The 141901-nt window shown below is 43.6% G+C and overlaps 10 protein-coding genes and 1 long non-coding RNA gene across 26 annotated transcripts in view; 5 read left to right on the top strand and 6 right to left on the bottom strand.

Annotated features, from left to right (window-relative positions):
- tnksa (tankyrase, TRF1-interacting ankyrin-related ADP-ribose polymerase a) overlaps positions 1 to 4460 on the top strand; it is a 72318-nt gene extending 67858 nt beyond the window's left edge. For 6 of the 8 annotated variants that reach the window (XM_076980842.1, XM_076980846.1, XM_076980844.1 and 3 more), the window contains 6 exons: positions 602 to 722; positions 824 to 1113; positions 1341 to 1446; positions 2013 to 2199; positions 2295 to 2451; positions 2771 to 4460. In XM_076980842.1, the coding sequence (XP_076836957.1) occupies positions 602 to 722; positions 824 to 1113; positions 1341 to 1446; positions 2013 to 2199; positions 2295 to 2451; positions 2771 to 2857 (948 nt within the window). In that variant the 3' untranslated portion in view covers positions 2858 to 4460. The remainder of the gene's footprint in view (positions 1 to 601; positions 723 to 823; positions 1114 to 1340; positions 1447 to 2012; positions 2200 to 2294; positions 2452 to 2770) is intronic. The other 2 variants (XM_076980845.1, XM_076980848.1) reach the window with 1 other exon arrangement.
- Positions 4461 to 6655: 2195 nt separating this feature from the next.
- dusp4 (dual specificity phosphatase 4) lies at positions 6656 to 10541 on the bottom strand. Its single transcript, XM_076980160.1, has 4 exons — positions 10026 to 10541; positions 9144 to 9271; positions 8314 to 8533; positions 6656 to 7107 (listed from the first exon to the last, which is right to left on the bottom strand). Exons 1-4 carry the CDS (start codon positions 10399 to 10401, stop codon positions 6728 to 6730), a joined length of 1104 nt encoding a protein of 367 aa, XP_076836275.1. The 5' UTR covers positions 10402 to 10541; the 3' UTR covers positions 6656 to 6727.
- A 35549-nt stretch (positions 10542 to 46090) lies between these two features.
- Positions 46091 to 75221, top strand: LOC143482042 (5-hydroxytryptamine receptor 4). 4 transcript variants are annotated; one of them, XM_076980297.1, is made up of 9 exons: positions 46091 to 46221; positions 49499 to 49623; positions 49796 to 49939; positions 50787 to 50987; positions 52234 to 52387; positions 52841 to 53403; positions 73100 to 73176; positions 73777 to 73911; positions 74017 to 75221. In XM_076980297.1, exons 2-9 carry the CDS (start codon positions 49595 to 49597, stop codon positions 74076 to 74078), a joined length of 1365 nt encoding a protein of 454 aa, XP_076836412.1. In that variant the 5' UTR covers positions 46091 to 46221; positions 49499 to 49594; the 3' UTR covers positions 74079 to 75221. The 4 variants fall into 4 exon arrangements, with proteins under 4 accessions (XP_076836412.1, XP_076836414.1, XP_076836413.1 ...); XM_076980299.1 differs by having other exon boundaries at positions 73100 to 73180; XM_076980298.1 differs by having other exon boundaries at positions 73100 to 73180; positions 73777 to 75221.
- On the bottom strand, positions 75147 to 80817 carry prc2 (protein regulator of cytokinesis 2). 2 transcript variants are annotated; one of them, XM_076980295.1, is made up of 14 exons: positions 80641 to 80817; positions 80183 to 80315; positions 79967 to 80089; positions 79554 to 79787; positions 79262 to 79432; positions 78938 to 79087; positions 78680 to 78830; positions 77690 to 77826; positions 77501 to 77596; positions 77223 to 77369; positions 77033 to 77134; positions 76837 to 76932; positions 76453 to 76551; positions 75147 to 75523 (listed from the first exon to the last, which is right to left on the bottom strand). In XM_076980295.1, the coding sequence occupies exons 1-14, from the start codon at positions 80655 to 80657 to the stop codon at positions 75458 to 75460; spliced, it is 1722 nt and encodes a 573-aa protein (XP_076836410.1). In that variant the 5' UTR covers positions 80658 to 80817; the 3' UTR covers positions 75147 to 75457. The 2 variants fall into 2 exon arrangements, with proteins under 2 accessions (XP_076836410.1, XP_076836411.1); XM_076980296.1 differs by having other exon boundaries at positions 76453 to 76548; positions 80641 to 80816.
- A 1060-nt stretch (positions 80818 to 81877) lies between these two features.
- Positions 81878 to 87645, bottom strand: slc26a1 (solute carrier family 26 member 1). Its single transcript, XM_076980533.1, has 4 exons — positions 87628 to 87645; positions 86063 to 86239; positions 84013 to 84635; positions 81878 to 83927 (listed from the first exon to the last, which is right to left on the bottom strand). Exons 3-4 carry the CDS (start codon positions 84595 to 84597, stop codon positions 82416 to 82418), a joined length of 2097 nt encoding a protein of 698 aa, XP_076836648.1. The 5' UTR covers positions 84598 to 84635; positions 86063 to 86239; positions 87628 to 87645; the 3' UTR covers positions 81878 to 82415.
- Positions 87646 to 90527: 2882 nt separating this feature from the next.
- rbp4l (retinol binding protein 4, like) lies at positions 90528 to 94621 on the bottom strand. 2 transcript variants are annotated; one of them, XM_076980573.1, is made up of 7 exons: positions 94510 to 94621; positions 92366 to 92494; positions 92042 to 92159; positions 91766 to 91902; positions 91501 to 91613; positions 91160 to 91372; positions 90528 to 90678 (listed from the first exon to the last, which is right to left on the bottom strand). In XM_076980573.1, exons 3-7 carry the CDS (start codon positions 92156 to 92158, stop codon positions 90668 to 90670), a joined length of 591 nt encoding a protein of 196 aa, XP_076836688.1. In that variant the 5' UTR covers position 92159; positions 92366 to 92494; positions 94510 to 94621; the 3' UTR covers positions 90528 to 90667. The 2 variants fall into 2 exon arrangements, with proteins under 2 accessions (XP_076836688.1, XP_076836687.1); XM_076980572.1 differs by lacking the exon at positions 94510 to 94621 and having other exon boundaries at positions 90638 to 91372; positions 92366 to 92508.
- Positions 94622 to 94847: 226 nt separating this feature from the next.
- pde6b (phosphodiesterase 6B, cGMP-specific, rod, beta) lies at positions 94848 to 103720 on the top strand. Of its 3 annotated transcripts, none has more exons than XM_076980458.1 (23): positions 94848 to 95959; positions 96565 to 96717; positions 96854 to 96943; positions 97027 to 97167; positions 97292 to 97366; positions 97455 to 97519; positions 97670 to 97736; positions 97846 to 97893; positions 98023 to 98172; positions 98290 to 98433; positions 98530 to 98595; positions 98738 to 98884; positions 99015 to 99122; positions 99255 to 99364; positions 99830 to 99917; positions 100018 to 100118; positions 100256 to 100363; positions 100527 to 100590; positions 100998 to 101072; positions 101211 to 101294; positions 101370 to 101526; positions 101657 to 101725; positions 102062 to 103719. In XM_076980458.1, exons 1-22 carry the CDS (start codon positions 95489 to 95491, stop codon positions 101710 to 101712), a joined length of 2568 nt encoding a protein of 855 aa, XP_076836573.1. In that variant the 5' UTR covers positions 94848 to 95488; the 3' UTR covers positions 101713 to 101725; positions 102062 to 103719. The 3 variants fall into 3 exon arrangements, 2 of the variants coding, with proteins under 2 accessions (XP_076836573.1, XP_076836572.1); XR_013122144.1 differs by having other exon boundaries at positions 94849 to 95959; positions 101657 to 101771; XM_076980457.1 differs by having other exon boundaries at positions 94849 to 95959; positions 101657 to 103720.
- Positions 103721 to 104605: 885 nt separating this feature from the next.
- Positions 104606 to 106163, bottom strand: atp5mea (ATP synthase membrane subunit ea). Its single transcript, XM_076980205.1, has 4 exons — positions 106100 to 106163; positions 105805 to 105859; positions 105574 to 105672; positions 104606 to 104865 (listed from the first exon to the last, which is right to left on the bottom strand). Exons 1-4 carry the CDS (start codon positions 106133 to 106135, stop codon positions 104840 to 104842), a joined length of 216 nt encoding a protein of 71 aa, XP_076836320.1. The 5' UTR covers positions 106136 to 106163; the 3' UTR covers positions 104606 to 104839.
- Positions 106164 to 106993: 830 nt separating this feature from the next.
- hspb9l (heat shock protein, alpha-crystallin-related, b9-like) lies at positions 106994 to 107966 on the top strand. The gene has a single exon (XM_076980206.1). It carries the CDS (start codon positions 107069 to 107071, stop codon positions 107684 to 107686), a length of 618 nt encoding a protein of 205 aa, XP_076836321.1. The 5' UTR covers positions 106994 to 107068; the 3' UTR covers positions 107687 to 107966.
- Positions 107967 to 113429: 5463 nt separating this feature from the next.
- LOC143482307 (intracellular hyaluronan-binding protein 4) lies at positions 113430 to 116921 on the top strand. 2 transcript variants are annotated; one of them, XM_076980647.1, is made up of 8 exons: positions 113430 to 114002; positions 114145 to 114256; positions 114475 to 114618; positions 114714 to 114782; positions 114876 to 114962; positions 115052 to 115217; positions 115318 to 115503; positions 116597 to 116921. In XM_076980647.1, exons 1-8 carry the CDS (start codon positions 113735 to 113737, stop codon positions 116639 to 116641), a joined length of 1077 nt encoding a protein of 358 aa, XP_076836762.1. In that variant the 5' UTR covers positions 113430 to 113734; the 3' UTR covers positions 116642 to 116921. The 2 variants fall into 2 exon arrangements, with proteins under 2 accessions (XP_076836762.1, XP_076836761.1); XM_076980646.1 differs by having other exon boundaries at positions 113436 to 114002; positions 114711 to 114782.
- Positions 116922 to 125666: 8745 nt separating this feature from the next.
- On the bottom strand, positions 125667 to 131443 carry LOC143481786 (uncharacterized). The gene is made up of 3 exons (XR_013122080.1): positions 131263 to 131443; positions 127669 to 127714; positions 125667 to 125750 (listed from the first exon to the last, which is right to left on the bottom strand). It is a non-coding gene; the product is annotated as an uncharacterized LOC143481786 (long non-coding RNA).
- Between the last annotated feature and the right edge of the window lie 10458 nt (positions 131444 to 141901).

The raw sequence follows: 141901 nt of genomic DNA, 5'->3' as shown, positions 1-141901 counted from the left end.
CCTCTGCATGGCTCTGCCTCTGCCTTCAGCAGGCCTTTGGGTTTGTAGCGGGCCGGTGCCTGGGGCGTGTGGGCGTCTGCCCCTGCTGAGTGAGGAGGAGCAGGGAGCAGGCCGAGCGCTCCAGGGCTAACGGCCTGTGGCAGCCCCATCATGGCCGTACTCCACCATCAATAAATGGGCCATTGAAATAGGAAGTGTGTGAGGGAGAGCCATGCAGACTGACAGCTCGGGGTGCTGGGTGAATAGCAGCACTACAGGAGGGAGGGGGGCATTAGCCTCCTGCTGCTACCTCATCTGCCTCCACACATCTCCTCTTCCGTCTGCACACGCCTACACACTCTCATCCCTGACTACAGCAGCCATTACCAGCTCTGTGTGTGTGTGTGTGTGTGTGTGTGTGTGTGTGTGGGAGAAGTTTTTATATTGAGCTGGCTATGATTAAGGAATGTGTTCTGAGTCATACGTTCTAATACTTGGCCCATAATCTGCGAGTTGATCATCTTTTGTAGGAGGTTTTTGTGGTTGCGTGCAGGTCGGGGTCATGGACTTTGACAGGACAGTGGCTGGGCTTGTTCTGATTGGCTGTGCGTTCCCTGCGTAGATCACCCTGGACGTGCTGGCTGACATGGGCCACGAGGAGCTGAAGGAGATCGGCATCAACGCCTACGGCCACCGCCACAAACTCATCAAGGGCATCGAGAGACTGTTGGGAGGCCAGCAAGGTCAGCTGGGCCCGCTCAGACCCGACCCGCTCACACACCACTGCAGGAACCACTGAAACGAGCGTGTGTGTGTGTGTGTGTGTGTGTGTCCACCATGGCAGGTGCCAATCCGTACCTGACGTTCCACTGTGCGAGTCAGGGCACCATCCTGGTGGACCTGGCCCCCGATGATAAGGAGTTTCAGTCGGTGGAGGAGGAGGTGAGGGGGGCGAGTGGAGCTACACCTGCTCACGCCTCCAACAGCTACAGCTGCTCTCACGTACCCTGCAGTCCATGTTTGAAAGCCCTTTTGGGTGTGTGTGTGTGTGTGTTTCAGCTGCAGAGCACCATCAGGGAGCACAGGGATGGGGGCAATGCAGGGGGAGTCTTCAGCAGGTACAACATCCTGAAGGTAAGAGCTCAACCTGGGGCTGCGCAAGACCAAACATGCACCAAGCTCCATCAGGTGTGGGGGCTCCAGGCATCGCTGACAGGCGGCTTGTGTCTGAGCCTTTGTGTGTGTGTGTGTGTGTGTGTGTGTGTGTGTGTGTGTGTGTGTGTGTGTGTGTGTGTGTGTGTGTGTGTGTGTGTGTGTGTGTGTGTGTGTGTGTGTGTGTGTGTGTGTGTGTGTGTGTGTAGATCCAGAAGGTGGTGAATAAGAAGCTGCGTGAGAGATATGCACACAGGCAGAAGGAGATCGCAGACGAGAACCACAACCACCATAACGAGCGCATGTTGTTCCACGGTACGCTCACAGCACATGTAGCCCCGCCCCTCACTCCCCCGCAGCTCCGCCCCTCACCCTCCCGCAGCTCCGCCCCTCACCCTCCCGCAGCTCCGCCCCTCACCCCCCCGCAGCTCCGCCCCTCACCCCCCCCGCAGCTCCGCCCCTCACCCTCCCGCAGCTCCGCCCCTCACCCTCCCGCAGCTCTGCCCCTCACCCCCCCGCAGCTCCGCCCCTCACCCCCCCGCAGCTCCGTCCCTCACCCCCCCGCAGCTCCGCCCCTCACCCTCCCGCAGCCCCGCCCCTCACCCCCTGCAGCTCCGCCCCCCCCCCCCCCCCGCAGCTCCGTCCCTCACCCCCCCGCAGCTCCGCCCCTCACCCCCCTGCAGCTCCGCCCCTCACCCCCCTGCAGCTCCGCCCCTCACCCCCCTGCAGCTCCGCCCCTCACCCCCCCTGCAGCTCCGCATCACACCCCCGCTAGCAGACTCCTGCTGTGTGTCTTCCTCACAGACGTTGTGCCCTTTTCTCTTCCTCCTCGTCACCTGCTCCTTCACTCAAACCTGCCCCCCCTTTGCCCCCCCCCACAGGTTCTCCCTTCATTAACGCCATCATCCACAAAGGCTTCGACGAGAGACACGCCTACATCGGGGGCATGTTCGGCGCAGGCATCTATTTTGCGGAGAACTCCTCCAAGAGCAACCAGTACGTCTACGGGATCGGCGGCGGGACGGGCTGCCCGGCCCACAAGGACCGCTCCTGCTACGTCTGCCACAGGTACCGGCTCGCCCGGGCTCGGGCTTGCACCGCAGCGTTACGTCCAGCGGGTGGCACTGTGGCGCTCTGGTGATGTTGTGGCGCTGTGACTCCAGACAGATGCTGTTCTGCCGTGTGACCCTGGGCAAGTCGTTCCTCCAGTTCAGCGCCATGAAGATGGCCCACGCCCCTCCGGGACACCACTCGGTCATCGGGCGGCCCAGCGTCAACGGCCTGGCCTACGCCGAGTACGTCATCTACCGAGGAGAACAGGTGAGGCTTCCACCGTGACGTTTTAAGGCAGGCTAAGCAAACAGAGCTACAGCTGATGATGGTGGCTTGTGTGTCTCAGCGTTGTTTTGTAGTTCTCCTTGTATGATTTAAGCCATTTATATGTTGTAACTAACTAAAGTTGTTACTATGTTACCAAGTCTCTCTAGATCAGAGCATCTGTTAAATGTAAATATTTATGTAATATGTAAATATTATAAATGTCAATGTTACATTTTACTGATAAACCTTCCTGTCTGGAACAGAAGGGCTTATGTTGTGTATTTGACCACAACCGTTCACTGGCTGTGCTCTTGTCCAGGCCTACCCAGAGTACCTCATCACATACCAGATCATGAAGCCGGAGACTACCGCACAGCCCCCAGCAGCAGCAGAGCAGAAGTCCTAGTGACTGGCTGGCCCGCCCCCGGCCCCTGGCTCCACCCCCTTTGTCACGGCCTCCTGCGCACAGCTTGGACTGTTACTCCAACACATGCCACACACTCACTCACTTTGCTTTCCGTTGTAGTCCCCCCCCCCCCCCCCCCCCTCAACACCTGGTAGAGTCGTGTTGGCATGTGCGCACTCTGACCCCGTACCCCTCTGCTGGGAGACGGGCCCAGGGGGTCAGGGATCAGAGGTCATGGCGGCAGCCGCAAATTTGAGGGCTAAGTGGAGGCGGACAGTGGAGGTTGGAGAGGACGCCAGCTTACCGCCTGCTGTTTATGATCATGGACGAATGACAACAAGTGACCTCTTTACCCCCCCTTCCCCTTAATACGGTTTTAATCCAGTCCCCCGACGAGCATTACACACCATGTAGCTTCATATGTTTCAGCCATTTTATTGTAATTTGTTGTTGTTGTTGTTGTTCTGAATGATTTTAAAGATGACGTACACTATGAGATGGACCACGCCACCATTGGCTCAGTAGGGACCTGCCATCTCTGTGAGCCGTTTCCCCTCCACGTTGCTCCTCGAAGCCATTCAGCTGCTCCTGTTGTGTCGTAACTGCGCTTCTCTTTTCTTATGAATTGTTACGAAAGCCTTAGAAAGGTTTCTGAGTGGGCGCAGGAGATGGATCACATGGAAACCTGTTCTCTTTAAAAAAAAAATAAGCCTTTAATAGTGAAATATAAATACCTTCATATGGGAGTGTTTGACTTTGCACAGGAAAACTGGTCAGAATTTTCAAGCTCATTATCATAGCAGAATCAGACACATCTGTTTTTTATCGACTTGCACTTTTAGACTGGATTTAAATTATTCTAAGAAGATTGATGTTAAATAGAAGCTGTCCTGTGTTGTTCTGGTTGTGTTACGCACAACGCCTTGGAGAACCTGGAGGTGCCGTTTACTGATGGAGAGTGGCTTCATTAGCACTGTATATGAAGTGGGAGCTCCTGTCCCTCCAGATCTGGCCTGTACCTGCGCGGCGGACTCTGGCTCTGCTCCTGGGATCACTCTTCATTTCCTCTGCGTTTATGGCCACATTAAGTGGCAGTTGGTTTTCCAGGCCTCCATTCCAGTAGATCCTCTTCGTTTGAGACCCAGTAACTTATCTCGTCTTTCTGATGCGTCAGCAGCTCTGGTCACAGAAGCCTGGTGGGGGGGGGTGTGGCTGGAGGTTTGCGTTGGGCCGTGTGCGCCCTGGCAACGCAGCCCGGATCAGCCTGGCTTTGGGCTACAGACAGTCCCGGCGCTGAAGCAGGGCTGGTCTCTGCACTGAAGTTAAGGCTCATGTTCTACTCGAGAGAGAGAGAGGCCTCAAACGTTGACACGCTGCTACTGCACAGTTCACCGCTCTTCTCCGTCTGGGGAGAGAGCTCACCACCACCACTGACCTGCTTCACCTCTTTCCTCTTTTTCCTCACCCATCTAATTGATTTCCTGTTTTTTTTTGTGTGTGCGTAATTTAACCATATCCTGCAATGGGCCGTTAAATTGCGGACTAATTGAACTCCCCTCAATCATGTAAACCAGTCTTAATTAAAATACATACGTCACATGTGCCTACTGTGTGGAGTTTTTCTTCTTCTCCTGGACTTGGTAGCAAGTTTCCACCTGTTTCTCTACAGGAAGGAGATCTGAGCTGATTCTGCTGAAGACAAGGTGTGAGGGTTGTGCAGCCAACTTCCTGAGAGCTGGGGGGGGGGGGGGGGGGGGGGGGTGTGTTTACATATTAGAGCCGTTATCAGCCTGACTGCACTACAGCAAAGAACAGGGCTGATAATCAGGGCTCTTGTTGTGAACAATATAGAGGAAGGATGTCATCACTGCCACCCATTCACCTTTACCACTTCACACGAAGCCAGTTTTATAGGTTGGCCAGTTTGAAAGGTACTGATAGGTTGACCATATAAATAGAATAGCAACTTGTTTTCTCTGTAGAAACTAGGGGTTCTGTATTATTCAGTATAATATAGTGTTATATTTTCAAATACTGAGTGCATTTCACTGCTGTTCCACCAGAGGGCTCTGTTGGATTTCCCAACATGCTCCTGTCATTTTCTCTTGGAAGAAATAAGGTTATGCTAATAACTCAATGGCTCATCTGCTGAATTTCAAGTTAATTCAAATTTTTTAATAAAACACACCAGTCTTTCAGTAAAGAACATTGTTATATTTAACAATGGAAGTGAAGGAATAAATAATTTACATATACAACAAAACAGTAAGGTTTAAAAATCGAACCCTTCGGAGTGATATTGCCAGGGGCAGTCAGACTAACATTTGAGTTGACAGGTACAATTAAAAAGTATTGCATTCTTCAATGATGTGATGACAAACCATGTAATTTACACAGACAAAATAAAGCTCCAATGAGTAACAAATGCACAGTAATTAGCTGCTGTCTCTACTCCACTCTTGCAAAACAAACCGGAACAAAATATTGCATCACTTAAATGTGCTCCATCAAATGTTTCCACATTCATCAGGAAATGAGGACGGGTAGAAAAATGTTTTAACCAATGTTCAAATAAGCTCCACTCATTAAAGAAGGCTAAGCAATTCAAATGTAGGTCCTCATGGAGAAGTGTGTGGTAACATCATAGAGGGGACGTTTAAGGTAATATGTACTCATAGGAAGGCCTTGGACAGTGGGCATGTCAGCTAATGCTAATTCTTAGGTTTTCTCCAGTGTAGTAGAACATGGGTGGAGGTGGTTGTGTGTCCTACCCACCCGAACATGTTTTGTAGTAACTAACAGAACTACACTTACAGAACAGAGTGGGATTACAGTGGCAAGACAAGTAACATGAGAATCTGAGTAGTCTCCAGAAATAAATATACGTACCACAATAAAAGAAGAAAAACCCTTCTGCACTGGAGATTTCCAGTGATCATCTGTAAGGCATACAGCAGAAACGAGACTGGGTCTGCTACTGTACAAATGAGCGAGAAACAAAAAGCATGATCACACAATGAGACCTTCGAACTCCACAGTACTGTGGTGAGGACGGGGAAGAGGGAGACGTTATTGCTGTCTTGTGGGAGTGGCGGAGAGTAGAACGTGTCTATTGCAGATCGAAATGCTTTCGTCACTTTGCAAGAGTCGCCCGTCGGTCTGCCTTTGATCTTCTGAACCTCCGGCGAAGGCAGTGCGCAGGACACACCTGCCCAGGTGAGTCAGCGAATGCTCCAGACCTTCTCTGTACAAGGCACTCACAAAAGGGGGAAAATAAAAACCACCAAACAACAAAAACCCCTTAAACGAAAGACACCCCCCCCCCCCCATGAAACCGCAGTGCCACCCGGACCCAGCTCTGTCCCTGCTACAGTCTTTCAACCAGTCCTTTTTCTGGCTGGAGGGGGGGGGGATGATTAATGGGAAGCCCAGAGTCCCAAAGCCAGCATCCAGCACCTGTCACAGCTGAAAGGCCTTCTGCTTTCCATCAGGAGGAGGAGGAGGTGCGGGCCACGTGTCCCAGGTCCTACCCCTCCTGTCGGACCAAACATACCACTTGCACAGCAGAGCTTTGGAAGAACCCTTAGCAAATGAAAGAGGTGCTCCGACCTCAAGGGTTAGTACACGTCACCGTTCTAACAGTTCTGTCCCAGTTAAATTGGTCAGCGATGGCCGTGAGACCAACCTCAACCCCCTTCTCCACTCAAACAGTTTGAATCTGAGGACCGAAACAATCAGGGATTCCTCGCTGGTCGACGAGGCTTCTGTGCGGCTGCTGCCCCCCCCCCCCCCCCCCACCTCCCCTCCCCTGTACTCAGTCAGGAGGCAACACTAAAGCACATGTCCAGTACGGGGTTGGGGTAGGTGTCCTCAGCAGCTGGGCGACGTGGTGATGGGACTCTGCAGGTAGGAGAGGCCGCCCGGCTGACCGTGTGGACCCACCGAGACGGGGAAGCTGAAGATGTAGGGTGTGCCGGGCGACGCGGAAGACTCGGCGGCCAGCGTGGCCGAGGGACTGGCCGCCTCCACGGCGCACGAGGTGGCCAGCACCTGCGACTCGAACTGCAGCAGCTGCCCCATGAAGCTGAAGTTGGGCGAGATGATGCTGCGACGCTGCTTGACGAACTCGAAGGCCTCGTCCAGACGCACACGCTTCTTCTTCATCAGGTAGGCCAGGCAGATGGTGGCCGAGCGGGAAATCCCCGCCTGGCAGTGCACCAGCACGCGGCCGTTCGAGTCCTTCACGGAGTCTGCGGGAAGGGGGAAAGGGAGGAGTCAGGGCGGAGTCAGGGAGCAACACGGCCCTTTTAGCGGTGGGTTGACGACAAAACGCATGCTGTATCGAGAGAACGTCATGACTGCCAAGTCAAATTCAATTTTATCGATTGACCCTCACTGTTAAACTAAAGGGTTGGGGTCAAAGGAAAAAGTGCATCTGACACCATTACCTCTGATGACCAAAGACGGCTAAATGATTCACCAACAAATGTCCAACACCTCTAGTGAGAGGCCTATTCTCAGTACCGCCTGGGGTGGGTTTCACACCCTCCATTCCACTAAATGTAAACATTGACGCCACTAACAAAAGTACAAAAATTAATGAAGCAGAAAGATAACACAAAAGGAATGGGTACCATACCCTCTCTGGTCCGACACAAACTGCTCATCTTATAAATATTCATATTCCGTCTGCCTCTGTGGTAAGGTTTAACCACAGTCTACTGGTTAGTAAGGACCGTCATGAAGCGAGATGTGAATTCGAACGCTGACATACAGATCTGAAGAATCCGAGTGTCCCTAAATAGTGGATGAGTCACTCCAGCCCCACTGTGACGCAGACGCACACGCTACTGTAGCCCCCCCTCACCCTGGAAGACTCCCAAATGCAGCAAATCCTGTGTCAGTGTTGTGATCTCCTGCGGATGATGTCAGTGTTGTGATCTCCTGCGGATGAGTTCTGTGCTGTGCTGAAATTGGATCTGAAGGATCCCCTCTCAACCCACCCACGGGCTTGGAAATCCCTGCCCGAGAGCCCCGCCCATGCAGCCCACAACACCAGCAGGACCCCTGCCCCTCTGAGCACAAGCCTGACATTCCCCACATCACATCGACCAGCTGCAGAATCTTAGGACTAGGCCTAAATATTACAAAGCCCTCTCTAATACATTACCGATAAACCAGCTTGCAAACGAACACACACACAAGTCACTTTGCTGGTTTTAAAAAATGGATTAGAGATTAAAACTGGTCAAGCATAAGGATAGTTCTGTGATGCAGATGAGTCTGTTAATCACTGATGGAGCTGATGCAATTCACAATAAACAAAAACACCGAGCACCATCAATTAACCAAAAGACCGACACGCCCAGTTGATCTGCACGTGCGAAACAATCACATTCCATTGTCCAAAAAAAATTAGGTCTGGCTCACTTGATGAAAATCGAATTGGCGCGTACCTATGAATTCAATGGCTTCGATGAACCAGGAGCTGATGTCCTCTTTGTGGTTGTCCTCGACCGGGATGCATTTGTACAGGTAAGCGTCCTCAAAGTGGTTGGGACAGTTCGAGGACACGTTCAGTAAAGCAGAGATGCCCATACCGTCCAGGGTTTCCCTTTTAGAAGCGTGAAGCGCGCTCCCGAGGAAGAGGAATGGGAGAATCTCCACAGGTCCACCCTGAAATTACAAATAAATATATAAATATGCAAACAATATTTAAGCTTAATTGTCGTTTAAAGTTCACAACGAAGAAACCCCAGATTTTTAAAGCTTCCCTGCTGTTGTGAGATTGGATAAGACGTGTCGCTTTGTGTGTATATATTTATATAATTTCCGACGACAAAGGAGCACCATTGACTTTTTTTTCCGTGCAATGTGTAAGAAATTCCGAATATATTTCCGAAACACAGACAACGAAAATTAAAGAGGCCATCAACATTGTTTAAGCATTCCTCTTGCACAAAATAAAAGCTTACTTCTAGTCTCCAGAATTAAAGCGGATGAAGTGGAGACACATGGTTTAAAACGTTTCATAATATCACATCCTCAATCGGAACCAGACTATCGATTTGGGCCGCTGTCGTGTCAGGAAATGGTCGATGAGTAAAACAGTTGGGGAGCGGGGCTGGTGCATCCGGCAGGGAACATCCCCCCTCCGGGCACGAATACAGGCCCAAAGCAGATATCAGCCGGAAAAAAGGGCTTATGACACCAATCAACGAGCCATTTATCGTCTAGCCATCAAACCGAGCTCCGAGGCAGCCGTGAAGATGGTGTAGCTGGTTACCTGGTCGTGGTGGGGTGTTCCACACGACGTGCAGCTGCTCTCCACACTGGGCTGGGCGCTGGACGTGGGCAGCGTTTTGGTTTTTAAACAGTAGTCTGGATATTGTGAGAAAAATTTATCGAAGCCACCTGTGGAAAATAAATGTTTATAGCTTTAGTACGTCTTTTCACCCAAATAGTGTTACGCGGAACGTTTAATTATAGAGCTCTCGGTCTGTTTATGGCTGTTCGTGGAAAGATGTATAAAAGGTTCCACCCCAAAACAAAAACCCCCATCTAGTAGACGAGGCTACTAGTTTGGTGTCGTTTCTTACGTTTACAAAACTACACTACACAAAACTAGCCTGTAAGACGACACATGTTCTATAAATGACATTTTCCACATTTAGGACAGGGTGTACTAGGCCTATTGCAGTTTGATATGTAAAGCATGCAACATGATAGAAAGCTTTCATTTTAAGAGCAGAATCAAGCATATTTTATTGTTCTGCAATGTAGGCCAAGGTAGTCAAACGGCTTTGGCTTTGTAGGGGCAATAATATATGAACAATTGTTTAACATAGGACGAAAATGGCATGAAATGAATCAGATATTTAGAATATATAGAACTATATACATTACAGATTTGTAATATTTATAGTTTTACTAGATCACGGATGCTGAAGACATTGCGCACACCCAGATATCACTATCTGCATTACATCATTATTGTGGAGCTGACTGATTACATGATGGCAAGGAAAAAAATGATTTATTCCATACCAAATTGTTTTAGACAATGAATTAGATATATATTGTGATGTAAACTACTGATTCATTCCAGTCAAGCAATGGTTACGGAATGAGATGTTTGCTTATGCATTGAGTCGTATAGTTGTTTTACCTTTCAGCAGATAGACTTCTGTCCTAAACGTGTCCCTGCACAAAGCATTAATCACCAGGGTGATTGTGCTGTCGTTTTTAATAGTGTCTGCATCTGAAGTACGTTCGTCATACAGGATAACGGCGGAGTACAGCCCTGACATCAGCCTGCCTTTCACTTCTTCGTCCCCCGACAGAATCTGGTCCAAACTGACTGAGCCCTTCGCTCGTCTTCGAACGATGGTATTGCACCGAATGTTCACGGCACCCCTGATATGGCCAGCGCTAAACGCCAGGAAAGACCTGCAGTCCAAGACCAGACACTTCTCGCTGTCGTCCTTCATCAACCTTTTCAAAACGCTGCAGTCCATTTCGCAAAGTTGATCCATCAAGACCATTGTCCTCCGCCACTGGCGACAAGCCACGATTAAACTTCGGTTGGTTTTATAAAACAATAAGTTACATCCAAAGCTGCCTCTACGCAATGTAATGTTGTGTTATCCTCCTGAGAGCGTTACTACCACGGGCAGTTAGCTCTTTCCGTTTTATGAATGGGGCTCAGACGCCCGCTCCATAAAAGGACCGTGGCGTCACAATGGAGATGACGTCTTCTACTAGCACCATTCATTACCCGCGCGCTCTTTTCTCTCATTCATAAAAGAGCCAAAGACAGGTCTCAGCGTGGCTTACACTGCCACTTAGCTACCTAATATTTGTTATATTCAAATTATCCAGCGGTTAAAAGAAAAAAATAACAAAAGATTCAAACAGAAAATAGATGGTACACAGCCAAGAAGAAGTGTATTATAAGACCACAGGCTGCAGGACATTTATAGAAATCTATCAACGAGCCTTGTTGGTTTGCGCGATAGATATCAACACTCCCTGGGTGTCTTATTCTGTAGCAAAGCGCTTACTGTTCGCAATTTTGAGTCAGGGAATTTAAACAGCGTTGCCTTCTCCTCTAGAGCGCGATCATATTTAAAAATAACAGAGGATCGCTGAACACGGTGCTTTAAATTAAACGTTTAAATAGTGGTTATTACTGAAAGTCAGATCTACTTGGACAGTAAATAAGTATTTAGCCTAATACGTATTACCTAGTTTAGTCTAGTTGTATTGGAGGAGAAAACCGCCCACGGGTTAATTATTACTTTATTTAGGAATCGTAACAGAGTGGGTTCCTCAAACCTTTGGTTTCTTTGGTCTTAACTGAAAAGGCCATCTATTGTTTTTTAAACACCCCTTGGAGATAAGTATTTCATAAGTTAGCCAGTTGAAGGAAAAACGGCGTGTTGGCAAAATCATACAAAACAGTGCGTGCGTGCGTGTGTCTGTGTCTGTGTTTAAATAAATTATATGAGCCACAGTCTGTTGCCATTTAAATGAGATAATGCTCATGATGATGAACTAAACGATAAAAACGGAAGTGATGAAAAGGAAATAAGAAACACTTTCAAAACATCTTTAATCTTAAATGAACAAAATACAGATTTCTGCTGAACAAACGTTTGGATGAAGTTTATGGTGTTCTACTCAGCCTGACCTGTCCAAGCTGTTTATAGGTCTGGAGCTTCACACATAGGTGAGGTTAGGTCTTGAGGAAAGGATGTCAATGATAGACAGTCATACTGTTTCCAGCTGAATTGTCAATATAATTTTTTGTCTATTTATTGAAACAGTAATGTGGGATTTGAGTAGTACACACAGCAGTCACACTCCAAACGTGTTCCTCCAAATGTCTTCTGCATGTTTCATCTTTGTGTTTGGGTGTGCTATGATCTGTCCGGATGTTGAATCTAAAACATTTGCATGATTCATGACTCACCATTATTTGCATTGCCTTTGCCACCCCAGCCTGACCTAAGCAAGGTCAGGGTGATTCTTCATATCCTGGAGGTGATAGTGTTCTTTTAATAACACACCCTTTTCCAGCTCACAGCCAGAAAGCAAGCAATGTGCAGGTGTTCATATTCCCCCAGAAATGAGCCGTTATCTGGCCTTTAGTTGTAAATAAAATAGTATGTTTATATGTTTATATGTTTCCCTTCGATTGTTTGCTTCACTGTCTGCTCCTGTGAAGCGATACACGACAGACACAGGAAGTGCAGTCTCCCCGTACCCACACGCTGCCCATGCAGCTACTGCTAGCTTGCTTCACTTGTGCTGTGATACCCTGGCGTGCTCGCAGGAGTTAATAAGGAGACATGTTGTTCAAACATTACACGCCTTTTCATTAAAATATTGCTACCTTGTTGTATATGAAACTGTAGGAAGTTTATTCATTTCAAACTTCACCAAATCTGTTAATAATTAGTCTTTCAAGTTGAGAAATATACTGTAGATAGAAGGTGAGTCCATTTTGTCCAAGATTCTGGTTTGGTATATTGCAAATACCCGTCCACTCTTCAAAATGGCAAAAATTTGGTATTCTTTGTCTCATGTACTCTGTATTCAACAATGTGCTTTTAGTCCAACACTCAAATAACCAATAATGTCCCCATGATATCTCATACCATGAACCTTTATCTTTTATATCTTTATTTTTATTCCAAATGTACATTTGAGTGGTTTGAGGGTAAGGTCTTGGTCTGCCTGGCTGTATTGCATTGTAGTAAAAACTGAATTATGTATACGAGTCTCTGAATGTTTCAGAATGGAAAGGGTTTGGAGTCAATGAGCGTGCACGAGGAGGCACGCGTGAACGACCGGTGACAGCTGATAGTGGCGCACAGCTATGCCCAACTGACATGTGTCCAGTAACCATGGCAGCGAGGCAGCTAGCGTATGCATGCGATGCACAATGCTCTGGCTGGGACTGGATAAATCTGAGCTGTCATAGCAACAAGGGCACGGAATATGAAGAGGCTGCATGGGGGGGGTCGATACATGGGAAGGTGTGGTTTTCTTGAACAGAGTACTTGACGTCAGTCTCAATGCTACTCTTTGATCTGATGCGTGTGTGTGTGTGTGTGTGTGTGAGAGAGAGAGAGAGAGAGAGAGAGAGAGAGCAAGAGAGAGAGTGATGAAGAGAAGTACTCTGAGGTGGACTAGCTGGGCTGAGGTGTTCATATATACACAGTACAGTGTGGAAAGTGGGATCATTTATTCCTCATGGCTGTAACAAGATGCCCGGCACAAATAGATGGGCACTCCGTCTGTCCGACTCCTCCTTGCCTTGTTGCTGTGATAAACAGGCTGTGGTTTGGGTTCTGGAGTCTGTAGGATGAGTCACTGGATCCAGGACTGTCACCCTCATTAGAGCTGCCTCTCCCTACCACCACGCAGTCTGTCTCTCCCTGTCTCTCCCTCTCCTCTCCTCTCCCTACCACCATGCAGTCTGTCTCTCCCTGTCTCTCCCTCTCCTCTCCTCTCCCTACCACCACGCAGTCTGTCTCTCCCTCTCCTCTCCTCTCCCTACCACCACGCAGTCTGTCTCTCCCTGTCTCTCCCTCTCCTCTCCTCTCCCTACCACCACGCAGTCTGTCTCTCCCTGTCTCTCCCTCTCCTCTCCTCTCCCTCCCACCACGCAGTCTGTCTCTCCCTCTCCTCTCCTCTCCTCTCCCTCCCACCACGCAGTCTGTCTCTCCCTCTCCTCTCCTCTCCTCTCCCTACCACCACACAGTCTCTCTCTCCCTGTCTCTCCCTCTCCTCTCCTCTCCTCTCCTCTCCCTACCACCATGCAGTCTGTCTCTCCCTGTCTCTCCCTCTCCTCTCCTCTCCCTACCACCACGCAGTCTGTCTCTCCCTGTCTCTCCTCTCCTCTCCCTACCACCACGCAGTCTGTCTCTCCCTGTCTCTCCCTCTCCTCTCCTCTCCCTACCACCACGCAGTCTGTCTCTCCCTGTCTCTCCCTCTCCTCTCCCTACCACCACGCAGTCTGTCTCTCCCTGTCTCTCTCTCTCCTTTCTCTCCCTCCCACCACGCAGTCTGTCTCTCCCTGTCTCTCCCTCTCCTCTCCTCTCCCTACCACCACGCAGTCTGTCTCTCCCTGTCTCTCCCTCTCCTTTCTCTCCCTACCACCACACAGTCTGTCTCTCCCTGTCTCTCTCTCTCCTTTCTCTCCCTCCCACCACGCAGTCTCTCTCTCCCTGTCTCTCTCTCTCCTTTCTCTCCCTCCCTCTCCACCATGGATCCTGCCGACTTCCCCCGTCCTCTCCCGCCCAAGTCCATAATCCATCATGAAAGCTCTGACTGTGTCTTCCACTGACGAATGCATGTGAGAGAGTTGAGGTCTGACTCTAGATGGGTCAGACATGCGTTCTCTGGTGAAATTACTTGCTTGGCTCAACCGCACAGAGGGACGTTTGTGCTGGACGCTTGTGCTGGACGCTTGTGCTGGACAGAGTTCCCGTGGCATAGCTGCCTGTCTGTGCTCTGGCCTGGGCGGGAAGGCAGCTGTAACAATGCCCCCACTGGGACAACGTGGTTTCCTACACACACACACACACATGCACACACACTCGAGCTGTAATTTGATGACAGTCAATGACCAATTTACAATAACAATACTGTTACGTTTTTACGGATGGCATATGATCATTTGGTGAGGCATATTCAAATGTTTGCTGTTTTCTAGGTCAAGCTTGAGTAAGTTAAGCTGTCAAATGTGATCAGAGTCAATACATAACTATGACGAACAGAACAGTCAGCTCAAACACTCCCTCATTCCCCACGTGTTCATTCTTGACTTTGTTTTGCATTTCCGATGATTAGCGCTGCAGTCATGTGGCCCGTAAAGTTCTAAGGAATTTCACTCCTACTGGGGTCACGCGTTTAGCTGCTCCAAGCACAGTTAAGCAATAAGCCAGCACACTCAGTCCGAGCCGATCCCAAAACATGACTCATATGTTTCACTGGAAACAGAGGGATACGGTACAGGAAAACAGGAGAATTTCTTCAAAACAAGTGCAGGCCCATTGTAATGTTCATGCCACAAACAGGCGTAAAAGAGACGAAACAGTACAGGACGCTCCCGTAACGGAGCTCTCGTCCCGTAGCCGTGTTTGCCGTCATGCATCACGGGTGGGTGCAGTAACTATTTTAAGGGTAAAGGAACAGACATGGAAAACATGGAGGGAGTCATAAGGGTAGACCATGTATGTTACGACCCTGTGGCACACAACTACCTGCGGTGAGGAGGTTGGGTTCTTGGTTCCGGTTTGCGTGATCATGGACAGTGTGTTCTGAACCTAGAAATGTCTTTCATTAAATAATGCAAATACATTCATATACTCATCCCTTGGAGATGCACAAAATATTATAAAATATACAAAGGATGGAAAATTAAGACATGGAAAAACCTTGAAATAATCAGCTGTATGCATAGCAACAAGATGCAAATTTTAATATGGTTGGTGACTGCTTTGTCCTTTCAGTGATCCATTATGGCAGCACGGTGTCTGTTAGAATAGTCAGGTCTGGTTCCTTCTGCCTCCTGTGACATGCAGCCACAGAACTGGATCATAGGGTGGAATTCACGTAAAAAGCGTTCAGGCTGCTGAATTATGTCTTCCTTAAATGTCCAACCTGGAATGGCAGAATAGCAGAGTATTTATCCTCTCATTTACTCTGTCATATGATACTGTGAGTACACACACACACACACACACACACACACACACACACACACACACACACACACACACACACTCACACACACACACACACACACACACACACACACACACACACATACACACACACACACACACACAAACACACACACACACACACACACACACACACACACACACACACACACACACACACACACACACACACAAGCTTCTGGGCATGTGGAAGCCACATCCACCTCATTCAAAATGATCTGTTTTGTATAAGCAAATCATGGAGGCAGACTGGGGGGTGGGGGTGGGGAGGATGAAGCTCTGGCCCGATCAGGCCGTGTGTGCAGTATTCCTGCACATGTGTCCCCCCCCCCCCCCCCCCCGTCTCTCAAGCTGTGGCAGCCCACTGTGGATGAGCGGGGGATTATCAGAGATGCCCGGCCCTGCCGCTGATGCCCAAGAGTCTGGAGCACGTGACAGGATTACGGGGCAGATGGATGGGGAGGAATGATATCAGACGCGGTCTGAGTGCTGCTGACCCCAGTCGCCGGAAGGGGGGGGGGGGGGGGGGGGCGGTCCTGCTGAGCCCGGCAGGCCAGACGGCAGCTTCACTGCCTCCTCGCCCCTCACACACACTGCATTGTCAGACGCGTAGGATTGGTAAAAGAAACACACAGAGTCTCTCTGCTACAGCCTAATCCAACGACCATTTATGCTCAGTTTGTGCATTTTCATATTTTAAACGCTCAGGATGGAGTGAAGAGCGTCAGTAGTGTCTCGGTGTCGGTGCACTGCTCTTTAAAGCATTACGGGTGACATCCAGCCCACGTCACCGCCTGGACCTTGGGGAGGGGGTGGGAGGCTCCACTTACAGGGACTCTCAAATGATTAAAGCTCTCAAGTCGTTTTTTTTGCAGTGCATCAATTTGTAACACATTATCTACTGCCTATTAATTAAGCAAATGAAGACGCCTTACAGGCAATGACTCGTCCTCCCCAAACGTGCACACACTCACCCAAAAGCTTCATAACAATAATCCTAGATAATCTTAACTATTATAAAAGGTTCAAAGTGATACTTGTCCCAGGACCTCATTATGATCAGCATGCTGTGATTGTGTAAGTATGTGTTTGTGTATTATGAATACATCTGTAACGTAATGACGAGACTGAGAGACATCCACGTGCAAAAGCACAATGCTCTATTAGACAAAACAAGTAAACAAAAGTCGACACGCTGGTAATTGATGTGTGAGTGCTAACTCGTGTATTCAACTTGGGGTAGTCAGGCCGGTCCGAAATCACGACGGGGTAGCAGAGTCCGAGAAGTACCAGGGGGCTAGGCAGGAGAGCAGGTCTAAAGAGTAAGCAGAGGTCGGTGCACAGGAAATCAAACAGGAGATTGAAACAACATGGGTTGGCAATACATCGCAACCAGGAAGTGAATCGAGGGTGTATATGAACAGGTGGGAGGGGGTGTGGTCATGAGTAGCAGGTGAATCTAGTTAGGAGGGTATTAGGTGTCATTCCTGACATCATTATTATGAATCTATAGTAAGTAAAATATTTGTCCGGCATGATTGTGGATAAGCATATCTGGTCTACTCTGCCATCTTTTCAACAGAGTCTGTCCAACCCCCTTTTCTCTTTAATCTGTTGTGTAAACCGATTAACCTGCTTTGACCCGTGCAGAAGGGCGTAAGCGTGGCACACCGTTCGTGAGTACGTCTTAACTCACTAGTATGTCTATTTCCCCCCCATCTGTTTGGATTCTTGACGTTTGTGAACACGTTACATAGCCAGTAGAATGTGGATTATAAATAAAAATGAGTAGTTCAGATCTGTTCCACATGTTCACATTTAAAAGTGGTTTCACCTTACAGGTTAAACAAGCAGGAATCACTACCAGAGTGAAACAGAAGCTCACACCAACCAGGGAGCAGTCTGCTAGGACACAGAGCTTTCTTTGACCCTCTCTGTACTCTGACCTCATTTTGTGGCACAGCTGACAAAATCGTGCGTTTTAGTTCTAGGAACTCTGAAGTGCTGGTGTGTCCTCTTCCCATTCACTCACCCGTGTATTTCAGGCTTTACCTGCTGCTTAGCAACAGAGCATCGATGAAGTCATTTAAAGTGGTTGGGGGAGAAGAGAAGCCCTCGAACTTTCCATTTTGCACGCTCTTCTTCCTCGGAGAGCCAGAGCTCTCGTGAAGAAGGAGGAAGGTGATGATGAAGCCTGCGTGTGAATGATGACCGTGTGGTCCGTGCTCACTCACACAGGTGAACAATGTTCATGGGTTATCACACACAAGAGCACGTCATTTTGATAAAACTCAGAAAAACTCCTTGTCCTCACTCTCCTCATTCTGACGTAGTGTGTGTGTGAGCAATATGTTTTAAGCAGAACATAGCTTACAAGTGTGTGAAGCACCATACCAGTCTGTGAATGGTATTGTTTATTTGTTTGGTAGCAGAGTAAATCTGATGGCTGTCCGGCCTTGATATTTACTGAATTGGTTATTTATATGGTGCTACGAAGTGCTGATCTGTATATGAAGATGTCAAGATTTGACTGATCTCTTTTCTCATACCCTTTATGCTGATCTCTTGGACTCTTCAGTCTGTTCATTGGCTCATCTTGGCCAATGGTTTCTATTGGCAGGTCAATCACTTCACCATCTGGTTACAGCATCTGAGTCACTACTGGGTAGGGTCGTGTAGCAAACACACACACACACACACACACACACACACACACACACACACACACACACACACACACACACAATCTACTGTGGAGAATTTTAATCAATCGGCTTTAACCCTTATAGATGTCATTTTGTGTGTAGGAGTACCTACTGGCGCCCGACACCAATGCCATTTCCAGTTTTATTAGATAAAATGTTAACACACATTGCACTGAGTTTCTGTATTTGTCAGATTTCGCTGTTGCGTGGCCTCCACTGTTTACTGTACAACAATGTTTACTGTAATGAAGGACATTAAAGCAGAGACCCCTACATATGCTTCCCTACAGACTATGCTGCCTATATCAACCTGTGGTCTGCTTGCCGGTTACAACACTGATTTTGACTGATCGCTCATTGGATTGTTCTAAAGGATTGTTCATTTCCTTTTTAAGCTCTTCTTGGCTAACATGGGGTGACAAAGGCCAGACACAGGAAGTCTCTCTTTGCTCTGTGTCAGGGGAGGAAGCAGACTTAAAAGAGAGGAACCCTGGCACCCGGTCTGCTCTTCACTCTCCCTCTCTCTCACTCCCTCTCTCCTTCTGTCTGTCTCCTCTCCCCTCACGAGAGGTGATGAGGGTGCGGAAGGTTCTTGTGATGTGACGCTGGTTATTTGAAAGTGGGTAAATTGGTTTACACAAGGAGGTTTACACGAAACTGACGTTTTGCATGATGATCAAGGTTCCCACATGGTACATCCCACAGTTGAAAGTTAAACTGTGAAAGCCGGTTATATCATTTTAAATTGCCCAATAAATCTGCCATACTGACAAGATGTTCAGTCATACTGATATCATCTTTTCATCTCATTTCCAAGCTTCACAAGTCCAAAACCAGCCACATCAATATCCTCTTTCCATCGAAATTTCAGATTACATCTAATTATCTGGCCAACTGCATAATAATTTGTTATTTCAAGTTGAGCTGAACTGAATGCAAGTCCTGTGTTGTAACCCTGTAATGCCTAATCTATGGAGAATGGAGGGTACAGTGTGAAGAAAGATGAAGGACAGATAGAAGGGAAGGAGGAGAAGGACAAGGAGGAGAGAGGGAGAGAGGGAGAGAGGGAGAGAGGGAGAGGTTCACAGGGAGACAGATGTTCTGTCTGGACTGCTGAACTTCCTGCTCGGTGCCTGTCACACAGGTGTTGTGTGCTTGCCAGACCTCTGCTTTCATCTAAGTGATAGTGACCGCTCTTATTTGCTTTGGCTAATTTTTACAGGAAGCTAAAAAAAACAAAAACATTGATATTGTAACCTTTGACCCCCCCCCCCCCCTCCCCTCCGGACTGGCCATGCTCCAGGGGCTGAGCTCCAGCACACAAACAGACATGTGCCTGGCTGTTGCTTCCTCCAAGGTTTTCTTCAACCAGGAATGGCCTTCAGTGCACCTCAGCTAGGCCAGGCCATGACGCCCAGCTGTTTACGTGAAGCGTAATAGGAAACAAACACAAAGCTTCCACTGAGTTAGCATGGTCCCTCACTGGACAGCTATTACACTGCTGTTTGTTTAATGTCTATCCAGAAGGCGTGCTGTGTTTAATCATCTTGGCCAAAAACCTAAGGCATAATTTACTGCAAAACATCACCTACAAATACATCAGCAACACACCCTGTTAACATGCTATCGCATAGAGGCAGAAAATGAGTGAAACTGCATTTCAGTACAAACAATGAACCAGGTCTATCACAGAATGCTTATTCAGCCAACTAACCTTTTGGTGAAGCACCCAATAGTTTGTAAAGTGACTAAACCCTTTCCTGTGGTGTTGGCACTTGTGGGGCTAGGGGGATAAGTGGTGAGAGGGGGGCTTAATGGCCTTAGCCCAACCACTGATCTCTGGAAAACTCCCACTTTAAGCTCGTGAGCCGAGCGCACGTGAGCCGAGCGCACGTGAGCCGAGCGCACGTGAGCCGAGCTCCTCGATGAGGCGGCGTGAGTCAGTGAGCCAGGGCACAGGGAACTGTTCAGACCCTGCTGATGACGGGGGAGGGTCAGAAGGGGGAGGGCTCAGGCCCAGAGGGGGGTTGGGGTAGCAGTGACCTTGATTGTCACTTCTAGCGAGGAAGTGATAAGGACTTAAAGTAAACATGTCTGGCCCTGTTGGTGCAGGCCTACTGCATTACTGTGTCATGGCCACCTGCTTCAGTTGTCCTGGAGGAACAGACCAGTGAGCAGCTTACTGTACAACAACAACCACCTGCAAACCTTCAATTAGCGGGGGAAGGCAGTGTATATTAGACCAAGCACAGATGGGACTAGAGTCACACTTACAAGCCTGGATATAATTATTCCTGCAGCATTTTGTACTGCCAACTTTCAAACCATGAACTGATGTTAAGAAGTGAAACTTCCAAACAAAACATCAGAAAAATCAAATGTAAAATATTTAACAAACAGTCCTCACATCTTCTCACATCATTAGAAGCACACACTCCACACCTACCATCAGTAATCAATAGGAGGGCCCATCATACACGTCTTAAAGTTGTCATTTGCCTGCGTGCAATTACAGACTCTAGCGCAAAAGTGCTGCAGGCTGATGTAAACAACATGGTAATGGTTTTGTAGTGAGTGTTTAACCGGCACGAGTGCAACGTGTGTCTTATACGTCTGCAGTAGTGCAGGGTTAACAGATCTCTGTCATGTGGTCAGAAACTGTCCACTGATGAGATGTTTCCTCACAGATCCAGAAGATGCAACATGTTTATGCTGACAGGTGGGCTACAGTGTTTAGTAAATTCATTAATTAGACAAATAAGAACATCTCAGAAGTAAATGTTTTCAATAAAAGGGATATAAAAGGGAGTACAATTATTATTATTTCTTTTTTATCATTTTATGAACCCACCGAGAGAGTGAGTTTAAATTGTTGAATAAAGCAAAAATGTAAATCCTAATTATTTGTGAGGTATTTAGAACTGTACAGCCCTATAAAAATTCTTATTCTGACAAAATACAGCAAAACCATTTTTAACAGCATGCTGGCTGTGTCCAGCCCAGATGTGTGGTAAACTGGTTGATCTTTATTAAAATGTGTATTGTGTAAATGTGTATTAAAATGTAACATTTAACAAATTCACCAGAATTCACCAAAATTCTGCATGTAACTAACAAACAATAAATGATCATAGATGCTTTCAGGTCCTCAGAATTCACAATCTCCAGGACAAAATATGGTCCAACTAATGAAGGAAAGTGTTGTTCAGACTGTTTTCCTTCCTTCCTGGCGTGGTATCAAATGCCCAATAGACAATAACCACAGATCAGAGTCTGTTTAATACTACTGTGGTCCCAAAGGCCACTTTCATTTCCACTTGTTCACATTAGCCCCACTGATTTATCATTTATTTCATACCAATGTAGCCAGACTGAGATATATTAAGGTTCAGAACAGGGAATGAGACGTCATCAGACTCAAATATCTGTACTCTAGTCAGCAACATGGACAGAATCAAGGCCATACAAACAAATGCCCTTTTGTTGAGACTCTCACTGCCTGACTCCCAGCCCTATTTCCCAATGCAGCTGAGGACATATGCTTCCTGGCCATTGTGAGTCAGTGCAGAGGTCAGTGCGGAGGTCAGTGCGGAAGTCAGGGCACTGGAGTATATGAAAACACATGCATGTTTCTGCTGTGAGACAGACTGCATACATTCCATCGACACTAGATGCACCTGATAACGGTTTGGCAATGCAGAGCTACAGAGGTGGACTAATGAAGCAGCTACCAGGGTGAGGGACGGGTGTGAGGGGCGGGATGGGTGTGAGACCAGGCTCTTTTATAACCTAGAATAACAAAGCTGGTGGACAGTGGACAATATAACTGAAATGTTTGAAATTAGAGGAATTTTGTGATTATGTTGTAATTCAAAATAATTTCTTGGGGAATACAGTGGTAAAGGTCAGGCCTTTACATATCTCCACAATCACAAACTGTAAAATGGAGACCTAAGATAAAAATATTATATTTATTGCTATTACGGACTATCACAGGTTTAACAGGTTGTTGTTAGTTTCTCCAGCTATTCTGTTAATTCATTTAAGCCTTCAATATTAGATTGAAGGTCCTCATCTATGGACCTTTTAGTAAATGAAAGACTATTCAACCACTGTCAGATATCAGGAACCCCCTCTCTCTCATCTTCAACAACAGTGATTTGGCTGAACCTCACATCAGTGTAAGAATATGCAAGAATAATATTGTGTGTTCCTCCAAGAAATTAAGTGTTTGCTATTGCTTTAGGCTTTGGACTGTACAGTAACATGTCACTGAGCCCCCTTGTGGCAGTGATATTGCCACTGATCAGATTCTGACAATCCGTCGATACAACTTGTTCTGAAATCCGTTTGAATGAATCAAATTCAGACAGTGACTTAGATTCAGTGTATCGCTCATACTGAAGGTCCTGGACTCAGTGGTTCTGGGTCATTCTTCAATTAAGAGTTGCTGATGATTGAGGAGACACGAGCGAGCAGAAGCTCTTGGGACAAGAAAGGACATCATGACAGAGATGGTCATAGGACAATGAAGGACTCACAGCACAGGCTGTCCACAGAGACAAACAGCACGTCCCTCAGCTTCAAACAGTGCAGAGAGGGAGAGAGAAGATGCTCCAAAAAATGGTGTTCATTAATGTTAGATATTAATTACTGTATAGAAGGTATGGACACACCGTTCAATATTGGTTTGATATCAGTAGAATATCAGCATCACCACATAGGAAATTTGTTACAACAAATGTAGAAAAAAGGTTCATTTTAATACCCATCACCCCTAAGAAAACACAGACACAAATAGGGAAAAAAAGGTGTTGAACTCCATCAAGCATGTAAAGCTCTGTGGTGGACTGGCTGTAGTGTACCAGCGTCAGTGTTCCAGAGAAGTCTCTTCATCTTCTGTACTAATAGATAAGTTGGTCGTGCTTACAGCTGTTGTTTGGTGAGTGATTGCCCTCATTGGACTGTTGTTTACATGGATGGTTCCTCTAAGCTCCCAGTGATCCGGCCCATCACCCGCCCTGGGCTCTGTGTAATGGAATGGGACATTAAGACTGGAGAAAAGAACAAAACAAATTAGTCTCCCCCCTTCAACATACAGTCAACAACACAGTCAGTGAAAAATGTGCCGTTTCATATCCTTAACTGATTTAATACTAGGTTAGTAGCAATGTAATTATTATTATTATTATTGTTGTTGTTGTTACAGAACATTGCACAGTCCAAAAATCAAATATGACGTAATGATGAGCATGTCCCAATGACATGAAAACAAATGTGTAATTTTTAGAAGAAAACTTTAATTTTATCATGGATGTGGGGGGAGGGGCAGAAGCCAAACCACAGATCAATATGCAAATACGAGAGAAGGAAGGTAGATTGCTATGGTAATTAAGGTATGAGGACATTCTATTTGTTTATATTTTGTTTTTTTTAGACTGCTACAGTGAACAAAAAATGAACCAGACACTACATCTGGTCCCTTCAGTGCTAATGCGAGCTAGTGCACTAATACAGAACATAGTCACTACTGCCGACAAATAAGATTACGTACACTAATCTTAGTGCACTAAGATAATTCACACAGAATCTAACACAATTAAGCGCTGCTGACTGGCAGAGTAATGGCCTGTCTCCTTCACTGAGGGCTGGGAACTGTGTGTTATCCAGTGTTCTGGTGTCCGTGCCCCACAGGAAGTCAACTGGATGTTTGATAATGGAATTGAACAGACCCTAGAGGCACGGAGCTCGCTCTCCCGCTTCCTGCCTCGCCTTGCCTGCCTGCGCACGTGCCCTGCAGGAACACTTCCTCTCCGAGTGGTTAGACACACTTCATTTACTGAGTGCTGCACAGACTCACAGGAACAGGTAAATAAATGTGAGTTGTAATGGCACGGACCCTTCCTCCTGTCTGTCTACATCAACGCTCCTCTGTGGAACTGATACGATTTAGGAAACAATCGAGCTTACAGCTAAAGTCACAAGACACTCAGTAAAAAGTAAACGATTGACTAACATTTGCATAATTCAATTTTGACTAAAGCCGTGATGTTCTGGAATGGCAAAACTACGCCTGGCTAACAATGCAGCACTTGTTCAAGTCAATATTTTCGGAGTTATTGGACGATCATGTGCGGTGTGCCAATATACAAGACATCTGTAATTTGAGGACAAGGTCTGTCACGTTCGAAGTCAGGAGGGACAAAACAGGGCAATTAACGGGTCTTCTGTATTACTAGTTCCTGACTGGCACCAAAGTATATCCTGTTGAGTCCTCCTCATCAGATTAACATATGAATGGTGCGTTTGTGCTTTACAGAGCAAGTGATACCTGAGACGCTCTAATTAGTGGTGACAATTAAAAGGGGGAGGGGAGGGGCATCCCTTTGTAGAGACATCTGGTTCCTCCTCCACCTCCTGTGTTGGGGGAAGGAGAGACGGAGACACACACCATAAGATGGGAGAGGGGGCCCAGATCTCCCCTAACCCCTCCTAACTCCCTTCCGAGCGCTAAGACCGGAGGATGTGGGTGCTTATAAAGCCACTGTTTGTCCCTTCGTGACACTCACTCGCTCACATGAAGTCTGCTGGCCTCGCCAGGGCCGAGCTAGACTCTTTAAAACGGGATGGTCATTTATGAGGGCACTCACAAAGGAAGAAGGTCCATCGGTACAGAACTGCACAAAACATATTCCTTGATTCATTTAAACAAACGAGCAGAATGCAGAGTGTCTGGACACATTACACTGTCCATGACTCATTTTATATTAGTCACTGTATCACATGAAACACTAGTCTCAAGATTTCACAGTTTATGTGGTGGGTGGATGTCATATATATATATGTGTGTGTGTGTGTGTGTGTGTGTGTGTGTGTGTGTGTGTGTGTGTGTGTGTGTGTGTGTGTGTGTGTGTGTGTGTGTGTGCGTGCGTGCGTGTGTGTGTGTGTGTGTATTTTGATGCCATTCTGCTGTATTACCCAAAGAACTGAATAGGACATGGCGATGTGTAGGTCTTGCACGTAGAACAGTAACCTGTTGAATTGAAACATTCTGAGTTTGCCAGACCTGAGAAAATCATTTACAATTCACAGATTTGTCATTTACTGTGGTACAGATACATAAAACACTGCTTTGCATAGAATTCTGTTGTCCCTTGGAAATTATTGTTTTGATAAGCACAGAAACTGCTTGCAATAATTAAAAAACAACTCTCTTCTCATTTTGGATATACTCCTACACTAGATCATACACAGTTCTGTATAAACCACATTATTCATATTACTATCTTACTTATCTTACTTTAAACAACATTCACATTACATTTACATAGCAAAATGAACTTATGATATTTGTCATTGAGATGACCTTTCTATCTCCAGAGATGAATGTGTGAAGAAATAACAGCTTGGTTCTTACTCAAGAAAGGGTGAGTGCACTCCTAGTGTATGTAAAGTAGAGGTCTATGTGTGGTATTAGACGGCTTGGCCACGGCTCTGAGGAAAAACCCTTCTTTTGAGGATTCTGTGTGTGCATCACTGCTGGTGAGGGATGAGAGTTGCATGACAACAACCCAGTACACAAACAGCGGCCGTCTGCCTGCCTCCCACCAGCCGTTGCTAAGCAGTTATGGTTGCTATGAGCCAGAGAAAAGATGAGGCAGGGGGAAAGAAAGGGGCGAGAGAGAGAGAGAGAGAGAGAGAGAGAGAGAGAGAGAGAGAGAGAGAGAGAGAGAGAGAGACAGGCAGATATTCCAGGTGCCATTCTTGTTTCTCAGAAAAAACAAAGGGTACTACTTGATGTCTGTATCAGTAAGGTACTGCAGCCCTGTTTGTACACTGAAGAAGTCGATGGTTTGGGGAGAGCAGGGGGAGATTCCTGCGTGAGACACTCTCACTGCATACGGCTACATGATCACGCCAGGATGCTGAGAACCACTACGATATGGCTGTAGCCGGTGGCGGAGGTCACCAGGGACGTTACACACCTGAATGGGCAGCCGTTTGATTCCAGTGCCTGAAAGGCCAGAACAGGCCCTTGGTCACACAGTGGTGTCTTCATACACTCTGACTAGGCAACAACACATCAGGTCACTCGTACTGTTCAGCATTAACGGTGCTATGACATTACAGGTCATGCAATTCATTATCAGCAACAAACACTTTGAGAACCCACGAGCAAAACAACACAGTGCGAACGGCCTCGGTGTCCAGGTGAGCAGGAGGGGAGGTGTCCAGGTGAGCAGGAGGGGAGGTGTCCAGGTGAGCAGGAGGGGAGGTGTCCAGGTGAGCAGAAGGGGAGGTGTCCAGGTGAGCAGGAGGGGAGGTGTCCAGATGAGCAGGAGGGGAGGTGTCCAGGTGAGCAGGAGGGGAGGTGTCCAGGTGAGCAGGAGGGGAGGTGTCCAGGTGAGCAGGAGGGGAGGTGTCCAGGTGAGCAGGAGGGGAGGTGTCCAGGTGAGCAGGAGGGGAGGTGTCCAGGTGAGCAGGAGGGGAGGTGTCCAGGTGAACAGGAGGGGAGGTGTCCAGGTGAGCAGGAGGGGAGGTGTCCAGGTGAGCAGGAGGGGAGGTGTCCAGGTGAGCAGGAGGGGAGGTGTCCAGGTGAGCAGGAGGGGAGGTGTCCAGGTGAGCAGGAGGAGAGGTGTCCAGGTGAGCAGGAGGGGAGGTGTCCAGGTGAGCAGGAGGGGAGGTGTCCAGGTGAGCAGGAGGGGAGGTGTCCAGGTGAGCAGGAGGGGAGGTGTCCAGGTGAACAGGAGGGGAGGTGTCCAGGTGAACAGGAGGAGAGGTGTCCAGGTGAGCAGGAGGGGAGGTGTCCAGGTGAGCAGGAGGGGAGGTGTCCAGGTGAGCAGGAGGGGAGGTGTCCAGGTGAGCAGCAGGGGAGGTGTCCAGGTGAGCAGCAGGGGAGGTGTCCAGGTGACCAGGAGGAGAGGTGTCCAGGTGACCAGGAGCAGAGGTGTGGAGGTGTGAGCAGGGAGCCCCGTAATCTCCACCTTGCCCATCAGAGACGCCTGTGCCAGCCCACACTCCTGCCACTCACACACCTTCTCGCCTGACGGGCATTCCGCCCGTGGTGTTTACCTTGAGCACCACCTGAACGCTGCCCGACTGGCCTCACCGAACCTTGGAGTTAAAGATCCACATATACAGGACGTGAGGCTTACTCCACTTTATTATCGGTTCAGGGCACTTCTGATTAAACATTCAAATATAGTTCCCATCTTCGGTGAGCAGTTCGCAGGAGTCTGTCAACTCCTGAGGCAACGTGTCTTGTACCGCGAGGTTATGTTTCCTGATGAGGAGAAGATAGTAATACTGGCATCATTCAATGCCAATACAACTGACGTGCTAGCATGTAAACCTTCACTGCACTGCATTATGCCATGACATTTATGAATCGGACTGACTGTGTTCACATTAGATCCTTATTGTGTTGTAGGGCACGAATGGGCAAGGTATGGAATTACATCCTATAGGGTTTGGCTCAGTGTATCTGACCACAGCCTGACTGCTTTTTATCTGAATGCTCTAGACGGTGATGATGGGACACACTTGTTCTACTTGTTCTGGGTGTAACACACAGCTCACTTGTTTGTGTGTTTCCTGGTGGCCAGGGTTCTGTGATTAGGCCACACCACACAACAGCTGAACAATGATGATTCATGTGTGGCACAGCTGAGCCAGGCTCGTCTCTACAAGGAACCAGAGGGGTTCCTGGAGTAAACATCACACCTACCTATTAGCTGGGCTTCTGCCAGGCGTCCAGTGTCCAGCGGGTGTGTGTGTGTGTGTGTGTGTGTGTGTGTGTGTGTGTGTGTGTGTGTGTGTGAACCTGGGAACATGTATCTGGGGCCTGGGTGTTTAGTGTGTGTGTGTGTGTGTGTGTGTGTGTTACCTTCTGCATGCTGAGAACCAGGATGAGCAGTTTCCTGTTCATTTCCATCAGGGTACAGAGCAGGTGGGGATGAGGATCAGGGTCTTTGAGACGGCGCCACACACAGACTGCAGATCCTCCAGGAGACTGTAGCTGCCGCCGGGCTCCTGGACTCGCCGTTACCATGGCACTCGAGAGCTTGAGTTTTTTTTCTTTCTCCAGTCATGCGGAACAGTGTAGTGGGATCTTGTGAAGTGTAGTGGGAGCTTGTGCAGTGTAGTGAGATCTTGTGCAGTGTAGTGGAGCTTGTGCAGTGTAGTGGGATCTTGTGCAGTGTAGTGGGAGCTTGTGCAGTGTAGTGGGATCTTGTGCAGTGTAGTAGGATCTTGTGCAGTGTAGTGGGATCTTGTGCAGTGTAGTGGGATCTTGTGCAGTGTAATGGGATCTTGTGCAGTGTAATGGGAGCTTGTGCAGTGTAGTGGGAGCTTGTGCAGTGTAGTGGGATCTTGTGCAGTGTAGTGGAGCTTGTGCAGTGTAGTGAGATCTTGTGCAGTGTAGTGGAGCTTGTGCAGTGTAGTGGGATCTTGTGCAGTGTAGTGGGATCTTGTGCAGTGTAGTGGGAGCTTGTGCAGTGTAGTGGGATCTTGTGCAGTGTAATGGGATCTTGTGCAGTGTAATGGGATCTTGTGCAGTGTAGTGGGAGCTTGTGCAGTGTAGTGGGAGCTTGTGCAGTGTAATGGGATCTTGTGCAGTGTAATGGGATCTTGTGCAGTGTAGTGGAGCTTGTGCAGTGTAATGGGATCTTGTGCAGTGTAATGGGGTCTTGTGCAGTGTAATGGGATCTTGTGCAGTGTAATGGGAGCTTGTGCAGTGTAGTGGGATCTTGTGAAATGTAGTGGGATCTTGTGCAATGGGATCTTGTGCAGTGCAATGGGATCTTGTGCAGTGTAGTGGAGCTTGTGCAGTGCCCTGAGGGGCAGAGGATGGGCAGTGTGCTGGGGGACTCACATACACACACAACCCCATGGACTGCACTACAATTATTACATATGAATTACAATTATAAAACATGTGCTACAACAGTAGCATGTTCACAATTACAGCAGCTCTTTAATGTACATAGTACTAAATAGTAATTCCACATTTACAGAATAAGAAATGCTGGATGTGTTCAAAGAGAAATTTTTAAGAGGAGGCATAAAAAATTATATAAAATAAAATATAAAATAAAAATTATACAGTTAATATAAAGCTACCATTAATGAAAGAGGCATTATTAATTTTAATATATGTTGTATAGTGAGCAATGAAGGATCAGAATCAATCATATGTTTTACAGACCTTTTGTGTGTGGGTAAGTGCCAGTCAGAGCCAGCATATGGGACACTGGCTCCAACATCCTTCAGTGCTGTAAAACAGGTCACTCCCTCGTCATCCGCTGACGTCAGCAGCATGTATGTAGTGTGTATATATAGTTCATAAAATGCTTTGAAGGCACTGGGTTCCTTACTCAGCACAGGTCATCCATTTAAACGAAGAACAAGATGGTATTCATTAGAGTTTTCATTAAGGATGCAACCTTACAAGAATGGCGGTGCTCTTTTTTGACGGCTCTTCGATAGCCAGTGTGGTGTGAGCTAATTCTTATCGTGGCAGAGAGGAGAAGAAATGAAGGGGTGAATAATTTCCGGTGCAGTTCATCAATCCCCGAATATCTTTGTCAGGCAGATGTGTCATTGGTTGTGTCACTGGCTGATTAAAACTGGGCTCGCTGCTCTGTTATCAGCAGTGTCAGAATGTCCTGCCGGTGGTGGTCTGCTCGCGCCTTGGTGTCGTTCTCCAAGCGTAATTACTGAACATCCTGTGTGAGCAGCACAAACACTGAAGGGCAAACACGGGCCGCCACTGGAGCTGCAGGCTGCCGGCTTGCTCCCATCTCCGTGTTTGGCTAATGACAGATAAGCTCTGGCCAGACGAGAGGAGTCCGGTAGCGCTGGTGGGAGAGGGAGAAAGCTGACCCGTGTGGGCGCGTGACGGCAACGGAGACGGATCAGCACCCACGCGCTGGCCACTGCGTCAGTACCTGCGCACCTGCCGACGCCCTCACCTGCCGTCTCTCTCTCCTGCCGTCTCTCTCACCTGCCGTCTCTCTCACCTGCCGTCTCTCTCTCCTGCCGTCTCTCTCACCTGCCGTCTCTCTCTCCTGCCGTCTCTCTCTCCTGCCGTCTCTCTCACCTGCCGTCTCTCTCTCCTGCCGTCTCTCTCTCCTGCCGTCTCTCTCTCCTGCCGTCTCTCTCACCTGCCGTCTCTCTCACCTGCCGTCTCTCTCACCTGCCGTCTCTCTCACCTGCCGTCTCTCTCACCTGCCGTCTCTCTCTCCTGCCGTCTCTCTCTCCTGCCGTCTCTCTCTCCTGCCGTCTCTCTCTCCTGCCGTCTCTCTCACCTGCCGTCTCTCTCTCCTGCCGTCTCTCTCTCCTGCCGTCTCTCTCTCCTGCCGTCTCTCTCTCTTACAGGTCTGTCAGTTCTGTCAGGCCATTATGTCATCGGGCAGCCATGGGTGGCTGTACGCACATTGCCTCACACTGCTACTGAAATTTGTGCGATTAATCTGAGATAATCAAAGCTTAACTAGCGTTCCCCAAACTCACCTGTGTTTCAGGTAACAAAGGGGAAAAAAAAACGTGACCACCACAGTGCATTCCGAAAGCACATGTGCACCACGGCGCCTGCCAGAGCACGTGACCACCGCAGCATGTTCCAGAGCACGTGACCACCGCAGTGCATTCAAAAGCACATGACCACCGCAGTGCATTCAAAAGCACGTGACCACCATAGTGCATTCAAAAGCACGTGACCACCGCAGGGTGTTCCAAGCACGTGACCACCGCAGCATGTTCCAGAGCATGTGACCACCATAGTGCATTCAAAAGCACGTGACCACCACAGTGCATTCAAAAGCACGTGACCACCACAGTGCATTCAAAAGCACATGACCACCACAGTACATTTAAATGGCTGCACCTCATGTGGTCAACATGGGTGTAAGCAAACAGGAATAAAAAAATGTGTGAACAACAGACCACTGCAGGATACAAGCACGCACACACTTGGCCACAGCTGAGCAACAGACAAGTCTGAATGGTTATGTCTTGATATGATGAGGAGGTCTGCACAGACAGTCTGGATGGGGAGGGTGGAAATGGCTTAGGGAGCAGCAGAGATGGGTCCCTGTCTCGTGAGTGGGTGGGAGGATATCAATTATTAACATATTTCAGCTCTCTTGTCTTCCTTCAGGATATAGGTAGGAAGTGGTAGAATAAGAGGAGAGATGTTTAATGGCATGCTCAGACATACTAAACTGTTGTGGTAATGAGAGGAACTGATGAACTACAGAAGCTCAGGAGCATAATATTCCTTCCATTGTTTTTTGGGGGGGTTCGGTGTTCTGCATTTTGTTTTGCATATAGAAGGAAGAAGAGTTTTTCATTCATTCACAGTCTGTGTAAGATGTTTATAAACCCATCAAAACTCAAAGAGCATCAGGCAACCGTATCAACCCAAATTAGTTCAGAACGCGCGTCCTGCTTGCTCTCTAGTACAGTGTATGAGAGTGTTGAGGAGAGTTTGTGAGCACATCTAGATTGCCATGCATGCAGTGTTCATGCCTGCCTGGGTTGCACCATGACAGGATGCCTCTGTGTGCCTGGGCAGTGAGAACAGCTCTGGGATCAGAACCGGTCAAGGCCAGCACCCACCATGACTCATATCGCAGCTAGCACGCATGGGTGCATGCGTGTGTGGGAGGGAAGCTGGCATGTCCACTGCCTCGGGCATGCAACAGGAAGCACTCACCCACTCATCACCCTTGTGCAGAAAGGGTCACATCCTCTGTGGGGAGCAGGTGTCCACTGGGAGTACGCTCCTGAATCATTCATGTATCCAGTACTCGTGAGTCGATCCACTTCTCCAATGCTCCTGAATCAGCCCATTTCTGCCCGTTTTCCTGAATCAGCCCTCATTTCAAATGCTTCTGAATCAGCCCACTTGGTAATGTCTTCTCAGAATCCCAGAGCTTGGTCTGAGCCCTTCTGAGTGAATGCAGGTGATTGGTCATACACAAGACAGAACATTATGTTTCTAATGCTTGTGCTGGCAGTTCCAGAGGAGAATAAGGTTGATCTCGGAAAGAAAATGTGCTTGTGTGAGAGAGGTGTGTGGGGGGGGAGGAGATAATAGACATAGATAAGGCAAAAGAATGAGAGAATGAAAGGCAGAGAGAGAAAGAAAGAGAGAGAAACAGAAATAGAGTGAAACTGAGAAAAAGAGAGAGTCAGAGCAAAGCTCTGTCCACGTCTCGTCTCGTGACTAGCTGGTTAACATCAGTGGGCAACGTAAAAGTTCTACCTGGTGACGTAATATGACGTAACGGTTATACAATGCTGACCAAGGTACAGGACCAGTTCCTATATCAAGAGATGTAATTTTCCAGCAGAAAATAATGCCAATGAGACATGTCGTCTGACATCAATTCTGAGTCAAGACTGAGTCACTCAACACTAAGACAGGTGCAGGCATATTAAAATCAAACATCACTTAGGCTTTTTTAATGTAGCTCGTACAATAAGTGGAAAGAGCAGCTAATGGACTGGGGAGGTAAACAGCTGATAAACGAGTGAAGAAAGCAAACGGCTGTTAGAGGAGGCAGCAGGTGACAGAATCAGTGGGACACGTTCAACAGTGGGTGGATCGATGCACATCACCGTGATCAGGAGAGGCTAAAGACTTCCTGCACCCACCTGTGACCTGGACGGGATCGAGATCAAAGCTTCCCAGACAGGCACGGAGTAACAAGGAGACAGGAGACAGGTGGGAATCAGATGGGAGACAGGTGAGAGACAGGAGAGAGTCAGATGGGAGACAGGTGGGAGACAGTTGGAAGCTGGACAGGAGACAGGTGGGAGACAGGCAGGAATCGGACTGGATACAGGTGGGAAATGGCCTGATAACTCAGACTGTTTCCTGAAACTGGCACAGTTGCTGCCCAATCAGAGGAGCCAGCAGGGAAACACGGCTCTGCTAACCAGGATCCTGATTAGCATCATTAGTCTAGGTGAGTCTGGGACCATCGCCAGTGCACTGTCCTAGTACTTCTGCCAGGACACTGGCTTAGCAACACTGGCAGAACGGTGGCTTAGCAACACTGGCAGAACGGTGGCTTAGCAACACTGGCAGAACGGTGGCTTAGCAACACTGGCAGAAAGGTGGCTTAGCAACACTGGCAGAACGGTGGCTTAGCAACACTGGCAGAAAGGTGGCTTAGCAACACTGGCAAAAAGGTATAAGAAATCCAACCCACTTATTTTTTTGTACACAAGCTGTCCTATATATTATGCATTCAGTATATAATGTAATGGTGTAAATGAAGGAGAGAGAGTGAGAGAGAGTGAGTGAGGGAGAGAGAGAAAAAGAAAGAAAGAGAGAGACAGAGAGAGAATTCAAATTGAAGAATCACCATTATCTGCTTTTCTCAGCCAGTTTATCTTCACAGTCTGGACATACTGCACTCCAAGGGTAAAGGGCGGAGCTGAAGGTAAGGAAGGTAGACAGCTGATTGGACATTTCACACTCTCGCACTTCAAGCTTTTTGGCCAGGGTAGCCAAACACAACATCTCAGTATGCACACAGAACACTGTCCACAATGGCCCATGGGAAGCCTTGCTGTGCCCCATACTGGCTAATGCTCATAAGAGAGTGGTGAGGAGATTAGCACATTGGAAAGCAACCTGGGTCCAAAACTGCACTGCACCTACAGCAGGCTGTAATAGGAGCCGGACTACTCCCACCAAACGGGCCCTGTCAGCACACTCTGTAGGAGAGGGGCTGACGACATCTGAGCAATAATTCTAAAGCTGGAAGCAACATCACATGTGAGTGGTGCTGAAGGCCAGAACGTGGACTATCACGTGGGATAACACGGGATCACGTGGGATCAAATGTGGGAATGTGCTAATGGTCTGAGCCACAGCGCAGTGAATCTAGATGGATGGAGTGCCAAGCAAGAATAAACAGTGACATCAGTCTAAACAACATGGAGACTGGTAACGGCAGCGAGGAGATGATAGTTACAGCTCAAAAAGAATCTGTGGAATAGTGGATCTGCAGAATGAATGAGGTAAAATAGCACGAAACAACAAAAGAATTTAATCCAAATCAGTAAGCAAACAAGGACAAAACACTGTTGGGGAGAATGTTAGTAGACCGTGTGATGCAGTTAGGTATAATAAAGCCTGAAAGGTTTATGCAGATGAGTGAGTGAGAGGGTGCTGACCTCAAAGCGAGAATACCAATTCAGAGGACAGGGAAGAGTAATGAGTAATTGTGAAAGCATTATTCATATTCACAAACCTCATGGCTCTGTGGTGAACAGAGAAGACAATGCAATTATTAACAATTGTGCATGCATCATGCATTGGAAGTGTATGTGTATATATATATATATATATATATATATATATATATATATATATATATATATATATATATATATATATATATATCATAAATGATAAATGATGTCTTTGCTTGTGTTTTACATGAGAAAGAATGTGCTGACCGAGAATTAATTAATTTGGTATTGACCCTACAAATAAAACATATTATAAATAAACACTTCAGAATGCACTTACTGTATCCACATTTAAAGATGCTCTAGTGTTCGCCTACAGATTAAACAAAACATCAACGACATGCTCGTCAAGAGTGAGATAAAGGACTATTCACATATTAACTGTGGTACTGTAGCCTGCCACTGATCTAGTTGTGCTACATGTAAATTTATTAACACAGATACTAAAATAACTAGCACATAGGTTCATATGTCAACGCCCACTCGCCCCCATGTATTACTGCGGGAGCTGAGAAACCAAGTGGTTTGTTCATCAGTTTGTTGAACACATTCAGCCCATCAGGATTAAGGATTTGTGTGTGCCGTGGCATTTTAATACTAATTAAACATATCCGTGTCTGTATAAACATATCTGTTTGCATTGCCAGATGTTGCTATAACAGCAATGCAATTAGAGAAATCAAAGAAGAAGAACTGATCTACACTCTGAGAACTTTAGAACACCATGGAATGAATGTGATGATTTACACACATATTTATTATTTAGAGGTTACATAGCTTATCAGGATTCTTCTGGTGTTCAGGCCTCTGTGATGTGGATTCAGCTTAGCATGAATGATTGTTTGTTATTAACTGACACATGGACTCTTTAATAAAGCCCAGACAGGGTGTGTGTGTGTGTGTGTGTGTGTGTGTGTGTGTGTGTGTGTGTGTGTGTGTGTGTGTGTGTTTAAATGTAGGACAAGAGAAAGAAATAGAAAGAGCAAACAACCATCTGCAGGAGAAAGGACAGTGTAAGAAAGTGAGGGAGGGAGAGAGGAGGGAATAAGTGAGTGAGAAAGAGAGAGAGAGCAAGGGAGTAAGGAGACTTGATCTCTCTGACTCACTCCTGACTCATTCTCCTCCCCAGGGCATAATGGGAGGGAAGCTGGATCCTCCCCCTTCTAGTGCAGCTATAAGCATGAACACATGAAGCTCACACAGACACATGATGAACACATGAAGCTCACACAGACACATGATGAACACATGAAACGCACACAGACACATGATGAACACATGAAGCTCACACAGACACATGATGAACACATGAAGCTCACACAGACACATGATGAACACATGAAGCTCACACAGACACATGATGAACACATGAAGCTCACGCAGACACATGATGAACACATGAAGCTCACACAGACACATGATGAACACATGAAGCTCACACAGACACATGATGAACACATGAAACTCACAAATGAAAACAGGAAACTCACAGAGACGCATGAACACAGGAAACCCACAAAGATACACAAACAAATGAAACTCACAGAGACGCATGAACACAGGAAACCCACAAAGATACACAAACAAATGAAACTCACACAGACACATGTCTTTAAAAACTAAAGATACACAACAAGTAGACACATACATGCAAAATACATCATTTGCTTTTTTTCATGAACATATTCATGTCCCTGTGGCATGCTTTCCAAGTCAATCACACACACACACACACACACACACACACACACACACACACACACACACACACACACACACAGACATTATGAATTCTAACAACCCAGTCAGTTATGAATGGGGAATCCCTATTGGCAAGGACACAATCAGGTGCCTGGCTGCCATGGCAACAACCGCCTTCTGCCTGTCTCCGAGGAGGTGCAAGTGTGCACGAGACTCATTCATAGAGTTGGCGAACACAGCGAGCACAGAAAGAGAGAGAGGTCTCCCCGGAGCAGCCCGCAGCAGGCCCAAACGCCGGCCCAAACGCCGGCCATCACCCACACAGGTGCAGCTGGAGGTGAAGGGAGAATGCAGAAATCCACCTTCATCACATGTCCATCAGATATCTTCTCAAACCAGATGTGTGTGAGAGGGAGGTGCGTGAAGGACGTATTTAAATCACTTCAAGAATCACATACTTTTGATTTTGGCACAATAAAATTCTCAGCAACAAACTGCTCTTCGAATTACACACACGCCATGACTTGCGGCTAAGGTAATATTCCACATTACACCTCAATCTCCCAATATATATCTCCTTCAACTGCAAAGTGATGTCATCACCGGGAGTGAACTATGAATAACGACAGTGTGTTGTTAACTGCAGTAAGAGCTAACCCAGGCATTTAACCTTGAGGCTGTGAACTCGGTATGGATCTGAACAGCCTCTCCCCATTATGCCAAACGAGTGGCTGTCGATCGAGTGTCTAATATAAATAATGAATGGGGCTCTATGACTCTGAAGGTTAGTAATAACATCAGCACAGCCATTGCCTGGTCCAAGCAAACCGCTCCAGTATTGGAGGCGAGCGATGTGACTACCAGTGTGGCAGGTTTAAGGCACACCAAACCATTTTCAAAGATGATGTAACTGTACGTGTCTGCATGTCACACTGAAGTGATACAGCTGTGCTGTGTCAGACCCTCTAAAGTAACTCTAGTGATACGTGTAGATTTGGAAATTAGAATTAAGAGAATTTTTAAATATATATAATATATATTTAATAAAGGTGCCTAGCGCCATCAGATGCAGGAGTATAATATCGGTCTTTGAGTAATACATAGTAATTAACTTTGGGGCTCCTTACGAAACAGTGCCTGTCTCCGGATGACTCATGCATCCAGTTGTTTGGCGATTACTATGTGATGTTTTTCTTTAATTGTCAGTTCTTGAAATGGTCGAAGCCGGCGAGCTGTCTGACAGGTGGGAGAGAACTGGTCCTTGTGTGTGAGTCACCAGCGCGGCCCCTCTGCTCCCGTCCCCGCTGTGGTCCGGAGGGGGGCGTGGCTAGGGGCAGCTCCTCCCTCCCCCACCGGCCCTGCCCACCAGGTGCAATAACGGAATCGGCACTGGCGAAAGGCGCGTAAACGATCGCGTGAATCATCCTATATGTGAATTGGATTATTGGCCCGCACGGGCCGGGGACTTCTGTTCACTCGATGGAGGAGTTTTCTCATGCACTCTACTCCTGGACTTGAATTTAGAATGACAAGATTATAGGGTGAACATGTCGTAGCCTGTAGCCCTTTGAATAATTCAATAATCCTTGCTTAGCAATGACCCACGCATTGATGACATCATATATACCCAGTGAGGTCTCAGCAGAGAGCTATGAGTGGCTCCAAAGAGCTGACCATCTTCAGATTAAAGCTCTCTGGACGTCTTGTGCTTCAGCATTATCCTGAGATAAGAGCATGAATAAATAAGCCTCTTTATGAAAAATATATTGCTCATTGATTTACGAAAAAGCAAAAGGTTTTTTTCTGTCTTGGGCAGGTTTCCCATTCTTAAAGACACACAGCTCTTTAAGCGAGCTGCCACTTAAAGCCCATCTCACAGGTCCTGTGCCTTAGGCTGATAGAGGCTTAATCAGGCCAATCAGACACTTCTGGAAGTTTAAAAGCAAGTCAGTTCCTCCTGTAAGTGCTCAGCCATGCTGATTAATACAGGGAAGTTAACAGTTTCTCGTAGCTCCCACATTCATGGATCAGCTCCACTGACCACCTCCGCTAGCAACATCTGAGTCATCCCAACATACATGTTTAAACAGGATTTGGACATACAGCATTATACACTAATCAAGGGAGGTGTGAATTCATCTCTGAGCAATATCACACTGCTGTTCTGTGTAAGTCCACACCACTCCTCCCCCTCTGCTTGTATCTCTCATGAGAACAGATAACCAGACAGTTTCACACAGCTTCTTCAACCACTAATTTCCCCGTTCCTTTAAAAAAAAAGTTATCAGTGCTATTTTTAGTATGATTAATCAGATTGCAAGGAAACTGGAGAATAAAGATTTTCAGGAGGAAATGCCACTACCTCAGTAAGAACCTCTCTGAAACGATTTAATGAACATCCCATGGAAGCTACACAAGTAGATAATGGAGCTCAGCACACTGATAACTGTTTCTCATTAACAGGGCTCATGAACCCAGGAGCTGTTGCATGTTGAGAGCCGGGACTGTTCTCTCTTTCAGCGGGGTTGCGTGGGCACAAGGCTGTGTGTTAAAGGGTCACCTTCAGCCTTCCCTATCCATGGTTCTCACTCCACCAGCCCTGCCTCACTCCCTCCGCCCTGCTCATTTCAGCCGGACAGACAGATACGGGAGCTCCCTCGGGCTCTTCCGCCCAGCGTTAGAGCTATTTTCATCAGTGCGGAGATACACAGCCAGCCAGGCGGAGGCCACGCCAGCAAGGATTAGAGCTGAGACACGACACGCGGGGCGGCCGGATACTGACGAGGTCAGCGCTGTGGCCCGCAGGGAGGGGGCCGGACAGCCTGGGTGGAGTATGACGCAACAGCGCCACCTTTTGCCTTTGACCTCGTCTAGGTCCCTGACGGAGGGGGGGTTGGGGGGGTAGTTGCTCCAGATTAATAGGTGCCTGTTCCTCAGGAATGATGCAGTCAGGAGCCCTTTATATGTTTGTATCTTACTTTGGGTAGGCTGCTTCAGCTGGCTTCACCGGGATATATCTGTCACTTACAAGATATTTACGTATTTCCATAAGTAAATGATACAAGGTGGCTTAGAAGGCTAACAACACATAAAGTTTTAAATAGGCTCGTGGCATGTTATGATGAACTGTGGGAGCAAGTGGAAAGAATGATGTAGAAATCATCTGTTAGGTTGCTGTGATTGTGCGTCACTAGCAGTGTGCAGTAAACTATTCCGAGGCTTGACGCCTATTCTGTAATTACCTGGATGATCTCAAGTTAAGTACATTTTCACGCATCCCAACACGCACGCACACACACACACACACACACACAATTATTTTTGTATTTACTGCTCACTCAGTAAGAGCTCCAGATATCAAAGAAATAAAAAAACATTTCTGTTAGCATGTGATTTGAACATCATGGCCAAAAAAAGAGCAGAATGATGTTCAACCACTTGAGAGACAGAGAGTGTGAGGGGCTCAAATCACGCGCTGTAGCTCTGCTGGGTAACCACAGCCCCAGGTGTGTAGGGGAGCAGGCACACTACTGGGAGGAGTGTTAAGTAGGTCAAAGGCGTAAACCTGGACGAAGAACTGCTAAAAAACAGCCAGAGAACCAGAGAGATTAACAAGACAGGGAGAATGCAGAGGGAGAACGCAGTGGGAGAATACAGTGAGAGAATGCAGTGGGAGAATACAGTGAGAGAATGCAGTGAGAGAATGCAGTGGGAGAATACAGTGAGAGAACGCAGTGGGAGAATACAGTGAGAGAATGCAGTGGGAGAATACAGTGAGAGAATGCAGTGAGAGAATGCAGTGAGAGAATGCAGTGGGAGAATACAGTGAGAGAATGCAGTGGGAGAATACAGTGAGAGAATGCAGTGAGAGAATGCAGTGGGAGAAAACAGGGATGTGTTAGCTGAATGCAGAAAAACAGGGTCCAGATGAGAAAAAAACCCTGATATCTTAGGTTTGATATTGTGGTGCAAATCAGCTCGGCGTATCATGGTAATAAAGTGCTCCAATCAATTAAGGGAGCTGCGGGTCGCATCATCTCACTGGCAGGAGCTCAGCTGGCTGGTGGATCTCAGTGTAAATGATAAGTGATATGAAATGGCACCTGAGTCCCTTTGAGGCATTGTGGCCTCTTTAGAATTCACACAATTGTGAACTCATTCTTTAAGACCAAAGAATATGAAGCCAAACTTCAAACCACTTTCCTTTCAGATTTGGCTCCCAATTGCATTTTGATTTTGCTTTACATTATACAACTTATCATGTACATAAATCTAATTTTAACAGGACCTCACCACAAACACAGGAGACATTGTTATTGTCATTGTTTCATGGAAATATTAACTCCTTAATAGGCATTTTTATCTGAAGCAGCCAGTCGACAGGATGGTCTCAGTTATATGCTTTTATCATGAGCTTAAGCAAGCCCTGTCCTCGCTCCACACAAGGCCCAGTAGAACACTTACTCTCTTACCTCCGTGTTTGTCAAAGCATTAACCCTGTCTGTGGCACTAATGTGTCATTAAGTGGCTGTAGCTTCCTGTTTACTGAGAAAAGCCTTGTCACCAGTGAGTAGTTTGTTGGGAAAAAAAACCCTGCCTCCTGTGATGGTCTCCCATGGCCTACCTTTAGTGCTGCACTAGTGCAGGTATATTGCTGATGATAAGATGATTGCACGCCGGCTTTCAGTTTAAACATTGATAATATGAATACATTCAGCTAAGAGAAATGTGACCAAATTGAGTTTTACAGCCAGTCTGTAGTGGGCACCTCACTAGGGTTCATACTTATTCACAGTGACACACACAGGGAGGCAGAGGTTGATGTTTTATGTATAACCCTATTAGATGTCAGTATAAGGCCAGACATTCCCCAGGACTTGGCGATATGCCAATAATACATAAACAAAAACACTGGTTAAAGACAGAGAGGGTGTTCAAACTGCAGACCCTCTCAGAGAGTTAACCATTAACTCAGTGCTAGAAGTAGACCAGGGAACGTGAACGTGACCGGGCCGGGCGGGACTGATCATTTCAGAGTGGCGGCCGTGGAAAGTTGATTTGCTGTCCAAGCGAGAAGGGCGCTGGTTCCTTGACCTCCACCAGGTTAATGTTCCATTCTGAAGCACGGGAGTCTCTGAGTGCTTGGGCACATTCACAGCCCCACGTCTCCACCGTTCCTCCCACACAACAACCTCCCCGGGGGGCTTCGAAGCAGCGCGCTTGCCGTGCGTCCGGCCCCGCCTGAAGGATCTCTCTCCTCGGGCCCTCCGCGGTGCGTGATTTAGAGCGGCTCCGGTGAAGAGCGGTTGCGTGACTCCAGGGTGGTGGAGAGTGATACCGCAGTCGTGCTTCCTGTCTGTGGCCCCGTGTCACCCGGCTAAAACACACGTCACAGAACAGCGAGTTTCCGATCATAGCCCAGGAGTTGGTATACACGCCGATCCATGCATTATTCACACAAAGGAAAAGGGTGAGCAGGGAAAGTGGCCCCTGGGCACAAATCATGAATATTTAACATCAATTGCCCCCCCCCCCCCCCAACTACCCTCCCCCCAGCACAGTTTCCAGATCGTCATCTCGCTATAGCCGTGCTGATGGAAACCAAGCGATGGAACAGCAGCTTCAGCGCCGGTGTTGAATGGACTCCTCCCACCCTCTCTCCCCCCATCACGGAAGGCCGTGTGATCTGTGCCATCCTTGCACCCGTGGGCGGCACATCCAGCATGGCACAATGACACCAGCCGGGCCCGAACAACGCTTCCCGGCCTGCTCGTCTTCAGAGTGCAGGATGGAGAGGTTGGAATCCCCTTCCTGATCAACCAGCTCATCCCAGACCTGGTTCGGCTGTTTAGTCCTGACTCATCAAGCATTAGTTGTCTTCTCTTTACCTTCTGCAGAGTCTGGAGGCCCGTTGTAGAAAGACTGGTTCTCCAACCTGTTTGTTTGAAATTCCTGCTTGTTCATCATTATTGCAAATCTGGTTCTGCAAGGTGTCATGAGAGGCCAGCAGAAACTCAACGAGTACTCTAGCAAGTAATGGAAATTTCCTCTAGGTGCCACATGATCATGCCAACCATCTCCAGAACTTCCTGATGAGAGTTTTGTAAATATCCTGGTGAATCAGATCTCACATACATAATCTGTAGTACACAAAACTGCATGTCATGGTTTAATGTAAACAATGTGTGGCAAGTATAATGTCAATTCCATATTTTTCTTTTGATACACAGAACCAGCCCTGGTCAGAAATATAACAACATACTGTGTGTCCACACCACTGTTGATTGTTATGAATAATATCCACTATCACACAGTCTGATGGTAACAGACATTGCCCTGTTATATGTGAGCTGTGTGTAAACCTCTGAAAAATTCCTCCATCACCTTGACAACTCATTCTCTGGTGTATATTAATATTCCTAACAGCTCTATTAAATATTAATCTGTGATCACCTGCTTACCTTGATTAATCACAACACTTCCAATCAGATTGTTCTGGCATCACTGGGTCTTCAGTCCCTTGCTGATTGATCAGAACAGTTTCCATACCGATAAGTCAAAACATTATCTTGCCTGTCAGAGCACATCTTCACCCCGACTGCTGAGATAACGTCACGGTTTTTGATAGCTTTTATTTTTCATACAAATCATTCAGAACAACTCATTTCAGTTATTATTGTGCCCCTCCCCCAAACACACACACACACACACACACACACACACACACACACACACACACACACACACACACACACACACACACACACACACACACACACACACACATCACAGCATATTGAACAAACATGAACAGTTCAATCAGTGGCAGTAAAATCAATGACCTACACAAATACAAGTTAGGTCAAACAACAACCTAACAGCAACTGCAGTAAAGTCAAAGAGCCATCTCATTTACAATAACAAAGGAGGGCATATGCTTCACAAAGTAACATAACAAAACAATAACACAAACCATAAAATAAACATCGGAGCTGTAAGAAGCAGTAAATCTCTCTGAATAAAGGTCAGACAGGTTTAGACCTACACCTTCTGTTTAATCAGGCACTTCTGAAAGGTGGCCAGATAGCTCAGACTCCTTCACTGCCTAGAGCTCCCAGCTGGGAAACAAACACATGGCCAGAACCCACAACATTGTCCTTTTGACATGTCCTAAAGTTGTTAATGTTGTTGAGAAATGTTAAACTCCAAAACCCAGGATTCCCCCCCCCCCCCCAAAAAAAAAGGCTTATTGTATTAGGATGTGTGGCATTAAAATAAAAACATATAACAAGGATTGATGATGTAATTAATTAATAATAACAGTTGTTTAATGAGTTTTGAGTGTAAGAGATGCAAGACACACGGGTCACTGTAGAAATGTGCGAGTGAGAATTACAAGCAGCAGGACTCTTCAACTGCAAATACATCAAACTGTTCAATAGAAGTTTTATAGCATCGAGACATCTAAAAACATCTAAATTATCAAACACAATAATAAAGTTATTCTATATGCACTGCAGGTTATTTTTACGTGTTGCTTTAAAAGAACAAACAATTCTGATGACGGTCATGTTCTCCGGCTATAACAGACTGAAATCTCTTCAAGCCTTCAGACCTGAGGAAATGTTTTGTATGACTGCCCCACCTAGTGGTGATATGTGGTAAGTTTGAACTGTCATGTTTGCTGTGCTAAATGTTTGCACCATTTCGTTAGCTCTGACAGCTTACAATGCCAACTCACATTTGAAATAGAATCAGAGGCAATATGGTTCCCTTAACCTGTCTAAAGAAATTGAGCCCAGGTACTTAATAGCTACAGCAATAAATTCAAAATAATTAGTGACAAAATTCATAATAATGTATTTGTTTGTAAATTATGATATATATTATACTATTATAAAATAGACCACATGGCATATTGAGATGTTAAAGGATATTGATTCACTAAATATAAATGATTGACTCCGGTTAACTAATCAAATGCATAGAGTCTGTTGGACAGTTCAGTGCTTGAAGTCCCTGAAATTCTAAAATTAATCTCAAATCACTTGCTTGCTTTTCAAAAGGATACGCAGCCTATTGTTATAGTATTGTCAACATTTGTTGAAAGTTACATAATAGTAAGTAATATTAGTTACTGTTCTGCTGGACTTTTTCATATAGCCTTTTTCATATTTCTATTACTATTACCTTTCTGCCTTCTCTATTCTTTTTGTACTGTAATGGTGCTACTGCTGGAATCCTAATTTCCATGAGGGAACCCTCCCAAAGGGATCAATAAAGTTGTATCTAATCTAATCTAATCTAATCTAATCTATCAAATCAAATCAAATCTAATCTTATCTAATCTAATCCAATCAAATCTAATCTAGTCTTATCTATTAAATGAATTGTATAATACTATTAATGATGCTATTAATAATGTTATACTACTAATAATACTATTAATAGTATTATTAAGCTTTTAAAAGTGGCAAAAGAGTGAATGGAGCTCTTGTTAGAAAAGGGCTAAAATGGCTGAAAGAGTTAAATGAGTAAATCAAAGGGGGATGTAAGAGCATCAGACCAGAACCCAAACAGCTCCCACTTCAGAAGAGTCCATCAGAACATTGACACTGCGACCTTCTACGCTACGCCTCTCGATTCTTCCACTCGTGCTCTCCAAATGCTGTGTAGTCCTTTAGACTTTAACATGAGAAATTATTTTAAGCGTTCTGCTGAGGTGAAAATGTCTTGTTAATACTTGGAAATAATTTACTATGAATCCTAAGTAACTTTTATTGATGGGGTTTTTGCTAAAACAACAAAGATCTCAATGTGAGCATAATGAGATGACAGAAAAGTAAAAATACCCATCTAAGAAGGACGATGATGAAAGCTTGTACAGAGATTTGTGGTGTACAAGCACTATCATCATTATGGCTAAGAAACATCTTACAGCACAAGTTTTGAAACAAATAAACAAAAATGAAACTTAAACTGAAATCTTGATAATCATATTTGATAATAATGGAACCAAGATTTGCCTTATAATAATGTTTCCCAACCCACTCCTCCTGGACATCTCCCGGTCCACATTTTTGCTCAATCATAACTTCAAGCCCAATTGCCCAAGGATTCAGTGGTTTTGATCTCTGGTTCAGGAATGTTGGGACTGGGGATATAGGAAATATGTGGACGGTGTAGGGGTCCCTATGGACCAGGCTGGAAAACACTGCTTTATAAGGAGAGAATTGACTACAGCACCTCTACGATAAAACCCAGTTGAAAGGGAGCTGTTCATAGTGGTTCACATCAGTTTAAATTTAGAAGGAATAGGAACAAGAGATGATAAGAGTGAAGCAAATGGCTCCTGTTTCATATCAGTCTCTCTGAGTAGCCTTCATTTGTGTGTGTCATGGCACATTGCACTTTGAGCCTTCAAAACAAGAATGAAAGACTTTGATGGTGGGTAAGGCACAAAGCACTAATCTAACAAATAATGTGCACTGGTGAAAAATGCACAAAACCTACTAATAGGCTTACTGCACTGTTAAAAAAATAGAAAGCACACGTTTTGTTTTTTAAGAGAAACTTGGACGAAAACGGAATTCGAATTAAAAGAGATTTATGTATGCAGCATTAAATATTCCATCCACTCTTCACAGCTGCTTCGTACTCAAGTGTTTCTCCTGTCATGCGACTGATGTCTCGTTTCAAAATGATCAGAGGCGTTTTCGTCAAACATTAGGTGGCGCTGTTTTTCCAGTCATTACAAGCCTACAGGCAAATGAAAACTCCGTGCACCTTACCTTCGTCTCATGCCTTACAGAATCACCTAACACTCCTCTTCGAAAATGGAATATGACAGCGTGCAAAGGAGACGACTGGTACTTGATCACGATGCCGTGTTCATGGATGAAGACCACTGAGACACTGAGACCCCTGGGTGAGTGAGTTTTATATTGTACAAGGATTACCTTGGGATGGTGGTATACTGCACATACTAAACGAGTTATGACTGAGTATAGAAACAACACGTATATAAAATAACGTTTAGTTTTAAAATATTTTTTTCATATAATGACAGTTACTAAAGTTTCACTGTAAATTACACGTTTTGGGTGAAAATCCTTTCCCCCTAAAATTCACTTATGGATGCAATATCTATATATTGTTAAAATTAAAGTAATCAGCAGATACAACCCGAAAAGGTGTATGAATAAACAGGTCGCAGTCACCTCCATGTAATTAATATTGTATATACAATAATACAATAATGGTTTTGTTACGCATTTGTTGCGAGTCCATGGCTTGATTTGAAAATAATGGAATCTAACTGCTTACTTAGGCAACTTGTGACAGTAAAGTCTCAGAAGTCGTATTGTCTTATATGCCTTTGAAGAGGATTGTTAGAACATTTGATTTTTTAATATTTGTTTACATTTTGTTAGAATATACATAATAAATTATAATATATGAATTATATAAATTTTAATATATGAAAAGAAATGAGCCAGACCACAGCTTTGACACACATATCATTAGATGTTACTGCTCTTTCTGGTGCTTTAGCTATGCCACTTTGGTTTTCTTAAATTCCCAACTGCCTTTAAATCCCTAGGTGGAGTATGTCTTACCCTGACACTGGTATGGACAAAATAGAAATCCATAAGTTAACTGGGTTGATAAGCAATTTATATGCCCGTTGTTTTCTACATCTGTTTATTTTGGTGATTAACTGGTTGATACTCATTAATTGTGTTTACATTATTGTTCTTGTGTTTACGGTCAGGTTTATTGTTATTCGTATGAGGGTTAGGAGAGCATGGCGGACCTCTTGTCCACAACTGACATCTGCTGTGAATAGCAGTGCTAAGTTCAGTTAGCATGAGTGGACTTCTGATGTTATGATCTGGCTTCCTGTACCAGTGGAACTTTATTGTGGCGCACTAATTAGGAGTCTTGCGAACAAATTCATCTTCAGGATGGCATATTTCCTGTGTGCACCTATAGCTCCTGCAGGACAGCTCTGAGATCTGTGTTTCTTTTTCAAAAACTATTTTTTTCTAGAAGATATTTTTCTTCTTTCCCTATGGATACATGTGGAGACTCCACACTTGACATGAACATCTGGACTGACCTTGTCTGAAGGTGCTAGCATGCTAACTGCGCAGGTTTCCTTACTCCTTTTTTGCACAGTTAATTTTTTTTTCCTTTACACGTAAATGCTGTTAAAAACATTCAGTTTCTTTGATGGAGCAGTATTAAAAAGGAGTAAGTGTGGGAAGGTGTTGAAATTGATTATCAGAACATTTGTCACTGCACTTTTTTCCTCATGTGTTTGCATCACATTAATTTGTTATGGTTGTGCTATATATAGAAGACTCAAAGAAAATCTTCATGTTGTTCATCCATATTGAACTGGTAATGAAAATAGGCAGTAAAATAATTCATATAAACATGTTTCTGCATTTCTGCAGAGAGTTGAGGGAATATGTCTGTATACTTTTAATCGGTTTCTTAAACAAATCGTGCAAGAATGTTGTTTATGAAAGCCATGCTGAGATGTTTCCTCACGAGGCGGTTTGGAAGATCATGAACATGTGGTTCATGTGCACAAACCCTAATGGCTCCCACTGTGGTGCAGATGAGCACAGGACATGTTGATGGACACACCACATGGCCTTTTGATATGTGTGTCATTATTATTAATAATTAATATTAATAATTATTCATTTCATATTATAGTAGTTAATAGTTAGGGTTAGATTTAGTAGCAGTAGTAGAAGTATCAATATGAAATATTTATTTGGTTTATTGCATATTTATTTTAGCTGAGGCTGTCACAGATTATACATAGTTAATTTATAGAAGTCCTTCTCTTTGTCGGGATTCATGTTTAACTGGTTTATTATGTATTTGTACACTGTCACAAAGTCTCTACCCACATTTGTTTTTGGATAAGTAGAATGTTTGTATTTTTGATGGACGCGTGGACATCTGAGTTTTGCCATAGGCTATGTGAGAAAGGAGGAGTCACTGTGAATGTGTGGAAAACTGGTGGCCTGTTGCTGAATTCCATTCTAAGGAAAAGTGATCTGGTTCCAGTAGGCTTGGCGTCCCTCTCAAGTAGGACAGCAGGTCTTTCTGCTTGAACTTTAACATGTATGCCATGCCTGGAACAGCCCTGTTTGAAAAGCACCCGAACGTCTAGACTGTTGTGGTTGGACTTGCAAGAGTTGGAGGACGTTGGGTTGGTAGGGAGGAAGCCGCATGGCTGTCTCCAGTACCCACTTGGTTTAACCAGCTGGGCAAACATGTTCCACTCATCCTCTGTTTACCCAGCAGGTCCTCACTCCAGTCCTGCAGTCTCTCTGTCCTTCAACAACTCAGGTCTGGGGGAGTCATGGTGTGATAATGAAGTCTCCCTCCTCTGTGCTCGCAGGTTCTGAAAGAGTTGACATCTCCCCCGGCTCCAGGAAAATGTTAGGCGTATGGTTTTGAAATAGGAGACCTAGAAGATGTGAGCCAACTGTAGATAGGGAGATTGTCCTTATACTAATTTCGAGAGACATTTGTTTAACCATGGGTTTTCCATCCAGCACCTGTTAAACCTTTTAACAATACTTTGATATATTAATGATATGAGTTTATTAGAGCTTTTTGTTTCATTTTAAAACAAAGAAATGTAGAGCAGTGTTTCATTTTTGTTTTTGTTTTTAAAATAAGGAATTCTAAAGATATTCGTCTTCTCTCCAGCATTTGTGTGTAAGAAACTGAAGGGGTGGCATTTATGGCACTGGATACATTTATGGCTCTGTTCTCCCCCAAGGTCCATTTATGCAGGAAAAACATTAGTCAGCCCTTTTCATATACTGTATGCTATGAGGTGTGTTTCTAAAAGTATTTGAATCATCATTTACATGATTTCAAGAAGCTTTATTTTCAAAATACATAGTGAAAATGTAAAGGTGTCCATGGTCATGACAATCAGTGATGATGGATGTTTGTTTCTAGGCTGTGGCTCTTCTCTCTCTCTCTCTCTCTCTCTCTCTCTCTCTCTCTCTCTATCTCTCTCTGTTCCATTACTCCCCATGACAGTTATTACATGTGAAAGACATGAGATGATTTGGTCCCAGTGTTTTCGCGCCGGATTCAGGCTGTAAGAATATGATTGCGTTTGAGACATGAGAAACTGAGCGTGCGGGTGTACCTCTGCGCAGAGGCCCTGCTGTGTGTGGTGTGGAAGAATCCCATCTGACCGTCTGTGTGTGGTGTGGAGGAATCCCATCTGACCGTCTACATGCAGATGACCAGTGATGGCCACAGCATCAGAGCCAACAGAACAGTAAGGCGTACCCAGCGCATCTCAACTGTTAGATGGCATAGTTCTTACAACTCGCCAGTGACACAATTCTTCTTTATAATACCAGTTGTACAGGCCCATTCCCGTGTCTGAATGGCTACCACAGTGACATGAGTGAGTGCTCTGGGTAGTCACCTCTCTCATTTGTTTCCAGTTCAGTTGATGAAGTGGTGACTGAGCACATTTTTAACCCCCTGGAAAGGATTATTCTGACCTGCCTCCTCACAACCATTATCATTATGACTGTCCTTGGCAATCTCCTAGTGATGGTGGCTCTGTGTAGAGACAGACAGTTGAGGTAAGAGATGTTCCTGAAGGAGAGATGTTCCTTAAACAAAAAGACACCAATTTATCACTCCTTACGTAATTGTTAAGGGTGCATGAAATGGAGAAATTATCAAGACTGGAAAATGTCTTTATTCAATTTTATTTCTTTTTAATTCAAAAAGGTAACAATGCTAATGAGTTGAGTAGAACTGTAAAATAATTGTAATAGCTTTAATAACTGTATGTCAGTTACAGAAGGAGGTCGTGCTGTAGGGATTGTCACACTACATAATCACTACACGCAGTCTTTCATAGATTTAGTTCATGGATTGTGCAGCAAATTGAGTGCAAAGTGTAATACCTGAGACATAAAATCTCAATCAGCCTTTTTTGTCTCCTGAGGGCATTCTTAAAAAATAAAGAAGCAGGTGCAAATTTTAGTTTATGGGTTTCAGGAACAATGCATTGGAAAGACAAGCAAAGACTTATGTAAAACTGAACCGAGAATCATGCATGAATTATGAGGGATTTGTTAATTTGTGTGTCATACATTATACAACACAAGGGAGCAGACCTCTGCTTCAATGTCAAACACTTCAAAATTGTATCACCTCTTAATAATTTCAAAGCTGCCAAATTGAGTGTCTTATGCACAATCATAAAATACTCAACCTGTGAACACTTCAGCAACACTGAGTACACCTTTGTTTCCCAATTAGCCTAATTGTATAACCTTGGTTTTTAATGGCCTGAAAACTACTGCAGAACGGCAGAAATGTAAGGTGATCCGTTGTATACCGTATAAATACTGATCCCGCGTTGTTGTCCTCCAGAAACATGTGAAATCTTTATTTATTTATTTGTGGACTGAACCGCAGGAAGAAGAAGACCAACTACTTCATCGTATCGCTGGCGTTCGCTGACCTCCTCGTCGCCCTTCTGGTGATGCCGTTTGCAGCCATAGAGCTGATCATAGGCCACTGGAGCTACGGAGAAACCTTCTGCCTGGTGCGCACCTCGCTGGACGTGCTCCTCACCACGGCCTCCATCCTGCACCTGTGCTGCATCGCACTGGACAGGTACGGGGGCGGAGCCTGTGGACCTCACCTGTGCAGCGGCTCACGCTGATTAGCACGCGCATTATTTATCGACGCCTGATTCATTTTAGCAGCCGCTTACAATAATCATTCTGGAATGAATTATATGAAAGTTTATGAATGTTTAATGAATTGCCTTGTTAGCTGGGCTGGGCGGTGTTGTTATTATTGTATTTTCATTATTAGAGTGGGGGAGAGCCCTCTGTAAAAAAAAAACAAAAAACAACACATAATTGAAAATCAATGTTGATAATTAGCATGATGGTCTGTGATTGCTCCGCTCGGGTTTTTTAATCAGTCGTGTGTGATTTCCACATTGTTGGCAATGATTTGTTTGTTAAATGTATTCACCTCAGATTTCAAGCCCAGTTTCATGAAGCCTCTTCATGTGCCCTTCTGAATGTGCTGGCGTGCATCACATCATTTAGGCACTGATTTTCTCTTGGTCTAAGCACTGTAATTTTGCATGGCTGAATCACAATGTGCTATTATTTGTTTTTTCCTCATGCCCCCTGCTGCGTCACATTGAGAAACCTTGCCTGTGCTCAGCGTGCTGAAACTCTGATTCCTCCGTCATCGGTTTTAAGCAGCTTTAACCCACTGCCACGTACTGAAGATCTCACTACACTCTCAACATCCAGAGATAATGCAACATAGGCCTTATACGGGAGAGACAGAGACGACTCTGTATATCTTCATTTGCAGAAGTGGCTTGGCAGGATAATAATGTCTCATTTGCAGGCTTTTGCATGTACAGTCTCTGTGCTCCTCTATTAGTGTTACGCTGCCTCCCCTGGCTTTGGAGGGTGCAGCTGTGCCTCATGGAGCGATCCTCGCCCGTATGGCATCAACACGTGTTTTCACACTCCCTCTGTATCCTCCCTCGCTCTTACACACACACACACACACACACACACATTTTGCACCCTTGCCTTCCCCCGTTCACAATCGTACGCATCCCATGGTGCCTGTCATCGTTTCTTCCTCCCTGCCGAGTCATGACTCATATTTCAGCCTTATGCCCATATCTTTAAAAAAAGCTTCAATTCTGGAGTGACATGATTCACAAGGTGGATTTTTCAGAGTGGGATCAGCATGAAAACAGAGGTCAGGATGTGTGGTCAGTGCTGGGAATGTGTTGGTTAAGCATGACAACCGGTTGCTCAACAGTATCCGTGACTCACGTGTGAGACACGCCGTTGCCGTTCACTGTGCTTGTCTTCGGCAGGTACTATGCAATATGCTGCCAGCCGCTGGTGTATAGGAACAAGATGACCCCCGTGAGAGTCTCCCTCATGCTGGGGGGCTGCTGGGTGATCCCCTCTTTCATCTCCTTCCTTCCCATCATGCAACACTGGAACGCCATCGGCATTGAGGACATTGTAAGTGAAAGGCAGCCTCCAGTGTGCGACCTTTGTTTGTGGACATATTAGTTAATAGACTGTGTGGCAGGGGCATTGAGCTTGAAATACAATTCACCCCCCCCCCCCCCCCCCCCCAAAAAAAAACATCATTTTAGCTCACCTGCCAAAGAAGCCCAGATGATCTTGCTAAGGCAAGGCTTCTAGAGGGCGGAGGGGAGCCCTGGTCCGGGTATCCACATATGCTTTAGGTTATCAGGGATCCACTAGAAATGGAATTGACTGGAGATAATGAGGGAAAGATCACATGGTTCCTGTTTCTCTAAGAGAGACCTACAGTGGTGTGATTTGACTATCAATATATGTCCAGATTTCACAATCACAGTCCTAACCATCATATGAAATTGACTCTTTTGTTATTTTTCTTATTTCATAGATTTTTGTAAGGTCTTTTTTAATACCTTTGCATTCCAGATTGAAGAGAGGAAGTTGGACCACAGTGCAAACAAGACGTCGTGTGTGTTCCTGGTGAACAGGCCCTACGCCCTCATCTGCTCAGCCGTGGCCTTCTACGTGCCCCTGGGTCTGATGATTCTTGCCTACCAGCGAATCTACGTGACCGCCATGGCCCACGCCCGGCAGATCGGCACCCTACGGCGTGCTGGCTCCACCCCGGTGCCCTACTACGGCCACGACCAGCACGGCTCCAGCCGCATGAAGATCGAGACCAAGGCGGCCAAGACGCTGGCGGTGATAATGGGTTGCTTCTGCCTCTGCTGGATGCCGTTCTTCGTTACGAACGTGGTGGACCCCTTCGTCCGGTACAGCGTGCCTTGGCAGGTGTGGACTACATGGCTCTGGCTAGGCTACGTTAACTCAGGCCTCAACCCGTTCCTCTACGCCTTTCTGAACCGGGCCTTCCGCCGAGCCTTCCTCCTGATCCTGTGCTGCGGAAATGAGCGCTACTCCAGGCAGGGAAGCCTAAGTCTGACCAGGCCTTACTCAGCGTCCATCAACGGCACATCCATAGCGCTCAGGTACAGTAAAACCTTGTCTTTAAAGGTCAGCGGCATCACCTTTGGGGTGTCCAATGTAGACACACTTCTGCATCCACTATGAGTGTTATTTCAAGTTCTTCTTTACGCTGTTGTCCAGGAGCTCTTAACATTTTTCAAGCATGTTCAAAATGGCAATGTTCATTGTGGTCAGTTTTCACTTTTTGTTCATGCTCATTATAGTTCTGTCCGTGGCACTGTGGGCATCCGTCTGTACCTTCGGACTGGGTGTAGAGAAATGGCCAAAGATGCGGCCTTGCAGAATCAGTACAAATGCTATGAATAACATTTCTGTTACCACACTGGGCACACAACAGAGTTTTCTCAGGGGAAATTGGCATGTATAGGTCAGCAAATTTCAGAGTTTCGGAGTCTTCACAGTTTGGTTGTTCTTCCTCACTACTTACTTACTACATTGCTTTAAAATTTCTGAGGTGGATCCAACTTCATCTTTGCACAAAAAGGATTGAAAGAAAGCTTTGGAGCGGAACTGTACACTTACTTTCACATTTAGGGCATTTAGCAGACACTCTTAATCCAGAGCGACTTACAAAGTGCTTTGTATCTCTTCACAGAATGCATCCTAGATAGTAGCACAGATGGGTCTTGGTCATAGGTCAAAGGGCTGTATGACATCATGGGTGTGATTGCTGTGAAACCCAATGACTCTTCCATTAGACTTCTTCATGCATTTTTGTAATGAACAATATTAATATTAACAACAATATTAACATCTTCTAAGGCTGATTTGCTAATAAAGGGCAACAGTCTTCATGTTGACGCTCGTGTGGTGGTGGCGTTCAGCTTGTGTACCACATTGTTCTGATATCACTGCTGCTTTCAGAGTTGGACAGAGCAGACTTGGTCCTATGGTCCTGTGCTCTGTGGGCTGAAGTCCTGCTGGTATAGTAGGAGGGCTATCAAAGCCAGGGAGAACTAAACAGAGCAAACTTTCCTTTCAACGATTTTGATGTTACAGGAAAAAAAAAAACAAAAAACAGCCACAAGACCAAAACCTACATCTATAGTATCATCAAAAGGTTTTCAAAAATTGTTAAAGAGCATAATTAAACTTTTTACTTAGGGTCCAGGGAAAATATATTTAGTCGGAGCACCACGAAGGACCTTCATTAGAATGACATGTCTGACATCACAGGAATACACTGTGCTGCAAAGTCTGTTGTCATAACCTGCTGTCTTTAGAACCTAGAAAATGGCATTTTGTAACCATACGTCAGCAACGTTATAACACGTGTTATGTCGGTTTAACATAAAAAATGAGCAAATATGTCTTTATGACAGCTCACGTTAAAACCACCTTCCTAAATATGAGTTTATGATAAATGTCCTGAAGGACTTACACAGATCTCATGTGTTAATACCGTCCCTAAGTAAAGCGTTACCACATCTCCTTTACGCATAAACCATCCCATAATTTTCCATGAGGTTTTTGAAGCAGGTTTCTGAGCATTTGTGCTAGGGCTCAGGTGCTCAGTCAGACGTGTGATTTAACCAGTGAAGGAAGTGTCCTCCGGTCAGGAAGATGTCAAGAGGACTTTAGAACCTGGATGCAGCGAGCGTCAGCTAAAACTAGTGGACTTGTTGGTGTAAGCAGAAGGCTGGGCACTTTATTTATGCCAAGATTGAGTAATGAAGGATCAGGAACAGAAGCCTGAAGCTGTTGTTCTTGAGTTTGCCAGAGCATTTTTACTAGAAAATATTAGCCAGGCTAACAAACCATTAAGCTCTGCCTTATAAACAGCATGGTATCTAAGTCAACGGTAAGCCAGCTTGGCCATTCCGGGAGTTTGCTGTTGAAAGACAAACCCACATACTACATCTGAGTGTGTTTAAGTGTGCAGTGTCAAACACCCAATAAGGAGCCTAGATAAATAGGATTGCATCACTGACATAGGGCAGATAGTCCTGTGCACGTTTTCACATATAGCAACAGGACATAGTAAAGTGCTAAAGTGTTTTATGATGGTATTTTAGATTAGGGCTGTTGTTGTTATGACTGACTATAAAGATGTCCTGTTAGGTGTTGTCTGGTTAATGGTTCAACCGCCCGAGGGTTATCTTGATCACACTGTACCTGCGCTTGACAGCTGCACACTCTTCAACCTTTCATTCACCCCAGTAGTTGGTGAACAGGATGTGACTTTGATCTTTCAATTTATATTCATCCTAAATCTCAACACATGCTGGCTATGGACGGTCAGTACTGTATAATTACAACCAGTGTTACAGTGACACACAGCTAAAGTTGTTTAGATCAGTAGGAACTTATCTTATCTTGTAAAAGTGCACACCCCATTGATTCCTCATTCCTGTGTTGTTATTATTACTTCAGCTCATATACAACTGGCTGTAAAGACATTCCTCAATAGTGTGACGACGTGAGATGTAAGGGTAGGCACGAGACTTAAGGGTAGATGCGACACATAAGGGTAGACATGACACGTAAGAGTAGATATAAGACATATGGGTAAATGTGAGATATAAGGCTAGATATGAGACGTAAGGGTAGATGTGAGACATAAGGGCAGATGTGAGACATAAGGGCAGATGTGAGACGTAAGGGTAAATGTGAGACATAAGGGTAGATATGAAATGTAAGGGTAAATGTGAGACATAAGGGCAGATGTGAGACGTAAGAGTAAATGTGAGACATAAGGGTAGATATGAGACGTAAGGGTAAATGTGAGACATAAGGGTAGATATGAAATGTAAGGGTAAATGTGAGACATAAGGGCAGATGTGAGACGTAAGAGTAAATGTGAGACATAAGGGTAGATATGAGACGTAAGGGTAAATGTGAGACATAAGGGCAGATGTGAGATGTAAGAGTAAATGTGAGACATAAGGGTAGATGTGAGGCGTAAGGGTAAAGTTAATTCACTGCTGCTTGGTATAGCTGATGCAGCCAGGACTGATCCCAGAACAGCATGTACAGTTGGAGTAATTTATTTGGAACATTGTTGTAACTACAAGCACAAAGAAATCTGCCTGTGTAAACTGTTTAAAGCGCAGAGGCCTGCGTTGTGTGTGAAGTGATAATATCTGTTGGAGCGTTGGGCTCGTGCCTTTCTGAGTTATTTCTGGTGTAATGTCCTGTAGCTCATGTCCACCCAGCCCTGCAGCTTTATATTAACTCAATAAAAGGCTTTTATGTCTTCACTAAATCACAAGCCATTCTGCGACAAATACAGAATATACAAAATAGATCTTAATCTCATAATCAAGAACTTTCAAATCAAGGTCATAAAAGCAAATCTGTTCTTTTTGTTTTCTTTTCTTTATAGTCATGAACAGCTGTGGTATAGAAATAGGAAATGGCAAAGTCCTTAGGTCTAGATCTATAGAAATGAGTGTGATTTCTTCTGTCTCTATCAGATGCAGAGACTCTAAACTTAGAATCAATGTATATTTAGGCATAGATGCAAGGGAAATAATAGGGATGTGAATTAGTGATTTTAAGTCATTAAATTAAATAACGGTTTAATGTCTTTGATGAAACCACGCAGTAATGTCTTTAACTAGAATGTTGCTTTGTTGTTGTAAAACAACTCACTCTTTTTGTGAGGCCAAAAAAATAAGGAACAGACAACAGAATCATACAAGCATGGCAAGCAGACAGGATCAGATCAAAGCAGTATTGCTTTCTCACATTAATGCTTTATTTTGCACGGGCGCTGTGTGGTTGGCAGGTGGACGGGCGAGTGTGTTCGCGCGTGTGAAAGTGACGCCATGCCACCTCTCGCGCATAATCTGGTATACTAGATAATGGATCAAATTTAATAGCCTTGGTGTGAAAATAAACATCAGAATGAGTATTTGTTCTCATCTACAAGGCGCTAATCCGAGTACGATGGCGTGCACGTCTGCTGTCAGTAATCCGAGCTAGTGCATCATATGCCTGAATATGTACAGTTCTTACAGTTCTTGGTGTGCTTTTATACATTTGTCCTATTTCAGAGATATTTCAATCAGAGCCCTGGAGATAGTTGTTCATCCTCATTTTACCTAACAGAGGCCAGTAAAACTACCAGTTATTATAAAATCTATAACCAGATTTGTATTTATGTATAAAATTTGAGTTATTTTGTTAGACAAGCATTGCAGTCAAATACTGGTAGATATTGTTCACTCATTTTGGTCTACTCTCCTGAAACCTGTAGATGAACCGAGACGTCTGATATTAGCAAAACGGATATATTTGAAAAACTATTCTCTTCAAATTCTAATTCCACTGTTAAAGCTTATATTTCTATTTTTGGGCATAACTCAGACAGGGAACAATAAGTTCTATTTTGGAAGGCAAATGCCATGTCAAATAAATCCTACTCATAACAGTAATAATAGGGCTTCAAGTAAAGGGCTAATTTATCAGTTGTCTGTTCGTGGTGAGCATGTTTTGGAAAATACTCATTTAGAGTGGAAGAAAGGAAGCTTGACTCATCCTATTTGACTGTGTCAGTCTCAGTCATTTTGTTTTCAGCTTGTCTGTACAATTTATTAAAATTGGCAGCGCCGTGTACATAAAAACAGCACAGAATAAAGATGATGTCTCGTCCCTTAGCTGGGACTACCTCTGCAAGCCCTCCTGAACCCCCCACACCCAGGGCCTGCTGTGCCAAACAACACGGATACATCATCTATTTGTTCTAAGAAATTCCCGTTTTTAATGTTAAGGAATGTGTCTCATTAATTATAATGCTTTAAAATGAGTTATCACATTTTTCTTTTCTTTGCGACTCCCTTGTTTTCAAGGGAGAGCTCAATAATTCCTGTTGCACAGAAATGTCAAACCTCATATACATTTTCACAGCAGTATCGCAGCGTTTAACTTGATGGTGCCTCAATGTGTATTTAATGTAAAACCATTGCCAAATTTGTCATAGACAATTACTAGAACATTTTGGTGAAGCTGAGCTACATTTCCAAAAAAGGCCAGTTTGTCTTTTTTGCTGTTTTATCATTGCTGCCACTACGGATTAATAGTTATTTTATGTCCTTTTCTGTTCAAAAGGTGCATGGATTACATGGTTACGTGAGAACTTTGGATTCCAGAACAGAGTCTGTATCCTCTGGAGATCAGATCTATTTATCACAGATGTGTGGGATATCTTTAAATGATCAAACTATTTGGTTTGATTAGATCTGTATACAGGAGTGAGATTCATACGGCTTTATTTGTGTTTGATATGTTTGTGCTGCTCCTTGAATCCCTGCATGTTTTTGGCCACCCGCACTCATAGACTCACCCGCTGCTCCAGACACCCTCAGCCCGTGGTTAGGTTCACCACGCCAAAATATTTTTTAATAGATAAAGATGTGGTTGTGATTTGTTATTATTATTATAATAAATATTTTTATTATTATTAATGTCATACCATTTCCCACCCCCTGCTTGGAAACACAATACATGCTGCTCAGATGATCTGACCAGTAGGGGTCACCGGTTCTCTCTGTGCATAGTGGAGTAGGTAGCTTGGCTGTTTGCAGGGAGCGCTGCACCATGTTCTTCCACCCACTGAGTATCATTCGGAGCACCGCTGCTGCTGGGGTGAAGGCCAGAGGAGAGCGTTGTGATCAGTGTCAGCAGGAATGCTAGTTATGCTCCTTGTGCACGAGGGCTCTGTTGGTGCTGTTAACCGTCCACTAACCATCCACTTAATCCTCGAACAGATCTACACACGCCGGACTCTGTAATAGGTTCGTCCTTTTTTAAAAGGTGCGTTTTCTGGACGCGTGGTGACACGTGGTAGCAGCACGTCTGTTGCCCATGTGCGGTGTGTGACTGAGCAGCTGTTTGGTGATGGGTCGTTCTCAACACAGGAGCAGTGTGGTCTGTGGCACGGATGTAAGGCATTCAATTAGTACCCAAAATGATGCTGTTTTTGAAACAAATTGAAATGGCACAATAGCACCTTGGACATATATGAGGAACATCAGACCTGTTTACAAATGAAAACCATTTTCTTTGACACAAAATGGACGTATGATGACAGAACAATATGTCATATATATGACATACAGACATACTGTAGATGGCTCTTGTGGAGTAATTACATCCCTTAGGCTTAATGGCTTTAAAAGCATGAGGTTGTTCTGAAGTCAGCAGATGTTTCATATCTGCTGGTGTTGGTACCTGTGCTAGTGCTAATGGATCCAGTACTGCAGGACCTGGACGTAGTGGTGGATTCAGGTGCTTTCTCGGAAGCTATTACGAGTCACTAGTATTTTGAGTAATTGGCAAATTAAACTGACCATCTCAAACATTTGACAGATAATAGGAATTGGGCATTTTATGGTTTATCAGTGGGTTTATTGTATTCACTGTTGTGAGCAATTTATTCTGTAACATTTTAACTGTCTTACTATTACAATCCTTAAATAATGTAAATTATATACACTGAACGGCCACTTTAGTAAAAATAAATATTGCTCTATTAGTCATTACAGCTACCAAGAAATGTATATCGGTGAATTGGAAATCTGAACACTTACCTCAGATTTCAGAGTTTGTTCTTTACTTCTGGGATGACCTTTTATACCTATTAATATCTGTTAGGGCTCACGCATCATCTCTGAAAAGTACAGTTTATAAAGCTGACAAAGGAAATCGTAAACGGTGAAGAGTATTGATGTGACAAGCTTTTGAACCTCCTCTCCCCCATTCCCTTTAATGTTTATTTATTTACTGTATTTACTTTTACTTATTATTTATTTAAGAAAAAACTCAATTGTATCATGTTCTACATTTGGAAGTTTGGAATTTCCTGTGTGTATAAATAAAGCTGTAAAAAAAATCCCATCAGCATGATGAAACAGAAAACTGGATTCATATGACCAGGTGAAGTTTTCACTGCTAAGTGATCCAGTTTTTGCAATCTTTTTGCCCACTGGACTCTTAATGTTCTGTTTCCCTTAGACAGCAATGACACCTGAACTGGCCGCCTGCTGTTACAGCCCATATGTCCTAAGGAACGAGAGGTTTATGTGTTCTGATATGTTAGTTGGAGCACAGAAGCTGCTCCACAGAAAACTTGTGCTGCACTCTGGGGTCATGTGTCTAACTTGCATACAAGGAAGCTACAATCATGGACAGGTATCCCCAATAAAATAGCCATTCAGCATGTGCAGATCATGATGAAGAAAATACATTTAAAATGTTTCATTTAAACAGTGCAAACTGAAGAAACCATATACCTGAGGAAGAATGGAAATACTGTGGTCCAGGGGCCATTTCTCAACCGTAATCACATTCTTCTCTTAAGAAATGACACAAAAAGAAAACATCTAAATTAACTTAAAACTAAAGCGAAAAGTAAATAAACCATGGAAAGAATTTAATGTGACTGCAAGGACATTTTTGTAGGACATAAGTGGAGACCTAGTGGGCCAACGATGATCTTATTTTGAAATGATGGCATAAAAAGATCAACTTAAGATTCTAGAAGAATTCCAACTAAAGTGGCCTAAACTCAAGGAGCAGTCTGTCAAAGAATCTAATAAGCACAAAACCTGCATCTAGGACTCTTAATGCAATGCTGAAATGTCTATTTTTAGTGAGCAGCTTTCCCTGCACATTTGTGGGGGACTTTTCTAGTGAGTCCACTAAACACAGATTCCTAATAGTGACACTGCTTCTAATGGATGGATAAAACGACTTTTATGCATCACCCCAGAATGGTCAAAATTCTTCAGATGAGCTTCAGGTGGTCGGTTTGTTCTCAGATCATCATATTCATTAAGGGGGGCTGCTGGTGTCCCCATCAAAGCAGCAGGTCCCCTGCAGTGACAGCATCAGACGCCTTAAGCCTGGTTTATTAAATTACGTAATCGCTGAGGCTCCGCCCGTGCGCGAGTGCCTCGCGCGCTGTCGCTGCGCGAGGTCGTGCACCTCTCGAATTTTGCAACTTCGCGCGCGCGCCGCGCTTCAGCGCGATCGACAAAGTCATGTTTGCAGGGTTCATACACCTATACAAGGTGGAATTAAAGCACTTGTACGGCACTTTCAAGGTCCATTTCAATATTTTCCAGCATGATAAACATAATTAAGTTAAATATTGACGCGCCGCGAGCGGCGAGGGTCCGCGCGGCGAAAATGACGTAATCGCTGAGGCTCCGCCCGTGCGCGAGTGCCTCGCGCGCTGTCGCTGCGCGAGGTCGTGCACCTCTCGAATTTTGCAACTTCGCGCGCGCGCCGCGCTTCAGCGCGATCGACAAAGTCATGTTTGCAGGGTTCATACACCTATACAAGGTGGAATTAAAGCACTTGTACGGCACTTTCAAGGTCCATTTCAATATTTTCCAGCATGATAAACATAATTAAGTTAAATATTGACGCGCCGCGAGCGGCGAGGGTCCGCGCGGCGAAAATGACGTAATCGCTGAGGCTCCGCCCGTGCGCGAGTGCCTCGCGCGCTGTCGCTGCGCGAGGTCGTGCACCTCTCGAATTTTGCAACTTCGCGCGCGCGCCGCGCTTCAGCGCCATCGACAAAGTCATGTTTGCAGGGTTCATACACCTATACAAGGTGGAATTAAAGCACTTGTACGGCACTTTCCCACTGCGCAAAGATACGTTGAAACGACGTCTTTTCCAAGTCATTTTTGCACGTCGGATTTTGGTCCCCTGAAGGTGCAGACTGTGACGCCAGATGACGTCTTTTTTCCGACGTCTTTTGCACGTCGTGTATCGACGACCCCGGGACGTCCGGATAAGGGCCATTTCTAGTCCAAATGAAGTCTTGTGTAGGTCTTTTTTGCGTAAAACATTGACTCCTTTTAGACATCGTTTTTATAAGCCTACCAACAGCTATTTCTAAATAGAGCTGTAATATCGAAGGAAATGCTTTCTTAAAACACAATTTCCATGGGGATTCATAGTTTCTGTGCACAACTAGTGCCATTTTAGAAGGTAGCATTTTGTCCTGGTAAATTTTCCTAGCTTCCTTTTCGTCGCAGCAGATAACTGGAAACGTATAAAGTGTAAGGTTCAAATCTGCTGAGCCTAACGAACTTCAGAAAGATGAACGGGAACAATAAACAGGTCCGCCACCTTCTGGCACCAGTTACACACGTTACAATTGTATATGCTTTACAACTAAATCACATGAATGGCATTTCCAATTTCTTTCCACCTTCATTTTTATTGATCACTGGCCAAAACGCCAACTTATAAAAGTAGTAATGTCTGTGGTAAATTCCATCCAATACGTGAGTAGCTAGCTAGCCTTTTGGCTAACGTTAAAACGTAACAAACCTTACAAAAATCCATTACAAAAGTACAAGGTAATGTGATTATATCTATTGATCTGTTACTACAACATATAAACATTTTAGGTTAATATTTTGAGGTTTGTTAAAGACCAGTTGTTAATGTTACCTTGAAATCGCCAGTAAATAACTGTAAAAAGTAACGGATTTCTTTTTAATTTAAACTCCTAAATGCGCGAGTGTAACGTTGCAGAAGCAACGGAGCGAGGAGACGGACACAATTGCAGAGATGAGCGAGATTTAATACGGGGAATACCAAAAGCAGAGTCGTAATACCGGGCGCAGGTCATATCGGGAAGGCAGTCCATACAAGAAATGACAACAGACATACTCGGACAGATAAACCAAACACGACGGGGAAACACGGAACAGGCAGGTACTCTAGTAGCGGAAACAATACTCACGAAGAACAGGTATACAAAGCATAAGGCACGAAGTAGACAAAATCACGGATGACACGACTGGGGAATGACGGGACTTTATACATAGAAACTAACTAGGGACAGGTGATGGCAATGACACTGGGCGTGGTAACAAACAAGGAAACACGAAGACAAACGAGCAGGGCGGGACAAACAGGCAGGGAACACGGACATGAGGGAACCCAGAGTGACAGCTACGAGAGGGGGCGTTGCCCTACGTGACAGCGAGGCAACTCGCTTGAGCTTTTTATGTAGGCTCACTTTTGTATCATAGTCAATTGATTGTATTTAACATAATAGTTATACATAAATATTATATATAAACAAATATTTTGATAATACATACATTTTCTTATACGTGTCTACATTAAATAATGTATAATAATATGGATTTATTACAGTTCACAGGCTGCACCATTGAGGACATGGAGTTTTAGGTTGACGGAGTCGAGCAAAAGTGTTTATCGCCCAAAAGACAAATTTTCTCATACCGCTTTACTCAACATTTAGAAATGTTCATTAATATAAAAAAAACAAATATTATGTATCATGTACATTTCTGTACCCTTCTTAGACGTCTCCGTGACGTTGAAATTCCGACGTTCAAGTGTTTAACTGCATATCGACGTCCAAGTGGGGTCATAGTTAAGCCTAGTTTATACTCGACGCGCCGCGAGCGGCGCGAGGGTCCGCGCGACGAAAATGACGTAATCGCTGTGGCTCCGCCCGTGCGCGAGGGCCTCGCGCGCTGTCGCGGCGCGAGGTCGTGCACCTCTCGAATTTTGTAACTTCGCGCGCGCGCCGCGCTTCAGCGCGATGGACAAAGTCATGTTTGCCGGGTTCATACACCTATACAAGGTGGAATTAAAGCACTTGTACGTCACTTTAAAGGTCCATTTCAATATTTTCCAGCATGATAAACATAATTAAGTTAAATATTGACGCGCCGCGAGCGGCGAGGGTCCGCGCGGCGAAAATGACGTAATCGCTGAGGCTCCGCCCGTGCGCGAGTGCCTCGCGCGCTGTCGCTGCGCGAGGTCGTGCACCTCTCGAATTTTCGCGCGCGCGCTGCGCTTCAGCGCGATCGACAAAGTCATGTTTGCAGGGTTCATACACCTATACAAGGTGGAATTAAAGCACTTGTACGGCACTTTCAAGGCCCATTTCAATATTTTCCAGCATGATAAACATAATTAAGTTAAATATTGACGCGCCGCGAGCGGCGCGAGGGTCCGCGCGGCGAAAATTACGTAATCGCTGAGGCTCCGCCCGTGCGCGAGTGCCTCGCGCGCTGTCGCTGCGCGAGGTCGTGCACCTCTCGAATTTTGCAACTTCGCGCGCGCGCCGCGCTTCAGCGCCATCGACAAAGTCATGTTTGCAGGGTTCATACACCTATACAAGGTGGAATTAAAGCACTTGTACGGCACTTTCCCACTGCGCAAAGATACGTTGAAACGACGTCTTTTCCAAGTCATTTTTGCACGTCGGATTTTGGTCCCCTGAAGGTGCAGACTGTGACGCCAGATGACGTCTTTTTTCCGACGTCTTTTGCACGTCGTGTATCGACGACCCCGGGACGTCCGGATAAAGGCCATTTCTAGTCCAAATGAAGTCTTGTGTAGGTCTTTTTTGCGTAAAACATTGACTCCTTTTAGACATCGTTTTTATAAGCCTACCAACAGCTATTTCTAAATAGAGCTGTAATATCGAAGGAAATGCTTTCTTAAAACACAATTTCCATGGGGATTCATAGTTTCTGTGCACAACTAGTGCCATTTTAGAAGGTAGCATTTTGTCCTGGTAAATTTTCCTAGCTTCCTTTTCGTCGCAGCAGATAACTGGAAACGTATAAGTGTAAGGTTCAAATCTGCTGAGCCTAACGAACTTCAGAAAGATGAACGGGAACAATAAACAGGTCCGCCACCTTCTGGCACCAGTTACACACGTTACAATTGTATATGCTTTACAACTAAATCACATGAATGGCATTTCCAATTTCTTTCCACCTTCATTTTTATTGATCACTGGCCAAAACGCCAACTTATAAAAGTAGTAATGTCTGTGGTAAATTCCATCCAATACGTGAGTAGCTAGCTAGCCTTTTGGCTAACGTTAAAACGTAACAAACCTTACAAAAATCCATTACAAAAGTACAAGGTAATGTGATTATATCTATTGATCTGTTACTACAACATATAAACATTTTAAATTCCAGCACTTTTCAAACCTGAAACACAAAGCAACATCAAAATGCGTCAGGTAAATGTTCATTCCCCTTTTTTTGAGGGGTGTTTCTTTATACTACCACATATAGTTTCGGACAACATTGCAAAGCCATATTTATGTTTGATGCCTGGTGTATATATACAGTCTCTGGTCAGGTAAAAGTGTTCTTTCCCCGGTTTCGCAGAGTAATCGCTGAGGCTCCGCCCGTGCGCGAGTGCCTCGCGAGGTCGTGCACCTCTCGAATTTTGCAACTTCGCGCGCGCGCCGCGCTTCAGCGCGATCGACAAAGTCATGTTTGCAGGGTTCATACACCTATACAAGGTGGAATTAAAGCACTTGTACGGCACTTTCAAGGTCCATTTCAATATTTTCCAGCATGATAAACATAATTAAGTTAAATATTGACACGCCGCGAGCGGCGCGAGGGTCCGCGCGGCGAAAATTACGTAATCGCTGAGGCTCCGCCCGTGCGCGAGTGCCTCGCGCGCTGTCGCTGCGCTAGGTCGTGCACCTCTCGAATTTTGCAACTTCGCGCGCGCGCCGCGCTTCAGCGCGATCGACAAAGTCATGTTTGCAGGGTTCATACACCTATACAAGGTGGAATTAAAGCACTTGTACGGCACTTTCAAGGTCCATTTCAATATTTTCCAGCATGATAAACATAATTAAGTTAAATATTGACACGCCGCGAGCGGCGCGAGGGTCCGCGCGGCGAAAATTACGTAATCGCTGAGGCTCCGCCCGTGCGCGAGTGCCTCGCGCGCTGTCGCTGCGCTAGGTCGTGCACCTCTCGAATTTTGCAACTTCGCGCGCGCGCCGCGCTTCAGCGCGATCGACAAAGTCATGTTTGCAGGGTTCATACACCTATACAAGGTGGAATTAAAGCACTTGTACGGCACTTTCAAGGTCCATTTCAATATTTTCCAGCATGATAAACATAATTAAGTTAAATATTGACGCTAAGTTAAAGCGCTGCGCTTCAGCGCGATCGACAAAGTCATGTTTGCAGGGTTCATACACCTATACAAGGTGGAATTAAAGCACTTGTACGGCACTTTCAAGGCCCATTTCAATATTGCAATTGATTTTAAATATTGAATTAAATATTGACACGCCGCGAGCGGCGCGAGGGTCCGCGCGGCGAAAATTACGTAATCGCTGAGGCTCCGCCCGTGCGCGAGTGCCTCGCGCGCTGTCGCTGCGCGAGGTCGTGCACCTCTCGAATTTTGTAACTTCGCGCGCGCGCTGCGCTTCAGCGCGATCGACAAAGTCATGTTTGCAGGGTTCATACACCTATACAAGGTGGAATTAAAGCACTTGTACGGCACTTTCAAGGTCCATTTCAATATTTTCCAGCATGATAAACATAATTATAGTTAAATATTAATACATATACTCGAAATGATTCGAAATAATTAGCTTTTTTATCACATTATTTGATGGTTGTTTATTTTCAAAACGCTCAATCTTAACGTCTTCACGTTCTCTCATGTTTCGTCCTGGAATTACAAGAGGCTCGTATTTGTTAACGTAATTTCAACATTTTAATGTACTTTAGCCTAAATTCCAGCACTTTTCAAACCTGAAACACAAAGCAACATCAAAATGCGTCAGGTAAATGTTCATTCCCCTTTTTTTGAGGGGTGTTTCTTTATACTACCACATATAGTTTCGGACAACATTGCAAAGCCATATTTATGTTTGATGCCTGGTGTATATATACGGTCTCTGGTCAGGTAAAAGTGTTCTTTCCCCGGTTTCGCAGAGGTTTTTTTATTCTCCACTGCTACCTATGGCCACCTATCGTTTCGGAGAACACTGCAGCGACGCTCGCGACGTTTGCGAAAGTATAAACGCCTACACCGCTCGCGCAGGGTCGCGCGAGGTGGGCGGCGTCGCGCGCTACGGTCGCTCGCGAAAGTATAAACCAGGCTTTAATCACTGATAAGACAGTTAGGCTCATTACTGCTGTGGTGTTTTCGGCGGTGGTTGGCAGGATTATCCAGGGTTGGCCTCTTACCAGGCACCAGATGGTAACAGGCCTGCTAGTGACCTGCAGGGGGAAGAGCTGTAGTGTCCTGTAGGGGGAAGAGCTGTAGTGTCCTGTAGGGGGAAGAGATGTAGTGTCCTGTAGGGGGAAGAGATGTAGTGTCCTGTAGGTGGAAGACCTGTAGTGTCCTGTAGGAGGAAGAGCTGTAGTGTCTTGTAGGGGAAGAGCTGTAGCATCCTGTAGGTGGAAGAGCTGTAGCGTCCAGTAGGGGGAAGAGATGCAGTGTCCTGTAGGGGGAAGAGCTGTAGCGTCCTGTGGGTGGAAGAGCTGTAGCGTCCTGTAGGGGGAAGAGCTGTAGTGTCATGTAGGGGGAAGAGATGTAGTGTCCTGTAGGGGGAAGAGATGTAGCATCCTGTAGGGGGAAGAGCTGTAGCGTCCTGTAGGTGGAAGAGCTGTAGCGTCCTGCAGGGGGAAGAACTGTAGTGTCCTGTAGAGGGAAGAGCTGTAGCGTCCTGCGTGGACTACAGTGCCGTTGTCTTCTTTGCTTCTCATTTTCTCATCTTCTTCTGCTTGGCTTCATATATTTGCCTTCTGTTTAGTTTTTTTCTCTTTGTTCTTCTGTTTGGTTTTGTTTGCTTTCTTCTTTGTTCTTTTGTTCCTTTTTGCTTCATATGGTTTAATGTGTTTTGCTGTTTCATTTTGTTATTGTATTTTTTAGTTATTAAATAATGAAATTGTGCTATTTAGTGTACTTGTCATGCCTAATTTCCTTGGTATAGTCCATCTGTAAGCTTTGATGCAGGCATGTCTGTGTGCTCCCGAGTGGAGTAACACTTTACTGCACCTACAGGGGGCTGGACCAAAGCTCCACCTTCATCTTGAGGGTTTTGGGATGAGAGGTTCATATATTGTGGGTGAGGTTTGTTTCTGTGTTGTGTTGTTTTCAGGTACTGAGTGCTTTGCGTGGGTGAGGCTCTTTTCAGAGTGAGTCTTCACTGGTTGCTGTGGTGATAATTCCACAGTCTGGTTGTGGTTTATTTCGCTTACAACATTTGTAAAGTGATTGTAGTGTTAAATGAGATGTGGCAAGTTTGCATCGCCAGAATAACACTCAGCACATTTTTGATGTTGGTTTTCTCTCGTGAATGGTTTTTATCTTGCTTCTATAGTTAGCCATCTTATTTTAATTTGCTGAATAAAATAGTATTTTATTCAATTATTGTTAAATAAATGATACATTGGGAATTCCTGCCTCTGGCCCACTGTTGTAGATTGTAGCCTTTTTTCAACTCACTGGTTGAGTTTTTCAAGGTGGCATGGTGTGATACCTTTACCAAAATAACTGTCTGGATATAGCACTGACGCTGTTAGTTCAGTTTGGACTTGATTTAACTCTAGAGCATTTTGAGATAGCATCTGGCTTTCCTACATTGACTGCAGTGTAACTAACTGAACAACTGGAGCTGAAATTGTGAGAAAATGATGTGTGCAGTGTTAGGATAAGGCATGTTTTCAGCAATATTGCCAGGTATGATAATATTGTAAAGCATGGACTCTGGATTTTAGCCACATATAGTGTGCCTGTGATTCTGCTTATTATGTGGTGTATATGCTTAATATAATGTTTAATTCCTATTTGTCACCCAAATCTCAATCATCACTCAGGATGCATTATTGCATGAAACTGACTATATTTATTATTTTTATTTATTTATTTTTATGAAGCCATCATATGTGGACACTGCATTAGCGAATCACACTGAAAACAGTAAAGTAGACAAACTCCACTAGCCGTCCATGTGAATCTCCGCCACATGCTTCACATGACCCATGGATTCCTGTCTAATTAGTGCATGGGCAGTGGTGGGAGGGCTGGCCAAGGAGGAGCCCAGTTACCTCACCGCTGAACAGTCACCTCACCGCTGAACAGTCATCTCACTGTTGAACAGTCACCTCACTGCTGAACAGTCACCTCACCTCTGAACATTTTACTGACTTCTGAACAGTCACCTCACTGCTGAACAGTCACCTCACTGCTGAACAGTAACCTCACCGCTGAACAGTTACCTCACTGCTTAACAGTTACCTCACTGCTGAACAGTCACCTCACCGCTGAACAGTCACCTCACCGCTGAACAGTTACCTCACTGCTGAACAGTCACCTAACCTCTGAATAGTAACCTCACCGCTGAACAGTCACCTCACTTCTGAACAGTCACCTCACTTCTGAACAGTTACCTCACTGCTGAACAGTCACCTCACTGCTGAACAGTCACCTCACCGCTGAACAGTTACCTCACTGCTGAACAGTCACCTCACCTCTGAATAGTAACCTCACCGCTGAACAGTCACCTCACTTCTGAACAGTTACCTCACTGCTGAATAGTCACCTCACCTCTGAATAGTAACCTCACCGCTGAACAGTCACCTCACTTCTGAACAGTTACCTCACTGCTGAATAGTCACCTCACCTCTGAATAGTAACCTCACCGCTGAACAGTCACCTCACTTCTGAACAGTTACCTCACCGCTGAACAGTCACCTCACTGCTGAACAGTCACCTCACCACTGAACAATTACCTCACCGCTGAACAGTCACCTCACCTCTGAATAGTAACCTCACCGCTGAACAGTCACCTCACTTCTGAACAGTTACCTCACTGCTGAATAGTCAACTCACCTCTGAATAGTAACCTCACCGCTGAACAGTCACCTCACTTCTGAACAGTTACCTCACCGCTGAACAGTCACCTCACTGCTGAACAGTCACCTCACCGCTGAACAGTCACCTCACTGCTGAACAGTCACCTCACCGCTGAACAGTCACCTCACCGCTGAACAGTTACCTCACTGCTGAACAGTCACCTCACCTCTGAATAGTAACCTCACCGCTGAACAGTCACCTCACTTCTGAACAGTTACCTCACTGCTGAATAGTCACCTCACCTCTGAATAGTAACCTCACCGCTGAACAGTCACCTCACTTCTGAACAGTTACCTCACCGCTGAACAGTCACCTCACTGCTGAACAGTCACCTCACCGCTGAACAATTACCTCACCGCTGAACAGTCACCTCACCTCTGAATAGTAACCTCACCGCTGAACAGTCACCTCACTTCTGAACAGTTACCTCACTGCTGAATAGTCACCTCACCTCTGAATAGTAACCTCACCGCTGAACAGTCACCTCACTGCTGAACAGTCACCTCACTGCTGAACAGTCACCTCACCGCTGAACAGTTACCTCACTGCTGAACAGTCACCTCACCTCTGAATAGTAACATCACCGCTGAACAATTACCTCACTGCTGAACAGTCACCTCACCTCTGAATAGTAACATCACCGCTGAATAGTCACCTCACTGCTGAACAGTCACCTCACTGCTGAACAGTCACCTTACCTCTGAATAGTAACCTCACCGCTGAACAGTTACCTCACTGCTGAACAGTCACCTCACCGCTGAACAGTTACCTCACTGCTGAACAGTCACCTCACCGCTGAACAGTCACCTCACTGCTGAACAGTTACCTCACTGCTGAACACTTACCTCACTGCTGAACAGTCACCTCACCTCTGAACAGTCACCTCACCTCTGAACAGTCACCTCACTTCTGAGCAGTGTGCTTTGCCTTGTTGTCACTACAGCTTCAGTCTTGCTTCTTGCTCCTTTAGCTACAGGTTTTATGTTCTCTTCAATGGTTTTTTTTGGATAACTCATTTGTTTTGTGCTCATAACTAGAGTCAGAAATGCAATTTGGACAGCAAGACCTCTTGTTGAAACGCTGTGTTCCTGTAAGGCAAAGATGAGGAGACTGAGAAAGGGATGAGCCTGTCTTTTAGCAAATACATCTCAAAACACACAAGCCATGAGAGTCTGTTTTGACATATGGGGAGTATTACTTGACATTATGAATTTAATGTACCTCATGAAAGAGAGAATAAAGCTGAACTGGATTACTGATCTTATCACATGGAGTCTTATTAAAGTAATGGTTCATGTGAACGGCTCCATACCTTGTGGAAATGCTTGTTGATCTGGGGATACCTCAGAATCCTTTCATTTCTGTGGAAGCTCTAAACTATGTTATCTCTGTTTTTTTTGCCCTTAATATTTTTACCTGTTCATAGCTGAATTTCAGTGTATGCTTTTAGATTTCATTTTTGCTTTGAAAAACATTAGCACATGGATTTCAGATTCACATGTCTGCCATAAACTGAAGCTGAAGTCAAGAAGCACTTTACCTGCACTCAATTGATTTGCATTGAAATTGTCCTTCCGTCATGAGATTATTCATAGAAAATATAAATGACCCATCGCTGCTGAAAAAGACTCCACGCATGGCAAGAGCTGTAACATGTGAAAGGAACATTTGAGAGACTTTTTGAATGTTGAACATGCTGTTCATGCTGTTGCTATGGAAGTTTGTTTTGGTAGTGCCACAAGAACAGTTTTGGGGGAAGGAAAGCACTGAACCCCATTTGTACAGAGGGAGGCCAACAGAGCCAGCATAAGAAATAGGAATGTGATTATGAATTCAAAGTTGTGAAGCTGTAGCAGACAGGCTGAAAATTCCACAGTCCTGCCCTACCGAGCCTGAGCCAAACCTTCTACAAGACAAATTCACACAAGTCAACCCCCCCATAACCCTCCTGTACCTGCTTATTAGACCTCCAGTCTGGATGCCACCTCCCTACAGTGGTATGCTATTTAAAAACATAAACAGCATGCTGGATGGGTAAATTTTTTACTTTAAAGTAGACCGATTCTGTCACATATGGTAGAAGATATTATTGAAGGTATGCTAATGTGGGTCACAAAATTACACAGTGTAATTTGCTACGGCTATTATGAGGTATAATACTGCCAGGTTTGGCTCGATGATGGTCTACAGTGTGTGTCAAATGCATGCTGACATTCTGCAGTGAACGCAGTGAACGCTGTGATATTACTCATAGGGTGAAACTTTTAGAGTTTCTGCCACACATTCTGCTGCCATGATTGATGATGTTTTTAGTATCCGGTTCCTTCAGTAATTCATCCGAGCTGAACCTCCAGACTGAAGTATGAAATTTAAGTCCACAATAAAGCTGTTACAATACTATAACTCGAAATAAAGCCCCTGGTGTTAACCTCTGCTGGTGAAGTGGAAGAGGTCATCATGGATCAAACGCAGTAGTGTTCATGCTATTCCTTTTTATTTAAACCATTCATTAGACACAAACCCTAGTAGTAGCAGGTCCTTCTTCTGAGCTCTTTAGCAGTCTTTCCCTCTGACAGAAGCACAGGCTCTAAAGAAGGGGGCAGAGTGCTACATTGAATGTAAAAACAACAACAATTGCTTTTTCCATGCAAACCTGTGAACTCTCTTGCATAATATTTTTATTCTGTACAATGATAAACGATGCTTAATGGTTTGGGATCAAGATTTATATGCTTAAGATGTCTCTCGGAATGTTATCTGAGCATGAATTATCTCATCATCAAGGCTTTATTATTCAGTCGTAATCATATGGTGCCTGTCAGCAACTCTTACTGAATGTAGATACCATTTACTTACATTTCCACCTTTCAGGTAGACTACATTTTCCAGCCATCCAACCTTCTTTCTCTCTAAACTCTGTTGTGAGGATTCTGCACATTCTCCGCAAAGCTCAGGCGTGCGGACGGTGTCTTACAGCTCCAAAGCCAGAGTTTCCTTTTGGACTTGAAATAACTGGGCTTTGTGTGTTGTATTTTGTATGCCACTGCTCAGGAGCACATGTATCGAGGTCCCTTCCCCCGCCGTGCAGGAGTCCCTGAGACGCAGGTTCAGTGGACAGGCGCACCATCGTAGGTACTACGCAATGATTTTGTCCGTGTTGTGGCTGAATTCGTTGTCTTGCTGTTTGTGATGGTTTGGGAGGTGGTTTGTGAAGAGAAAAGTCTCAGTGAGTTACAGAGTCAGTGGCGGAAGCAGGAAGACATTTAGCTTCATGAAAAGCAGCCCCCAATATCCATAAGTACTCCATACACATTACAAGGAGGCGTGATGTTTTGTTGACTTTTTTTCCGTGATTGTGTTTGTAATACACGTCAGTTCATTTAAAAAAATTTATTTTTGCAAGAGCCTTGTTGTCTCCAACATTAATATTAGGACTTCAGGATGTGAGGTTATTTTTCCTCGAAACTGCACCATCGTAATGTCCTTGTGAGAAATTGAAGGTACTCAGTGAGACATTGATTGCACGGTTATACTGCAAATGTAGAAACTGCTTCTTTACATCTTGTTATTTCTGAGTGTTCACTTGTTGTAATCCATTCTAATGTGTCCTTCATGTCTATGATTTCCCCGTCTGGAATTATGATTTCCCTCTTCCCGTGTCATTTGGAGAGCACACTGACCTTTGTGCGTCTATCACTGGTACTAATGGTGATGTTATTTCTCCACAGATTGTCACTTCTTCCAGACCAAAGCTACAGTGACAATGGCAAACGAATCCTTTCTAGTGAACAGGAATCGCAAGACTCCTCTGGCGTTTTATAGCAAAGAGAAGACATACCTGCAGATGGCAACAAGCTGTTACAGTGAGTAAGCATCAGATGGCGGGTGCACGCCACACTCAAGACGCTGAGGATTGCTTTAATGGTCATTAAGTGCTAAAATGAACCGTGTGGACATGTTTTTCACAGACCCGGTCCAGGTCATAGAGATGCAGAGGGATCAGTTGAACACAATAAAATGCGCCAAGTAATTAGTCCCTAGACTTCCCTAGGTGAGTCACTGAATAACAGAGGAACAAAATTAAGTTCTACAAGACAAAGCAGTGGATGTTCCACAGAAAGAAGCCCCGCCCCCCCTGACCTGACGCAGTCCTGACAGGACACATGGTGCTCTCAGCGCTCCACTCATTTATGTAAATGACCTGTTCCTCCCAAATAGCACAGACTATAAACTGGCAAACGATGACAAGTGAATTCCTCACCTGTCCCTTACCTCCCCTTTGAATGTCCGAGCAAGCCGCGTGGCTCGTAGTGGAAACGACAGACTGGTAAGACATGCAAGTAATGAAAACGTTGCTTAAAGCTGTTGAAAAATGTTCAGATTGGTTTACTAAAACATTGACTTGCAGACAAAAATTAGTCTGAGTTAGAAGTCCCGTTAGAATACTTCACTGCTTTATTTATTTTTCAATGTATAGTTTTGGCTTCACAAATAAGGAGCAAATTTTGGTCACTATGTGACTGTTTATTGCATCTTCCTAATTTTCTTTGGTCTTGTGTTGAAATGCTGTTTAATGTTCTCTGTGGGACAAATGTAGAAGCTTTATTAAAAATATATACATCATGTCTTTTCAGTGCTCAAATTATATTACAGTGGCATTTCATTCATTATGCAAAACACTTGTTCGATTAATATTCCATTCTTCTCATGCATTCAACAGAGCTTGACGGCTATTCAAAGAATTAGCATAATGTTATGAATTGCCTTCAAGTGTCCAAACCATTACACCCTCTGTGCTTTTGTGAGCCAACTACAGATGAAACATGGTATTCAATTTAAAAGAGGAAAAGTTATAAAAGTTGTGAACAATCTAAGTCACATTCAATTTGCAAAATGTACGAATTTCTTTCCTCACACAGGAAAAACTTACTGCAAGCAAAATATGACTCCGGCATCTACAAGTGCACAAAACAATTCTCATAACACTGGTGCCTAAGTGTCCACACCACGTAGTTGTGTGGCCACCAGACAAAGCAGAAGAGACCATTAGCTCAAAGTTCTCCACACTGCAAATAGGACAGGCTTATTTCAAGGGGACTCATGCTCATATGTTAAAACTGCATATTTATTTGCCATTAGAGAGAAATACAGCATCAGAAGTGCTCAGCACACACATATTTGAAATGTATATGGAATGTATGCATTGCTCTGAAAAGTACAACTTAACTCATGTACAAAAATAAAGTCAAAATTGTATATGTAGCAAAAACACATTCATAAGTATCATGCTCATTAAAGCATTACGGTATAACAATATAAACAAATTCAGCTGTCACAATCTGTACCTGCACACGATGTGACCTATGTATGACCTAATATCGGAGTGTAATGTTCCTGAATGAAGGTGAATCACAGCACATCTTTAACAGTGGAATTCAGAACTGAATCTTGACTGGTCTTCCGGGAGAGTTCATTCTGTGGACGGAAATCAAAGGCATTCCACATGTTAGAACATTTTCAGTAGAGTTTATTCGCAACTGGAAACTCACATTTTTTGTTCAGATTCAGATCTGAAATGAGACAGACCGGTTCAAGCACAGAATAGCAGATTTAAGCCGGTTGACTGAAGTTTGTGGGTCCACAGTCAACCCCTCGGCTACGGTTCCTCACTGTCACCATATTCACTTGCTGCTGGTTTCAAAGGCCTTTGATCTCCAGGCACAATTCCACTAAACAAGATGCATGCTGTGCAGGGTTCAGGTAGTCTGAATGAGTCTATTGTGATTTTTGGTAATCCTATAAACAATGCCTTACAGTAGCTCATGTGAAAAACCAAAAACATGGGTCAGTTCCTTAGCACCATGCAGCGTAAGGATGGTTCTAACTTTTTCTTATAAGAAAAATACTTTCACAACTGTTTTTTATGTGTAAAAAGGTTACCGATTTTATTTTTGACCTACAGTTCGCATCTTGAGATAAATTCTGAGGCCACAGCTGAGGTTTGTTCTCCGAGTCGTTTATTCTCTTTGATTATGGACTGGTTTCAGGACGAATCAAAAGCAATCGTCTCAGTTTTTGGTCCTGATGCTGAGCGACCAGTTGATCAGATACTTGGGAGGTCCTCCGAATGGAACAGACAATTTATGAAGAGGACTGCAATGGATATGTAGCCCACTGAGTAGAAGTATAAATACTCAAAAGTGTTACACTTTAACGCAAGTTTAATTGCAATTTAGTTCATAATCCAGTGTGTAAAGATACTGAGCCAAAACGAGCTGCAAATTAGAACCTTTGTTCAAGTTAGACATGAAGCAGTAGCAGAACTCTTGTGTTTAGGAAACGTAATTTCATCGATTATAGTGTCATTTACTGCTTTTCTGAAGGTACTTCAGAACTGTACTCACTGTAAAGTCTGAGTAGGTAAAGGTGGGTTTCTTATCACCGTTGAACTCCTGCAGTACTGTCCGGGGCACAGAGCTAGTCTCAAGAGTCTTGACCCTCTGCTGGACCAAAGATGAACAATAATACAATTACTGTTAATAATTAATGAAGTACTAGTAATGTGCAGTCTTGCCTACGGACACCCATACTATCTAATGACATGCAACTGTGACGAGGAACAGCTGATGACTATTAACCAAGTTCACAACGGTTCATATTCATTAAGACACTTCTTAGGTAATGGCGCCCCCTAGTGCTCACCCAATAGGAACCCACCACCATAACTAAACTGTGTTTTTAGTTCTTCACAGAACGGCGGATCACAGAAGTGTTGCTGGTGGTCTGACCTTGGCTGAGAGAGGAGGCTTGCCGGGCACACACAGGAAGGTGGTGGACACACTGCTGGTCATCGCTGTGGTGCGCACAGAGGCCTGATTAGGAGTCTAACAGGAAACGGAGGAATCGGACAAGGGCCGGGTCAGTAATTACGTCGGGCGGGGCGGGGGGCTTACTCGAAAACAAACCGCCGTTCGCCTCCGCTACCTTCTTTATCTTGTTGGGGGTGGGGGTCACGACACTACTCCCTGATCCATGGGGCCTCTTCGTAGGAGTCTTAAACAGGGAGCCGTCTGCTTTCTTGGACATCTGTAATTCAGCGCACGGGACCTGTACGGTTATGAACGGTCCCCTGTGTAGCAGCGTTACGTGCAGGGTAGCGGCGCCACAAACTCACCCGCTCATTCTTCTCCTTGTCTTTCTGGAAGCGGTACTCTTCCCATTGCCCGGAAATGAACTCCATCACCTTCTGCCCTTTCATTAGGAAGGTGGAGCCGTGCTCCTTCTCCCACATCTCCACCCGGGCCTTCAGCTCTTCCTCTAGCTGTGTGTGTGTGTGTGTGTGTGCCCACACAAAGAAAACATCAAAACACTGCTATGGCAGGGTAGCGCGACAAATCGCACCAGGCGTTTTGGGTTTGTATGATATGTATGAATATTTGAGATGTTCAGTACCTTGGGGAGCATCTTCTGCACTTTGGCCCTGTCCTTGCTCTCCTTCAGCAACGCGCCTCCTCTGTTAGAAAAGCGGCCTGGATCTGCAGCCCTTCTCTACACGAAACAGAAACGCAACGCTTCAGCTCCCCATCCCACCTGCTGCTGCTGTATTATGCAGCCACGATATGGTATTTATTATGTGAGCACCTCAAAGTCCTGGAAGAGAGCCCAGTTCTTCTCCCATTTCTCAATGCTCTCCAGCAATGGCCGTGCCACATCGTAAAACTCCTTCACCTTCAGCAGCTCACGGTCATGCACGTTGAGCAACTCCTCAGTGTAATTATCTGCATTAACAGTAGAACAGTGGGGCAGAAGGCACATTCGAGAACCCATACCATGATATCTACACCCATACTATATCTTAGGGATGCACCGAAAATTCGGCCACCGAAAATTTTCGGCCGAAACAATGTGCTGTGATGATGCAAGCAAAAATTGCCACCTGCACGCGCTTATTTGGATAAAGCTAGCAAAAAAGTTTTCCAGTGATGGCGCCGAGGCAAAAGACATTACACCAAAAATTATGGAACTCGTTGCCTTAGACGATCAGCCGTAGGCTAGAGCACATTGAGCCCCGTTATGTTTTGCCGAGCAGACGACATTTCTCAGAAGCATGTTTACCTGAGCTGTTTAATGTTGTTGCAACTCACGTCACGTTTTTTATGAGAGAATTTATATTTATCTTTCAGGCCAGTCAGTTATAATTAAATTTAACTAGTATAAAATACATATATTTATCCTCTCAGATAAAAACGGTCTGCAAGCGAGTTAAATTTAATTAGTGGTCGGCCGTTGTCAGTGTTATCGCCGTTAACGGCCCACCACTAATTTTATTTTATAATATGCATTAGCCTACTGTAATGTCAGTGCTAAATAAATATTTTCAAATCAAATTTTGTAGTTGATTTATACTTTGAATAGCAATGCCTTGATTTTAGTGAGGTTAGCCATAAATCCAATGTTACTAATAATTGGCATAATGTAGGCAATTTCGGTGTTTCGGTTTTCGGCCTTGGGTTTCCTCATTTTCGGTTTCGGCTAAGAATTTTTATTTCGGTGCATCCCTACTATATCTACACCAGTTTCAGTTTTCCAAGTTATGCGGGACAACAGGCGTGCATTAGTAACAAAGCTTACCATCACAGAAGTAGGCGTTGAAGGGTTCTTTTTGCTCGGGTCCAAACATGCATTTGTCCCACAAGCATACAAGCTCTTGTCGTACTTTATCGATCACCTCTTCCAGTTTAGCCCTCTGGAGTACCTCCAGATGATCCACTACGCCTCGCCACTGTAAACATATATGGTTTATCCAAAAGCAAAATAAGAAATAAATGTGTTTAACAGGTTTTTGTACCATAAGGAAAGACTGCAGAGAAGCCACTGCAAAGCTCATACCCTACTGATATCATCAGAGAGAGTGCTCAGTGCTTCCTGTTTAAATTCCTTGGCTTCCACTTCTGGACAACCCAGACGATTCCACAAGCTTATAGCTCGATCCTTGAGTTTGTCCCGAGCCGACACAAGAGATTCCTTCTTCAATTCCAGCTATACAGAAAAAATTGTATGCTTTAACTAATTAAAATATTTGCTTCAACAATATACAATGCCTAAACATACATATATGTATATTTCTCCCTCTCTGGAGATAGCTTGTGACATTAGCAACAGACAGGAGTCACAACATGGAATTAAAAAGAAACTTTTTAGAGCTCAACACACCTGACTAAGCAATAGCTTGAGTGCCTGGATATTTTCATGTGTAAGCAGGAAGATGTCCGTGTCGGGGCAGACGGACTCTCTCTCCAGGCTGGTCTCGGGTTCATGGCCCATCTGGTCCATCAGGCTCCTGATGTCCTCCCTTAGACCAGAGAACACCTTCACCCTGCTCTCCTGGGTCACAAATGGGGCCACACTGATTAACAGCCTGCGAGGCTCACTCATGCTCAGAGCCCAAAAGGCTTAGCCAGAAACCCAATGTGCAAAAGGAGTCACTCCCGAAGGTGCACCTCACCTTCTCTTCGCGGAGTTTGTTTATGTGCTGGTGGAGCTCCTGAAGCTGTGTGCGGGTGGGGACGCTGCCGCTGGGGATGTAGTAAGGTGTAGCGCACAGGGTGACGCACAGTTCTTCATCTTCCTGCCTCAGGTCACTCAGCTCCTGCATGCGTTCTGCCTTTTCCTTCAGGAGGGTTTCTAAGTGACATCGTAGGTTCTTCTCCAACTGCAGAACTGTCATGTCATCTTCTACCTGCAAAAGTTACGCACATATAAAGGTTAAACACAAATCATGTAAATATGTATGATATCGGGATATGAAGGTTCTGTATAAATATCTGCAAAGCTACTTTGTGGCAATGTAGAAAGATCCACACAAGTAAAATTGAACTGAACTAAACCGAGTTTATGGTTTGAAAGCACAAAACGTACATTATACGGTTCCACTGACAACTCAAGACACAGGGTCTCCAGCTGCTTCCGGGTAGTGATGATGCTGGTCTTAATGCGATGTCTGAGGGACTCCTCCTCAGTGATCATGTCCCTCAAAAGGTCCTTGGTCGAAGATGAGGAAGAAATACGAAGTGAAACGGACGAACGCATGTGTGATGTGTAAAAGGATTATAACAGACACTGTAACCCACTCACCTCTATGTACTTCTTCACCGTCTGCATGCGCTCCACCCTCTGCTCCTCCATGATCCCTATACTGTCCCATATGTCCACGAGTCTCGCCATGGCGTGGTTGATCCCGGTGACCAGCGACGACGCCAGGACTGCGCTGCACGGCGGAGTGTGAGAACAAACACGGTAAACAAACACGGTCTTAAAATGGCCGCCAAAACCAACAGCGCTCGCGTATCTAACTAGAAAATAAATATATTCACACTACAACCTACATATATTCACATTTCAACCTAAATATATTCACATTACAATCTAAAACTCGCAGTTTCTAAATAACCAAAACAAACGATTGTTGTTCCATGTTGATGTTGAAGCAGGGATCCATTTTATTCAGCTGCATTTCTATAAGCTACCGATTATTTATTATTTTAAATCATTGTGTAGTTAAAAAACGGGTAGTTTAGGGGGGTTTTTATTACCTTCTTCGGCTGCCCATTGTTTTATATAAGTTGTTTCCCCCCTGCGCCCCACGGCGGTGTTAAATCAGTCCAGGAAGAAAACACAGGGTCTCTAGTCCGAGCCAAACGACACACACACGGCCGCTCAAATTTGAACCGCGCTGCTGCACTTCTTCGGGTGTCCTCTCGCCTCTGTCCTGGACGGCTGAACACAGCGAGTCATACCACTGCCCCCTACTGGGGGGAAACGCGTATTGAAACTCATGTGGTTCTCGCGTTGAAACGTATTGTATTGTTTTTAAGAAAATACAAAAAGAAAGGACATTTTCGTTGATGCAAGGTACCGTGGCGCCAAACTGGGTTAGTTGATTGTTAATGGTTACTCAATGGTTAATGAGGTGCTAAGCAGTCATAGCTGATAATTGCTCCCTTGTACATATATTTGGTTGCCCATCACATTACTTCATTTGTTAAAATGGCAAACTGAGAACTGCCAAAGTATCACTTTCTGTTCACAGCGTTGTTTACAAGAGGTGATTAACCCCATGCACTGTGAATGTTATGGTTAGTGGTTTACTTCAGCCCTATTACTTCTGTGTGAATAGGCTACTGTCCATCACAACTACAGGTACCAACTATCTCTAGGTACCTGGAAAATATTAAAAGTCTGTTGCTCTGCTTGGCTTGCACAATTTCCAGCAGTTCTGAAGAACTATATTGTCATCCAGTATGGTTTGAGCACCCCAACTGAAGAAAGCCAAAACCACATCCCAGGTTCAGTTTCCCATGAGCTCTACAGGAGATATTCATCATCTCAGATGCACTACAGGCTGCTTCAAGAAAACTTTTCAGAGTGATGATTTCCAAAGACTCAAATATATTTAATGCTCACATGATCCATTTTAGTTCTAACTAGAAAAGGGGGAGAATGATTGATTGTTTACTCTATGGACAAAAAGACATTAACTGGGCAGGCATTCCTCTAGATCTACCTTTCTCTGTTTCCTTAACATTCATTCTAAATTAAAATGAGCTATCTGGGATGCACACTCACAGTATCTGTTACATATTGTTTGGAAAAAAAGTTTAAAATGAACCTTTTGTCCTGTCTGCCAATGTCACCTAGGTAACTTGGAAAAAATTGCCAAAATAATCCTTACTGGTAGTAAAATCTGCAGTATGCATGAACCTGTATTACCTAACAAGGCTTTTTCAGAGCCCAAATTATCATATACACTTACACTTACTTGTGCAATGTTCTGTGTTTATTAGCAATACAAAATAGGTACAAAGAATATTTTAATGTACACACAAAAAAATAAAAAATGATTCTGACATGATTAAAAAATAATGAAAAGTTAACAGGAACAAATGAAGAGATATCATGTGTTGAAGACCTATCCTTTTTGATGACTTGGCAGAATGTAAAATTCATTCTAAACTGAGTTATTCACATAATCTCTATTAAAGGTTGTATGCCATTTAATGGACATAAAAACATACACAAAAGGAAAAGTATGTCTCTTATTAATATAAAAATAGCTTTATTTAGTGGAATTTTGTCATGAGTGAAATATCACATTGCCTCTGTAAAAAAATAGCAAAAAGTTTTTTAGAACAAATTTATATTTATTTATAATTTTAGTATGTAGAAAATGTTTAGTTTCTGGAAATATTAAAGAGCAGTATTGGTCAGTAACACAATTCACCAGAAGTAAGTGGAGTTTCCTTTATGTGAATTTAACAACAGTGACATATTTAGTGTTGCCCAGCAAATAAACCCAATTACAGAGCATTTAAACGGGTGTAGTGCTGTCTGATGCTGCAGTGGACAGTGTGGTAAATAAAACTGCATCGTGAACAGTGTGGAAGAACAGTGTATGCATGTCTTTATCATCAGGCCCAAAGAAAGAACTTCGCCTTAAAGAATCTATCACTGTTGTGTTGCAGCACGCCAGGACCACATCAACACCAATCTCTCTGTATTCTTTCAATAGTCCCTTAAAAGTGTTTATTCCTGTGGTGTCAATGAAAGGAATGGAGGAACAGTCCAAGATTATGGTATGAAATTCCAACTCACTGACTATTAAATCTACACTAACGTCGCCATTTTCTTTGTCAGGCCTACTTGCAGCCAAGTCCTTTGCTCTTTTCTCTAGTTTTCTCTTTCGGGCTTTTTCAAAGAATGGCTCAAGCTCAACTGCTTTGTATAATGACTTTAAGAAATAGTCCTTGTTGGCATAGTAAAGAGGCGCTTGAAAGCGAAAGATTTTTACTTTGGGGATGCCCACCAGGTGACTGTAGTTGTCCATGTCTTCATAATGATCGGTGTTCCCGATTTGGCCCAGGAGTGAAACCTTAGGGTTTTGGGTTTGTGCCACAACACATATCATTGAAAACACAACCCCAACCACTAGCCCAATCTCCACACTAACGAATGCAGACGAACACATGGTCACGATCCAGACAACTGCATCAGTCTTGCTGAGACGCCACAGCGCGGGGACGTCTCTAAATTTACGCAGGGCCCCTCTCAGACTGACTATAATGATGCACGCCAGGACGCACTTCTGTAGCGAGTAGAAAAATGGAGCTAAAAATAAAAGCACTAAAAGCACTACCAAGGCACTGACCACGCTGGACACCTGCGTCTGGCACCCCGTGGAGTCTTTCACCATTGTTTTTGCGAGAGCAGCACTTGTGGTGAAGGAGTGGAAGAAGGAGGGGATGACATTGCACAAGCCGATCGCCAACATCTCCTGGTTTGGCCTGACCGTGTAGCCGTTCTTTTTAGCAAACATCTCCGACAAGGAAACGGTAAACGCGAAACTGATCACAGCCAACGGGATGGCGTCCATCGCCAACCTCGGCATCAGTTCAAAATTTGGGACCTTAGGCGGAATGAAACCGGTTGGAATGGCCCCTGAGATGCTCGAGCTGTATTGTCCACTAAGATCGGCAAAGTGGGACACCGTGGTGGCCACGGCGACTACTAACAGCTCCGTCGGCAGTGGTATCTTCAGGCGATTCTTGTAACGATCCTGGAGTTCCTTCCCAGCGATTAGCACAGCGATACAGATGAAACTGGTGATCATATCGCAGAAATTGGTCTTATGTATGTTCTTGAAGATGTTGATCCAGGTGACCACAACTGTTCCATAGCCCTGGTGGCGAGGGATTTTGAGGCCCAGAAGATACTTAGCCTGCACAGTCAGTATGGTGCAAGAGGCACCAGTGGCGAAGCCATCCAGCATTGGAGCGGAAAGATAAACTGAAACAAAGCCCAGTCTGAACACAGACATCAGAACCTACAACACAGAGCACAGCACATCAAGGCTGGTCAGTAACATTTATAACTCTTCACTTGCCTGATTTGAAAAGAAAACAGATTACCTGGTAAGTTCCAGCGAGGAATGTTAACGCTGTTGCGATGCTGATAGCATAGCATTCTTTTCCACACTCCATATCGAAGGCTTTCATGTAAATTTCTGCACTTGTGTTGTAATTTTCAGTGCTATTCAGTGCAACACTTTGCCTGCTCTCCTCACTCAAATCAAACCCAGCCAAATAGACCTCTCGGTCCACAACCTGTCCTACCATCAAGCTCATCAGGCTGAAGATGCCCACAGATACATGCCTGGATGTCCCCAAGATGAAGTAGATGATGTTCCCAAAAAACGATGTGTACAAACCATAAATCGGTTCTAAGCCCGCCAGTAAGCAGTAAGCAATGGCTTGGGGCACCAGAATGATTCCCACTATTAAGCCTGACATCAAGTCGCCCCATACATATTCCTTCAGCCTGTACTTTGGCAGCCAGAGCAGCACAGGGAAGAAGTCCGTTAGCGTTCTCTTGACCTTGGGCACCGAGCAGGACAGTTTTTGACGCAACTTGGCTTTGATGGCCTCTACCGTTCCTTTTCTTTGCCGAACCTTGCGCTCCAAGGGGCCTGTGGGTAGAAGTTTTGGATCCTCCATATCTTCTAAAGATAGTGCTGAGTGTCTTATCCCGTCTCCTGAAAAAGATTAAACGCAGGAAATACTTATCATTGTAATCTTTGATCACTGTCAAGAGGAATTCCTAAAACAAGCCACTCATTAAACAGCTGTTGTCAAATGTTAACGAATGCTCTTGCTATTTGTTTAAATAATGTTTAAATAAGTAATTTGGTTCTAAATGTAGAACACCTAAAAGGTGCACAATGATACATCTGAAGCTTATTATCAGCTCTGCAATTCTCTCCAAAGAATATAAATGCTAACGTGTGTCATGTAGCATTGTAGGCACCTATAATTATAATAATTATATAATAATCCTGGTATTCCTGCCTGTTGGTGTAGCATTTTGTATTATCATTCAGTTCATAATTCCCATAAAGCAATAAACAGGAAAGTATTTATGCTTAACAATGAGAAGGAAACTGTGTTTGCGCATTTCACACTCATAAAAGTGACAGTTGTGAAATACACATTGGTGTTGCAAAATCTCTGCAAGCATATGTTATGTGACCATAGTTTAAAGATTTTAAAAATCTATTTTGGCTATAGGTTTTGTTTGACAATGTATCAAGTTATCAGGTATTAAGCTTATTAGTGATCATGGTTATGACATTGTATAAGTAGGTCATTATAAACAGTATTCCATCACAGCATTAATTAATTATTGATTAGTTCCACAGTACTCTTCAGCGAGCTCACAAGTGAAGGAAGTTGAATTGCACTTTGACTCATAACACCTTAACATGTCTATATTATACAGGTAAGAATGACATTTGAGTTGTCACCATTCAATTCCTAAATAGGCATAGTTACTTCCTAACAAAAACACTTTCAAATGTATAGGAACAAACAGTTTGTGATTTTGCACCATGTCATTCACCTCATGATGTCATTATAGTAAACAAATAGATGCTCATGTGATTTTGACTGTGATTGATACATTGATTGTGTTCTTCCTCTAAAAGAATCAATACTGAGTGGTATTTACTCTTACAAATTCTTTGTCACCTGTATTGCTCAGGACATCCACACTGACATTTAGGACAGTTATGACTATATCTAATGTGACTCAAACTAAAGGGGACTCAAACAATGCAAGAATGTCAGCGACAGTCCTTGTGGGCTACGCCTCTAATTCAGACCCTCAGGAACATTACTTGTTGTGTTATTTAGATAACACCCAAAACATCACCTAACTGATCCATCTATATAATCTACAGGGCTAGAATTTGCCTCTGACACTAACATTTACCTGGCCTACCTAGATTAAGCCACTGTACATCTTACTTGTAATTATACTGTAGAACTATAGGTCTGTAGAACTATTTCAAAAGACACGTTAATCTTGTTCCGAACTTCTTTATCCTCATGAAGTGTTTTATATTGTATATGCTGAGAAACAAACAATCAAAAGAATGAAATTAACAAATGCAAAGATTCTCACCCGAATGATACAAGGAGACGCCTCAAACTGGAGTCGACGTAAAGTTCACAGTTTGTAGAAGAAGACATACGCGCTGGGCACCCTCCCCTTCATGGACCCTCTCTGACAGAACGATGTTCCTTGGATCGGACTTGACTATCCCTGTCTGGGCAAGGTATGAAGTGCTGGGACTGGAGTCTGTTGGCACAACATAAGAAACAACCCCTCGTTAGCTATTGACTGTTTTAATAGGCTTACAGCAAAAGAGGTTGGGCTGTTTACTCTATACTGGGTTAAATATAGTGGGACTGTCAAGCCCTGGTTGAGCAATAACAGCAGGACCAGGACCAGGGCAAAGGCTGCACAATGTCCCATTTCTGCTGACTGAGCTCAAACATAGGTGATGTGTTTAAGCTCTGATCATTACGGCGGTTACCTCAAAGAGTCACCACATGTTGCCGTCATGCTCACAAGCAGACTCTTCCTCTTAGCCTGCTGTTTAGACGCTCCAACCAGGTATTTAGGGTTCAGTACTTCTTATTAACATATGCTCTGTGTGTCTTGGCCATGTCCAAACTCAAACTCAAGAATCACCTGTCTTCACATGGGACATACAGCTGTGCTTCTGGGACTGTTTTCACACTTCTTTCCTGTGCTTCAGCTTTATCAGATATAAAAGGATCTTATTCCTTTAAAATTAATCAAAATCTTGATTATGCCAAAATGAAGTGTCTTAATGATAGAACAGCCATCCTTAATATACTGTTATCCACTTCACATCATTTTAAACCAGTTTCCTGAAAAATAGACCAAAATGACTTGAAACGGTCTGTGTTCTGTGATTTGATTTTATGTTGTGTGATAACTGGTGTGAACATGTGAGAGTAGGAATCAGGTTTTACACCTGTATTAGCACATTAGAGGTGTGAACTCTCTGTGATAGGGCCAAACTTTCATTGATACAAGTGGTACATTGTGTTTATAATTTGAATACGTTTGTACTCAAAGTACATGATCAATCTGGAATATAATTATTACGGTTGGTGTTGCTGTTATTGTTGTTGCTGTTGGTAAAAGTGGTGGCAGTGTGTGTGTGTGTGTGTGTGTGTGTGTGTGTGTGTGTGTGTGTGTGTGTGTGTGTGTGTGTGTGTGTGTGTGCACACTAACTGTCTCTCCATTGTTTTATGTTACTGATTGAATCAATTTGAGACAGAGCTAGTGAATTAAGGAGTTGTGATAAGATGACTAAACATGGTTCTCATGCAAATTATGAACCCGACCTTTGCAAGCCATGTGTTTAGATAATTCATCCTCAGTAAGGGACACATGGTTTGGATAACACGTGGGAACTTGCATGATGCTCTAAATAACACAGACCACATTCTTGTGGAACACTTAACATAATGTTAACAAATTATAAATAGTCACGTAAATATGGTTCAGTCCTAATATTTATCTGATCATAAATATCTTAAATATCTGATCTGATGTTAAACCCTTCCAATATCTCCAAATATTGGAAGACCCTGTTTCACAACGCCTTCTTAAAGGTGATAAAATATCAGGACTCAGAAAGAGCAACTCACCCTCATCACAGGAGCAGGTGCAGCTCACGGTCTGTAGCCATGCCTTCCACACCGCATTTCCTTAGGTAGCTCGGCTTCAATGGGGCAAGGGATGATGGGAAAAAAAAGTCGCTCCTTGCTGAGCTCTCTACATCGACAGCCAATCCGAGGCTGACAGAGCAAGGGAGAAAGAGGAGGGAGGGGAGGATGTGGGCTTTCAGTCTTGTTACCATGGAAACAGTGCCTCCCATTGCCATGGCTGGTGATGTCTGAAGATTAATGGATCTCAGCCGAAGATGAACGTGTTTCATGAGACGTTTCGCGAGTGCTCTGTTTCATACAGATGAATGAAAAGAAACTGAGCTCAGAGGCTTTTAAGATGGAGATTTCTCAGCTGTGAGGCACTAGGTTCCTTTGTGGTTCTTGCCATACATAATAAGAACAAATCATTTGTGTATAGCACATCTCCAGTCCAGTAGAGGACATGGCAATTGATTATTTTAATCGAGCAACTTAAGCACTCACCAAACACATTGGCCTATCAGGACAAAAAACTGAAACAGAACGAGCAACTCACCCTCATCACAGGAAGGAGCAGGTGGCCTCCTCACTGCAATACAGGAAGGAGGAGGCGACCTCTTCACTGTAATACAGGAAGGAGGAGGCGGCCTCTTCACTGTAATACAGGAAGGAGGAGGCGGCCTCCTCACTGTAATACAGGAAGGAGGAGGTGGCCTCCTCACTGGAATACATGAAGGAGGAGGTGGCCTCCTCACTGGAATACAGGAAGGAGCAGGTGACCTCCTCACTGTAATACAGGAAGGAGCAGGTGACCTCCTCACTGTAATACAGGAAGGAGGAGGTGGCCTCCTCACTGGAATACAGGAAGGAGCAGGTGGCCTCCTCACTGTAATACAGGAAGGAGGAGGTGACCTCCTCACTGTAATACAGGAAGGAGCGGGTGGCCTCCTCACTGGAATACAGGAATATTTCCTTAGTTATCCTTTCTTGTTTCTTACGTAGTTTTTCCAAAATTCGGCTATATGTCAATCTCGACTATACAGATTGACAATTGTGTCTTTTCAGTGTTATGGCCTTTATGGTCAAAGGCAGTGCTGTCAGTACTGTGGGTGTAACATGTCTTATCAAACATTTTAATGTCATTAAATGCCGAGCATATGTACACATTAACTTAACAAGACACAACCAAGCTTTTTACATATGAATGTTGGAATGAGTGACATCAGGTAAATCTTTTATTATGATTAGTGGTTACGAAAATCAACTTGCCCCTTGACTTTGTCTGCTGGGAACAAAATGTACTTTATTTAGTTCAATGCAGTTTGTTGAATGCCGTTCAAAATGTTGGATCAGTGCTGTTAAGCAGACAGCCATCATTGTAGTTATTATATTTATTGTTATTTTGACTGAAGCTTGACTGTCAAGCTACAATTGGTCATCTTTTTTAAACCATAGATTATGTATTTGCTGACAAAAAGAGCTGTCATGTTAATGTTTCATTTCGTTATGGTTTTCCTGGAAGGACAGTTAGTTATTATTACATAAAGTGAGGAAACTGGTGTTCAGTGATGTGATACGTGGTCACTAGCTCCAGGATTGATGTATCTTCCAATTAAAATGTACAAGGGTACGTAATAATATGTTTGTAACTTACCTTTTAACTTTTACTTTTACTTGATTTTGTGTAGTAAATATTTGGAAACATTAGAATATAACCGCAATGGAATATATGTTTTTATATATAAACTTCTGTTTATAATGGAGTAAAACTCTGATCCCACTTATTCTACTTATTCGTGTCTAGACACGAACGTCTGGTCAGTCTTGTGGACTACGAGCTCGGCTAGGGAAGTTAAAATCCATCCATGGTTACAATACTATATGGTCTTTATAATAAAGTGAGTGGTGTCTAAATTGTTCATGAGAACTGTTAACCATAATACAGCCATAATATATCTTTACATTTCTATTAATATTTTCAAATAGCACACTTCCAACCTACATATGTGTAGGTGTAATTATCACTTGTTATATTACAGCTACAGTGTCACAGTAACACTTAATACTACTTATAATTGCTAAAGTTTACTAAATGATCAGCACTTGCTATTTCTGTAACATTGTCAGTCTTGACGTTCTACTTACCAGTAATACCTGACACTACCACAAGAGGGAGCAAGTGAAGATTCAGTTGACAACCTGATTTGTTACAATATTACTCTCATATTTCTGTTATTATTTTAAAATCTAAAATTCCCTATGGTAGTAATATGGATTATATATTCTGTATGAGGCATGCAATCAAATGGTAAGTGATTTAAAATACATATAAATAGCAACTGCTGTACTATTTAAATTCTATTCACATAAATTAGTATTTAAAAATTGTGTTAGAAAACTGTCAAACTTGTCTTAAATTTCCTTACAAAAACAGCCAAGACTAACAGTCTCTTAAAGCTTGTATAAGGTGTCATGATAATTAGATCATTAATCCTGGCTTCCCTTAAACCAGATTGCTTTGGGAAAGACTTTCCAGTAGAGGCAACCTGTATGTGTCTGGGAATTTGACTCTGCACTGTAGTTTAATGTGTCACTTTTCTTGTGATCTGACACCACCACCAGGTATTATCACTGTCAGTCACTCTGTGTCCATGTTATTTGATTTGCAATAATAACTGCTAAACTGACTCTTCCTTTAATCTCAGTGTTAATAGTGTTTTTTCTTCATAGACATATTTAGTTGATTCAGTTTTTTTTTTATTTTCACCATATGTTGTATTCCATCCATAGTGATTTATTCTAAAAATGTTTTTAAACCATGTTCAGTCATACAACTGTTCAGTGGCCTAATGTTTCAGCCAATATGTAAATACATATAACATAGCTTTATGTAAAAAAAAAAAAAACTATTGCAACATTCACAATATTTCTTTGCAATGGTGAGTTGCACACGTCTGTCGTTTCGTCCCCTTCATCCGTGTGCTGCCGTGTTCCACGTGACTCTCACCACACCAGCCGGCCCACAGATGAAACAGAGGGCTCAGCAGGCTCCTGTCAACCAATTGGGGAAAATTCATATTTACAATCAACAGTACATCTACATTCACACTGCATCCACTCTACATCCACACGGCATCTGCACTGCATTCACACGGCATCCACACTGCATTCTCACTACATCTGCACTGCATCCGCACTGCGTTCACAATGCATCCTCTCTACATCCACACTGCATTCGCACAGCATCCGCACTGTATTCACACTGCATCCTCTCTATATCCACACTGCATCCACACTGCATTCTCACTACAGCCACACTACATCCACACTGCATTCTCACTACAGTCACAGTACATCCACACTACATCCACACTGCATCCACACTGCATTCTCACTACAGTCACAGTACATCCACACTACATCCACACTGCATCCACACTACATCCACACTGCATCCACACTGCATCCACACTGCATCCTGAGAGTGTGTGAGGGTGTGTGTAAGAGCCCGTAGGAGATCTGCAGGTCCAACCTGACTGCAGCACAGGCTGGAATTGACTGGACCAGCACAACTCCTCCTTCTTCTGTCGCACGATGCGCTGGACGGCAGGGGGCAGGCCGTCGGGCCGGCGGGAGAACACCATGGCGTATCCGTCCCCACAGGTGCCATCGGCCTTCAGCGCCCGGCAGGCGTAGGTGATGGCGTAGTTGTCGTAGTCGGTGTCGATGATCCAGTAGTCGTCACCTGTAAAGAGGACGCCGTGATGCTGAGTGCAAGGATGTGAGGGGTCTGACGCTGAGATGAAACTTGGTCTGGGCGGAGGAGTAGCCGTGTGCTGCGACACAGGTGTGTTAGTGTGAATGCGGACTGACCTCCACTGGACAGGTAGCTGGCCAGGCCCTGGTACGTCATGAACATCTTGGCAGGGGTAGCAGGATCAAGCACTCTGTACTGGGCAGCCATGTCCGCACACACCACCCAGAATCTAGATATGGACAGAACAATTTTGCACTATATTAATTTTTGATTATATTATCTATATATAGACTTCACTGCAGGAGTTCTCTGTATCAAGCTTTTTAAAAAACGATTATTTTTCATACTGTTTTATTTTTTGGCAGCTTTTCCTAAACTCACCCAAACAGAGTGACACGACCCTTCGTGTGAGCCGTCATTGCACCGTTTTCATCAACGGTGTATTCAGCGGAAATATTATCCTCGAGGAAGAGTCCTTCTGGAACCCTTTTCTCCAGGCCGTACCACTTCCCTGCATACTGTTAAAGGTCAAAGGCTCTCATTCGTGTTTGCCTCTGCTAATCACCAGTGTCGGTATCACACAGTTTCACCCAGACGTGTGGCGTTTAGCTTCAGTGTCCTTCAACATAGTCCCCAGGTGATGTTATGCAGACTCACCTTTCTTGGGTCGAAGTCCTGCTTGACCATGAAGCTGTCCACCACACAGGAAGAGGACCAGCAGTGTTCAATGTATGGGAGAAACACCACAAGCAGGGCAAACATATAGTACTCCATTCTGTCCAGCCAAGAGAGAGCAGAGGGGAGTGAGCATTCACAAACACTGCTGCTTATTTCACCAGTTCACTCCTCTGCCCACACCCCTCTACTTATGGGAGGATTCTGTCTCTAAAAAGCCGTCAGCCAACATAGACGTAAGGTAGTGTGGATCCTGAGCCTAATGGTTCTGAAGTTCAGCTCAAAATGACCAGAAAAAAACCTTACCTGTTAGTTTTGATGCTGGTTGGAGGTAGAGGAATAAGAAGAAAGCGAGAGAGCAGTCATGTAGGACTTCTGACTGTGGTTTCCACTGGACTCTGGTGTCTCCATGGGACAGGGGCCTCTTTATACCTACTACACAGATGGGTTTATTCATTACATTCATGTCTTGCAGCTAAATAAGGTGCTTACGTGGTTTAATCTGGGGTTAATCATGTGGGAGTATTACTTGGCATAATCTGGTTTCTTGGTTGAACCCTCCCATACTTGCTGTAAAAACAATCAAGGCTTTATTTAGTACAGATAATTGCATTACTTAATAATTAAGTGACAATCACAGATAACCTTGATCATGTACACACTGTAAGAACTGATCTGGATCTGAATATTCTTGTTACAAAACATGTTACAAAACAATGACAGACCGAGCAGAAGACACCATCAGAGAGAACAGTCCAGCTCACAAGTTCACATGTAATAGTGTTTACCACAAAATATAAACTTTAATAAACCTTATTGGTCTTTGATATGTTAAGTCATTGCTAAATGACAAGCTGAACATGTTAAATTATAAAGCTAGGTTTACCCAAACTTTAATCAGTTTATTCATGGACGCAATTTTGATTTCAAAAGTGGGGGGGACATGAATTAGTCGTTATATAAATATTTGGTTTTTGGGCGTCTGCTACTTTGTTGTTGCCATAAAGGCAATCCCCGGCATCGTCTTGATATCGCGGTGCGCGATTTCAAAATAAGAGCGGATAGCGCGATTGAAAAGAAAGATTCCTAAAAAAAAAAAAACTTTTCAAAACAGTTCGCAGGCGGGCCGCTATTTGAGTATGGGGGCTTTAGGGGATCTTTTAGAGGATCCTTTAGAGGATCCTTTAGGGGACCACCCTAAATTAAAACCACCTTGGGTTCATGGAATAATCCATATGCGCCTCATAGTGATATTGTCTATGAGGATTGTTTTGAAGCCCTATTCTCCTGACTTTACATTTGTCATGTTCACCCATGTAAACAAAAATGACTGGGTGAAGAAATACGCATGCACCCGGTGATTTTTCTTTTAGAAGGCTATGATGCTTGTGGAACTGCACTAAATTATGGCAGGAACGTAAATACACAGGGTCAGTGTGTAATTATGTCCCTAACCTGGGTGTTCTCTTATGGTCCTGCTTCTTACTCCAGACCTGCCCCCACCAGACCTGCCCCCACCAGAACTGCCCCCACCAGATTTGCCCCCACCTTCTGCTCCCATCCTGACCATTGCCAAGCACAACCAGAGCAGAGGGCCTTGGGACTGCTGGAACACATTGTCCCTGAAGGATACACAGCACACTGGTCCTCAACTCCACTATATAAAGGACCTACAGGCCTTTTCTATAGAGGGATACATTGAGTGTTTGTTTACATTGGGCTAATCATGGTTTTACTGAACAAACTGTTTTGCTGTTGTTGAAATTTGTTCCCATGAAGATTTATCTGTCTTGCTGGTGTTGTTAAACATATTAGACACATTTTTCTCTGGACCTGGAGTCTTAGGTCTAGCCGTGATCAGGTGCCACAGGAATGTGCAGAAATGCTCTTACAGTGGACTGAAAGGTGGCTGTTCATTGGTTCTCTCTAGCTCTGCTGATAATCCTTCAGGGCTGGAACTACACCCTGGAGGTTAAAAAACTACAACGTCATACAGCCACAGACAAAGCTGGTTCTTGTGAGAATTACAAGGATAGATCCCTAAAGTGAAGGCTCATATAAGCCTTCTACAGAAGAAGATATATGTTTGTTTCTAAGAGTATGTTGTCTGTTTAAATACTTAAATACCTTTTAAATACCTGCTTTGTTATAATTTAAATGATGTTGTTTTCTAAAACATTCTCTCTTTTCATCCAAAGGAAAGGTTTATGTTTATTTAATGCTGCTATGAATACTAGTGCGATTTGTTAATAATCTCAATTGAAGACCTGTAATCACCCTTTGATGAGACAATTGTACATGCTTTTATATCTCAGTTATAGCCCAAAATAAACAAACAAAAGAAAAACCTGACAATTCAACGTTTGGCAAGTGTTTACTTTTAAACTTACCATGACATCTTACCTCTCAGCCAATGCTACAATAAGGCATTTGCACTGAAATACTGTTACCTTGGCCACATTAAATCAGCATCTTCTGGATATTCAGGGTCATTGCAAACTGTGTTCTACTGCCCCCTGCTGGCCATTTAAAACATTCCGCTTGTTTGAGTCCCACAGTAATGGCTTTTCAGGTCTATTTATTTTCACTACCTGAATTCACATGTAAAAAAAAATTATTTATATATTTGTATTTATTATCCACACATTCATAATTCATAATTGTGGAATAGTCTTATCTGAATCACGTCACACATATTTCGATATTTTGATCATGCATTCTCCAGTCGTCAGTGACTAATATTTGCCCCTAGGTGGCACTGAAGTTGAAGAGTTTAACTAAAGGTGAGGAAAAGTGAGTGAGTAGAGAGTGAGATGAGGAACAGAGTGAGGTGAGAGTGAGGTTAGAAACAGAGAGTGGTGAGAGGCAGAGAGTGAGGAGAGGAACAAGGTGCTGAGATAATCAGCTAGTGGCCTGGCTAAACAGGGCTTAGCAATGAGGAGTGTGTATTTAATAAGAACATTAAGAGCTTGTGTCGTAAACACCTGGGAGTGGGAGGTGAGGGGAGTGAACAAATCACACATCTTCAGTAAACATTCACTATGTTTGTGGCACATTTTAAGTGAAAAGATCTTAGAAGATTCTTCCCTGCATAAAAAAAGGAGTGAAGAAACTTACTACATTGTGATTGTGGGCGCCAGCATCGCTGCTCATCACATGACCAGTTTTACATCAGCAGATCCTGGTTCACCTTCAACACTATTAGCACATCGCTGATGACAGTTGGATTGGACTCAGGTCAGACCTGCTGCTGCAGGTGTCTACCCACACGGCTCAGATCGACCCTAACATCCGTCTTTTTTGGACAGTTTCAGGATTATGTGCCGCAAACATAGTCGTCTCTTTTAGGCAACGACCAACCTTATCCGTGTTTGAACCTGTTGAGGTGATCACAAGCCAATTTTGGGACCAGAAGATCCCAAATCCAGGATGAGTGTCAAAAGTGAAGATGTGGAGAAGTTCTTGAACGCAAACCCACAGTTTGTGAAGAGTTACTTTAGCAAAAAACTCAAACCTGGAGCAGTGGCCTCTGTGATGGGAATTCAAGAGTCCAAAGTGGATGTAGATTCCTTCGAGCAGGTCTGTCAGGTGGAGGAAGGAGAGATATTCTTCGATTTGATCAAAGACATGCAGGAGAACGTCAACATGGAGAAGGTGATCTTTAAGATCCTGAAGAGGATCAGTGCCCTCATCCATGCTGACCGCTGCAGTCTCTTCATGTTCAGGCAGAGGAATGGCATTGCTGAACTGGCCACTCGACTGTTCAACGTCAACGCCTCATCAAAGCTGGAAGACTGTGTAGTGCCCCCAGACTCCGAGATCGTCTTTCCTCTCGATATTGGCATCGTTGGGCATGTCGCCCACACCAAAAAACACGTCAACGTTAAGGATGTGAATGAGGTAGGAGATGAAAAGCTGCTTTGCATTCATTTTCATGGATTTTCTGATGGTAGGACAGAAGCTATTTGACATCTTAATCTTTACATGTATTTCTGTCCTGTGATCTTCATTCGTGTCAGTACATTAAAGTTGCTGCATTTGTTAGGTTAGCTAAATCTAGCTAGATAATACTTTTATTTCAATATCTAATGATACTTTACAATGGAGGATTATTTCACTTGCGGTGTGTTTGTGTCAGCAAGAATGTCCAACAGGCTCTATTATATATATATTTTTAGATGTTTTCACAAAAAAGAAGGTTTGAGATTTAGCTTTTGCTTTTTTGTAGCTCTTTTCATACTCTGTTATATAATTACTTTTATAATAATAATTACTATTATTACTATTACTGTGTGTGTATTATCATTGTGTGAAGGTGAGTAGACCTCATCAAATAAGGACAAAACCATGTTGAATACCAACCACTGTACATGCTTCAGTTGAGTGCATTTGAAGCCATATTGAAGCTTTACTGTTTAATAACAGCATTCTAATACCAGCTATTCACCAGAGGTGCATATATGTAGATCATTGAATTCTTGGTAGAATTTTATTAATAATTCCAGGACAGCCACTTCTGCGCATTTGTTGATGAGCTGACGGAGTATACCACACGCAACATTTTGGCCACACCCATCATGAATGGCAAGGAAGTGGTGGCAGTCGTCATGGCAGTCAATAAAACTACTGGGCCGCACTTCACAGACGAGGATGAGGATGTGAGTATTTAACCCCACCCCATCCACCCCTCCTGCGACACTTAACCCTCATGACCAGGATTGACTAAGATCTCATGACATAGAATGTAATAGTCTTATTATTATTATTATTATAAGCTATTCATTTTTTGCACAGCTTTTTTTAAAGTATCTCAAAGTTGGCACTCTGAACTTGAAGATTTTCCACCTGAGCTACCTGCACAACTGTGAGACACGCAAAGGCCAGGTGAGTAGGTGCTGTGTGCCTGTGGCAGCGTGGGGAATGCCCGAAAGGAACAACTCTCATCCTGTGGTCTCTTCTGGGAACAGTTGCTCTTGTGGTCAGCTAACAAGGTGTTTGAAGAACTCACGGACATCGAGCGTCAGTTTCACAAAGCTTTGTATACAGTGCGAGCGTACCTCAACTGTGACCGCTACTCCGTCGGCCTGCTTGACATGACCAAGGAGAAGGTGTGTCCAGATGCACACACTGCAGAATGCACTAGGACACTTCCCATTGGTTAAAAAACCCTTTTAACCAATGGTGTGCTGTGCAGTTATTGATATGAGATCTTTCTCTCCTCATCTTCTACAGGAGTTCTTCGACATCTGGCCTGTTCTGATGGGGGAGCAGCCGCCATACTCAGGACCTCGCACTCCGGATGGCAGGGTAGGGGTCTCAGACGCTCTCCAAACCTGACAATCTTCAGCCTGGCCCACTGGAAAACCTAAAAGCTCCTATATTTGTTTCCACGCAGGAAATCATCTTCTACAAAGTAATTGATTACATTTTACATGGGAAGGAAGACATCAAAGTAATTCCGTAAGTTTTGATCTTTTGTTACATGTTCCGGTATTGTAAAGTTTACGATCGTGTAAGATTCCTTTACAGTAAATTCATCATTGAAATGTGCTGTATTAAGGTTTGAATGCAGTAACTTGATTTTCATTTATCACTCACCTAAAATACCAGAAATCCTCCCGCTGACCACTGGGCTCTGGCCAGTGGACTACCCACTTATGTAGCTGAAAGTGGCTTTGTAGGTGTCATTCCTTTGATATTTTTGGCATTTATATAAGTTTCTTACAGTATATTTGTTATGCCTGAAAACCACATGATATGTGTGTTATTTTCTGTTTGTGTTTAAGATCTGTAATATCATGAACGCAGCAGCAGATGAAATGTTCAGCTTTCAGGTAGAAACTTAAGAATTCATGGACAATAAAACATATTCTCAGTTACTATTCAAAATAGTACAATCTAAAATATACAGGGTAACAGATGATAAGATGTCAACTCATACCACACATGACCTTGTGATGTAGGCTGAACCTCTGGATGACAGTGGATGGACCATTAAAAATGTGCTGTGCCTCCCAATCGTCAACAAGAAAGAAGAAATTGTGGGAGTAGCAACTTTCTACAACAGGAAAGATGGCAAACCATTTGATGAGCAGGATGAAAATTTAATGGAGGTAGTTTTCTTTGGTGAACCATCGCATAGTTATGTGTGGCCATGAATTACCAATGTTCTTGGATTATTAGTAGACGAGTGTTACTGCATGCTTCTTACAACCTTCTTGTTTTGGAAGGCTTTGACTCAGTTTCTGGGCTGGTCAGTACTCAACCCGGACACCTATGATAAGATGAACAAGCTGGAGAACAGGAAAGACATCGCTCAGGACATGGTGTTGTACCACATCAGGTGTCGAGACGACGAGATTCAGAATATCCTTGTAAATTATAGATTTTTTATCGCTTTCTCATCTTCTTCTGTAAGTGTCTAAGGCAGAAACATAAACCATGAAGTGACGTTGTGTTTGGCATTATAGAAAACCAGGGAGTATTATGGAAAAGAACCAAGAGACTGTGAAGAGGATGAACTTTTACAGATTCTGGTGTGTCTAACTTGTATACATGTTGAGGTGGCAGTGCATATAAAGCATAGTAAAAGAACTGAAAGTGACGAACTCAGTCACTCATACATATTTACTTGTAACTTACTATAAGCAGTCTTTCCTTTGTCCTCTTTTCCTGTAGAAAAAAGAACTTCCAGGACCAACAAAATTTGAGATCTATGAGTTCAGATTTTCAGATTTTGACTGCACTGAGATGGACTTGGTGAGGTGTGGGATCCAGATGTACTATGAAGTTGGAGTTGTCAAGAAATTCCAGGTCCCTCAGGAGGTCAGTGTGAGCACTGGTCAGGGGTTTCTAGCTAGAGGACATGTTCTTACTATTGCCCTGGTACAAGAGGAACAATGAATTAAGAACTCAACATCTCAGGCATGATATGCTTGAACTCTTTTCACTTCAGGTTCTAGTGCGGTTCATGTATTCAGTCAGCAAAGGTTACAGACGCATCACTTATCACAACTGGCGGCACGGCTTTAACGTGGGACAAACCATGTTCACACTACTGACGGTATCAACCTCTAACCCCATTCACAAAACCCACTGCAATAACAGTTCGATTCTGAAATAACTCTTCTTTTGCTTTTACTCTTAGAAGATACAATAGAAGCAATAATTCTTGATTTTTTGTTTGTGGAGTCAGACAGGACAGCTGAAGCGCTACTATACAGACCTGGAGGTCATGGCCATGATCACGGCTGGCTTCCTACATGATATCGATCACAGGGGCACCAATAACCTCTACCAAGTGAAGTGAGTAAAATGTCACAAGCACAGACACCCACAGACACCCAGCTGGGGGACCACGTCCACTGCTTCACGTCCACACGCAGTCCCGTCCCCACTCCCCATCACCCCATCACCCACACGCTGATTTACTGCATGTCCCTGGTTCACCTCTCTATCCGAGCTCACAGGATCGCTCCTTTAGCTGAGCTTATCCTCCACGCCTCCGTGTCTACGCCTCCCTGCCTGCTGCCTGCCTGCTGTGCCTTTCTGTTTTGCTTCGCCTTTTCATTCTCATGTGGAGTTCAGTAACGACGCCCCCCCCCACCCTACCCACCCCCGCAGTCGCACCATCACAGTAGCTGCAAAACAAGCAGCAGTATTTCTTAAAGAGCTGCAATGCAATTTACATATGGCAGAAATCTAAAAGCAAATGTAAATACTGCATATTTAAAAATCTTTGCTATCTTTCATACTTTTATTTGGGATCAGATCTCAAAACCCGCTAGCAAAGCTGCATGGCTCATCCATTCTGGAGAGACATCATCTAGAATTTGGCAAGTTTTTACTTGGAGACGAGGTAACGATTTGCATCGTAAAAAAATAGTGCTGAACCTCTGAAAATAATAATTTAATCAGTTATGCAACTTACTAATTTTGACATCTGTTTCTATCTCCAGTCTTTAAATATTTTTCAGAATCTCAACAGAAGACAGACGGAGCACGTTTTCCATCTAATCGATATTGCCATTATTGCAACTGACCTTGCCTTGTACTTCAAGTAAGTTGTCTTTACTATCAGCACCGTTATTCACCATCAAGTCCAGTCTCTTTTTATCAGTGGTGTATTTGCATATAAAATCAAATGCCGAAAAAAAAATCAATAACTAAACTCAGAGTTCTTTCTTTTCTTAATAGGAAAAGGACGATGTTCCAGAAAATTGTGGATCTGTCAGAGACGTATGAGGACGAGAAGAAATGGGTGGACTTCATGTCTCTGGAAACAACACGGAAGGAGATTGTGATGTGAGAGCTCATTTATCCTTGTGCTTGGACCTTTGTTAACACTATTTAAGCAGTAAAACTTAAGTCGGTATCTTATCTTACTGATTAATTTAAGAGGAACTCATCTTTTTTCATTTGCTTGCTTATTTGTCTACATCCACTATTGTTTCCACTGACTAATCAGGGCCATGATGATGACAGCTTGCGATCTGTCAGCCATTACCAAACCATGGGAGGTTCAGAGCAAGGTGAGTGCTAAGGGCATTCATGGCCTGGTGGTTAGGGAACGGGTCTTGTGACCGGAAGATTGTGGGTTTGATCCCCAGGCCTGAGGCAATGACAGAGATGCCCTTAAGCAAGGCACCTAACCCCAACTGCTCCCCGGATACCAGGCAAGGGCTGCCCACTGCCCTAGTGCGTGTGCTAACTGCACAGATGGGTAAATGTGGAGGATTTTGATTGAGGTGAAAATCACAATTGACAAATACGGCACATTTACTGTATACCTGGTTCATGTCTAATGTAACAGTGTAATCTAACAAAGTGGTTAAAATTCATTTGCATGAGACCAGTTCTCTTCAGGTTGAGTTTGACTTTCAATTGCTGCTGTGAAAAAATGCTACATAAACAATCTTGTCTTGTCTTGCTTTGCTAGGTGGCTTTGTCTGTAGCAGCTGAATTTTGGGAGCAGGGTGACTTAGAGAGGACTGTTCTTCAACAGCAACCAATTGTGGGTATTTCTGAGTTTGGCACTATGTATGTGTTTAGTCTATGTTAAGTTGAAGAAGTTAATCCAGGCCTAAATCTGGCATGCAGTGTGTTGTGTGCATCTTTGTGGTTAGCCACTTATCTCTGGATTTATTTCCAGCCCATGATGGACAGGAACAAATCGGCAGAGTTGCCCAAGCTTCAGTGCGGCTTCATAGACTTCGTCTGCACGTTTGTCTACAAGGTGCCGTTCTAAACCCCTAAACTGTCCAAAGACCAAAATAGACCAATCAGAGCTCAGTGCATCTCTTGTGCGCAGGAGTTCTCTCGCTTCCACCCCGCCATCCAGCCCATGTACGACGGCATCCTGAACAACCGCAAGGAGTGGAAGGCCCTGCAGGAGGTCTACGAGGCCAAGCTGAAGGAGGCGGAGGAGGCGGCCAAGGCCAAGCAAGAGACCGCCGCAGCCAAGAAAGGTCAGCGTGGGGACTGATGACACCTCACGCATGCTTGCGGTTTCTCCACAAAGGGGGACCTATAAACACGATACGACGTCCATGAAAGCTACTGGTGGTTGTAAAGTGTTGCTCTCTTCTTTAACTACAGGTGTTGCCAACGCCAATGGAGGCTCAGCAGGATCCAAGACCTGCTCAGTCTGCTAGAGCTGAGGGACTGGTGGGTAGAGCACAGGCTGACACAGGCTCTGAACGCACAGGCTCAGGTGCAGAGCAGCCACACCCCAGAACACAGGGTCCCTGTGACAGATACATGCACTATCAGAGTACTATGTGCTATCAGTACTGGACATTATAAAGCCACTAGACCAACTGCCTGACACCAAGTTGTTGTAAACTGAATTTGTAGTAATTAATTTTGCCTCCCATTTGTATCAATAATTTCTATGAAGAGTTTTTATGTTTGGGGATATTATTCTTGGTTAATTGCATTTTTTTGCTGAGCAATAATTACCTTGTGAGTGGCTGAGTAGAATATTCTATGTTCTGTCGACAGGTACAGAGTGTGTATACTGCAAAGGTGTTTACACTATCATCATTATAGAGGATCAACCTATTACTGTTTTATCTGTAAATAAATACTAATCTCAGACATCAGTTATCATAGACATGACTTGACAATGTTATTCACTGCAGTTTGGTTATGGTATGAGTTCAGTCATTGGTAATGCTCATGAAAACTCATTTTCAAAGCATGGTAATTGTGAGAGTCAGAAACTGAATTATAAGTTGTAGAATAAGCAGAATTAGGAGAATGAGTGTTTCATTTGTGATGTGTCAAATCCCATGCGACATTATTTTAACATGTGACATTACAGGAGTTGGTCTGAGAAGTTCACATTCTGGATCTGACCCAGTAGCTACAGGACTAGTAAACATTTGTAAGGACATTGAATGTTTTTCTGTACAGAAGTTGGGATACTCTCAACAGTCCTTTAAAAATGACATTGACTAACAGATATGAATTAAATTCAAGGGTTTTTTTTTCAGAAGAGGTACATTTATAATTAAGAGGAAGCCTATAGCAGCATTAGGTTCAATGGAACAAGTTTGCTTTCTTCTATTCACTATATAGGCTCTTCTGCTGACCCGTTATTTTAATTACATTTCCATTATTATTTACATCACATACATCCATAGGACATATCATACCAGATTTAGACAAATGCTCCAGTTCTTGATATTAACACTAATGAGAGGATGGAATATCAGTGCCAGTGGCCTTGAAACTATACTGTATATCTAATGAGATCTCGGTTAACAATAAAGTATAGATGTTCGATCTGTGGGACCTGCTACTACAAGACCATAAATATATTTAGGCAGGTTATGTCCCCCATTATGTGATAATTATGAAGGATGGGACTGTCTTTCTTCCTAAAAGCTGTTTTATGAGACACACTTAAAATCAGAACACATCACTGTAAATCTTCACTCTATTTAAATAAATCTATAGAATGAATCAGCTTTAAGAAGAATACACATCTTCACACAAAGTGGAGTTTGTTGTAAAGTACATAAATTAAGGCAATTAATTGTTATATGTCACTGCTTTTATTGTACATATGTAATTTGTAGTTTTTACATGCACAATACAGTAGTTCAGTAGTACAAAAATCCTAGTTTTATATGTCTAAATGTAAAGCAAACATCTGTTAAATATTAAATGGCAGTGTAAAATCTAGTTTGACTGATTGTGATTAACTTGTTATTGTATTGCTTATACCCCCCAAAGCCAATGTATGATGAATCCCAATGTAAATCTCTTTATGCTTTGCACAGTGAGAATTAAAGTATGTATTTTTTAAACCCTTTTGTGAAAACATGTTGGCAGTTTAAGATGGAACTGGAGCAGATAACAGGTGGATCTGTTTTTTGATGTTCTATTTTACATCAGACCTTTAATTAACTTGTCATGTCATAGCTTTTTATAAGCAGTGACTCACTTCCCAATTAAGCCTCTTATCGTATGCAAACTCTCAGCAGTTTCCACCTCTCTCAGGGGCTGCCTGCCTCTCACCTGCCAAGGTTACTGCAAAATTGCTAATTAAACCTTTAGCTTTGTTCAGCATTTATATGAGAAAATGTTCAACATTCACTTTGGTGTTGCTTCCTATATGTACATAACTACTGTAAATTTTAGTCATGCTGTGTATTCATGTTTACGTCAGTCAGAGATTACATCAAATATATTGTTAACAACTGCCCCAGAATATTTTTAATTAATAAACTACACTATAAACAACTGTGATTGGAATAGTTTGGGGTAGGTGCAATCCTAGTTGGGTAAAACCAGTAAGCAGTGTTACACACACTCAGCACTTTCTAGTATTGGACTCTGACCTGAATCCCAGGATTTGTGTTAAACCACGTGGGGCTTACACAAACGCTCTTCCTCTTTAAATGTCAGTGGCAGTCCTGAAGGACAAGGAAACAAGCAGGACCATTTCATCCCGTTACAAGTTATTAAAGCTACACAATAAAATATTGTAAACCATTAGTAAATCAGCCATGTGATTTGCTATGAAACAATTAACTGGAACATCGGAGTTAAAAATGGAGCAGGTTATATTCACCCTGGACACATATCTTTCATCTGCTTACAACCGTCCTTTTTTCTTTTTTGAACTTCCATATTTTAAACTACAAAAAATAATCCAATATTGAAAACACTTTGACAGCAATTTGAAGTAGGTTTGGAATGGGGTACCATTTCTTTTGCTTATGCTCACCCTTAATGTGAAAACATAGTACAAAATGTGCAATAAATCACACAATCCAAAAGGATTCAAAAATCACTTGTTAAAACTTTTTCGAGTGACCATAATGTAGCCCTAGTGACCATAGCTAGACATTGTGAAAACACTGGATTAATGTAGCTACTAAAAAAAGCTAACGATGACCACTGAACTGAAACCCATTTATATTTTGGATATTTTGTGCCCTACATGTTGATGAAAGAGTGGTGTGACTTCATTGTCCAACAGTGTGCTGGAGAATCAGATAATGAAGAACAAAACGCATCACTTGTTGACTGGAGAACTCAATAATTTATTATATATTTTTATTTACATGTTTTAGCATGCCAGACCTCATCAACAACAAAGAGGATTTTGATGAAAAACAGGGTTTGATTAAAGCAAGCATCAAAGATTTACAATGACACTGAGGAAAACAGAGACAAGGCATTTTTTACATTCAAAATAAATACAATTATAAATACAATTATTAATAGAATTGTGTTGGAAGTGACTGAAGGGAGTGTTCAGATGATTTATTTCAGGATGGTATCCGAGTTAGCTGTTGAGACAAAGAGCCAGTTACAGGGTACAGTTAACCCTGGAGTGGTCATGAGGTGCTGCGTGTTCATGGGCTCACTGTGCATTAGTAACTGAATCAGCGTCAATGCCACTTGCCTTCAGGCAATTTAAGAGCCCACATTAAAACAATGCGTCATACAAATGAATAGTATTGTATTTCACCGACATGGTCAAGCTAAGGTTCAAAATGGAAATATTATTTTACTCATTAATTCTGCCTGATGTTTAAGGAGCACATTCCTGGTGAGGACATTTCCCTTTTGCAGCTGCATCATCATCATCATCATCATCATCATGCAAAGGTGCATAGTGCAGATGCTTAAACGAAATGTCCTCAACACCAAGTAGTTCCAATGCTGTGGTGTCCCTCTTTTTTAAATCTAAAACAAGACTTCTTCAGAGGTTCAGAGGCTCATTTTCTATTTCATAATAACCCATCAACAATCCAAGGTTAAGTAACAACACTCTTGCACTTGTTTGATATTGCACTTATCGTTGTCTGTCACAGAGCTCATGTTTAATCTGAAGTGTTACTTCATTTCAAATACTGTATTTCAGCTGTATTCCACTTCAACTGTATCTTGAGCTCCAACCTGCTGCACTGGCTATGGGAATCATATGAGCGGAGGAAAAGCACAGCTTGCCAAGTGCCGTAAATGTAAATATAAGGCAAAATAGATGTTAATACCTTCAGATAGTTGTTTGTAGATCCTCTCTTGCTCCTCTCTCAGTTTCCTCTCTTCCTCTTCACGTCTTCTCTCCTCGGCAGCAACAGGCTTCAGGTAATCTACACATTTAGGAAGTCATTCACCTCAGTAAATATAAGTACCAAATACAAGCACAGGTCGAAGGGCTGTTCTTTCAAATATTATTTCTCTCATTATCGGTGTGGGCGTGATATACAGTCATGTGGAGTTACCGTATCTCTGTTTGCCGTAGATGATCCCACCAAGTAAAGCCGACCATCTCGCAGTCTGAACGTACACAACAGAGATCATGAGTCTAGTTCACATTAGCCACGCACACGCCACAATGCTAACTAGCTTAGCTCGCCTGTGGCTAGCATTAGCCAGTTAGCTAGCTAGCGACCCCGTCCTGGCTCTGAAGGCACGTCGCTGCCAGTTTAATGTACAGTACTCAATTATTAATCGCAACATTCATGAATAATGGTATGTATAACGCCACTACAGATACATACAAATAGCTACAGCTACCTTGATTAGCGGCGACACCTGGAGCGGGGGGATCATGGTTGAACCTGCGTGGGTAACAGCGCCACTAGACCGCAATGGAGCAATAACTCACCTTATCTCTTATACTGAATTATCAAGCCCCCGTTACAACATATGTATATATTACAATATATGTTATTAACAATAATAATAAAAATAATAATTTAATAAATACATAATTATTATAATTATTTTATGTTTATTTATATTTATTTTATGAGCTAGATCTTTTTTGTCATTTCCTCTAGGCTCTTTAAATACATAGGAATAAATACCTGTCGGTTTTTCTACAAAGACTGTATTACACTCTGGAAAAATAAATGCTCAAAGCAATTTACTGCAGTTATTTATGAAGTTGGCAGAAGCTGTCTGGTATGAGTGTGGGACATGGATCATCTGTTGGCATGCTGTCTTGCTAATTTAAGCGTATGACATCTATTACGAGAGGACATGACAATGTCCTCCTAAAAACTAAGACGTAAAGCACAATATATGCAGTAGTGATCTGAATACAGTACTCCAAGCTACGTATAGTGTACCTATATTTTCTTTGCCTTACATAAAACTAGGCTAATGACTTTACTGAGAGTTCAGCTTTTTAAAATAAAATAGTTGAAGGCTATGACCAAATAAATATAGTCAGCATCTGGCTGTGTGGTTGCCTGCCACTGACCTGCTGTAGTGGTGCCTGTAAATAGAACAATGATGTACTCCTCTGGCATGTAGCAGTTAGATCACAAAAATACAACTGGCTTGTTTTGGAGCATGACTGGTCCTGCGTAGTCACAGCGCTCTGGATTACATAGTGCCAAACTGAAACAGGAATGCTGCTGGAACTTTCCACCAGTGACTATAAAAGCAGTAAGCAGTGCTGTCTGGGAGAGAAGCAGAGAGACAGAGGAACAGACGACCAGCTACAGTCAGCAGAGCAGCACGGAGCAACCACCGAAGATGATTTGCCCAAGCACATTTCAGACTCCATTCAACCCGTTCATGGACCTGCACTGGCCTGTACGCAGTCTATGGCCGGAGACCAGACCTCTGTTCTTTCAAATGGAACAAGAAATGGTGAGGCACATGCAGGAGATGAGACACAATTTAGAATTCATGGAACGGCTTCACAGAAGGATCTTCGATGACATTGACCAGATTTCTCCTTCGGTAACATTCAAACCAATCTCATTCCAACTGGGAAAACAAGAAGACCACTTTGCACTGACCCTGGACACAAAGGAATTCTCACCTCAGGAGCTGTCCGTCAAACAAGTGGGCCGGAAGTTACGAGTGAGTGGGAAGACGGAGAAAAAGCAAGATGATGGGAAAGGATCCTACTCCTACAAATGCCAGGAATTCCGCCAGGAGTTTGACCTTCCGGAAGGTGTGAATCCCGAGGCAGTGACGTGCTCCTTAAACAATGGCCAACTGCAGATCCAGGCACCCAAAGAGAGCTCAGTTGTGCAAAATGAAAGAGTGGTGCCTATCACATATACTCCTGCTGTGACGAGCCCTCCTCCGGCGAGTCCAGATCCACAGGGACAAGTGGCCCAGGAAGATTCCACTAAGAACTGAATTAAGAATTCTGAATGTACTATGCTGGATATGACCATATAGTTTATTTTAACTTTCAGATCTAATTTATCATCAATGGTACAGCTGTCTTCCTGGTTGATGTCAGCCTGCCTTTTTCTATGTTTAAAATAATTGTACTAAATAATTGTACTACAAGTACAGTGGTCACAGGATAATATATTGTTCATTTATTGTGTGGGAAATAACTCCTATTTGAAATGTACTAGCTGGGTGACTTTGTACAAATAATACAACTGCAAATAAATTTGAATTAATTTGAGTCATTTTATAGACTTTGGCCCAATAACAAATAAAAATGCTTGAAAGGCAAAAAAAAAAAAAAAAAAAAAAAACACTTCAGAATACAAACTAATATAAAAAATAACGTGATTTCTCCTACAGTGATGTTACCAAATCGTTGTTTTATGGTGTACTTAATAGAAGTGCTAGGGGATAAATAACAGTGGGCATACCACAGAGTTTTTGTTTATAGTTTTTAAACAGGGTCTGCTGTAGTGCATTTATTGAAAATTGAGAGTAAGCTCAAAATGTAAGTGATGAGCCAAACAAAGCCATTTTGACAACCGTCACAGTAGGGGGAAAAACTGAAATAAGCAACGCAGTGAATTTTAAGTGAGACTTTGTGTACTTATGCACTATTTTGCTGTTACTGATTAATTTAGATAAAACGCAAATGAGGAACTTTGAGCTAATAGCTATAAGCGCTATTATTCAAATGGCTTAAAGGTTGATCACTTGCTTTAAAACAGACTTAGAGACCATGACAGCTAACATTCTGACATTTGGAGGATTTTTGACATTTGAGCTATGCAGCTTGATACTCCTTGCTTATGCTAAAATCCTTATAGTAAAATTAGTGTTGCAGTTTTTCCACTGGTATTTTATGGATAATGTCATAGTCATGACACATAAACCTTTTGATTAATAGGTATATTTTGAAAGAAAATAAACTTATTTGGGTAACTGGGAGTGCATCTTGATGAACCACTAACAGATTTCAGTAAATGCAGTTTTGTGCTGGCACCTTTAGTGATGCAGTCACAATCAAGAGGCATGCACATTTTAGAAAAATGCAATTTTGATGAAAAATATGTTACTAGAAGCAACTTACTTGGAAAATTAGGACCACAAATTATGATAAGCAATGAGATTAAATAAAGAGATTTCCTTGATTTTGGTTGTGAAACCTGTTGTCAAAATACTGATACTGTCATAGTGGACATATGACAGTATCACTAAATGCAAATGCAAAACTGTATTTTCTGGTCACATGATTTTAATAACAGGTTGCACACTCAAAACGAAAAATGACATACTTAAAAATGCAATTTTTCATACAAGTACACGGGCAGTCATGTTAGGCATGCTAGTTGTGTAAAGAGTGAATTAACAAAGCATAGTCTCTGGCTCCCTCAATCTCTCTCTGTCAGTGATATACAGGCTCAATCATGTATAGACACATGCAGGCCTTCCTATATTGTTCACATAGATGCAGCCCTAGCCAGATGTGCTATTTCTGTGGCTCCCTTTCTGACACATGCAGATGTCATCACACACTCTACATCTGTAGAGCACACACAGGCCAAACCCAAACAGCTTCTTTTCACTTTTAGGTCTAAAGGACCTTTTGGGCTTTCTTTTGCTTATTGAGGCCAAAATGCCTATTTGTGTGTGAACCCGCCTATCGCCGCTTGCGGCTATATTCTTTACTTATTTTCAGAAATGTTCCAGCGCAAAGCTATTTCCCAGCTGCACAAAATAATGAAAATGTATTAAATTTTTTTTTTTTTTTGTTTTTTTTTTTACAAATACTTTAAATATATTTTCTTCTTTTTGTTCATTTTCTTGATCTGTTTTTTGTATGTTTGTTTTAAAATTAAGTTTAATCAAAAGTAATCGGGACTTTTATATTGCCAGAATTTAAATCGATACAGGCTGTTTCTCAATTCAGGGGCTGCAGCCCACGAAGTGCGCATTTGTAGGCCGGTTACGTCACTGCGCCGCGACGAGGCTGTCCCAATTCGTGGACTCCTTCTTATGCGGCCGACGAATGTAGCCTTCAAAACCCCGAAAACGAAGGATGCATCTGAGTATCCTTCGCGTCCCACCATATCCCAGGATTCATTGCTCTATGAACAATAAACAGGCGGAGTCTAGTGTACGGGCCGAATAATTCGTTTTTAAATGTCGGTATTTTTTAAATATGGACATTTATACTGCAATGAGATGCTAAATAACATGCCAGTTATTAATGATATTGCAGGTAAACATGTGCTTTGAGTATTTACTAAACGTTTATCCGTAAAAGTAACGTAAAAGTAACGTTTATAAAAATACATTGAATTTTGTTATGAAGTTATACTTCCCGTCAAACGTGAATACATGTTCAACGCATTTTCTTTTAGGCATTTGTGGGTGATGTGATATTTGTCGGACAGCTCGCTAACACGTATGTAACGTATGAAACGGGGCAGAGCGTGGTCACGCAAACATACGTCTTGCGAAGACTAGACTGTCTCATTTAACAGCCGTGAGATGCAGCCTACCCTGCCTTCGAAGTGTGTGGCCACCGTGGGCTGCGGTCTACGCGGTCTACGTAGGCTGCAGCCCCTGAATTGAGAAACAGCCATTGTGCCTGTACTTCGAAGGCCCGGTAGGCTGCATCTCACGGCTGTTAAATGAGACAGTCTAGTCTTCGCAAGACGTATGTTTGTGTGACCACACTCTGCCCCGTTACATACGTTACATACGTGTTAGCGAGCTGTCCGACAAATATCACATCACCCACAAATGCCTAAAAGAAAATGCGCTGAACATGTATTCACGTTTGGCGGGAAGTATAACTTAATAACAAAATTCAATGTATTTTTATAAACGTTACTCTTTAGTAAATACTCAAAGCACATGTTTACCTGCAATATCATTAATAACTGGCATGTTATTTAGCATCTCACTGCAGTATAAATGTCCATATTTTAAAAATACCGACATTTAAAAACGAATTATTCGGCCCGTACACTAGACTCCGCCTGTTTATTGTTCATAGAGCAATGAATCCTGGGATATGGTGGGACGCGAAGGATACTCAGATGCGTCCTTCGTTTTCGGGGTTTTGAAGGCTACATTCGTCGGCCGCATAAGAAGGAGCCCACGAATTGGGACAGCCTCGTCGCGGCGCAGTGACGTAACCGGCCTACAAATGCGCACTTCGTGGGTTGCAGCCCCTGAATTGAGATACACCTGTAATTACTGTATACTGTACATTGAGGAGCAGTAGCGCCTCCTGGTGGTAGCCGGACTTCCCCAAGTACAACTGAGAATGTAACGAGCACTCCTCTCGTGAATTAAACATTTAACATACAACTAATTAACATCAAAGGTTTCTCATTTACATTTTGCAAGAAATTTACGAATTCTCTCGTATTACGGAAACATTTTGATGTGACATTAGGTATGACCTTTATCTGAGAGTCTGAGAACTTTGTGCTGACCGACCCCAACGAGATTTAATCTCTGTTGCCAACCTCTTTAATCTTCACATTGCTGAGACTATTAGATATTGAATGGCACTGCCTTGATAATGTGAGCTATGAAAAAACCTCATTCTCAGATAGTTCACAATTAGTGTTTCTGCAGGAGATATTTACATATATTTACATATCCTTTTTAATAAAATGCCAGCTCTCGTAAAACTGACTACTGACTTGCAGCCTAAATTGAATGGATACTTGCAAGCTGTTGACAGTAAATGCTGCATTTTTGTCATTTGCAGATTTTTGCAACCATATACATGTATAAGCTACAGATGGACATTATCCTACACCAGAAATTACATGGTTGCACGATTCAAACCCCCTTTAATGCAAACACCTTTCACCTACACTCTCCGGTTCACATCTTAAGGTCTAAGGTGTCATTTTGATTGGGCGGGTTGCAGTACTGAATGTGAATACCATCACATGTGTGATTTGTCCATTATTAATAGAACTCACCTCTGAAACTGTGAGGTACACATATCTTATGTTCATTGTATAGGCTGTCCCCCTGTCTGTCCCCTTACATAATTTGTCTCTACCCAATTCATTTTGTCCATAGAACCTGTTAAGCAGATAGGTTAACAGTGCTACTGCCATGGTGGTGGGTGTTATGAAAGAGTGAGTGAATCAGCATTGTTTCTGAGGTTTTTCACCTGCTAGATTTGAGAGTACCTCTCAAAAATATCCAAACAAAAGCAGTCATGTGCACATAAACAGAGCATTAATGAGGGGTGGGTGGGGGGGGGGGTTGCTTTGACTGCTTTGACTCTTAACTGTGCACGTACAAGCTGTTCTTATTAAGTCATGTCTAATAAACAGGGTGATGAGTGTGTGAATATGGATTACATAAAAGCATGTTTCATCTTCTCCAAGTAGCACTAACAGCACATTGTTGTACACATATATGAGATCTTCAGCTAAAGAAATGCGGTGGTGAGCACTGTGAGAAACTCTTTCTTTTTCAAGGCTGCCTGTGCAATACACCAGAGGGCCAACTCTTGACAGAATCCTTACAGTTGTCAAGTTTGTGGAAAGTTCTGGCAAACTTTTCTGTACCCACTTAGATTTTGCAAAGCTATCGACCACCTTTCACCATTACATGCATTAATTATTACAGAGATGTTTCTGTGATTTTCCAAAGACTTTAATTACTTTTGGTGATGCTGAAGCGCCTCTTTAATGTACACGACACATTTCAACCAAGCAGACGCAGTTGGGGTTACTGTGAAGATTCTGTTCCAGAAGTTTCTGTTTGAGGCCTTATAGTTAGTGCAGGTCTTTGGTGCTCAACTCTACACTACTGAACATGTTATGTAGCTGTATTAGCTGTAATAGCTATGATTGACAAAATTTAATAAACACAAATAATTTCTCTTCCCGTGAAAAGCTGTTTTGTGGATAAAACTATAGCACCAATGTAATATGAATTTCAAACGCTGACTCTATGCAACTCGTGTTCTCATACCATATCAAATCTATTTCATTGTATTGTCCTATTGTGATTGAATGTTTAGCCAGTGAGACATAAGTGCAAGTAAGCAGAAGAAACACAATTATTTTGTTTGTCTTTCATTACTCACTCGCTGCTGCTCAAGGCAGCTGTCACTTTATATTCAATGTGCATAATTGCTGATAAAATGCTATTGTGTTTGTGTACACACATTTTTGGTTCAATCATTGTCTCTTAATTTACTTATTGTATGACTTCATCAATTATTTAGGGAAGGTGATAACCAGTTGAAGTCTTGTTTGATATGCATGTGGAATGCCACTGCCCACCATCTAGATGCCTGGCTGATATGCATTATAGTGGGGATCAAACATACAGTCACTTGGCTTCTGGTCACAGTTGGCAAATTCTGTGAGTAATGAGCCAAATAAAGCAAAGTAAAAGTCAAACTTTGAGCAAATTATTATTTTTTTTTTAATGAATTTTATATATAAAGTTTTAAAAATACCAATTTAGCAGTTAGAACCAAACTGCTATTCGATTTTGATTTCGATTTCGACTTATGAACAGATTATGTTGAATTTATGGTCCTTTTGACAAATCAATCTCAGTGTAAAGGAACTGCATAAAATGATAACCATTTGTCAACATCATGTGATATAAATCATATTATATATGATGTAGTAATCAGACTAATATTGTAGGCTACATTTAACGTGTACGTAGAGTAAAAAAAACTTTATTCATAAATTGCGTTAGTAAGTAGCCTAGATCCTATTTCTCGTCAATGCCACACACTTGAAATTAAATGAACTTCCGGGGCGGGGTTGGACTGCTTATAAATGTACTGCCGTTTGGTTTGCATTTTCTAATGAGCGTGCCTGATTTCTACACCGCATGTGTTCTTAGATGATATTTAACGTCTCCAGAGATGGCTCCTGTTTGATGCTCTCTCTCTGAAACTGTGCCGAGTCTCCACTACATACTTTGCAGCCACTCGGAAGTTTTAAACATTTTTATGAGTCCTCCGCTGCTGTTGGGATGGAGATACTGGAGGAGGTGCCCGACAGTGGGTTCGGCTGTGCCGTGACTAATCGCTTCGGGCAACTTTTTGATGACGAGTCGGACCCTTTTGACGTCCTGTACCAGGCGCAGGTGGTAAAAGACAAGAAGAAGAAGAAAGACGACCAAAAGAAGACTGTTGTACCTTCTACAAAAACGGGCAAGAAGGAGTCGCAAAGAGATAGAAAGCTTACTTCTCGCACCGGTGGTGATGGTGACAATGCTGCAAATGTTAGTGGAACACAAGGTACACGACCACTTAATTGTATTATTACTTATCTGAGGTGTTGAGTTAGTGAGGATGAAGGAAGAGGGAGGTGAAATGTGTCTATGCTGTCGTGCATAGAAACAACTCTGCTTAACTTTTTCGGTCACGTGACTTAAACTAGGCCCAAAGCGCCCTGTGCGCGCGCAGCCGGAGCGCCCAGGTGAGCGGCGCGCGGACCTGGCTGAACCCAGGTTTAATGAGGCCGAGGGTTCCCTTGGTTACTCCATCGAGAGGTATGATTACTTCATGATTACTTCGAAATGACGTTTTTAACTATGTTAAAATGTGTCCTACCGGCTTATTTACTATTCGTTCTTTAGTCCTATCGGCATATAACCAGCATTGGTGCATATAATGCAGCTGAAAACTGGAAAATGGAAGTTCTGTTAGTTACCCCCCCCCCCCCCCCCCCCCCAACCCTTCATGCTGCCTAATATGAATGATTCCATAGGCCTATAGAACCATATGATAGAGCTGGACGAGGAAGGAGTAATGGACGGCTACGTGGGGCCCGAGGTGGACATCCCAGATCCACAGATGGCTTTGATCCGAGAGGGAAGAGGGAATTTGAACGCCACAGTGGCAGTGACCGAGCGTAAGGGTGTTTTCCATTACTTTCTAATGGAGCTGGCCACAAGTGTTTTTGCTTTCGTTGTTTGGATGTAAGATTGTAAAACTTTCACCCAGGAGTGTTCGCCCCGAGGAAAAAAGGGGGGGCAGTGGACCACGCAACTGGGGTTCAATGAGGGACCAACTAAGGTGAGATCCTTAAACCGTGAAGTTGGTCTGTGAGTGTATGTACTCTTAGAGGTGAGCCTGTTTTAGTGACGACGTCCTCTCTTTTTGGTTCAGTGGTGTGGAGGCGACTGCTGTACCTCACGAGGAGAGTGGCGATGGCGAGGAAGTGCCAGACGCATCTGAGACCGATGCTGAGAATGGGTTGATACGACATCCCTGTAGAGGAGTACAAACATTCCAGACACACGAGGGGCTAAATAAACGTTGACACTATAAATCCTTTACCTTAGGCCTCTTGAGACTGAGGAAGTGATTGAAGTTGCTATAGAGATGACTCTAGATGAATGGAAGGCCATGCAAGAGCAGAGCAAATCAAAGTCCGAGTTTAACATCCGTAAAGCAGACACCAAAGTTCCCGCTAAAGCTGTAGTGATTCACAAGTCCAAACCCACTGAGGTAAAGGGGTTTGTTCTTTTAAAAAAACACCCTTAAGGGAATTTGCAATTATGGGAATGCAACGGTTTTTCAGCTGGACTTACGATTTGTATATTTGTAGGCACACCCCGACGGTATTGGTGACGAGAACGTGGTCTTCCGGCGTCCTGCCAATGACATCACCTTCCAGATGGAGATAAACTTTGGCAGCCTATCCCGGCCTGCTCGGGGGGGGAGAGGTGGGCGTGGGGGGCGTGGCCGTGAGCCTGTGGCCTCCCAGAGAACGCCCCAGCAGTTTGTTGAAATGGTACGTTTTGCTGTTGGATGTGGATGTTTGTGAAAATCACTGCAATTTCCTGCGGAACATCGACTCATCATGGAATCAAAGGGTTCATGTTAACATCAATTTCCTACAGAAAGCAATTTTTCTGTCTGTTGGCTAGCCTATGGCAGTAACCTAATGCTTCTGATGGAGGAATGTTGCTTTTGTGCAGTCCTCTGTATTCAGCTTGCTTTGATGACAAATTAGTTTGTTTTAGAGGGGTTTATTTGTCAATGTAGAAGGTAAAGAGTGAGGTTTATCAGTAATTAGATTGTAAACAAATATGACAGAATAATTTTGAGCTTTGCTGTTTAGAATTGTGCACAAAAGCAATGCCAAGCCAACATTTGGAGAAGGCATGCAAGCTGAATGGGCCTCTGTTTTGCTTTTCCTCATGCAGTTTTTAGCCCAAATCTTGCAACTACTAGCATGCCTACTATAGCAGAAATTTGTTTCAAACCTTAACAAACTATACAAAAGTAAACCAGGGCAGATGTAAGCTGTTACATTTGGCAGAGATTTGTGCAGCAGTTTGTGCTATCTGTGCATTACTTTAGTATTAAGTACTTTTAATATTTCTGGCTGACGGTGGAAGCAGCATTTTGCAGCTGATTTTGCAGGCAGGTGATTGGGTTGGCACTTCAAAATGTTTAAAATTGTACCCCGGAATTGGCACAACACACTTTAACTGATGTTTTGGTCCCATAACGGCCTTCATCAGAATTCTGTTTGGCAGTTTTATTTCGGTGTAGTCAAAATGGCCTTAACAGCTGTCAGGGCTGAAGTGCAGTGGGAGCAGCACCGAGACGACCATCTGATTGACGGCTAACGCAGCGGTGCACAAGTCCTCCAGTTGCATGAGAATCAATTTGAGACCCTGCTGCTGAGTCTGAGCAAACGAGCCACTCGTTTCTGTTGTGCAACACTACGTTTGACAAATTGAAATGCATATGGACTCACAGTCGAATGTGGAAAGATTTCCCAAAAACGCTGTCAAATGTCCAAGCTGCAAGTTTGTTCTCGTTGCACCGTGTCTGAGTGAGACTATTTTTTTATTTGATTTTTTCCACCCCCTCAGGCTCCCAACCCGGACGACCCGGAGGATTTTCCTGCACTGGCCTAGTTCTCCCAAGTGGGCTCTCTTGGATCAGAATGGTGCCAGACCAGCCCAAGTGTCTTGTAATTGTTCTGACCCGTTTAGGGCAAATCGGACTGCACTTAAAGTTGTAAAAAGAATATTTAAAAGCAGAGTTGATTGTTCACTAATCCCATGGCACCCCCACCTCCCCCCGTTCTGCTCACCACACTGGATTATTGCAATGTCATGTTTAAATATGCACTCTGCAGCAATCGTTCTAGAAGGTTTCACATTAAAGAAAATAAAGCAAGCAAATGAATGCTGACTCATTGTCATGTCTTTGGTGGTCAGGCTTGTGGGCTGAAGAGAAATTGAGCATTAGAACTGATTAATAGGCTGGGTGGATGACTGAGCATACACTCATGGCCGTACTGGTGCTGTAGCACCGGCTGTGGTTATTTTGCTGAGTGATGTCGCTGTAGTAATTTGAAAGTGGTCATTCAATAGTCACTGGGGTCCCTCGGCTTAAATGTTAAAGCCACGGTGACTGTGTATTTTCCTCAGAGTGAGTCACAAATTGATTTACATCCTGACTGATTCAATATTCAAATAAAAAATTGAAGTGGTATGAAGTTGCAAGATGAAAGCCTGAAGTACTTGATGTGAACAGACTTCCACTAGGGGGTGTTTTAAGACCAGTTTGTCGAGCACATTTACTAGATCACTTTCTAATGAACAAGCGAAAGGTAAGATGGAACATCTTTTAAGTCACACTACTCGGAGATTAAGTTCTTAACACTAATCTGTTGGGCTACTTTACTCCTGTAAAAAAAAAAAAGCACTACAAGGTCATGATATTGGCAGAGGAGTGTGCTATTGTGGCCCAGGTCTGCGCTATCTGCAGGAACTGTAGTACTGACCCGTATTGTGATGTATATGATGTGATTGATTCAGGTGGTGAAACGGGACTCCACCCCTTAGAGTTCAATATTCAGCGCCAGCTGGTTTGAGTTGAGGGAAGGTCATACAAACTTGCATAACTCCAGAGGTGACGAAGCTGTGCTAATCCGTCATCAGTGGGCTAGTGTATCAGCTTTGGAAGGAGATGTATCCCATTTCAATCACACTCTTTGAAACCGTTCCGGTGAGCTAATCTGCGCTGGGGTTAGGGGGTGGGTGGAGGGCTGGAGGGGGTCTTCTGTCTGAAGCAGTGAAAGAGATAAACAGGTCTTAACTAAACGTCCTGTGGCAGTGCCCATATGGCATGTGAGCACTGTCCAGCACAATTTGGTGTTTAGTTTCTCTGCTGTCCAAGTCGATGCTTAATTTGCATAGTCCATCTATCACTACTGAAGTTTAATGCCTTTAATGCCCTTCTTCCTGATGCAGCGCTTCCAGTCCGCCAGCTAGGCCGCACAACACACAAGGTGCACGAAGGAAGGTTGACTACTGTCAGCACTTTTGCTACCAACTCCGAGACTGAGTAGATATTTTGACTCGTCATGGCCGCCACCCCTCCCCCCCCCCCCTCCCCCCTTTCCTAAGACCTTCAAGAGGGCTGGTAATTTACTGCGAGAATCATCTGCTGGAGGCTCCTGAACTACGTTCGGGGGCATGTTCAGCAAACAGGGCCCACGCTGTGAAAGTTTTGACCTTGCTGTTTTAACCATGTGATGAGCGCTGCATCCCGGCTGTAGCTTCTCAAACAATCCTATCGGTCCAGCTGGGAGGAAATCCTGCTGCCTCTCATCGCCGGCGTCCGCTCCAAACACGGCGAAGACGCATGCCAAAAAGATGAACTCTAACTTTCAGATCCTTCAGTCCAAGTGCACTGTAATATAGCAAGCCTTTCATCTGACCGGATTTTCCTCCACTCCTCCCTCTGCCTCTCTTAGCCCTGAACCAGAAGGGCTTTGTGTGAGTGTGGTCATACGATACATGCCATGTAACTTTTTGAAGAGAATCTTGGTGTTTTAGTGGATTGGGCTGAATCTCTGTTGCTGGGTTAACACTGCCGTGATTGTAAACGCAAGGCTTAAGTGTTCTCTCTTGCATTCTCAGGCCTGTTCGGTAGAGATAGTGTGTGTTAACTCAGTGTATTATACATAGTCGTGACCTCATTCGGGGTGACAGAGTGAATCCAGATGGATAAAGGAGAAATACTGCAGGAATGTGTGTACACAGCCTTTTCTTAAGCTAAGCCCTCATATGTCTCTATCTTGACGATGCATTTTTCTCCTTCTCACACTGCATGAGTGCATCATTCTTTCTCCCTCTCACTGAAATGTAATTGGAGAGATCTCATGAATTATGTACACAATAGTCTGTTTGCTGTATTGAATTCTTGGAGACTCAAAAAGGCATGAAGAAATGGGTGATTGATTTACAATAGGAATGCATATACGTCTTCTACTTATTCTTTGGAAAGAGATAAAATACCGCATTAAACTGTGTGAAGTGAATGAGCTTTGATTCTCTTGAGAGGTAGATGGATGGTGGTGAATCAAAAAGGGAAAGAGATTTTTATTTCTTGCTTTACTGAATTCATTAGCACAAACATCTAATTTTGTAAAAATGTCTAAGAATCTAGTTAAAGGTAGAAGTGGGGAGATGGTGCTTTTTTGATCGAAGCTCTAGGTATAGATAAAATGTGTTTTCAGTTCCTCTGTATGTGAGTGGGGGGTTTTCATGTTTGCTATGGATTATTTTAGGTGCAAGAGGGTGACGGGGCATGAAAATAGCCAAAGGTGTCCAACTTTACTCCCAGAGTGCTATTTTAGAGTACATGTTTGTTTGCAACATTTTCTATGGTACACTGACGCAACCTATTGGGACGGTTAGTGTTTGTCATTTCTGGTTGACTGCAAAGCTCTCACCAGCAAACAGTGAATGTTGAGGATAGACTGCCTTTCGCAATAGTTTTAACAAAGATTTGTTTAAACTGTTCTAACTTATGGTACTCTGTTGGTATGCTGTAGGAAAACCTTGAATCACTGTATTAATTGTTGTATTAAATGTGAAAATTGATGAGAAACTTGAGACATTCTTGATTTAGGTTGGTGTCATCTCTGGCCTTGTTATCTGTTCATCTCATCGATTGTTGTATCTGAATAATCTTGGTTTTAAATAATGTTCAGTCCTTTGCCTCACTAATGGCCAGAGTGCAATAAAACATGTAGGAATGTCCTTTCTCTGCTAATATGTTCAAGATCCCTGGAGCCATATGGGAAATTTTAGTCTGATACCAGAAGAGAGCTGTATGCTTGTTTAAAGAATGGCCTGTTGGCTTATTTGCTCAATCTCTAGACACACACGATGACGCAGAGGAAAAAAAAAATCTTTCACTCCCCAAACGTATTAAAACATAAAGTCCAGCTCCTTAGGTCGGTGCTCTCTGCACTCTGTTTTGATTGGGGGCGCTCCTGAAGAGACAGCTCTGAAGGGGGATGCTCTCTTCTCGTATTCCGTGTTTTCTGAGGCAGCTCAAGGTTAGACTCCATGGCATGCAGGTGGGATCCTCAAAGAGGCAACCCCAGCTTATTGATTCGAGCACTAGGACTTGCACTGTTAGCAACCTTGAATCCTGAAGACCGTGTACCATCGAGGCCACTCCGAAAAGGAAATGAAGTCTCATGTAGTGTAGTTTGTGTTTGTTTGTTTGATTTTTATCTGTTTACTTATTTATTTTTGAGGTTTGATCTCACATTGTTCAATTCGAGAGGGTCTTCTCTACTCCATGGAATTAGAATGTATTACTTGTGCTTGACAGTCAAGTATATGCTGAAATTTCTAGGCTTTCCTCGTTAATTCTTGCCCTTTGTACTATGTGTGTGTGTGTGGTGGTTGTGTGTACAAAGTGAGAGGCCATATCAAAGTCTTAACCCTTATCTATTAATAATGGGCTGTAAATCAATCACGGCTGTAAGGCTATTGAGCCGCTGTGTGTTACAGCGCTCTGGTGGAAGTGTGGGCCAATCAGCTGGACTCTCCACTCATTATTAATGCAGCAGCTGATGGCCCTCCGAGCTCACCAGCCCGCAGGGTTTCAAGCACACCTCCAGCTCGGTTCTGGCATCGTGTTTGATTTGGTCTCACTACTAACAGCTTGATGGTGTCGGGTCTTTTCCACCATTCCCTTTTGTGGACGTTTCAGTGACCAAGTATCGTGACTTTTCATAGCACTGCTCACATGGTATCAGACGTGAGCTAGAGAGTATTAAGGTGTGGAAGGAAAAAAAAAACCCTCATCATCTTGGGCAAGCTTCTTTTTTAAGGTTCTAGACAAAAATATGATAATATGGTTAGTGTAATTTCATATACCTATGACAGAAAAACCAAGTCTGTTAAATCGATTCCTCCTTAAATGCTTCAAAACATGATATGCTGCCGATGGCTCAAAGTTAACCTCATTTGGAAAGATCAGATAATGTGCACAAGTTCATTTATTTGGGCCCATTCTGTGTTTGTTGAAGGTGCCATCACAGGTTACTGCTTCCAGAACTGGTGACGCCATCGACGTTCTCGATACGACACCGGGTGAGCAGATGCAGCGGTGCTGTGAGGGACGTCTCCATCCTCGTGCTCAAATGAGTTCCAGCAGGAGCAAGAAACGCTTTCAACAAGGTCTGTGCGCAGGAGCGGGACGAGTGTAGAGGTCGTTAAGCATCTCCTCTCTTCCCTTTGAGACTAATGTGACCTCTCCTTCATGTCCCTGCTCCCATTTTCATCACTACGTTTGAATGTGAAAGATTTGAATATAACTTCTCCATTCTCTCTAGTTCTTATCATTTTTCATTTCCAGTCATTGTGGCGAAAATGACTACCTTGGCTGGGACACTTTTTCCCCCTGGTGACTAATCAAAACATTAATATGCCGACACCAAAAATTCGGGGAGCCATTCGGTTCTGCACAGGAGATCTGAAGACAATTTTGAAACACTAGCAATGGGGGATATGTTTGAAAAATTAGAGCTAGTGATTAACTGTAATTGGTTGAGATATAACACCATCTAAAAGTAACACAGCAGGTGTACTGGCCAACACTAGTAACCAGTTTTCTCCATTTGAGATGCTATCAGCACTGTGGCCTTCTGGGCTATGGCAATGCAAAATAAACTGCTCTGATACGCTTTAATTACTTCACACTGTTTGAATTCTGGACACCCTGTGGACCTCTAGTTATTTTGTGCACACTTCCTATAACTGTATATTTGTGCTCAGATGTAACTAACTCAAATTAGTCAGTACTTGCCTCCCTAGGGCACTAGGAACAGTTCTCAAGCTGGCCAGTTGATCTGTGGAGTGCGCACTTGACCGAGCTACGCATGAACGCACTTCGCCTGGCTGCTTGTCTTAGGATACTTGGCTCGTGCAGTATCTTTCACATATGCAAACAAATACATCTCCGATACGCCACTCTAGGGCTTTTGGAGGGAGCACTTGATGTGAGAATGCGTCCCATGTGCCTTGAGATAATGATCTGAGTCGGTGTGTGTTCTAAGTCAGGGGCTCCGGTCTCCGTGAGATGGTGTGTTTTGGCCTGGGGCGAACGTGCAGGCATGTGCTAGCGTAGTGACTGTGCAACAGAACGCAAAGGCCAGAGGTTCATTTATACTTTCAGGATACTCTCAGAATAAAGCATTCTGTCCGTTATGAGGGTCATTTGAAGTCTTTTGATTAGATCCTTCCCTGAAGACCTATTCTGGCCGTCCATACACTCATTACTGTGCTTGTTTGTGGCACCGCGTGTCAGGGCATGGCTCAGTAGCAGCTGCTCAAACGCACTGACACGTGGACACCGCACACTGTGTAAGAGCGCCCGCTAATCCTTTGTAATTGAAAGCATAATAAGACAGCGAGGTGATGTGGGTTACGTCTTCTGCACAACAGCATGTGAATATAAGCGTTGGGTATGGAGGCTATTTGTTTTGGGCTATACAAGTTGGATCCTACAATGTACTAAAAATCCAATTACAACATAATATTGAGGTAATCCTCAGATTACCCAAATATCCGAGAAGCCCAGAGACGATGCTAATAAGCACGTGCAGACTCCTATATCCAAAATGTTTTTTTTTATTTTTTAAGACCATGAGAATGCAGGACAGCAAAGACTATTGATGTTGGCATTGGATCGGCCTCCCGTGAGCTGGTGGCCCGTGTATCTGGGCAGGTCTGGCACTGTCTCTCACTAAGCAGGACTTGAACGGCACATGGATATTGATGGTGGCGTGCGTGCACTTGCTGATGAAGATTTGCCAGGGTTGGAGTGTTTGTTCTTCAGACAGTCGGGGCAGTCAGACGGATCTCTGCCATGCAGTCGCATGCAGTGACTCTGTGTTTCAGGAGGCGTGTGTGTTTGTATTAGGGTGCCTTCCTAGTGTTGTCTGAAAACAGAGATGCGAAGGTCTCTTTTGCAGCCACGGCAAGATAAGGGGGGACGGGGACGGCAAGCAGAATGACAAATGAATCCAAACCCTGCACACTTGCAAGATGCAGGTACAATGTGTTTGACGGTGGTTTACTGACATTAAACTCAGGCCATCTGTAACATGCATGCATATTTTTGGGATTACATATACAGTGTGGTCCTTAATTGGACAGTGACCTGTTTTGACTGTGTACCCTTAGCACTTTGGATGTTAAATGAAACAATGAGTGAGGCTGAAGTGGAGACTTACTGGCTTTATTATGAGGGTATTTACATCTTAAGTGGAATGACCCAGTCATGCAAGGCACTTATGTCCATTATAATAGCTGGTTATGGTAATTTTAAACAAACATATACAATAGACCATAGAATATCATTACTTACCACTAACCACTGTGTTGTTAAAAACCATACAATATTTGGAAGCCTTTTTTTGATCAGTTATACCTTTTTTTTGGCTGATGGATAAAATGCTTGTTTATATAATTTTGTGCACGTTTTGCTGGCCCACCGTCTCCACTATACACGGACCTCTATGGACTTTATTGCTTTGTTTTTAATGATGTATGAGTATGTACTGTATGTAATCAAAACAAAGCATATGGGGACCGCTGAGCACAAGGTCTGATGTTAATTACTGCTGCTTAATTAAGACAAGGGAACAGACACCAAGTTGTTTAGAACCACAGTGATCTGATTCTCTTCTGTGCAGGCTTCCAGCCCTCTCTTTCTCTCTCTTTCTCTCTCTCTCTCTCTTCCTCCCTTGAGTGTGCGAGAGAGAGTAAGTGAACAAGCGTTGCGCTGCGGTTCAGTCTGCGGTGGTAATTACCACACAGGCAGATGCTGGAGAACACGGCGCTGGTACTTTGGTTTTTTCTGCCTCCTTGGGAAGTTTTCACATTAACGCACACCAAACAAGCCCGTGCGAAAGCAAAGCTGCTCACTGCTGTCAGAATTCCCAGTCAAACAGAGCCTGTTTGTGCCTATGTGCTCTGCATACCCACACCACATCCAAATGAAGAACTGTATTCAATTTTATGGAAGTTATTGGAAATTCAAACTTGTATTCATTGATTTCCCACCTCCTCCTCTAGCCCATCCAGCCATTTTCAGCTTGAATTGTTGCTGATACAATTACCCTCACTGAGAAACAAATCAAAACACTAAATGATCAGTTTAGCATGAGAGCGCTTATGGACAAATACCTGTTACACTTTCAATTTACTCACCTTTGGTCAGTTGCTTAATTTATATCTGTATAAATCATATTTCTCTCTTTCTTTTATGATCCATATGGATTTTGCATCAGTATTTCTTTTAGTCTTGTTTAAATTGAAGGAAGTCTTCGGCAGTAGTGAAGCAGTTAAACAAATACAGTTATCATGTTTAATACTTTTTGGATACATCTGCCATAAAAGTTGATGGTTGGTTATTCTCTTCCTGAATGGAGCCCAATACATTTAAGGTTAGATTATATGTCAGTATACTGCTGTTGTAAATTTGTGGATCCTTTTCAATTACTAGGACTTCTGCTTGAATGGGTCTTTTAGATGTGATCTGATCTTTTTTCTAAGTCATAATAGTGAATAAATAAGATCACAGTCTTTTTACACACACACATAATCATGGAAATTGGTGGGAAATTTGATGGAGAATGACCTCTTTAAAAGAGGGTAATTGAATCAGGAGTTCCAATCAATTCAGGTGCGGGATTGACCTGCCCTGTCATGTAAAATAAATAAATAAATAAATAATTTGATTACTCGATCTTCACAACAGAACAGTGTTGCTATGTGTGCAATTTTGGTCAATATGGCCTAATTAAAAGAGATTTTAGAAGAAAGTTTAAAAGCTAATAAAGGTAATAAGAGTGGTGAGGGTTACAGAAAGTTTTGGTAACCATTTCCAACAAGCCACAGGTGAGTAGTTCTCTAAAAATGGAAGAAACCACCATTAGTAGAAGTGGACTTGATGACAAAGTGCAGCAGATTCCCAAAGATGGTGACCAGAACACCCACTTAACCTTCTAAATTATAGTCTGTTGCAGTGTACAAGGGGTTTAGTTTAAGAGAGGTTTTAATGAGTGTTTTGTAAGAATCATTAAGGTAAGAAACAGGAGTGCAATAGCTTCCTGAGAGGAGCCTCTTCAGTGCCCTGATTAGCAAGTTCAGTCTTATTATGTAAGTGTTCTGAAGTCTTTGTTGTTGTAGTCCAAAAAAATGGGCTGTCCAATAGCAATGAGACCTGATTGGTTCTTTCATTTACATAACTCCTATGTATAAGGCCTTGGCATTACATTATGTTGATGAAAATATTGTAGCATTGGTGTCAAACAAGAGTCAAAGGACATTTTGGTTTGATGAACAAGCTTTTTATTGCAAAGGCAAAGACTTTAATAAGGCTCTTCCAGAAAAACTAGTCAGAATGGGGCTGCTCTAAAGGGCAAAACGGGAGAGTTAACTCATAGAAATGCATCGCACATTCACAGTTACACCCTGCACACGAAAAGCAGTGACACAACTAACAAATAAACTGAAGTAATGCATAAACGCAACTTTCGTATTAACTAACTTAATTACTCATTACTGATTTTAAATATTAAGAGAATACATGAGGGATGTGTAGTCACATGGATTGCTGGGAGTCCTCACTTCTCCACGCTGACCTTTACCCCCACTCTCAACGTCTGCTGACAGTCACCACAATATGACTTCAGTGCTTTAGCTGATGAAACATATAATAGGCAACATCATTACCTTTCAGATATACTTTTAAGGGTACTCTCAAACACAGAAATCTTAGACACATTAGACACCTTTGTGTGACTGCAGCTCTGTATTTTCTGTCTGCAGTGTGTCCTCGTATAACTGCAAAGCCATACTGGACAATGATGGATGCGGGGAAGTCGGATCAGGTTAGTTTGAGAGGCTAGCTCTGGATCGGACCGCACCGTTTCATCATTCTTACTGGGATTCTCAACATATTAAGAGTCAGGCCCACTTCTTTGTCCCCCTATTGTCCCAAGCACAGATACTGAATGATATCTACCTTCATAGGCTTTAGTTAAACCTGCACTTACGGGCGCGGATATAAAATCTAAGACATTTTCAGACTGTTTAGAAGCAGTTTGCATAATCTAATGATTGCAAATCTTCGTTTGTGGACAGAATAAGCAGGCCCGTTGACAGTCTTGCTGGGGCCCGGGACAAGAAAGTTTCATGTGTATGAAAGTTCCACTGTATTTCCCGCTGTTGGGCGGGTACCAGCCAGCTACGGTCGATGCTGGATCAAACCATTTTTCAGTGGGAGGCGGGGGCGTATGCACTTAATGGAAAATATGCAGATAGGTAAAAAACATATATTTTAGCCATTGAGCTTATTTTGAGTACAAAAATTTATATTAATGAAAGATTTCAAGATGATTTAAAATTATAGACTTTAAATAAAAAATAAATTGCTAGGCTCTTTGATGGGCCCCCTTGGCCCTGGGGCCCGGGACAACAGACCCGGTTGTCCCCCCCTGTCGACGGGGCTGAGAATAAGGAACTATAATACTTTTATTCCTACATTTACAGCATGTAAATATTAAATGAATAGGACACTCGTACCTATCAAAGTCAATTTTTACTATTTTTGTGTTGTCAAGAAAAAAAACTTTTGCATATATCTTAGATTTTCATTTCACCAGCATTTGGCCAAGAGTATTCGCCTAGTATTTTTTTATGTATGCTGTCAGGCCTGTTTTCTTGTCTGTATGTCTATCTAGAACTTCCATTATTGTTTCTCATAGCTTGGACTGTGTAATTTGATCTTGTTACTCATAGCATCTCTTAAAATGTCTCCCTACCAATACACCATGACATTATTATTTGCTGGAAATAAATGCATTAAAAGATAGTCCACCGCTGGGAAATCGAGAACTTATTTTTGACTGGACGTGATAAACATAGACACCAGTCTCCGTCTCCGTCTCTGTCTCTGTTTGTCCCGTGTTTACAGTCAGCTCACAGCTTTCCAGGGTGTGAGGAGGCAGCGTAGTGCTTGGGGCAAAGCAGTAGCCATGGAAAATGTTTATTAAAAAAAATATCCAGAGAGCAGAATGCAGGAAGCACGACCCTGAACAGCGTGAGGTGAAATGGCTCGTCATTGTCCGCCGAGCCAGCCTGCGATGGCCATCGCATGTTGAGCTAATTTCGCTCAGAGAGTCAGGTTTTCATCCAAAAGCGGAAACCCAGAGGAAAGTCAACTGTAAAAATAACACCATAGCTCAATCCACAACCTGCAGCCCGAGTGGAAACTGAAAAGAGAGACTTGTTTTATGATGCCCCAAATGGTGGGAAATCATACGATTTTCGTGTGGAATGAATTCTGTGAAACTATTCAATTTCACAATATGAAAACTACAGACCAGCTCAGACAAGTGAGCCAGCCCAAACAGTGAAGAGATGGAGGAGAGGAAAGCAGATAAGGAGGGAAACGGCAGCAAAGATTTCGATTCTGCCGGGTCTAATCCTGTTGCCAAAACATGACTGTGGTCTGGTCAAAATGTTAATCGAAGTGGAGCTTAGACGTTGGAAATGACAGTCATAGTGCCGAGGTGCGTGCGATGTGTGCGCTTGGGTGGAGATTACTGGATTCTTACGTTTGTCCTAGAGTGTTCACCTTCACTCTGCATCCTTCCATGAACCCTGCACACAGTGACGGATGAGTGATGAAAGCTGAAAAATTAAGGTTTCATAAAACATCACCCCGCTCTGTTCCCAGCGACCCTGTCTACCCAGTGACAGACTGAGGAAATCTCATTTCCTCTCCCCAGGTCCCCCTGATGCCTGTTTTCATAATGTTATGAGTCACAGTTCAGACTCACTGGGAACTCACCCCCTCATGTGGACTTACTCCATCTAATCCTCTGGGCAATAAATTTGCAGTAGTATGGCCTGAGCCTGGGGATTGGACATTTATTAGAAACGTTTGTTAATGGTCTGTTTTTAGATTAATGATGCAATTTAACTCTGCACACAGATAATAAAGAATTTACTAAAAATGTCCATCAAAAGTATCAATCTGTTTTTTTTACCTTGCAGTCTAGATTTTCAATGAACAATATAACAAATACTCACTGTCACTGATTCACCTTTCATCATGTTCTACTGCATTCAGACTTCTACCTTTTAGCATGGGCAAGGATTCAGGGCTGCACTCTGACTTGTCCTGCACGTAGTCTTGTAGACCACATTGTACGTAACAGATGAGTATCTTGTTTCTTTCTTCCCACCTGTTGCCCCAAGGTCACCCCAAGGTCTGGGAACTCTTGAAGGGTAAAGGGCTTGATGCTTGTGCCCCCACCCCTCCGCATCACTGCCTCTGGCCCCTCTGTGACCCCTGAGCTGCCCTCCACACCTCACTAACCCCTGAAACTCTTTGTGATGTTGGTGCGGGAAGAGTCTAGTTGACCCCGTGTCAGACCCGCAGCTAGACTGCCCAGACCTGTCTCAATTAAGTGCCTCTTATCTTTCCTTGCGGGACATGTCTCATTATTCAGCCCAAGTCTCTGTGCTGATTTACCTCTTTTATTGCTCGATATCAGACTGCTGTTGGACTACCTTTCTAAAATCTTTTTTTACAAGAACATTGCACACCCTGATTTCCCAGAAAGGGCTTCCAGTCTCTCTGTCATGATTTAACCTTAATAACGGACTTACCCCCTAGTACTGAACTCATATGCTTCCCGTTATGTCTCTGCCCATACTGGGCTACTTATATGACTCTGTGAATCATAGGCCCTTTGTGTCTGACTGTATCCAAGACTCACTAAAACAATTCCGGAGGAGCCTAGCTTGCACGTGCTCAGACAGAGCCTAGGCCCACAACTCTGTAGAGCAGGGTTTCTCGAAAATAGCTACTACAAAAAGCATTACTCAAATAACACTCAATCCAGAAACTCGGCATTTACACACATACCCCTCCACACTTCCTTCCTTCATATATAGTACGTGTCTAACTTCATCATACCTGCTAACGATAACTAAGTACATCTCATAACTCTTGCATAGCCTAGGGGAGCGGGCTCTTCCTTTAAAGCAGTTGTATCAGGAGTCAGCAGTGCTGTGGTCTGGGCATATTGTACCGAGTGCAACAGTGTGGTTTAACTGGAAGGGGAGAGGCACGTGGAGGAAAGGGAAGAGGTTGGACGGAAACGAAGGCGCGGGACGAGGTGATTAGCTAGTGATTCATCAGCTCTTCCTGCAGAGTGGCCACACTGATGAGGCTTTAATAAGTGCACAGTATGCACAATACGCAGACAAGGGTCTCGGCCCTAATGCAGCAATTTGCAGACTCCAGCTTTTCAGATGTGAGGAGCAATAAAGCATGCCGGCGATAAAAATGACACAATTACCGGAGCACTCCTGATGCCTAATTGCATCTGATCACATTTTAGCTCCTGCTTGTCGTTCCCCGGTAAACTCCTTGGTGCTAATGAAACCCTGGTGGGACCCGACCCGTTTCAGCAGGGTCAGCCCGACCACATAGAGGGGAGGGAAGTGAAGGCCTGAACCAGCAAGGCTGCTCACCGTTAAAGGGTGCTTGGGTGATTCAGTGCTAGCTACACAATCCCAAAACACGCTGCAGAGTCTTTTATAGCAGCTATTAATGCTCCGACATTTTGTCCATCCTCATAACACAGGCAAGTGATTTAATAGAGCTTTGAATGTGCGAGCTGAAAGGTTTGATCCATTACAAGGCTGCATGAAGCTTGGATGTAGATTCATGACTGGTCATGCCTACTTTCATTCTTATGTATAGCTCTTTGTCTAAATGGTATAGTTCTGTATGTTATAATGCACTTGCTTTTTGTAGCTTTTCATATAATAGACTGCGTTTTTTTTTACTCTTATTCTATCCAAATGGGGGCCATTAGTCTGATAATTAACACACAATATCATCCTTATCTACCTGACCTCTCTGTCTGTAATGTGAATGTCATACTACTGTGGGGCTTCAGAATGGCCCATTAGATGAAACTCACTCCAGCACAGTTGTTTATCTGAGTGGATGCTGTCTTGCGTTGCCACACTGAGGGATTTCCACATAAAAGCTTCCTCCAGTCCAAACCGACTCGTCCTTTGTCCTCATTATGTTGCAGTTTTGGCTGTTAGGAAGTTAATGAGCTGCAAGGGAGTGGTTTAGCCCACCATCAGACCTGGGCTGGTCCTCCACGGAGATATTTATGGGTTTTACATGCGGCTCTTCTGTTCAATTAGAGCCCATGAAGAAACCCCAGAGAGCGCCGGAGAAACAGGAACCAACCGACAGCAGACGTAATTAGAGTTTACCTTTGACAGGGCAGCTCTCCGGGTTAGAGCCACGGAATGATGAGAAGGGGACCTGTTATGATGCCTGCAGTGTTTATACATACACTCCAGACTTTGTCATTACCAAGTTGGTCATCAGTCACTCTGTTGCGCTGTGTGTAGCTGCTGCCTACCCGTGACACCACATGGCCGAGGACAGCGGACATGGATGATGTGTTGTTGTGTGGCGAGCTTGGTTTTTAAGAGCCAGCACCACTATTGTGTGTCTAATATTCTCTGGATTGAATATACGGAATGTGTTTACTGTGATGTTTGTGTGATGCTTTTCTCTGACCTTTTCGTCAGTGGTAGAAGTGCACTTTATTAGGGTAACTGCTATTACTCCTCACGAAACTCTTTTTACACTTGTGGGGACCATGACTGATATAGTCAAATGTTTGTCCAGCAATGTTTGTGGTATATGGACAAAAATATTAATTATTTTCCTTTTTTGTGCATATAAAGCTCCACAAAATTAAATTCACTCTATCTTCTCAAACAGAGACATGCAGTAGGCACATCTTCATAAAAATATTCTGGCAATCATGATGTGAACTTCAGTGAATATGCATTTGTGAACACCAGTGTGCCTAAGAGGAAACAGAGTGAAGAGAGTCCTGTTTTCTTAGTTGTGGATCGTAACAGCAGCCCACATTTGCATTATAAACTGAGTGTGAATAGCCACTGAACACTGTTGACGTGTCTGCATAAATAGCATGACAAAGATCAGAGCAAAGGCTGAAATGATTTGCTTACAGACTGCACCCAGTATGCCAAAGTCCCTGTGTCCTACACAACTATAAGCCAAATTACTCTTGCAGAACACGTCTGTGGTATGACTGACATAAGGAAACACTTGCAAAATTCATGCTTAAGTCACTTACCTTGGATGCAGGCTGAGTTGAAATGATGTGTTTTGAGAGGTAATCAAGCTCAGCTATGGCCGTCCTCAGATTAGCAGCAATGAAGCCTGATTAGATCACTTCGCGTTTAAGCGCTGTTATGACAGACGCTTTCCATGACTGCGAATCTAAAAACGCACCGCTGCGTTTCCGCACTGATGTGCATGGCACGGGGAACGTGAGTAATGCCATGTTTGGCCTGTTTGCAGGCAGACGCGCGCGCGCACGCACGCGGTGTCGGGCCAGTTAAGGTTTGTTGACATTCAGACAGCCGGGACTCGGCCTCTCTGGGTGTGCGGAGAGGGAAGCGCTGATATGCTGCCTCGCTGGCTTTATGTGATAAGAAAACACAGCATAAAGCATCCATGCTCAAAGGGAATAATAGCATTTGACAGATTCTTCATGCTTTCTTACTGATACGTTCTGAAACAGGGTTGGGTTGAACGCGGCTTTGGTTCGCGTCAGCAACAAGGCCTGATAAAAGTAAACCACAATATTTAAATTACACGAACTGTTCGGCGTATCTCAGCTTATATTATTGAGAGCAACTTTATCATCCCACAGTGACTGTGACATGTTGGGAACCTTATTGGGTCCAAGTTGTGACCAGAGAATTCGCTCGTTATTCTGACACACTGCTAATGCCATATTCTCTCATTTCGCCGGTATCCGTCGGCGAATATCCGAGTAGAAATAGCAGGTAATCTATGAGCTCTGGTAAAACACTAAATATCATTGTATTTGTTGAGGTAGGCCAGCGATAGAGGGCATGCATTAACGTAACTTTTTTGACGAAATGCGCAAAAAGGAAAAAATCTGACGTTATGAGTAGCAAAACATTCTGCAACACGGCTGTGTTTATTGGGGACTGGGAATCAAACAAGGGATTATCGTTTTAAATTAAAAGCAGTAGGCTTCGACAACAATTTATCCAAATGACCAAATAACCAGTGGTCCATGGACATCGATATGTGAACATGAATCGAGCTTCTTGACATTTAGGCTGCATATGTATCCTCCTGATGTAGACGGGGAAACACACTAAGCCAATAGTTTCATGTACATAAAACAACCTTTATGATTTATTACTACTTTTTTGGCATCCATACAGTAGACTAACGGTGTAACTGTCTTTCCGTCACCATGACGTCACGTGAATACTCTATAATGAGCGTGAGGTCAGACCAATTAATGCTGCGCAGGTGCAGCTGCGGGCTTCGTGCGCGCGCGCAGCGGCCATGGTGGCAGTTCCATCCTACTTATCGTCTCGCGCTTCCACCTGCTGTCACCCAGCTTCGGTCTCGTGCCTCGAAATGAGCCTCATCGCTCAGCAGCCACGAGCTCTCACATGATAACCTGAAGCGACTTCTATTAATTTTTCATTATTTCATTAAATTGTCAGTCCATTGTGCCTGTGGATTTTTTTTTTCGCCTTTGGATTTTTTGCTGAAACGACGAGTCTCGTGGCGCGTCACAGCCAGACTCCTGCCACTACACTGGGTAGCATTTTTCATCACGTCCTGGCCTTGTTTTTAGGCTGTAGCAGGGAAAAGCCTATTGTTAATGTCAGTGGTTTCTGGAGCTTGCACAGGCTATAGCTGAAGTAATGTGACTAGTTTTTATTTGGCTAGTACTGCTTTGAATAGTCAAAGATTAGCCTTGTCAATCAGCCGTCACACTTCAGTCAAGTGGAAGGTTCTTTCTTTGTTCATTAGTCTCAATTTGTTTGCCGACATCATTGACTAGTAAAATGAGTTTGAATGTGGATATTTGTTTGCCTTTAACATGACCGTGCTTTACTTAAGGCAGAGTTGTAGGCCTGCTATAAATGTTTTAGAACAGTGTACTTCAGTACAATGACATTTGCAAAATATTGGTATACCAGACATAGGGTGTAGTGTCATTGCACTGAAGGGCACTCTGTAGAAGGTTTTATGATACTTATGGAAGTCCTTCAGGACAATTGACTTAAACACACAAATATTTGATGTCAGGGTATCATATCTATCTATGTCAAGAGATGCAGATTTATTATGACATTAGGATGTTATAACACTATAGAGTGAAATGACAGCATGCCATGAGATTTAAACATTGAAGCTTAGCATTTCTTGATATGACCTAAACAAGATGGCTGGTAAAAGTTAACATCTTACAACCTAATTTTTGTTCAGTTGTAATAGCTACCTCATATAATTTAGTATTACTGTAAGTTATCAGTATCATATAAAGTATTATGGCACACCAAGAAAACAGCTACAAAATCGGTTGTGAATACACACAATGGTATTCCTCTCTAGCTAGTACCATGACAACCTAATATCGCCAGAAATCATTTGTCATTTGATATGGTTATGTCAACTTGACATCAAAGTTTATTAAAGCAGGTCTTGTGACAGCTGCCTCTTCTTGGAATAAGCATTTATAATTGTCTGTATGTTTGTCAGTTGTCACGACAGACTTATGTAGGTGTCTTGCAGCCTTTGAAACCATGCCATTTGGTAAAGTGTCACTGCAAGTGACAGGTAATGCATCTCTAGCTGATATGGGATGGAATTTGCAGTATAATATGATCTAGTTTCAAATATCAATTAAAAAGGCAAAAGTATCAGTGCAAGGATGGAAAAATGAAGAGAAAATGGGTGAGACGGAGGTATTTGTTGTTTTTTCAATGCTAATACACTCTAATCCACCCTAAGCGAGACTGATCTGCTCTGCCTTATGCCACAGGTGGTAATGAGATTAGAGAACATATGAAGAGTTTCAAAAAAGCAGCGAGAAGATAATGAGAACATATGAGAACTGCTGTTCTCCTCGGGGAAGCGTGAGACTCTCGTCAGCTATACAGGGAACGTGCTCCATGAATGTATAATTAGTAAGGTCGTTCTCTTAGCAGTGAGCAAGCATACTGTACTCAAAGCTGAAGAGCTCTGATGTAGTGCAGCAGGATGCTGAAGATATTGATTTTATGTGCCTTTGACCTCTTTGTGTGCAGTATTGTTTATTTTGTTGACTTGAGGCCTGGAATAATCAATGTGGATATTTGGGAACTTGGATGTGGAAACTCCAAGTTGCTTCATATCATTGTTTTATATATCAAAAAACATACAGTACATGTTTTTGATGAGTAAGTTTATATATATGCAGTATAGCTCTGATGCTTTTCTGAACATCTCCCCTAGCCTAACTACCCTACCTTTGCAGTTTAATTGTACAACAGCCTGTACATGACTGCACCCTGATAGAAAATGCAGATTCTAATTACGTCACGTCATTCGTGTCCACAGGAACTGTAATTCAGCCTCACATTTCAAACAACATTTTGAAACGTACTAGCTTTGAGTAACTTCATAAATGCAGATTAAGAATTTGATTATCTTCATGACCTCATGTCCTCAGATCTGGCAAAAAAAAAAGTTAGGGAGTCTACTGCAAATAAGCAGAGTTCTCCAGTCAGCCCAGCCGTCCTTCAGACACAGCTCTACATTTGTCCCCACATGTCCCATCTTGTCACTGAGATCTGCTGACATCTATCTGCCTTTTTGAACAGTACCATGGGGATCCAAAATGGATTACCTCATCAGCTGAAGACACCACTCAGCGACACTTCATGGCCCCTGCTCCTCGTGCTCAAGTAGTGGAAGCCTAGCAGGTCAGTGAGACCCTGATCGCACTCGTCTGCTGTCTCTCTCATTTCATTCGTTTTCTTTCCCCCCAGCAGAATCTTGGTAGGGAGGCACGGGGCAGTATAGAGTTATGCGGGTTTTTAGAGTACTTAGAGTAGATCTAGGATTTAATTCACCAGAAAACTGTTGTGCCAGTCAGGAGTGATTGAGTGCGATGTATGGAACAGGCTTATCTGAGGGCAAATGTACAGGAACGAGTAGTGAACATGAAATCACCCAGGAATTACCCGCCATTCTACCCACACCCAACAGCTTACAGAGCAGCAGTGAGTTAATACTTTATGAAGGACATAAATAATAAAAACCAAATATATAAAAGAAATGAAGTCTCCTGCAAATGCATATTCTGATGATGGCGCTAGACATTAATTTCGCTTATTAAACATTTTGACAGTGTAATGGAAATAAAATACAGGTGCCAATCAAAATGGATCAACACATCTGGCTGGCCAGAGTCCTCCTAAGTGATTACACTTCCATATTAGTGTACTCTCTTTAATTTCATTGCTTTGATAACATTGTCAGTCAGCATTCACCATTATTTGACATTCCCTCGATCTGAACACCCTAATCTGCAATGTTTTAACATCTCAGAAGTATTTTGTGAGATGCATTCCTTGCCCAGACCCAGTCACCCTGCTTTCTGAACAGGCCACGTCGGTGGATGCAAAAACATATACGGACCCCGTGCTGGCCGGCGAGCGCAAGGAGCCACAGCTGCTCCGGTGTGGTGTTTTTACAGTGGACATGGCAGGACTTCCCCCACCCCTCCCCTGGAGGAGACGTGGCCCTGGTCAGATTATAATGAGGTGAGCGATCTACACTCGCTCCATCTTACCCATCCTTAATTCCACGTGAAGTCCCCTTTCCTTGGGCAAGCATCTGGGAACGCTCCAGGAAAGACGCGAGAGCACACCTCGGCTTCGGAATGTCAACCAGCAGCCGCGTTCGGGTGGCAGAGGAGATGTCTGAGGATGAATAATGAAAAGACGAGCAGGCAAACATGTTTTTTCACAGGACGCTGCCCACAGAGATGCCACCCAGCACGGAAGGTGCAGCTGCGCTTAAATTGCGAGCTGTGGTCCAGGAACGTGCAGCATCATGTTGGCACAGAGTGGACAGTGGAATACTAATATGCCCCGAGCAGCACAGACCCAAATCCCACTGATCTCCACATGGTGAGGAGGCTTTAGTCTGTGGGTTCGAGGTGTCACTTCAAACATCTGCAACATTGTCATGTAATGGCAAAAGCAGTTCTGTGAGTTCTCTCCATGATTCAGTTAAATACCAGGCTTAGTAGGTGTATAATACATATGTAGACATTGGTAGGCTTGGTGCCCCAAATAGACACATTGATAAACAATAACTTTTCAGTTGCCACAGGATTAGTCACTTGACATGACAGGAATTCTGAAAAGGTGCCTTTAAGGGCGTACTCACACTAGGCTCTGTGATCCGGGCCCGGGCACGGTTGCCTGCCGAAGCACGGTTCGTTTGGCTAGTGTGAGCGCTCCAAACCGTGCCCGGGCCCGGATCAGTTAACCGTGCTTGGGCCCGCTTGAAGAGGTGGGCCAGGGCACGATTCATGTAGACTCGGGCACGGTTCGCTTCTAGTGTGAGCGCAATCCGTGCCCGGGCCCGCTTGGTGCCTCGTGTGATTGGTTCATTTCGCTGGAACTCAAACATGACGTCAGTGATTCGATGCTCACGTTAAACAGTCATAGCGGCAAAGCGATTAGCAGACAATCGTTGTGTTAAATTATCGATAAATCTGTGCTTGCACCGTGTTTCTGCACTCCCAAAACGACTCCAAAAATACAATAAAAAGAGAATCGTGAACTCCATAGTGTTGTGCGAGCGCGCTTTTTTTCCAAATAAAGCAGCGTTGTGATGACGTAAGCGTGCTCGGGCCGGGTTGCTGAAGCCAGTGTGAGTGCAGGCCAGAGGGGGAGTGGGGAGGGGGGATAACCGGGCCCCAGCACGGAACCAGCAAACCGTGCCTAGTGTGAGTACGCCCTAAGTAATAGGTAATTCTTTTAAAAAGTTTATTTATGAACAAGCAGATTATTATGGGTAACTATGGGCACGTTACATTTAAAATTTGTTTTAATTCTTTAACACTACTTTATAAACATCCTGCATGTTAAACAGTCATTTAAGATTAAAAAAATGTACTGTAGACATCTAATCTGTTTCTTAAATCAGCAGGACACTAGAAGATTTCTGTCATGAAAATTTTTTGACTGAAAAGTAGCCTGAAATTTTATGACCTGAAATGCACATAAGGAAAAAGAGTCATAATTTGTTCACATTAGTTTGGAGTTCAACAGGCTTATGTCTCTTTTGTAGCAAGCAAATCAAAATTCAGTTGTCCTTCTGCTTATCAATATACAACATGTGTTTTGTCAAAGGCACATGTTGTATATAAAGAGCCCATTATCAAAATTTCTGTTTTGTAGGAATAACTGCAAACTAGAGTCTTTTCAGAACTTTTATAGAACATTATAGATTATTCTCTTTCTTTCACTCTCTAATTACAATCCTTCACACAGGGGAAAAAAACAATTAACTTTTTTTTTTAATACTTCTTTTTTCGATCAATGTTCATCATAAAACATTCATCATAAAAAAGTTCCTATTCTTTGATTTCAGTAATTGGTATTCCTAGAGTCATTTTCATTGACTCAAGTTTAGTGGATTCTTTTGGCTTCTTTCAAAACAGGAGAATGACACTTATGCACCGTGTGTCCTAGCTGTCTGAGATAATGTTAAAAAAATGGAATGAAAGAGTAACGTCGCAGTTGCCAGCAACACTGTTCTAGGAGCAAACGTAAAACACGTTCAGACCGGAGAAAAAAAAAAGGTTTTTAACCATTTGTTGCGTTGATCTGATCTATGAATTTGTCAGAATGCCACAATGAAGCAAAACATTGTAGCGTCTACAGCCGTTCCCCTAGCAGAGTGGAACTGGAAGGGTCAATAATGAAATCAGTGAAGGGCCTCAGGATGTTAAGGTTTTAATCTATTATCACTCAGCTCTGGCGCCCATCTTGCTCTCCCTCACGCCGAGCTGTCTCTCACCTCCCTGGCCTTCTCCCGCGATCTTCCGTGATGTGCGGGAGGGCACGCCTCTCCCCGCCGCTCTTTGAAGGGATACAGCGTCTCTATAGATACAGCGCAAAAAATCAATTTCCCATTGACCCTGGCTCTATTCCACGCTGCTCTGCCGAAACGCATGCTTTGGTTTGGCCGGACGGCTGTGTAGATTGTTCAGTGATGAGGTCGTCTGCCTTCGCCGGGCTTCTCCACTGAAGTGAGAACCGCCCGTACCCTCCGCGGCTTCTTTCTCTCTCTTAAACAAGCAAATAAATAACCACCTGTTTGTTCACGGAGCGGCGGAATCTTCCTTCTCTTCAATCGGGACGCGTTTGATTGCATTGCTTTGCCACAACTGTTCTTGGTAAGCTCAGCCCCCCCCCCCCCCCCCCCCCCCCCCCCCCCCCATGCCTGAGGCACTGCTGAATGCTGTGAGCAGTCTGGCTTCATTTACCTTTCTGTCAGCAAGTGATGGAGTAATTGATCTCTGAAGGGGAGGCTTTTAAGGATCCAGGGTTAAGGCAATATGTTGCATTTCCAAGTTGCCTTTTTGCAGCCAATTTTCAGTTTGCTGGCATGGACATCTGGTGAACAAACTCATTCAGTGCTGGCTTTTCTCATTCCTGGCTCCTCTCGAAGAGATTATCAGTCAAGCACAGTATTGTCTCACACCATGTGTGCCATGCACTGCACTATGTGTGTTAGAACTCATATATATGAGTATATACTCGCATCTTAATTATGAATGAATTATGAATATCTATCTATCTATCTATCTATCTATCTATCTATCTATCTATCTATCTATCCATCTATCTATCTATCTATCTATCTATCTATCTATCTATCTATCTATCTATCTATCTATCTATCTATCTATCTATCTATCTATATGATATATGAATGAATTATGATGAATATCTAAATCACCTTTTGTGATTAAGTGCGGCCTGGCTAATTGAGGCCTGCACTTGTTTTGGCAACTGCTTTTCGTAATTGATGCATATACTATGAGAGTTATCTGCCACGGCAGCCTGACCTTTGTAAGTTACATGGCTTTTGAATGAATATGCTGCAGATATTAGCTGGCATGAGTCAAGCTGTATCTCGGCACTCGTGAAGCTGCTTGCTGCATAACCTGCTAATTTGCCATCCCTATGCATAATTAGATTGACATTTTTCACTAATAGACTCCCCCATAATTACTGATTGTAGTTCATTTTAATAGCTTGGATGATGAATCAAATGACCATACTGCAGCCATCAGGTGGGGTAATGAATTTTGGGCTTATGTTCTGTTACAGGTGCATGTGTCTATTAAGAATTTAAATATTGTCATACAGTGTGACTGAATGAACAATTTAATGTTTTGCCTGCACTAATAGAGGTGAACTGTGGGCAGAAATGACTAATTGTCTTTTCCTTGCCAATGTCATAGCATGCCATTTGAGCTACAGCCAGTATGCTCTAGGTTTAAAGCCAAGCAAGGAGAGATTGGTGCAGTAATTTATGCTAATCTATGAATTCAATTCTGTTTCTATTTATTTCCCTTTGAATTACATTGCACATAAACTTAAACATTAGAACACTCCTCCCATTCCTGACATCAAGCTAACATACAGATAAAAATAAACCTGTGTACAAAGTGATTTCGATTAACATGAGTATAAATAAAGTATCGGTCTCCATCTTGTTCACCTTTCAGGTCTGCTTGCTGAGGTGAGCAGAGGGTTAGTTCCTGCATTGTGTGCCACAGTCTGTGGTCCATCTCTCCCCTCTCCACATAATTGCCCCAGTATTTTCCCCTCAGTGATTGAATTCATCAGACCTTCTTTGTGTGCAAAGCGTGGATTTGAGAGGCAGGGTTGTGAAGCTGCTTATTTATATTTATGAATTCACACTGTTTGCCCTAGTGTGAAATAATGGGTCATTCCAACACAACATGGAGTGCGCAGGCCGAATTTCAAATGGATTTCCAGTTTCGCACCACTGAGCTCTATGAATGCTGAGTGCTGTGGTGGGGGGGTGGGGTGTGGGGGAGGGAGAGAAAGGAGATGCACTGGAGAGTACGAGTTTAAAAAGGCGAGTGGGCGTTCGTACAGGACCGCCATTGTTCCGGTCACTGGCTTTATTATTAAGAGTGGTGGTAGAAGAGCTAGGGTCTACTGTAGCATATATCTGATACAGCACAGAGTTGGATTACCATTCCTCCTGGCGTGGTTGGTGAGGGTTATATACCACACAAAATGACCCACCAGCAACTACGGAGTACGTTTTTAGCTCCAAACACCACAACTTATTATTATAAAATCATCACCATCACTGAATTTTGGCTTTAACAAGGTCTTACAAACTTTTTGTGTCCGAGGGCCAGACCGAAAGTCTCTACGTCAGTCAGCCATTGGCCGGCTGCCTTTCCGCTCGGGCATGCCTCGCAGAGCCTCCTGTGGGCTGTGACCGGCTCTGACAGCGAGGTGCACGGCGTGACGAGCACCACCGCATCCCGAGCGTGCACAGCTGGGCTCCACCAACCCCCCACCTGTGCACCCTGGCAAACACACGGAGGCAACATGCCCCGAGAAGCCGGGGAGAGTGACATGAGGCGGCAGAGCCAATGCGAATAAATCAGACAAACTGCTCCCCAACAGAGACGCCTTTAACCAAATAATGTGCTGATGAAGTTCTGATGAGTGGAACTCTAAAAGTCTACATGCTGAACTATACAAAGTGCTGGAAAACATTACCAACTGTGAAACTTTTCAGAGGTAGTTTGTATTTGTGAGAATTGTAAGGTTCCTTTTTGAAAGGGTAGAAGCAGATTTAAGTCATGCTTTAAAAATATTTTTAAAAGCAAAATGATAGGACTATCAGAGACATGTCTAAAATGATTCCGGGGCACTTGTGTTTGTTTTAAGCCTTGTTAACACTCTGCAGTAGACCTTCCCATGCAACCTGTTTCCTTAATGGGTGATCCGTCTCCCTAACAAGCTGTCAATACTGAAGAGACACAGTCAAATAATCGAATCCATTTTGCTGCATTAATGCCCTTCGGGGTCCCCAGAGTGGAGGGTGGACTTGGAACATGGCAATGAGTCATGAGTTCTTCCCGAAGCATGTGCACGATCATCTCAAAGGCTCACTGGAGACCTCTGTGCCAAATATATGCCACAAGCCTTTGAGTAGTTTTACTGCCTAGAAATGCTCTTCAGTACTGCTAATTTCTGAGGTCTGCTTCATGTTCAATACAGCCATTAGAGATCTCTGGGCTTATTCACCGGTCAGGTTTAATGACCATTTTCCCATCAATAGCCAGACTTCATGCGCCGATTTAGGGAACAGTGACGATTGATGCCCCTTGAAAAATCAAGAAGCCAAAGGCTTTCTTCCCCTCACCAACATTGACTCATTCTCCCGGCCCCATAACATTCAGCGCATACACACAGCTAGGGGAAGTGGAGCTATAGCTGCTGATCTGAGATCGTGTGTTGGCGGAGTGGGTGTGCCACACCACAGCGAGTGCAGGTGTTGATCTGGTAGCTGCTTCGCCCCGCCACCATCCACTGTTACTCTCACCCCTGCGCAGCTGTGGCCACCATGACGCGGGCGCCTGGGGCTACTTCATCCAAGGCCCCCGCGTGGGGGTGGGGGAGGCGGAAGCGAGCTACACCACAGAGAGTCGCACAATGGCGGTAAATGCTGGAGACGCCATTAAGGGGCCCACGTGGCTTTCAAAATGGCACTAGTACAAAAGGAGCTCTGCGCTCAATAGCTAATTAAGTGGCTTGCATCCATTCCCAGCAGTGAACGTGGGAGCCGGCAGAGCCGGACCAGCTGTGCCC

Source organism: Brachyhypopomus gauderio, chromosome 18, assembly GCF_052324685.1.
Source record: "Brachyhypopomus gauderio isolate BG-103 chromosome 18, BGAUD_0.2, whole genome shotgun sequence".
Lineage (NCBI taxonomy): Eukaryota > Metazoa > Chordata > Actinopteri > Gymnotiformes > Hypopomidae > Brachyhypopomus > Brachyhypopomus gauderio.
Note: the sequence above shows the minus strand (reverse complement) of the source record. Positions and strands in the feature narration are given on the sequence as shown.

Bases quoted from the DNA above. Each gene is read 5' to 3' on its own strand.
- dusp4 (XM_076980160.1), bottom strand. From the start codon at position 10,401: ATGGTCTTGATGGATCAACTTTGCGAAATGGACTGCAGCGTTTTGAAA. The intron at 9,272-10,025 runs GTAAAACAACTA...TATTTTCCACAG, and splicing joins AGAAGTCTATCTGCTGAAAG to GTGGCTTCGATAAATTTTTC. The intron at 8,534-9,143 runs GTAACCAGCTAC...TTGTAATTTCAG, and splicing joins GAACACCCCACCACGACCAG to GGTGGACCTGTGGAGATTCT.
- LOC143482042 (XM_076980297.1), top strand. From the start codon at position 49,595: ATGGCCACAGCATCAGAGCCAACAGAACA. The intron at 49,624-49,795 runs GTAAGGCGTACC...ATTTGTTTCCAG, and splicing joins GCATCAGAGCCAACAGAACA to TTCAGTTGATGAAGTGGTGA. The intron at 52,388-52,840 runs GTAAGTGAAAGG...TTTGCATTCCAG, and splicing joins CCATCGGCATTGAGGACATT to ATTGAAGAGAGGAAGTTGGA.
- prc2 (XM_076980295.1), bottom strand. The intron at 79,433-79,553 runs GTGAGGTGCACC...TTTGTGACCCAG, and splicing joins ACAAACTCCGCGAAGAGAAG to GAGAGCAGGGTGAAGGTGTT. The intron at 78,831-78,937 runs GTATGAGCTTTG...ATATGTTTACAG, and splicing joins TCTCTGATGATATCAGTAGG to TGGCGAGGCGTAGTGGATCA.
- slc26a1 (XM_076980533.1), bottom strand. From the start codon at position 84,597: ATGGAGGATCCAAAACTTCTACCCACAGGCCCCTTGGAGCGCAAGGTT. The intron at 83,928-84,012 runs GTAATCTGTTTT...TCTGTGTTGTAG, and splicing joins TCCTCGCTGGAACTTACCAG to GTTCTGATGTCTGTGTTCAG.
- rbp4l (XM_076980572.1), bottom strand. From the start codon at position 92,158: ATGGAGTACTATATGTTTGCCCTGCTTGTGGTGTTTCTCCCATACATT. The intron at 91,614-91,765 runs GTGAGTTTAGGA...GTCCATATCTAG, and splicing joins GGTCGTGTCACTCTGTTTGG to ATTCTGGGTGGTGTGTGCGG. The intron at 91,373-91,500 runs GTCAGTCCGCAT...TCCTCTTTACAG, and splicing joins CAGCTACCTGTCCAGTGGAG to GTGACGACTACTGGATCATC.
- pde6b (XM_076980457.1), top strand. From the start codon at position 95,489: ATGAGTGTCAAAAGTGAAGATGTGGAGAAGTTCTTGAACGCAAACCCA. The intron at 98,173-98,289 runs GTAGTTTTCTTT...TTGTTTTGGAAG, and splicing joins AGGATGAAAATTTAATGGAG to GCTTTGACTCAGTTTCTGGG. The intron at 99,365-99,829 runs GTGAGTAAAATG...ATTTGGGATCAG, and splicing joins AATAACCTCTACCAAGTGAA to ATCTCAAAACCCGCTAGCAA.
- atp5mea (XM_076980205.1), bottom strand. From the start codon at position 106,135: ATGATCCCCCCGCTCCAGGTGTCGCCGCTAATCAAG. The intron at 105,860-106,099 runs GTAGCTGTAGCT...GTGTACGTTCAG, and splicing joins AGGTGTCGCCGCTAATCAAG to ACTGCGAGATGGTCGGCTTT. The intron at 104,866-105,573 runs GTATTAACATCT...TTGTCTCAACAG, and splicing joins CTACAAACAACTATCTGAAG to CTAACTCGGATACCATCCTG.
- hspb9l (XM_076980206.1), top strand. From the start codon at position 107,069: ATGATTTGCCCAAGCACATTTCAGACTCCATTCAACCCGTTCATGGAC.
- LOC143482307 (XM_076980646.1), top strand. From the start codon at position 113,735: ATGGAGATACTGGAGGAGGTGCCCGACAGTGGGTTCGGCTGTGCCGTG. The intron at 114,963-115,051 runs GTTGATACGACA...CCTTTACCTTAG, and splicing joins GAGACCGATGCTGAGAATGG to GCCTCTTGAGACTGAGGAAG. The intron at 115,218-115,317 runs GTAAAGGGGTTT...GTATATTTGTAG, and splicing joins ACAAGTCCAAACCCACTGAG to GCACACCCCGACGGTATTGG.